The 112966-nt window shown below is 40.8% G+C and overlaps 1 protein-coding gene across 1 annotated transcript; it reads right to left on the minus strand.

Moving 5' to 3' along the window:
- Positions 1-28147: 28147 nt before the first annotated feature.
- On the minus strand, positions 28148-102693 carry PLCXD3 (phosphatidylinositol specific phospholipase C X domain containing 3). The gene is made up of 3 exons (XM_038125086.1): positions 102496-102693; positions 55081-55789; positions 28148-29805 (listed from the first exon to the last, which is right to left on the minus strand). Exons 1-3 carry the CDS (start codon positions 102596-102598, stop codon positions 29649-29651), a joined length of 969 nt encoding a protein of 322 aa, XP_037981014.1. The 5' UTR covers positions 102599-102693; the 3' UTR covers positions 28148-29648.
- Positions 102694-112966: the final 10273 nt, after the last annotated feature.

Here is a 112966-nt window from a genome sequence, read left to right on the forward strand (position 1 = left end):
AAGCCGCATTGGATTTTATCCCCACTGAGTGCCCAGCAATGGCTCAGGCAGACAGAAGCATGATTACAGGTCTACCCCAGCCCAATTTCAGCATAGACACATTCCCCTGAACCAAAAAACCACCCCTTCTTCCAGGGCCTGAAATGCTTAAAAAGTGGGTTTCATCTATCACACAGTGAAGGACCAAAATTATGGAGAAACTAAATCCCAGGTTCCATGCTTGTAAGTCACCATAGCAGCAGCAGAAGGGACTGGAACCAACCAGAAATCCTGCCAACAGGCATCTGTCACTCAGCATTCAGCCCCCTCACCTGACCAGGAAAGGTGGGTGGAAAGGCAGCCACCCTTTGCACAGTACCCTGCTTTCCAAACCAGCCTCTGAGGGAGAAGGAAGCACCAGCTCAGTAAGAGTCTGAGCTGGTCTGTCCCTGGAGAGAGTCACTCATCCTCCATGATACTGGGTGTAACAGAGAGCACCTCCTGCACCATAGCAAGGAGCCTGCAGCGGCCACAACTGCAAGGCCACAGAGGGATGAATGCAGGGGAGGGATGGCAGCGTTTTGGCCACATGTTCTTATTCTGCTTCATCAACCTCACCCACGGTTCATGGCTGGACCATGAGCATCACTGCACATGAGCTGCCACCACCACTTTATCCTAAAGCATCTGTCAGGTGGCAATGTGAGACCACAGTCTCCCATTTGCAGTTGTTGCCTAAATTACTTTCATCGCTGTTGAAGTCATTCAGCAAATTAACTCTTTCTTGGTACCCATAGGCACTGGTGCACTGGAATAAGAGAGGGATGCTGAGGTCTGAGACAGTGAACAAGACCAGATTTGGAATCCCTGAAACATCACCCAGCAGGACGTGCTGGATACTGCACCTGTGCTTAGTTCTTCTGTGAGAAATGGCACTTCTGGAGTGCTATCAAACAGGAGGGACAACAGAGCTGTGAGGCACTTGCACCCCATAGCTTAACAGATATTCTAGATAAAACACAGGATAAAATACCTGTCATTTCACACAACTAACTCAGCTGGATTCAGATGGTGGGATCATGAGTACCTGCAAGCATACCTAGAGTGCAGGAGGCAGCAGGTTGTGCCACAGCTGACTTCCCCAATGTTATCTGCAACATCTGTCAGCAGCAAGGAAGCTGCATACTGCCTACCTACAGGCTTTGGATGCTTCCTGAGAGCCACCTCTCAGAAGATGGGACAGGCTCTGCTCCAGGGCACTGGAAATACACCTTGTAACTGCAGGGGCCATCTGCTGTGCTGGCCTTTCTTGGATGGGGACAGAAGGTCTACTAATGTGTCTATATAAGGCAACTACTAGAAACTGAAATTTTCCTTTATAGGTTCCACAGACTTATTTCAATTTACTTCCAAACAGTTTGCTGGTAGAGCTTAGCTTCCTGAAAGAGGTAATGTTGCTGAAAACACAGAAGATAAGATCCTGCCTGACAGAAAAACAAAGGGACAGAAAACCTTCAAAAAGAACAGTGCAAAGCAATAAAGATCCTTGATAAACAATGATAACTACCCTCAAACAAGTCTGATAAATATCAATCAAAGTAAGTCACCTTGTTGGATTAAAACATCATCTGAAAGCCACCTCACTGGGAAAAAAAGGTGAAGGGAACTGGGTGCACCCCTAACCTGGGCTCCTTCCCCAGTGCACCCATTCCTAGCTCAGACTGGGTGCAGAAAGTTGTGATTCTCTGGCTCTGCTGTCTTCTCCAGGGCCTATCCTGGGACAAACTTCCTTTCTCTGCAGAACCTGAACCAGTCATCCTTGCCCAGGATTACCAGCGGTTTCCATGAGGCACGGAGCTGTGGTTTGTGGCTCTGTACAGTTGTTTCACAGGAAAGAGTTGGCATGTGCCGTGGGGTTTTGTCTTCTCTTAGATATTTCTCAAATTCGTGAAGTTCAGCTCACGAGTGGGGCCAGTTTGGCATTCATCAAAGTCCTTTCCACAAGTGCTTTTTTTCCCAGCCTGGCACTCTTACAGGAAGGCAGCCAGGCACACTGCATTGGTGCCTGGATTTCTGTCAGACACAGAGTGAGAAAAATAGTAATTGTATCTCATCTTACTTAGGACAGTAGCACATTAACACCAAGGACAGGAATGAACAAAGCCTCGGAGGGAAAAAGGATTTTCTTTGCTGCAATGTACATTTTTCACATCATAGAGGCGCTGTGCCACATGAAAGCTCAATCCTGCACATCTGCAATGTATGTACGACCTTACATCTCCAAAGAGGTTTTTGGACGACTTGAATCAATTAAGATATGGAATTGCACAATAACTAGTGAAATTCCTCCAGCTCTACTGAAGGCAAAATTCACCGCTAGGGAGCACCAATAGACAAAGTTTTTTAGAGCTTTTCTGTGTTGAAATCAAACCATGACTATAAACTACAAAATGCATTTAAGAACGTTACAATAAATATTTTAAATTGCAATTTTTTATAACTACCCACTGAGAAACTAGATGAATCAGAATTAATGGGGCAAGAGATTTTAGTTTATTTGATCACTAGGCAAGTCCTGTAAATGGACACCTACTAAGAGCTCTGCTGATTCATTTCTGCAATTCATGGATAATTTTTTTGAAGTTTCAGTATGATTGGTAACTTTATCATCATAAAAAACCCACAAATACCAGGCAATGAAGGAATCTTTCTCTACCAGAGATGAACTTTCTAGGTCAAATCCAAAGTACATTACAGAGCCAAAAGAACAAACAGCTTGTTTTTTCTGTGGCAAGTCAAGATCAGAGGTGCCTGTCAGTGTTTGGCAGTGACTCAGAGGCAGATAAAGAAAATTCAGAGCTGTAGCTCAAATCCCAGTTCACACAGCAGGACTGCCTGACCAGAGATGTTTGCTAACAGCTCACCCTGTACATCTTCAGTTCCTCTTCCTCTTCCTGGAACCACAAGTCCTCCTTATCCTCTCTTTTTCTCTGAATTGGACACAAAACATCAGCATTGCTGTAAATACCTGTGCAGAATGGGGTGACATTAAAGACGTGTCAGACTGTGCTCTGGCTATTCTGGCTTCATCTGTGTGCTCCACTAGCCAGGTTGCACCAGGGTGTTCAGGGGCCTCACAACAATGAAATGAAGACAAGGGCTCAGGTCAACGGAACTTTGACTACTAAATGGCTTTGTGGATAGAGATCAAAGCATAAAATAAATCAATCATTAAGATAATATTTAAAATCTTATCTTCTGTTTCTGACACTAGAAAATGGGATTAAGCTTGATAATTCAGGGACTCAGGAACCACTCAAGATGCCAGTCCTCCTAGTCTTCATTTTCCCCAACAACCAGAATGTGCACCATTTGAGACACAGCCTTGGCATACCTCAGACCAATTCTCACAAAACAGAGGAGGTTCAGATGGAGGCTATTCTATAGCCACTTCTCAAAGGGGATCTCCTCTGTGTTTGAAGGCATGCTGCAAGGACATTCTCCAAACAAACATGCTTGTGCCGTAGCTGTCAAAAGATGGATGATGCAAAGCTCTACAAGCCTGATGCAGTGGATGATGGCACTCTGAGCACTCTTGTGAAAGCTGTAGTGGTTATTTCATGGAAACTAACCTGCATTCATCAAGCCTGCCAGAATAGCCCATTTTCAGTTGGATTAAGGCTCTCACCTTCATCAGTGGCTTGTTATTTCTTACCTTGTCCTTCCCAATAGTCATGTCACTGTAGTGAATGTACTCTAAATATCATGAGACGGTGTTATTGAAATCAGTAGGAAAGCTCCTGCTCACTTGTATATTGCCATGACACTTAAGGTGACATTCATGATCACATATCGAGGGACAGCTTCTGTGCTGTGGTGCTGCTGGGCTGGCCAGGGGTGCCAACCCCAGCTGAGGGTGCCTTAGTCCACCCAAGCACTGTGGGTATGAGACAAATGGAACTGGAAGAAGAAGTGGGGAAGCTGAGGTGAAATTAAACTGAGAACAGTAGTTGCACACCTGATTTATGCTTGATACAGATACACTCTCCAAAGCTGGATAGGAGAAACCACACAGAGGGTGAAAGTCTTGAAGGTTTTTGGGCACTGTATGGACTACAGAAAGCAGAAATGAAACAATGCCCTATGTTGGTAGTTGCTGCTTCCCTTTTAATACAAGAACTACTAATTCCTGGTTTAGGTCCTGATTTCTAACCTGCCTTTATAGCCATAGCACCCATGTAAAGGTCTGCTCTCCAAAGTGCTTGTGAGCCACACGCCCAGTGGAACAACAGACAAAGTTTGGTGTCAGGCAGGAGTGCACGAAAGGAGCCCTGAGCTGTGAGGGGTCTCAAGGTCTCTGCTGCAACTCTGCTGTGATTTGACCAGTGCTGTGTCTAAGCAGACCTAAAAATCAAACCATGGCTCTTGTCAGCTGAGGTGCAAATGCTTATCAGGCCTCATGAACATTCTTCTGGGAAGATGTTCCTCTGGCTGGTATATGTGTGACCCAGCCTATACATCACAGGACATTGCTAGCTACTAAAGAGCTGAAGATCAGTCTCAGCTTTGCACAGAACTTGTGTCTGACAGGACTGCCTGCCCTGCAAGGTCCCAGAGCCAGCAAACACAGCTTCAGCAGACAGGGAGTGAACAGCCAGGGGCACATGCAGGCTGCTGACCTCTGCTTATTTGCACCCATGTCCTGAAATACCCCTGCATGCACCAACACACCCTGTTTGCAGTGTTCCTGACCATCAGCTACAGCATCTGCTCACAGTTAGCCTTCTTCAAACAAAGCATTATACAGATCCTACTGCATTTTTCCAAGGATGCGGACTCCCCTTTACTGCAACCACCCCCACAGAAAGAAGGGAACTGGACTAAGCCATCTGCCAATGCTTTCAGTTTTCTGGACAGCTCCAAGCTCCTGTCTTAGCAGCAGGAGCAGCAGGAGGATCTGGTCCTGGCAGCAGGCTGTGTTTCTAGACATCAGCTGCTGCAGGACAGTGTTGTTTGCCCAGGCTCCAGCCCTGCTGAACCTGCACTTTGAGAAAGGCCCAGGTGAACAGGAGGCAGCCCTGACCTGGTACTAATGAACTCAGTCACACCTGCATCACTATAAAACTGTTTCAACACTGTTCAACTCAGATGAGATATTTTTGTTTCGTGCTAGTGCAAGTGGGAAATGTTGAACTCTAATGTGCATGCAGTGATTGACAGGCTCACAAGGGGATCCAAAGATATCTCACTATCTGTCTGAGACAGCTTTTAAAATCGAGCTTACAGTAGTCAATCCTTCTTTAGAGACTTAATGAGTTTAACAATCATCCCAATAAACCAACACTCACTTTACAAAAATAAACCCAGAGGGCAGGGAGTGAATTCAGGTAGGTTTCAGCCCCCTAAGCAAGCCCCACTGAAGATGAACGATGGTTTATTCTGTACCTGTTCTGCAGATAAGCAGAAGACTTGAGATAATTCTATAATTACATGTGTGCCCTTCTCTGGAAGCAGTGGCTATTTTCATACCTCAGCCCAATAAAGGAAATGTGAGAGGCATCTGTGCCGTGTTTATAGCTCCATTAGCCTTTCTTGAACTGTAAATTACTTGGCAGTGGCTGAGACAAAAGGGAAAGACAGGGCTGGATTGCAAAGGAAAAGTTTGAAGTTCACAGCTAATTAAAGTCTTTCAGATTGTACTGCCTAAAGTTATAGTTCCTTTGAAAATTTACTCCATAATTATAAACCTCATTAGAGGAAACCAGCACATTTAGTATATGTTTAGCTGTAGAACAGACTACTGTAAAACACACTTTTTCATATATTGTCTTTATAACCTTTCAACTATGATCATTTTCCATGGCAATCATCACTCTTCTCTCTTTCTTACTCTTCATCAGTCAGTGAATAAACTAATAAGCTCAGGCTCTGCCTAGCACAGTTGAAATTTTCAGAGAGAAGGGAGTTAGGAGCAATAAATTGTACTCCCATTTTCAGCCTCCTGGTTTAACCACAATGACAACACTAGGAGAGCATAAAGGCACAGTCTGTGAGGACCAGTGGCAGGAGGTGCAGTGCTGTAATGGCATCTGGAGCATTATCAGTAGCACAGTTGTGAGTAATTGCATTAATTGCCTTTAATTACACTCCATGACCTGAAGCAGGCTGCTTCCAAGAAACATGACACAATACTAATCACGATGGGTTTAGAAAGTAACTTGAATAAGTATGTGGTTAGATTTTTGTAATGAAAGCTGCAGCTGGAGCGTCAGGCATCTGCATGCTGTATTTGTGTGCCTGATTTACAGGTCACCCATAACCTCTAGAAGTAGAGGATGATGGAGAAGATTTTTCTTCATAGACTGAAACCTATACAAAGGGCAAATCTGGAAATGATGCTTTGCTTTCCTTTACATAAATGCAACCTCTTTCTTCTGCCATTAGTGTCCCTATCCCTATGGAAAATCTTTAGAGGTTATGGGCTTCGCCACAGCTCCTGCTGGATAACATCTTTGCCATGGGCACAGTACAAGTGGTAAATGACCACAGCTTTCCACAAATCCAGAAAGGATTCTTTCTCTCAAAGTCAGCTGTGTCCCCTTTTCAGTTGCAGTTCTGCAAAGATGAATAAATGTTTACACGTATGAATTTTTGCGTTGAGGCAAATCTGTTCAATGCTGGACAGAACTTCCTGATGAAAAACAGATGTCAGTGGGAGAATTGCATTAGAAAGGCATTCTCTAAGCTCTCCAGCCAAGACTTGGGATGGACCTAAACTCCCAGTCTGACACCCCAGCAGAGCTGGGATGTTTGCAGGTGCACACGTGCCTCAGGGCAGGCAGACAGGCTTTCAAGGTGGTCTGCTGGTGGAGCCAGCATCACTGTTTCTCTGTCACTCTCGTGTTCTGCAGCAGGATGAAGCTGCTGGTGTTGCCATGCCACCTTTACATCACTCACCTGCAATTATGGGAGCTGCACTCTTCTCCATGACTCAGAATGTTTTATTCATGATCCATTTATGGTAAGACAAAGCACAGGGAACTCTGATGATACTGGAACTCCTTTGCATGCTAATGGCAAGGGTTTCAGCTGTGAGTCCCTAAATCTCATGCTTTACACTGACATTCCATGTTTGAAGGAAAGTTGCATTTTGAACCTGCTGCATGTGCATTTATCTGCTCATGACCTGCATGCAGAATGCAGCTGGTGGTGTAAATTTGGAGTGCAACCCTCGGTATGCAGGGATAACTGCATGCATGACTGCTTAAACACCTGTATGAAGACGGAGAAAAAAATGATACACTCTGTCTTATGGTTCAGGCAGTCATCTTCTCACTCTTCCACTCTTCTCTTCTTCTTCTCTTCTCTTCTTCTCACTCTTCATCAAGCTCCTTCAGAGTGGTGAGACTCCCAGGCTGACCCCCAATTTGGCTACCTCTGAGCTGCACTATAAAGCCTTCCATACCCAGGAAAATAAAGAGGGATCTAAATTATGCTTGCTCATGCTGCTATTTCCTCTGCAGCAGATGAAGGTGTGGCATTGCCAGGCATGCAGGACATGGGAAGAGACGGAGAATTTTGACTTCATGTTTTAGAAAGTTGGTTTATTATATTATGATAAATATTATATTAAAAATGCTAAACTGAAGCTATACTAAAAGAACAGAGAGAAAGGAATCATTAGAAGGTGAGATAGGAATAGAATGGAATTAATAACAAAGTTTCGTGACTGACCAGAGACAGTCTGGACTGCTGGACTGTGATTGGTCATTAATTAGAAACAACTACATGAGACCAAACACAAATCCACCTGCTGCAATCCACAGCAGCAGATAGTGATTGTTTATGTTTTGTTTTTGAGGGTTTTTAGCTTCTTAGGAGAAGAAAATCCTGACAAAAGGATTTTTATAGAATATGTCTGTGACACACAGGTGGAAACGCATACAGTTAGACTGATGAAGAGAAAAAACCAACTTCTGCCTTGCCCTCATTGTGAGTATTCATACAGTCACAGGCTGTCCTTTCCCCTGCCCAAGGCGTCAGTAGATCCTCAGTGAGTCCTTTTCGAGTTTCTGATATTCGGCCTTACCTGTACTGACACATTTTGAGGTGTTCAAGACACGGATCCAGTAGACACACTGGGATTTTAGTTTAAGTCTACCCATCACATGATTCTTACTTCTACATTTATTTTTAGTTGTCTTAAAAATGTATTGCAGGTGGCATATGTGTATATTTATAAAGGAACTCAGTGGTTATATGCAAGTGCCAAGAAACATAACAATCAACTGACAGCTTGACCAGGGTCCACATAATTCTTCTTACCTCCTACTTTGAAAGCAGGAGGCAAATAAAGGAATTTCAAATCCCCAAAAACACCATTTACAAGTAACTGAAATCTTGACTTTTCTAATTGGTTTCAAAACCAACAAAATCATTCCAGAAACCAGCAGCGAGTCTCTGACTCCCTCAACTGTCTCTGAAAACCCTAATCTAAGGCCTTGCTCCTATTGTCATTGAAGTAATTAAAATAATGAAATTCAAGATAGGGCAGCAGAGGGAAGTGCAGTCCAGACAACCAAACACCAGCTTAGGAAGTAGAAATTACAACACCCAGTCCCATACCTCCTTTTCTAGGGATTATGCCAAGTCACTCACTTTTCTTGCCCTTTTCTTCATCTATTTTTAGACTCAGAGGTTTATTCACCTACTTAAAAAAAGATCTGTTCATCTCTGTGTCCCCTACATGATCTTCAAGTCAGTCATTAATTTTCTTGGATAAAGACACCACTGACAGCCAGGTCTGCCTCTCATCACACATTTTGGAACAGCCTTGACCTCCCTTTTCACTGCCTGCAACTGTATGAACTCACACAAGAGACAAGAGGAGACAGTGCTGTGCAGGAAAGGGGAATATACCATGAAGGCTTTTGTTTTGTGCTTTTAAACCTCAGGGACACAGGTTGCAGGAAATCTGCTGATGGAGGAAGCTGGTGAAGATTCAAGCCTAAAGTGCCTTCTAGGATTTAACCCCACGGGAAGGAGGTCTCATGACTAACACAGCACGTTCAGGCTTCTGATGCATCATCATTGTCAACTGCAGGCATTTTGAGGCTGCTTTCCCACCCACACCTCCTCCACTAAATCCACCTATTCCCAGTGTTTGGGCATGGACAGCCCTGCTCCCAGATTCTTTATACATTCACAGTACATAACCAGCACTGCTGTAACACTCATCTTCCCTTGCCCAGATGGTAACGCAGCAATGACCTGCTGCCACTGTCCCCCATGGGACCCTTTCTCTCCAGCCAGCCAGCCCTCCATGCAGTCACTCAATCCCAGCTGCACAGAGGCTTGGCACCACTCTGGGCTGCCCTGGCTATGCCCCGGCTCCTTCACAGGCTGCTCCACACAGCCATCATGGCACCACACATTTGGCACCACAAACTGCATGTGGGGCCTCGTGAGATGTGGGCATGTGATGCCTTGGAGAAGCTACCCAGAACAGAGGTTAGACAGGGTTAGAAAATAAAGTAGGTACTTCTTGAAAGGCCTTAAAAGGATACACCTTTGGCAGTGCAGGAGCCTCGTAGAGGCTACAAGGCCAGCAGTCATCAGTTTTCTCAGACAGATGTAAGTTTGGTCTATTTGCATATCAGGGGTTAACTGTCCAATTACAGCTTCAGCTAATTAAGTCACATTTCCCCAGTTTGCTCCCCCCAATTCACTTTTGTGTATACTTTTTGGGCCTGAGGCTGGGATGATGACCTTGATTCCCATCTGAGAGAGGATTGTTTTGTCTGACCAAACTGTGAAGAAAACTTACTAACACTATATGTGAAGTTCAGTTATACACTAATGCAGTACAGGACCTGAAAAATATAAAAGCTGAAACTTAAGGCATCAATGGTGACTATGAAAGGGTATTCCAAGATGGTGGATTTGGCTATACAGGTTCCCATTTCAATATTTGAAGTCAGTCTTGGTGAAAAACATGGAACAAGCTGAACACCTACTGCAGCATCTCAATATTGCAATTGCCAGCCACACAGAACATTACATGAACACTTGCTCAACACCACCTTTGCCCCTTAAAGATAGTCATAATGAGAGGGTTTTCAGCACTGCTAATGATGGTGAAGAAAGCTGACTGCATCACTGCAGTAATTTAGCCCAAGGGAACCTGTAGAAACAAATGAGGCAACATAAATCACAGATTTGCTTCTTTTTCCTGCTATTCACCCTGGCCAACAAGGTCATGCAAAATATCTTTCATTTCATTACAGGCAATTTGAGTCATTAACATCAAGCTGACACTGTAGTGTTAATTCTGCTCTGCAGAGGTAAGAAAATGGCCGGTGACCTGAATTTTGCATAAACACAGTGAAATTGCAATGCTGCAGCCAAGGTCATTTCCATCTCTGGGTATAAACAGGCTGTTCCTTCAGACAAGGATTAGAAAGGTTATGCTTTATTTGGTCTGACTGAAGTAAAGTTCACAGCCCTTACAATGCTGTGCTTCGTATTGGTAGCTGGATGGGTGTTGATAAGAGATCAGTGTTTTGGCTACTGCTGAGCAGAGCTGTCCCTCTGACATCTCTTCCCCCACCAAAGGGGATGGGAGTGGGCATGATCCTGGGAGGGGACGCAACCAGGCCAGCTGACCCAAATTAGCCAAAAGGATATTCCCTACCATTTGACATCAGCTCAGATATTTAAGCTAAGGGAGAGAGGAGGAAGAGGGACATTAGTGAGTTTTCAGGGTTTGCCTTCTGGAGGAACTGTTCTGTGCGCTGAAGCCCTGCTTCCCAGGAAGTGTCCAAACATCGCTGCTGATGGGAAGCAGAGACTGATCTTCTTCCTCTTAAGTTCCTGCACATGCACATTTCCGCTTGTTTCTTTCTTTTTGCTGTAATAAAATTGTTTTATCTCACCCTGCTGGTTGTGCTCCATCTTATTCTCTCCCCTGTCCCAGTGGGAAAGGGAGTGATAGAGCAGCTGAGTGGGCACCTGGCACGCAGCCAGGGTCAACCCACCACACATGCTTACAAGAAAGGTCATAAACAGACATTGGGAACAACAGTAAAGGACTCTTCATTTTAAAATTATTTTGGAATTTTGTGATAGTACTGGCTGTATTTTTTGTTATTATTAAGAAAATAAGAGCAAATCAAATGAGAAGCTTCTCTGTTTCTGTCAGACAGACTCAATGAGCGTAACAAAACAACTATGAAGAGGAGGGATTAGCAGAGCAAGTAGGAGCTGGAAGTTTGGAGAAGCTTATGACAGCAAAGAGGACTACATTCTGTGTGACCAAGCTCATGAAGGAATTTTATTTATTTTTTAACAAGATACATAAATAAAAAGGTTTTGTATCACCACATTAACTCAGCTTCATTTTCTCTTGTGAATGAAATAGCTGACATTCAGATTTACTGTCAGGAATTTGGTTTTACTGTTCTGGTGGCAACAAAATCCTGGTGGGAGAATTAGAACAGTTGAGGAAAGGAATGGCCTACAAAAAAAAAATTACCCAAAATACAAGCTATCTATTTAAACATGAACCAGTTGATGTCTATAGTAGCTGTGCATATAGACTGCCCTTTCTAGAACCCTCACAATCTGATTAAAATGAAAGATGATGTAATGCAGAAGGAGTTTTAGGACTACTAGATTAAATAAAGCAAGATATCACCAAAACTGTATATGGTGCATTTGTAAGACACATTCAGCACAGTGCTGTACAAGAGAGAGCTTGTGCTGAATACTCTCCCAAGAGGAATCACAACTAACTTGATACATATAAGCCTTGAGCATGCGTGCATGTTGACTATAGCCAGGCTCACTGTTTCCTGCCTAACACAAGACAAGAATGCTGAAGATGTGCTGCTATAATATTGATTCAGTTTCTTAAATGTCACTTGAAGTCTCATTGCACTATTCACTTAAGAATTTATAAATATGAGAAATAATCAATCTTTTTCAAGTTGTCAGGGATAGCCATGAAAGACAGATCTGTAAGAAGACACAGCAGAACCTTGTTATCTGCACTCAGGAGTGTGATTTGCAGACCCACCACCACCCCCTGGTTCCCTAAGGGGAAGCAAACACTGCTGTTTAGTGCCTTAGTATTCAGTGCTAAGTCCAGGGCTAACATATGGTCAGACTGTATGGATCAGTGTAAGAATTATAGTGTTTTGTAGGACATGGCAATATCATTTTTAGGTCACAACACTGCTGAATCAAGCAGCAACTTACAAAACAAGTCACGCCACCCTTAACAGTGGGTGGGACTGGAAATAATGGAGTGAGCACTTGCAGAGCAAGTTATGGACTTCAGGACCTGACAACATGTCATGCATTTGGGTCCTTAATGTAGGATTTTGAGGGTTGCTGACTGCTGTAAAGCAGAAACTCATCTTGATTTAAGTCTTGATTTGTTTGAAGTACCACACAAACAGGTTTCAATGTCTGGCTGGTGGCACTAAGGTAAATTGTGCCTACAGCCTCACATCACACATTCTTTGTTTGTCAAAAGCCCTTTTACACCTGATTTGATCCTTGAGCAACCCTGTGAAAGGAATTATCACAGACTGATGCAATCAAGATCTTCTAAATGCAATCAGAATTCAGTGCATTTTGGTTTCACAAGCACAGTTTTGGTTAGGGAGAGGATGGAGAAGGAGAGGATACTGTCCTGAAAATAGATATTTTCTTGTCCCTTCCCATGAAGAAAAAAGTCCATGCTAGACTTTAGCAAAATAGAAGAAAATAGAAGAACCAGTAGAGATATCTGGGGATGGCTCAGTTCACAATTAGCTACTGCAAAATTCCTGTAAAACTATCAATACTAGCGAAACAATCTTTTCATGGGAGATGCATGTCAGTCTGACATGGAGTATTTTGAACCACTGATGATTCCCAAGGGGATGGATTCAGTTTTATTAAACATAAGTGAGACATAAACACAGATGAGACCCAGACAATAAGCTAATACATGTGCTGCTTCAGTAACAGCAACAGGACCTTATAGATTTTATAATTACTATGAAGTGGGTCCTTAAAGGATGAGATCTGCACAAGCCCCAGCTTAGTCTGAAGAATGAGCTCATTGCAGAGTTAGACATCTCTCCCAAATTTCCTGAAAACACTTTCAGTGACGTGACACAACTATGTTCAGGGTTGCACATTTCATCACCTTCAAAGCAACAGGATCAGTGTAGCATGGAGACAGTGTTTCAAAGGAAGTATTCCTTCTGCCATCTGAACACAAAGCAGCAACACAGGCCACCTGGACTTGCTGTGGAGCCATGCTGATATCCTGACATGACTGGGAACTATCAGGAGGGTGTTACCCAGACAGGAGAGCCAGCTGCCCCTTTGAAGACAAACTTTGAGGTGCAGTGAAGAAATAGAATAGCCACCTCCATCAAATATAAGCAATTAACAAGATCTCAAATAACACAGCTTAGATACAGCAGCCAATCAAGGAAAATGCTGCTTTTGAAAACAGCTTGAAGGCATAGAAACTGACAGTCATATTGTACTTTAAAACATAATATCCTTTGCAAAATGATGCAAAGCCTCCTCCGCAGATGGGGAGCTTCTTCTTTTCACCCTTGGGCAGCTGGGCATGTGTGGGACCACAAGCCTCCACCACTGCTGAAAAATCCACACAGATGCTCCCATCCCTAAGGCTTTATGCTTTTTCCAAGTGAATGCAAAGTGTATGCAAATTAAAGCACCCATATTATCTATGCACTTTGCAGAGGTATAAATGCCTATGAGGCAAGCTCCAAGACAAAAGGGTATAACCAGGGCACAACCCTACACCAAAAATGCTGTAAGAGGCAAGCACAAGACAACTAGCCATTAAAAAATTGCACATGACCCCCAGACAGGGTATGCAAATAATATCAGAATCAGCATCTGCTTGCAGAGCGTTTTCTGTTTGGAAGGTCAGTGTGCTCTGAACCATCTGCCCCAGAGGTTTTGTACAGCAATTCAAGGAAAGGTGTATGAGAAAAAAACAGTAGACCAATATGTTTTGTCCTCTCTTCTTTACTCATCTGAAGGTACCCATCCCCTTTGTAATCACAAAATAACAACATGAAAGTCCCCAAACCATTTTATTCCCTTACAACTTGTCCAATTTTTAAAAGAGTATGGACTAGAATCAAGATATTTCATTTTCCACATGTATCAGTATTTAAGTGGTCCACACAACATTAAAAAGCCCCAGGAGGAGAGAATGGAAAAGCTTCAGACCAGTTGGCACATAGATCTGTTCATGGGGAGTTGCCTGGGGCTAAAGCCCAGTGATCTTGCATCACAAAAATATTTCTCTAACATGAGACATGTTAGCAACTTTGTGTTGAAATAGTGTGTGCTTCTAGAAACAAGATTCAAAACAACAACAAAAAAACACCAATTGCAAATTAATAAATAATCCTGTATAAAAATACAGGACAATTCCTCTTTGAAGTAGATCCTCTCTCTCCTTTAAGTGCATGAAAGTGCTCACACTTATGCATGCATGATTCTTGTGGGGCAGAAACAGAATCACTGTTTCTTTTTTTCTGAGACAATAAAATTTATAAAAAATAAAAATACATAGACTTACTGAGAAATCTTTGTAAGTATAGTTTGGTTCAGCTCCTTTACATGGCTTTTAAAAAAATGGACAAAGTTCTTGCAACTCAGTAGGATAAATTCCAAATGTAACAAAATGGCACTCAGATCATTAATACTACAGTATTTATCACTTGCCTTTCAGTAAGAGAGAACTTCTACAAACCTGTGAATAAATCCCATTTATATTTATTAATAAACAATTTCTGAACATGCACTGGGGCCCACCAGATAAAACAGAGCAAAAGTTAATGCTGATATTTTGCCCCCATGGAATTCCACTGAAACACTTTCTTCCACTCATCTGATCTAAGCAATGCCAAAATGCCATAATAGGAGCTGCCAAACATTGCCATGACACACCACTGGTTAACAGCATAAGGTTTTTGTCCTGGTTTTGTCCCTTAGGCCCAAGAAAGAGAAGAAAAGAGTGCCTTGCAGCAGTAGGAGGTCCATGCATTTTGTTTGATTTGAAAAGTGAGACATTCCAGTCCAACTCTCCATTATTCTACTCAGACCTATGGAACTAAAAGTTATTACAAAAATTGTGAGCATAATTCTCCAAGGTATTTATTTTATTTTTCTTGAAGGTCAAGCGATTTCTTCTGAACATCTGTGAAAAGGACCAATTAAAAAAAAAAGTAGCAGGGGGTTCACTGAATAATTTAGTAAAGTGTATGCAAGTTCTCAATATCAGTAACTTAGTTTTTCAACTAAGGCTTCTTTTTTTTACTCTAAGAGTTGTATTTATTTAATCCAAAATCTTATCTTCATTGCACAAAGAGAACATCAGAGGAAAAGCTCCTCAGAGCTCTCCTTTGATAAACATTATGATTACAGGCAAATTAAAGCACTTTACACATACATATTTGCTAACTGCAGCCTTTGCACAACTGATGCTTTCAACATACAGAAAGAACAGCCCTGAAAGCTGAAAAGCAGCTTCATCACAAATTGTTGATTTACATTTCTCTTTGTCAAGTCCTTTTAGCCCTAATTGAGGACTCAAGGTTTAATTAAAACTAAAGAAGAGAGAAAATGACAGACATTTGAGAGCAGCAGTAGCAGCAGCAGCAGCCATGTTTTCCCCCTCACGAGCAAACAGCCCAGAAAGGATGCATTTGCATTTGCATTTGCTTTATCTGCTTCTATTTCTGGTTTAAAATCACCAATTCCTCCTAATCAGGCTAAACTGCAGCCAAATTTTATGAAGTCAGGACCATTTAGCTTAACCTTAGAAACTTGAGATCCTACCTGATGTGTGTTCCACTGGACAGAGTGGATGGGTAGCCCAGGGCACCAGCTCTTAATAAATTATTGCAAATAAAAGCCAAAAGCCTAAATTTCTTGTATCTTAAGTACTCAGTAATGGCTGGCTGGGTTTTTCATGCTCCTCTTCTGCAGTCAATGTAACTACCCTTAGTCCTTGCTGAAAGATCAAGTGTACTTCAGCACTTGCTAGCAACATGTGGTATAACAGCCCCCATTAGCTTTCAGCAGCCTTGACATACACAAGCTTGGCCTTGCTGCTTGCCAAAGAGGGGCAGCTAATGGCCCTGCCCTGTACCTCCCACTCAGCTTTGAGCTTGCAGGCTCAAAATCACAATGTTCAAAATTACCATGTTCAAAATCACAATGTTCAGACTTCATGGTCAGTTCTTACAGTGGTACTGTCAGATTTTGCAAGAAGATTTTTGAAAAAGCTTCCTCCTGCCTTCCCCACTACACACAGAACAATTATGCAGATATACAAAAAGTTTCAGCCAGGTTTATCTTGCTCATTTAACTGTTGTAGTAAGGAGAATATAGATTATGTGATTTTCTTGCAGGCTGTGCTGTCTGCGCAACAGATGTACAGAGTAATAATCCTCATATTACCAATAAAGCACCTGATCTGACCATATTAGAGCTTTAGTGATGCAGTAATTCAAGTAGGCAACAGACTCTCCTCCAAAATGTTTGATTAATTGCAGCTCTGCTATATTGTGCAAGTCAGTGAATCGTGGGTATGATCACCTGTTTGTATAACTACATAGTTAATCCCCCCAAAGTATTCCATGTGGAAGCTTGCTTTTGATCTGGAAAAGGCTCTCATAATCCTTGCTTCCTTGAACATGGAGCAGGAAGACACAATATCTTGTTAGATTGGACTGTGGGACAAGACATGTGGAAGGGTTTGATACCAGGCCCTGTGACAAGCTGTGACTCCAGCTAATGAAGGCTCTCCACTCTGCTCTACATTATATGCACAACTATTTATACCAGAAAATTACTGCCACCCAAATGTGGACTGGGAAAATATCCAGGCAGTCTTATGAAAATCAGTACATCAAATAGATGAACAAAGACACAACAAAGTCTTTTCCTCCCAGGAAGTGTTTTCAGCACCTGATAATCCCATCTAGCCAAGGGTATTGGAAAGGATTAAATATAGAAACAAATGAAGCCAGAGTATTCTGTGACCCTATGATAACAAATCAGAAGGGTGCTCAAGGGGGTGCTATCCAAGCAGAGCTTATCTTCACATGCAAATATGAATCAACTTTTTTTCTATTCATCACTAAAAAAGTGCTATCAGATTTTGATTTATGTGAAAGATTACCTTATTTAGTATCAAAAGTAGTATTTCTTTTTTCTGTTAGGAAAAAACTGCTTCCGAGCACTCCCTCAGTGCCAAACTATTCACAGCCTAGGAATTTTGTGAAACAAATCCACTGTCTCTGTATTAGCAACCTTCAACAAATTACTTGTTCATGAATCTGCCTAACCTTTCTTTGGGTTGATGAAAACATTCTACACTCATCCCAGCATCCCATGGTAAGAAATGTTGTGATGTAACTACCCAGCAGGTGAAATCCTCTTTTATTGTCTCTCTGGACATGCCTCTGAAAAGATTCAGGTGATGTCTCATCCTATTGCTTGTGGGACACTGCAGTCATGCCACTCATGGTTTGGTAGCCAGCTATGATACCTCCTCCAACCAGCCTCATCTCCAGTCCAAGGAGTTCTGACATCATCTTTCCTGAGCTGGAATTTTGCTGTAACTTTGCCCATCCTTGTTGCCCTGACTGTGTCTTTTTAGGCCTGCCACATGCTCCTTAATCCTGCCTAACCAAACTGCACTAGTATTGGTGGTGCCTGGATGAGCACATAAAGACGTGCTCTACTATCAAATTTGCAGGCAACCCAGACGAGGGGGAGGGAGAATGATGCATCTGACTCCATCTTATCAGAAGGCTAATTAATTACTTTATTATACTATATTATTCCATATTATATTACACTATATTACATTACATCTAAACTGAATCTGCCAAGCACTCAACTCTGCACACAACTTCACAACTGCACAGAAAACTCATGACTGTCAGCCAACAGTCCCGATGCACACACGCACACTTTTGGCCCTGATTGGCCAAGGAAACAAAACACCATGACTTTGGGTATACAAACTCCATATTGCATTCTACTTTTGCACAAACACAGGCATAGCAAATGATAAGAATTGTTTTTCCTTTCTCTGAGGTTCAGAGAATGTGAATCTCAGAAATATTCTTGGGAAGAATTGTGCCTTGCTTTTCTTTGCGAAGAGAAATGTGACTACACTCTACTTTATTCCTATCTCTTTCCCCATGATCCCTACTGTGATTTGCTTTTTTGACTGCCAAAGCAAATGAATTTTATTCCTTCATTATTTAAAGTTTGTTTCAGTGCTGATGGTAACAGTCAATGGAGGATTGAAAGGTAGACAGAGCAATGACAAATCCACATTTCTCAATAGCCTGGAAAATAGATGCAGACATTTGCTGTTTGTATTCACTGTTAATTGTGTATTTCATTTCAGTTAAAATATAAAACCAGACACTCTTGAAGCATTCCCAATGGGATTATTAAAATGTATTGGCCACTTTGGGAGCATGCAGTGACTCTATATGACCAACAAGGTCTAAAGTAGGTAAAAGAACACTCAATGTTTTCTTTCTGACAGCTTTCACTGTCGGAAAGAGTGTACTTTTACCTTCTTTTTTCTTTCTTACAGCTTTCTTTCTCAATTTCCTTTAATTGGAGGAAAAGAAGAGATATTTTATAGGGTTGCAGATACATGACACAATGGGAAAGAAGTTTGTTCAGATTTTGGGTCAAGTGTTTAATGAACATGGGCAGATCTTCCCATTACTGCAGGAAAATAATGTGGTGATTTTTTATTAAGAAACCAACCTTCTAAAACCTTTTACAAGATCTCTGATGACTTGTGTCAGATGACCTCCAGGTGGATGAGCAGAGCACTAGGGAAAGGTGAAAATGGCAAACCCTGACTGCTGTCAGTGTTCTTGGCCACAGCAGGTCACATCTGCACTGGGGCAGGCAGGGCTTGGAAATTTGGGAACAAGGAATTCATTCAGGTATCACCCAGTAACATGACTCCCCCTCTTCCTGGATTTGAATGCAAACTGAGAGACAGGTTCCACGTTTCTGAGCTGCTAGAAAAGCAAAGCCAGAGGATTTAGATGGCAGGCTTTTTCTTTTGGTACTCCTAGGTAGGATCTATCCTGGCTGTTTCACCAGTGTGGCACCTGACATATCCAAAACACACCCCAGCCCATGCCCTCAAATTCTTCCTTGAAAACTTTAAAAGCTTCAGAAATGTGATGGCTACTCAGGGAACAGAAGTGGTTTGTTCAGACAATAGTGTTGCTAATGGGGATGGTGTTTGCAACCCTGGAAACTGTGCAGGAACAAGGAAACAAAATGTATCTGAATAGATGACACGACATTAATGAGAAAGGAGCATGTGTATCCTGTGAATCAAGCAGGAGATTCTTAAAACTCTCTTCCTTTTAATCAGAATGCTGTGAGGGAGCAATGGCTAGCAAGAAGCACTGCAAACTGCTGTCTGCCTGCAGATTATTGTTCAGTCTTTAAGTTTCTTTATTTCATTGGCTTCATCTGGCTCAAATATTTTTGTTTGAAGATTAAGGCGCTCAGGTAAGTCTTTCAGGCCATACTTTCAGGGTGGGATGAATCTGTGGGATTGTAAGAGACAAAAGAGGGTCAGGTCTTCAAGTGCATCCTCCCCCTCTCCAATAAACCCCCTCTCCCTTTCCAAGGTCCCTGATGTTCAGTGTAGTTTGTCTAAGATGGGAACACCAGGGCGAGTATTGCAGGAGGAATTGTCTGAGTGACTGCACAAGCAATATATTCCGGAGATGGGGGAGCTGAGATGCTTGCACTGACTTTGGTGCATATTGGCAAGCTGAAGGGTGATGCCTGTGTAACTTAGATCAAAGTTACAAGGTGCTTATATAGCTTGAATTCTAAGATATCAATATAACCTGATATATCTATATAACCTGATATCAGTAGAACCTAAATCATTACTTTTTATGTATCTATATACCTGATACTTATATAACCTGAATCATAACTTTTATGTCACCCTGATTTTCTAAGACTTTGCTAAGCCTTCTGATGTTTGCATTCTTGTAACGAACTTTCTCACACACAGTTCTGTAAACAACCTATGTTTTGCATTCTTTCATGGAGGAGGAGAGAATTGATGGACTCTTGGTCTGTCCAGTGTCATTGGAGAGGTGGCACTGTCACCCTCCAACCCACTGTCACTTTTGGAAAACTATAAATGTTGGAGTCAGAAAATAAAGGTCCCTCTTTTTTGTTCACCTGGAGAGCAGCAGTGTCCGTGTCGTCTTTTCGTGTCGTATTACGACAACTTTTATACCTAACCTGATATAAATAACTTTTTATACAATGTCATGGCTAGTATAAGGCTAACTTGTTGCTTAATGCTGAATAGACAAAAAAGAAGAAAAAAATTCACCAGGTGGATTGCTTTAGAGATAGACACGTGTAGTACTAATGAGAAATTGGCACGTGCAAAGCCAATTAGCTTCAAAACAAAGAATTTGGTTAGGACCAGACAGACCAAGGAATACCATAACTGCACATGCTCTGAAGAAAATGTTGAAAAGTTCAGATGCAAAGACAACCTTGGAAGCCTTCATCAAAGACCCCTGACAACCCCCTAAGTGGGGAGGTGCAAGTGCAGTGCAAAAGAACTATTTATAACCATGAGATCATACTATGTAAATTAGTTCTGGCACATATGTGATGATGTTGTAGTGACATACTGGCACTGTGCTATACTTACTGTATAAATAAATGACAGCATCTGACAAGGTGGGTGACTTAGGAGGAGAAATCCCCCTCACCACCAGTGCTGCAATAAACACATACCTGCTCTATAGACATCGGTCCATGGGGATTTATTTCCAGCTTTTCAGGTTATGAAATGCTGCTGGAGACTGGAACAACTGGGTCTTCCAAGATTGCAGCCAGCTTCTGCGGGCATATTCCTCTGCCAGCCCCATCCCCATATCCCCCTGCCCCTTGCCAGAACGGATGTCTGTAGAGTTTGTCCAGACTGAACACTTGCTATTGGATGTGTGAGTAAAAGCACTAAGAGCCATCATGCTAAACTCAACACCGTGTTTGATGTCCCTTCCAGCTGACCAGCTCCCGCTGCAATTTGTGCCACCCCCCACATGCTCTAGTCCAGTAGTGCTACACTGCCAAGAGATGCAGATTTTTACTCCTCTCTGTGCATTTTGGCTAGCTTTTAATAACCATATGAAAATTTGGGATCACTTGCAACATTTTAAAGAGATAGAAGCTTTGTTGATTGATACTGATCCAAAGTAAAGGCTACATTTACTGTTTAGTAACCACTTTAGCAATGGTGAAAATTTATTCTGTGTACTGACCAATTAACATGCTCCTGTTGGTAAGACAGTACCTGTGGGGTAGGAAGAAGTAGGGAGACATTTTAAGCAGCAGGCAAATTTAATTCATGGGTTTCTGCAGGGAGACAGTGAGAGACTTGCTCATTTTTCATGGCCTCTTCTACTGCAATCCTGTAGCATTCACCTGGGCCAAGTGAGCGGTCACAAAGAGTAGGAGGGCACTGTAATTGGGCTGGGTTTGCCTGTGACACAGTAGGAGAACTGACCAACAGAATCTGTCCTGGAAAACAAAATTTCTGGCCTTGTTAGGAAGAAAAAGTAACCCAAATTTCACATTTCAAACTTGTGCCATGCAGAAAGGTTTTAAGCTTTTAACATGCCACATCCAGCTTTGACTGGAAGCTGAGTTGCTGGCCTTGCTCGTGTACAGAGCACTCTTGCTGGGAAGTTGCCTGTGCCCAGTTCTGAGGGGAGTCCCTGCACCCCACATGAGACACCAGGGAGAAGTTGGAGGGACTCCCCTGCTCACTGGTATATCCTGGAGCCAGCCTTGGGGCAGAAGTCAGTCTGCTTCACTGCACCTGCAGGCTGGTGGGGTTTGGTTCGCCTCGATGGTGGGCCATGCTGAGCATGGGCAACAATGCGGGACAGCCCCGGGGACAACGAGACAGGCTGGCACTTCAAAAGGGCAGTCCCTTGCCTTCCAGACACCACCAGTGGCATGAGCCAGCAGGCTGCACCGCCAGCTCTCGTGCTTTGCTGCGTGAGGCAGACTGGGGCTGGAGAGCCTCAGAGGTAGCCAAGAGCCCGCTGTGTCCCTGGCAGCATGGACACTCACAGCATGGACACACCATGCACAGCATGGACACTCACAGCATAATGTGGTATTGCAGGATCCCTACAGTAATCCCTATAGTAAGTAAAAATGACGCTCCCAGTGCAATGCCCCCACAGAGCAGTCAATGTGCACACCTAATATAACAGCACAGCCTGTGCCTAATATATGGCTCCACCCCATAACCCCAAACTCTGCTTAAAAAGCCTCCCACATGAAAAGCTTTAAATGAAGCCATAAAACAAGAATACAGGTACCAGAGCTTTATTAGATGTTTCACTGGATACAAAGAAACTGGATTTTATATTACTTTTTTTACTCTAAATACACATTCTTGTCATAAAAATTCACATTTGCTATACAGAACTGTAGGCATTTTTAACACAACATTTATTAAAGTACCATTAAACAGATCCTAAAACGAGAAGGTGCAGCTCTGTGAACCTTTGTGGGCACAACACACAGGGAGCTCCATGTTCTCAGTGTTACACAATCATCCTTCCCACCAAAACAGAGACAAACCATTCAAATGTATTAATGCTCACTGGGAATAATAAGGCTTCTGTACAGAGACCCTGAACAGTGTCAGGAGGCAGTGTGGCAATAACATGCTAAAAATCATCACCTAGATGATACTAAACTACTGATGACTGAGGCAGTCAAAAACTTAACTGTCCTGGCAAGCTCATATAATTTTTCTTTTTCTTTTTATAATTGTGTTTTTAACCACGTATTTTTATTTTCAATAATAGTAATTACAAATAACTCCAGGATTCTGCTTTAAGGATCCCTGCTTCACAGCAAAACTAACTGCAGCTACTTCAGGAATTTCTTCCAATCAAACTGACCTTTGTAGGACCAAAGGCTGAAGGAAGAGATTAGTACATGCAATCTTACTGCAGAAACAAAAACCCCTAAGTGCACCTCCCTCTGAGGAGATACTCATTGGCCAAGGTGACGCCTCTTCAAGACGATGTGTGTGCATAACTTGGAGAGTGGAGATAAACTATCCTGGGACATCAGATGAGGCCCACTTCCAGCTTTTAGGCCCACACACTTAATATCTTTTATGACCATGTGGACTGTTATGATGCACTGAGGCTGACAAATATCTAATATTCACAGCTGGCAGGTAAAGGGATGTTACGCACAAGTCCAGATAAGCAGCACTGAGCAGAGGCAAAGGAGAGAAGTGTGAAGATGCTGCATTTTAACTGGACAGCTGAAGAGGCTCTGAAATCAGACTTGTGCCTTTCCTCAGTCACTGTTCAGGTGGATCTGACTGAAGCTGACCTCATACCAAACTGCTGGAGGGCAGGCACCCTACTCCAACCAGCCAGGCACAAGGTGGACACTCCCTGTGTTTAGTTAGTACCTCTATCCCAATTACTCTTGGCATCAGGCATCTTAAATATAAACCATGAAGGGAGAGTAGACCTGGCTGTGGGAATAGGACAGGAGTCGTACCTGTAGGCAATGTAGAGATTCCTAAGTAGGTCCTGCAGGGACAGGGAATTATTATAGTTTTTTTTATTTAAAGCTGCCTCAATTCCTGAAAGCAGAATGCTGTACATGGACAGGGCAGGCCATGCTGATCAACCTATGGCATTCACAATTTTTACACAAGGATTTTTTTTTTATAGGTCCAAACTACACTGGAGCAAAGTTCAAAGCTCTTCCTGCAAATTTAAAGCTATGTTCCAACACAGGACATGAGCAGTATTGCATAGCATCCAGGCACTTCCTTTAAGCCAGGATATCCCCATCCTCCTATCATGACTATGTTCCAGAAGATGAATTTGAGGCCACTCAATTACATGATCACAATTCCTGCTGACATCAGCAGGAGTTGTGTGTGCGCAGAAGTGATTTGATCTGTAACACACTGGAAACCATGTCTTTGCTGCCTTGCACAGTCAAGGCAGTTGATCAGGCAAACATCCTAATCTGTATTTACAAATCTGTAAGTGAGCTCCAAGTAACTTCAAGTTTAACTCCTTCGTGCCAGAAAGTGAGGGAGTCAGCTCTATGGACAACCCTTGGTAACATCTGAAACAGAACCGATAATTACGAGATTTAACAATATTATCCTAACGCATTAAGGCAGGTCACATAACTGCCCTTTTCCTTTAGGATTAATTATTATTTCCTTGTACACTGTAGACAATCCATAATCCCATTTACACACATATCTACGAAACAGCAGTACAGTAAAAACTAAATAGACCACTGAACTCCAAATACTTGTAATCAATACATTACACATACTATACAGCATATTTTAACCTCATCATTGGGTAAACATATACAATTTAGAACAACATTGACTGTATGTAACATAGAAGCTACCACTGGCAAATACATCATACACTATTAGCTCGTACTTCACTGAAAAGGAATTTGGAACTTTGAAACGGTGTTACCTGAACTCTTGAAATCACCAAATGGCCTAATCAGTTGCTAACAACTAGTGCTTCATATACTAAATTGAGGATAAACAGCACTGGAACTGTGTTTTCAGGGCACTCTGCTTTCCTTTTTTTTTTATGGAATTAAGCTCCAAAATTTTTAAATTTCTTTTGCAACACAGCCTATAATTACTACACAGTGACTCTCTGCTCACTCTCATCTCAGGGTAAAGGCTTAGTAACTACTTTGAAGTTAGTAGAAACTGTCTAGATTTGTATCAGTAGGACAGAAAGACTGAGCCCAGCATACAGGATCGTACATTCCCTCTCAGCCATGCATGCATATATATCTATATACACATACATGCATACATTTAAATAATGTTTTGAAATAGCAGGACCTACAAAACCAGTAATGTATCCACCAGCAAAAGAATGCAAATAACCCACTACTTCTAAAACTACGCTCCTGTGGTCTGATTCCGATTCACCCCTCACCATACGAGGCAGGAACTGCACTCCAGGAACCACCTCCTGTTTGGACTAGATTTCTGCAGGTTAGATCAGTGTGGAACGAGGATGTCTCAGCATGTGTAAACTGAAAAATGGAGCCAGGTGGGTTTGCACAGCCGAGACATTCTGTTTGTGCAGCACAGTTGCCACTTTTCAAGAATGGGTGAAAAGAAAGGATCAAGTAATCACATGAAACTGCCAGAAAACAACAGCACTCAATGTATACATGATGAACATAGTGAGGGGGAAAATAAGCAGAAGAAGGAAAAAAAATATTTTGGCAGTGAATGACATGACAGTTTGTGTAAGTAGATGCTTATACAGATCAATAGTGTAGACAGGTATTTTTTCTTGATGGGCTGATTACAGTCAACTAATTTCCCATGCAAGATTCCTCATAATACATGTGAAGAAACCTTCCAAGTTCATGGGATCAGAAAAAAAACATCTGACCCAACCTGGCAACACATTTCTGTTGAAATCAAAGATAAGTTTAGCTGCATATGGGTGGCAAAACTGGGCTCTTGAATGGTCCAGTTGTGCTGCATAGTACATTCTGGCTTGTTCTTTTTTGGCAAGATCCCCAAACAACATCAACAGGGAGTGCATCTCTATCAGGACTTACAGTTTTAGGCCCTCACAGATGAAATCTTCAGAAGAGCATGGATAGTATATCCCCACATGCACTTTTTTCTTTTAGTAATTAAGGCAAGTTTGTTTACCTGTTCCTACCATAAAGTGCTGTGCTTCTCCAATAGAAAGATTGACAGCTAAATGAAAACATATTTTTTCTGACCAGAATTTAACATTTTGCCAGTATTCTTCCCCATTAATGGACAAATGATACAATTTGTCTATTATTGTTTCTTGTCAGAGGATTTTTTTTTGCTTTGCTTTTACTTTCTATTTATTTCCAAATGAGACTTAGAATAAAACTGACACTAAGCAAACATTTCATAGCAATACTAACAAACTCTAGATAGCTCTATACTTATTCATATATACAGGCACACACACATACACTTTTTAAAATACAGCAAAGCATTTGCCTTGAGTACACCTCTGAGCAAGCGAAAAGCCTGGTGTGTCTGGTGTGTTTTTGAGCAGGGGTATCAGCAGAAATCTGGTGTTGATGCTGTCAGATGCAACAGAATTTCAGCCAGAAAAAAAACCAAACCAAACCAAAACAAAACCACCAAAAAAAAAAACCAAAAACAAACAAACAAACAAACAAACAAAAAAAAAACCCCTAATTTTCACTCTACCCGAGGATTCAAATAACTTTACTGTATTAGAATGATAGATTAGCTCTTTTGGCTATATTTGAGCAGCTGAAAAATCACAGAAGGAGTCTGGAAACAACCAACTCCAGCTAAATGGAAAAAAGAGCATTTTACACTACACTGCCAGTAAATAAGCAAACATTTTCACATTTTTATGTAGGACACCCACATAGGTGTGGGTTCAAAATTTTTTTTCCTGTTTCAGTTTATAGTCTGTTACATAAATTTTACTTGGAGATCCTGCGGAAACCAGAAACAAAGTCTATTAAGCTACTCTATAACTTGCTTAGTTGTGGGTGAAAGCATTAAAGTCATAGCCATTGTTCAACAAAGCCATGACTTGTGACTCTAGGTAAATTTTTGACATGGTGTGGATGAAGTTTAAATGCCATAAAAAACCTAACTAGCTTAGATTACAGATTTCATTTGGGATGACTTCTACAGTCCTAACCTATACAGAACAGAATGATACTGAAAGAGTCATCATGACTTCATAACAGCTACATGGGGTTTTTTTAAACAAATTTATAATAGTCCTGTCCAGAACCCCAAAGATCATTATGCAAGTGTACAAGGATGCGTGTGTTATACACACACATTTAAATGTGTCATTATACTACACATACACTTAAATTATTCTTTATTCTACACTCACATGTGCATACACTTTTTCCAAGGCACCCTCTCAGTACAAAACAACAGGAAGTGTTCTTTTTATTTCACTCCCTAAACTAAAGCCAACAAAACCCCTATAACGCTTGTTACCCGTCTGTTCAATATGGCCATTTCTGAATTTCTACACTCTGAGGGGAGATAGCAGTCATTATCATCTGACAGAAAAGAGCAATGGACTCTATGATGCAGTTCTCTCTTCTCACTCAACCAAAAGCTCTAGTAATATCAACAGAAATTGACCTTAATTCTATCCCATAAATCCTTGCAACATTTCAAAGAACATTTCCTTGTAAGATGTTATAGCATCTATTGTTTTGTACAGATGAGATGTTTTATTTTCCAAAGTTGTGTATGTGTGTATTGATGTTCCAGGAGATAAGACTGCCTGCATTTTATCCAGTTAGGTGTCATACAGTTGCAATGCCCTCATTTTATAAATTACTAAGTTTTCCATTTACTTTTTATATATGTTGCTTTAAAGCTAGGATGATCAGTGATTTTGTTGCTGGAACAGTGTCATTCAGTAGATTTTCAATCTTCTGTTATGCAGTATTATATCCCACAGACAATTTAAAGACTACAGAGTACTGCTATTAGCTAGAATTGAACTACATTCTTGAGTACAGGAACTTTTCACTGATGAAACTGGCACTGATTTTTTGTAATCAGTAGAAAAGTGTTCTGCTCATAACTGCCTTAAAGAGAAGCTTAGACTGCATCTATTTTTAAGTGCAGTTTCAGTCTTGCAGAAATCAGGTTTCCACCATGGGACAAAATACTGCACATGTTAGAGTATGCACAACTCACCTTATGCTCAATCCATGCTAAACACAGTTGTTTTCATATTCAGGATACAGGATCAGGCTCTTACATAAGATTAATCCTGGGAAGAAGTGGCGCTCAAAGCTGGTCTAACTGTGTTCCTGATGGAACCAGGGAAAATATGGACCAGCAGTTGTCCCTTAGAGGTTCATATTGTGACCAGTGTTATTTAATATCTTCCTTAATGACATAGATGAAGGAATCAAGTGCACCCTCAGAAAATTTGCAGGTAAAACCTGTGGACAAGCTCAAGAAGTGTGTCCATGGGAACTTCATGTGGTTTAACAAAACTAAATGCACGGCCAGCCCTTGGTATCAGCACAGGCTGGGCATGGACAGACCCAGAGCAGCCCTGCCCAGAAGGACTTGGGGGTGCTGTGGGTGAGAGGCTGCACATGGCCCGGCCATGGCACTCACAGCCCAGAGAGCCAAACGTGTCCTGGGCTGCATCCAGAGCCCCGTGGGCAGCAGGGGAGAGAGGGGATTCTGCCCCTCTGCTCTGCTCTGCTGAGACCCACCTGGAGCACTGCACCCAGCCCTGGGCTCCCAGCATTAAAAGGACAGGGACCTGATTGGAACAAGTCCAGAGGAGGCCATGAAGTTGATTAGAGGGATGGAACACCCCTCCCATGAGGAAAGGCTGAGAGAATTGGGATTGTTCCATCTGGAGAAGAGAAGGCTTTGGGGTGACCTAATTTTGGCCATCCAGTATCTGATGGGAGTCTACAAGAAAGGTGGAGAGAGACTTTTCACAAGGGCATGTAGTAACAGACAAGGAAGAATGGCTACTGGGAGTAGGTTTAGATTAGATATTAGGAAAAAATTCTTTGCTGTGAGGGTGATGAGGCACTAGAACATGTTGCCAAGAAAAGCTGTGGATGCCCCATGCCTGAAAGTGTGTAAAGCCAGGCTTTGGATGGAGCTCAGAGCAACCTGGTCTAGTGAAAAGTATCCTACCAATGGCCCGAGTGTTGAAACTAAATTATCTTTAAGGTTCCAACCCAGGCCATTCTGAGATTCGAGAGTTAGGCCAGTATCACATACCTGCTGGCTTGACCTGAGGCAGAGACATTGGAAAACCTCATTTTGAGAATGAAAAGCGAGCAGAATTTCATCTGTACTTTGTGCAAGCTACAGAGTATGTGATGTTTACTGTCCACTGATTATGGTACATAGCACATCATGTTTACTGTCCACTGATAATGCATGTGTTAGAAGCATGACTTTGGATTTACATCACAAAGGCATTTAAACCTGCCGCTCATTGATAAATATGATCAGTTAAACCAGCTAACAGATGAAATGTAGCAGCTTAAAATTTTTGTGCCAGATATACTGTCCTCAGTCTCCTGGTGCAATGCTCACACCGTTGGGAATCCTGCTGTGAGCAGGAAGAGGACAATATATACATCCCCTTGCTCTGAAAACAACAAATTTCTTGGCACTGTTCATAACCACAGAAGACACATGAATCACATTTGGTACCTCATGGAGAACCTGTAAATGGCCTTCTTTTATCAAACACTGTAAACATGTTTAGTTTTGCTCTTCACACTAAACACAAATATGAAAAATGATCATAAATGATGAAAACATTTCCCTTATGCCCACCCACTAAAGCCCTAAACACCTCAGTGTGTTACAAGAAGATACAAGATGTTTTACAATATAATCCTTTTAGAATACAATCATTCTTTTTTTTTCAAATTCTGAATAACGCAACAACACACATATCACAGTACTATCAAGTAGTGTCATCTTCACCTTCATCCAGAGAATAGTTGAGCTTTATGACTGTGCTGATAAAGTCACCAAGTTCTACAAAATCTGCAGTGATAATATTCACACCACTCTCTCCTGCTTTCTGAGTTCGGACCCACTCCATCATTGCAGGAAGAGCCCTAAGGAGAAAAGAGGAACAATAATTACTCATAAATCAGTGAGACAAATGCATCAAGGCAGGATTTACTGACAATGTCTCCCATTGATCTTACTTGGTTTGTAAGGGAAAGAAACCAAGTGAGACAGGACACAGGTTGCTGCTCAAGCTTTTCTAAAACTCTTTTTAATTTTCATTTTCTGGGAAATAATATGTTGATTGCACTTCAACTTCTCAGTGGAAAAGAATGGAAGGAAGATAATGCAGGCTTAGAGTAATTATTGATTTTGCCTAGGCACAAGGCAAAATTGGACCATGGACCAGATACTTTTTGATATCATCTGTCCATATGACTCCAAGGGAATTGCTTATGGAAAAACCAGTAACAGAAAACTCAAGGCATTTGCAAAGCATGTTTGATACACTCAAGGAAATGCCGAAAATAGTATTTTGAGGAACACAGAAACAACCATAATTCCTACAGTGTAAGTACAGTATATACCAAAACCTCTTTCTTCATCAATACTGATACCCAAGCCATGAATTAATTAGACTTTATCGTAAACCAGTGGTTGGTAACTGAAATAGAAACCACCATAGTCCTACCAACTCTCTCCTAAGATGGCAGATTTTAATTCTCAGATCCTTAGCACAGGAATACTGGGGTCTAAAGGATATCTGCCTAATTGTGTTTCTGAGTATAAAGAAATTTTTCTGACATTTTTCTGTGCAAATACAAACTAACAATCACAAGAAACATCTGTGAGAAAAATAAAGGGCTCCTTAGTCCTTCTGAGGCTGTCAAGCAGCAAAATCCAGTTTTTAGAAGAAAGAAGTTAACAGAGTTCCAAAAAAATAAGGTACACATTTTTCAGAGAAATGGTATTTTTCAGAGAAAGGGCATTTTTCAGAGAAAGGGTAATTGACCATTGGTACAAAATCCCAATGACTGTGACAAACTCTGAAACAGTCTTTAAATCAAGCCTGGGTATTGTTCCAAAATTATACTTTTGGTCAACCTCAAGCTGCTGAGTTAAATAAAAGAGTCTGGGCAGGGCTGCAGTCAGTTTAGATCAACATTGTGTTCTCCCTTTGCTCTAAGATCTATAAATCTGTGATTTCCTCTAAACCAGCATGTTGTGCATCCTTTTTCACAGACACAAGGTACATGGAAAATTTTGATCTGACAGCAATTTAAATGAAGGTGAACATGTTGAACTTGTATCTTTTCTCAAAAGCTTTAGGAAAACAGGTCTAAAGAAAAGAGAACTATTAGCAGACAGAGATTGTACTTGTCAGTTGCTACTAGAATCAGTCAGTTTTAAAAATAATTTAATACAGAATAAAACCCAAGCAGCTAAAATTATTCCTCTCTGTGATTTCACAGGAGAATACCAAGGTTTTATTTCACCAAAATGTACTTGAATCTACTGTAAGATCCACATATCAGCAATACATATTATTTCAGTCATTGATTCAGTATGACTGAAACACTTGTATGTATGCACACCAGCTCATAAAACCAGACTCAAGCATTCTGCTTTTTATGAACCCAGACAGCACCTTTAGATGTAGGTTTATGTAATCCTGAAGAGCTGCACTCTGTAGAACTGTAACAGGGCACAGGTCAGGTGTTAAATACCTGGCAATGCCTGGACTGCTTGAAAAGATCTGCAAGCAACCAGAACCAGGACAGATCTCAGCAGAACAGCATAGACCACCAAGGTGACAAAAGGCAGATCAGAGCAGCTGTAAACTCCACTACATCTTCACATGTGAAAGGTACTGCTGACTATGTTGCTTTTGTATTTAATACCATCCTATTTAAGCCCAAAGAGTTAGAGGTTTAAAGGTGAATTGATTCATTGTAGACAGGCACAAATCCTTCTTTCCTTCTTTCCTTCTTTCCTTCCTTCCTTCCTCCCTCCCTCCCTCCCTCCCTTCCTTCCTTCCTTCCTTCCTTCCTTCCTTCCTTCCTTCCTTCCTTCCTTCCTTCCTTCCTTCCTTCCTTCCTTCCTTCCTTCCTTCCTTCCTCCCTCCCTCCCTCCCTCCCTGATAACCTTGATATTTTACTCCCCCTTGAGGCATAATTAACTCCTTTTGGTATCTTTTACTTATTCTGAAGCTGGTTCTGATGTCATTCTTTCTTCACACCATACAGTTTGCTGTCCATACACTTACCCATACTGACCAAAATACTATTTTCCTTTTCCTGATGTGTTCTTAGTAAATCAGACTCCACCAAAAGCCATGGCTTTTGATTAGTGCTTTATCCTAAAGTCAGCCTGCCTTGCCATTTCATCCACAGTTGGCTTGGTTAGTTGAATGGGTTATTTTTGTTTTACTGACATTTCATACAGGACACAGTTGCATGACCCTCTGCTCATACATAAATTGCTAGATAAAGCCATAGAAATCTTTTTTTCATGAGACTAGAAAGCATTTAAAGATAAGTCAGAAATGAATCACATTATCACAAAATGCTTATTTGCATAGCAAAGCCAAAACCACAATCCTATTTAAAAAAAAGAAAGTTGAAGAAAACATTCCACTGACCTTAAAGAGTTGATGTGGGTTCTGTAGCTCTCTTTATGACAAAAGTTAATACAAAAAACATACAGATGATCTCTTCCCCATGTGCCATCTTGAGAGTGGATTACACCAATGACTCTAAAAACCACACGTTGCTCAGTTTCAGTGTTTATCTCAAATACTCACAATAATTATTAGAATAAGCCTGCTTTAATATTCCTTGGGGTGCCTTTGTGGTAGTAGTACAAACCTTGCTCACCCTGCCTTGTAGTTTCCAAACTGTGCCTCAAACTAGTGATTGTTCTCACCAAGGGTTTTACTCAGGCAAACAAACCGCCTACATGACTGAGCTCACAAAAGACCAGTACGTACCACAGTCTTCATGGATATTCTTATGTGGTTCTCTGTCAGACATGGGGGAAGCTTGTAGAAGCTTCTCACAGAAGCCACCCCTGTAGCACCCCCCTCTACCAAAACCATCTTGCTGGGTAGGTAAGAAATTATTTTATGCACAAGCATATAGGCAGAAGCCTCTCAGCCTGCAAACCCTAGGAGCACCACTGCCTCTGTGTTAGGCAGGTCCTGGCTTTCTATGGAGGATATCTTTAGGGTGCCTCCCACAGCTGGCACAGTCCAGCCCATATGGCCACTATCCCAGGTCTCACAAGGAATAATTTCTGACCCCTATGTGTTCCAAAGCCACCATGTTACCCAGAGCCACATGCACAGAAGGTGCTGCTTGGCTTTGCACAGAGCCAGGGAGGAGAGTAGGTGTGCTCCTCCACAAGAGCCGTGCCAGGAAAAGAGAGGAGTCCTCTCCTCTTACCTCACTTCCTGGGGCACTGTTTTCATTCTGTTGCAGTTCCCCTGACCTGGGTTGGAGTCGGCCAGATCTGATACTGCCAGGCCAGTGCAGCACTGCACCACAAACCAGCATCTGAAGTGAATTAGTTTTTCCACATCCCTGGTGGAAGCAGAGGGGTTAACAGAAATAGGAGTTTAGGGAGGGCAAAGACACAAGGCTGGAGGTCTTGAGTACTGGCAGGGAAGGAGGTGAATGGCAAGTTACCTTGATTTGACTGTGGATTGAGATCTGTAATCTTGGTGATAAATTTTCTGGTCTGAAGGAATGTGTAGAGTATCTAATTTCTTTTCACAAACTAGAAACAAGGAGGTGACAGCTGCCCGTCACTGACAGGATGGTGGGAGTAATGCCATGTGACTGGCTGATATGGAAGGACCTCATGGGAAGGGCTGTGGTCCAGCCCCAGCCACCACCACTGCACCTCCACAGAAGCAGACAGATCCACCACCCGCGATGCCCAGCAGCCTTCTGGAGCAGCATTTCCACCTGCCAAAGATTGAATGAGAAGGGGGAGAGTAGAGGAGGTCTGGGTGGTAGGGACCTACCTATGCTGGACAATGCAAAGTCACACAGAGATGCTTGATGTGGCTGTATTTCTTCTGAGATCTAAGTTTTTATCTCAGGTCGCACCTCACTAGGTTAGTCAGAGGTACTCACAACTTGGGCATAACCTCGGTATCAGGATGGTTTACACCATGACTGTAAGCATGCCTTACATCACCATTCTCAGCCGTTATGTTTGTTTTTTTTTTTTTGAGGAGCCATGTACTTTCTCATACAGCATTGCTACAGCAATTTTCACTTACAACACAGTAAAATCTAGGCTCAGCTTTGACACTTATTTTATTACCTCTATTTCCCCTGTTCTGCTTGCTTGCTTATATAAGCAGAAATGTGCACATATTTATTTTTAAGTTTTCCTCCTTTTTCAGGAACCATTTTCTGATGCATTAGAGATCTGCTGAGAAATACTGACCTCAACTACAAAACTAGCATAGCCCTTTTTAAAGTTACTGAATATTCAAGACCTCCTTCTTCTTTTTTTTTTAATCTATCAAAGCTCTCAAGTGACTTCAATGGCATTGAATTTTGTTCAAAAATAATAATTAAGCCTTCAAGTTGCTTCAGTTCAAGCAGTAAAATCATGAGTCCCATTAAAAGCTTTCAGAAAGAAAATATGACCTAATTATTTGTATTAAGATTTGCTTTTAAAAAACTGTTCTTAGTCTATTTTAGTTCAGAAAGAGGGTTGGTTGTTTGGTTTTTTTAATGCCTGAGTCATGAAAGCCCGACAGTGTGACAGAAGACTAATGACAGCAGTGCTGTAAGACAGGACCTCCCATGGCGGAACAGCCGCTCCTCTCTGCAGAGCTTTCACAGGAGAGGAGAAGGAAAAGCAACTTCACAAACACAAAACAGAATGGCTATTCACTATTGAATGAGAGTTTGATCACTAAAGGCAGAGAACACGTTTTCTTCTGGAGTGCAGGGAGTCAGTACAACCTAATCCACAGTGAGAAATTGGTCCCATTCACAGGGCGTGATGCTGCCGAGCATTACGTCCCTGTTCCCAGTAACACCAGTGAGAACTGCAGCAGGTCTCCATGCTCAGGGCAAAGTGACATGTGGCATTTCTTCCCTCTCCAGTGAAGCACACACCCTGCTCCCTGCAGCCTTTTGCAAATAAGTGTTATGTCTGAACCAAACCAGCACCCCTTTGCAGGAAGCTGTGCTTACACAAGCCTGACTCAAAGTCCCTATATTCCTTAAGTTCCTTAAGTGCTCTCCATTCAATTTTACCACTGTCTGCAACAAAACTGAATTCTAGAGCCATAATTCAGCATATGCTCACCTTGGCTTTTCAAGGATGCTGAGAATTCATTGCTCCAATGGGAGCAGTGGATTTCCTGTGTGTCACTGAAGCATGAAAACCACGATTGGAAAGAACTTTGAAAAGTCATCCAAGTTCATCCAGCCCACCTTGAACAGGATCAACTGCACTAAGATCAGTGATACAAACCACTCCTGGTTCAGTTTAATCTATTTACAAGACCCCAGTGAGGGAGATGTCACAACCTTTCTGTGTATTCAGAGCACCCCTACAAAGAAATTCTTATACATCCTCATTTGCTTCACCTGGGGTACCCAGAAATAGTGGCATTGTGGCACGCTGCTCAAGAGTGTTCACCTCGCTCTGCTCCTGCTGAAGATTTACTCTGCATCTGTAAATAAGTTTCCCTGCAAAGGATGAGCCTGAGGTACCATTCCACACTACACCATTCTATCATAATTTTCTCTGTGGCAAAACTACATTAAAAGGTTCTCCTCTGTTATATGCTAGCCATTTGTTTCCACTCCCTGACCAAAATTTACAATTCTCTCAGTTCTGCTAATAGAGCTGTAGAGACAAAATTAACACAGCACATGGAAATGGTCTGAATTAACAGAAACAGAACAAGGGGTTTTACTCTCCCTCTCTCCCTGATTCATTGACAAGTTTTGGTTTGTAACATGTCCTCACTAATTGTTGAAATGTGACAAACAAGGAACAAATGAACTGAAGCACAGAGATTTACACAAGCTCAGCACAAAAAGGCTGGAAAGGAACTCCTCAGATGCACTTCCACAACTCTTGGATCCTCTTTAGGCAGCGGTAGCATTGTCATAAAATTGGCACCACCAAGGTCAGATTGACCCCAACCAGAAAATTTGGGCAACATTGAGTGGGAATTGCTTTCCCTGGATCTTGAGTGGACATTACTGCACATGAGCTGCCATGTTGCAAGAATAACCTACATTAATATCTAACAACCTTGAATTTATTCTTCTGAAAAATTTGTCTGTAATTTAGTCATCCTCAATTGCTTTATACAATTTGGAAATGCATCTATTCAAATGACACAGACAAGCATGCTGAGGTCAGATGCATCTTTTAATGTAATTATTTTAGTAGCATACTCCTTAGAGTCGCCAAGGGCCAGATGTCTTCCTTCTCAAATTGAACTGGTGTTGGCTTTCTGGACTTCATTTATACAGGGAGGCAGAAATGAGCTCGAAAGGCATATTCCTGCCCTCTCTTCAAAAAGTATTTCAGCTGAATTTGTTAAACCTACATTTTGTACAAAAATGTAATGAGATATTTAATAGCAGCAAATGGTGGTTTCTGGAGGTAATTAATGTTCAACATCCCATTTCCCCCTTTTTCCCTGTTTTTAGCCCTTGCATCTGGAGCATGAACTAATAGCCTTAGGAATACAGGCAGGAGGAAAAGAACTCAGTGGACACTGTAGTATAAGAGCTCTCTTTAAGGAGACAACTCTAGCATTTAGGCTACTCTCTTGGTTAATGCAGTAGGGAACTGAAGTGGCAAAGACAGAGCTAAAAGTCTGAGCTGCTGCCACACAAACCATGGCGTTTAGCTTTTACATAATGACTGAAAAAGGCTTGTAAAACATGTAGTTACCCTTGTATGGAAAATACACGATAGCCAAAGGATTTAAAGGAGAAGTACTACTTGCTATGAAGATGTCTCTGTTCAAAGGCTGTTTTTTCTCAATGATTCAGCAGATCAAATTAGACAATCCCATCAACTGCTTCTCTAACCTGTGCAAAGCATTTGACATGGTCATGATATCCTTGTCTCTAAATTGAAGAGACATAGATTTGGTGGATGGATCACTTGATGGATAAGGAATTGCAAATTGTGAATTGTGGACAAGGGATTGTGAATAGGGTGGATAAGGGTTTGAGAATTGTGGACAGTCACACTCAAAGAGCTTGTCAGTGGCTTAATGCTGTGTCAAGTCTTGCTTCCCAAGGGTTGGTATTGGGACTGGTGCTGTTTAACATCTTTGCTAGTCACACGGACAGTGGGATTGAGGATTCCCTCAGCAAGTTTGACACTGAGCTGTGTGGGGCAATCAAGACACAGGAGGGAAGGGATGGCATCCAGGGGGACCTTGACAGGCTTGAGAGGCAGGTCTGTGCAAACCTCATGGAGTTCAAGGTCAAATGCAAGGTTCTGCATATGGGTCAGGGCAATCCCCAGGCTGAAGGCTGATGGGATTGAGAGAAGTCCTGCAGGGATGCACTTTGGGGTGTTGGTGGATGAGAAGCTCAACATGACTCAGCAATGTGCACTTGCAGACCAGAAAGCCAACCTGGGCTGCATCCAGAGCAGTGTGGCCAGGACGCTGGAGTAGGGGATTCTGCCCCTCAGCTCCAGCGGGGTGAAACCCCACCTGGGCTGCTACATCCAGGTATGGAGCCCCCAAAATAAGAAGGAAATGGACCTTGGATTAAGTCCAGAGGAGGCCATGAGATTATGGGCTGAAGCAGAAGGCAAGGCTGGAGTATCTCTCCTGTGAACCCAGTCTGGGAGAACTGGGATTGTTCAGCATGAAGAGAAGGCTTTAGGGAGACCATAGAGCATATTCCAGTACCTAAATGAGGCCTACAGTAAAGCTGAAGAGGGATTCTTCACAAGGGTATGGAGTGACGAGACAAGAGGAATGGCTTCAAAATGAAAAAAGCAGGTTTAGATTAGACGTTAGGAAGCAATTTTTTACCATGAAGGTGGTGAAGCAGGGAAGTCACAGGTGCCCCCTACCTGGAAGTGTTCAAGTCCAGCTTGGATGGGGCTTTGACCAACCAAATCCAGTGGAAGGTGTCCCTGCCCATGGCAGGAGCTGGCATAGGGTGACCTTTAAAAGGTCTCTTACAACACAAACCATTCTATGATTCTATGTAATCAGTTATCTCTTGGAGATCACAGAGCAATGATCAGAAAGGTCAGAGCAGGGTTTAGTCATTAGCCCTTTTAACCTCTTGTAGCACAAACACAAAGCTTTAACACTCATTAACAGAGGTACCTGGATGAGGCACTTTTTATCAGCTGGTCCTGCTCCCAGTTCCACATAGTAACGTGAGTGTTCAAGAAACATTAACAAATTCACATAAATGACAATATGCCTGGAATATGGAAACTGGAATTTGAACTTATTCCACAGTCTGTGAAACAGAAAAGCTCTGCTTTATAGAAGAAAATATCTGTCACCAATCAAAGGAACAGCTACAGGTTTGGGGATTTTTCCCTCCCCCATCTTCTAGATCTTAAAAAAAGAGATATGATTTATTCATACACCCATTACACTTGAATCCTTGTGTTAAAGCATCCAAATCAGGTGCTAGAATCTGACAGCAGAGCTGGAACTCCTTTGACACAGGTATATGTTGTAGCCAGTATCAGACCATTCACAGCCAAGGTTTCCTCCACTAGACTCAGCCAAGGGCTTTGTTTTCTCCAGAAGCTGCCACCATGTGTTATCTGGGATCTTTCAAAGAGCTGTCCTGCTGAGGAACTTATTTGGGTACTCAAGGTATAGAACTGTTCAGCTACCCCCCATTTTGGAGTTTCACTTGCTGCTGCTGGCTCATCTCCTTGTTACAAAACTCACATTCTTGAAAATGTACAATTTGAATGATTCAAGAAAGAAGACAGAGATTTAGAGGGGAAAAAAAAAAGTAGAAGGTAATGCAAGGAGGACAATACTCTGAAATTTATTGTGTAGAACAATGAAAAGGAAATCTACCACATCAGAGTAGAAGAGGTGATTTTTTTTACAAGCATTTAGACCTGCCCAGAAACACAGATGAATTAGGAGAGTGATTATGAAAATCCCACTTTTGAGTAACAGGAAAAGTTAGTAAAAAGGTATGTAACATTAGCAGAGAAAGCAGAGCAGATAGGTGGAGGGCAAGGTTTATTTAAGAAACTTCTGACTGCCAGCACTATTTCTCTGCTGTACAACTTGTAACAGAATTTCACACATCATTTCTGTTTCTACTGACATTGTTGCTACAACAAATCTAAATTATTTAAGTAAATAGACAAAACATGCATTTTTTCAGACTAATAGTGTAGCCTGAAAAACTGTTTCTTCCTGCAGATATCTTAAATGAAAGTGAATCTCACCAATATTTTAATTCTTTGCTATTGGATACAGAGACAACCAAAAAGTAAAAATCTGCAGGTGACTGTTTGCCATAGTACCTTATTCAGTATATTCCACAATATGTTATTCAGACAGACATATGCAGAATAGTTCATAGGGAAGGCAAAGTAGAAAAATGCAAGGAAAATAACCATATTAAAATAAGAGAAAGTTACAGTAAAGAGATGCATCTTATGGTGTTCCCAGGAGTTTAACAGTTCCTTACTGTTTAGAATAAAGGTGAAAATGTGCTTTGTTTATGAAATATTCAGCAAACAGATTATGATGAAGGAATCCACCTAATAAAGTTGAAAGGGAACATTATAAGAGAAAGAATTACCTCCAAAGAAGGGAAATAGTACTTTTTCATCCCTAGTGCTATTTGGACAGCAAGAAGCAAAGAATTTAGTAAGGGTTTCAGGCAGCACATCCAAGTAACAGAAATTGGGCATAATTACAGCTCTGATTTGAATGATGTTGTGATTAAAACAAGTCAGAAAATTAGATGGTGGAAACAAAATGACATAGGAACACACAGTTTTTCAGTTAATTAAAAATATATTAAATGTGTAGCTCATGTTCAGCACAGCCAATTAAACATTCTTTTCTCACTCTTTGGTCTCTTAAAACTGTCAAAACACTTCAATATTTCTAAAACACTAAGGTTGAAAATATCACACGTAAATGTTTTCTTACATATTTTTCTCATATACAACTAGTCTTCACGTTTGTTCCTATTTTACAAATAGAATCAACAACATTCACAATTCAGTTTTCCCAGTACATTTCATTTAGCCCACAAACTCCTCTCTGCTGTACCTCTCTATACCTGAGGCATCACTTCTTGTGCTTCCTGGCGTCTCTTTTTTTTTTCTTCACCAAGCCTTCATCTGCAAGGCAGGCTTTATCATTTTTGTTGTAAGGCATGTACCAAATGGGTTCACAGCACATATAATAAGGATGCTTATTTCACTGCTGTCATGGCCACCTCTAGTGCTGTGGTGCCCCAAAACCCCAGCCTGGTGACTGGACCACAGGAACACACCTATTAGCTCTTCCACAAAAACTGCTTTACCTCACCACAGAGAAGGCTCAAGCTGCTTATTATAATTTATACATCTTCTGGCTTCTAGCTCTGGACTCCCACAGCTAAACCATCTTTGTTAATCAGCTGGATCCCAGAGGCACTATCCTCCTAAATAGCATCCTGGGCATTGCTGGGAATCAGGAGCAGCCTTCCCAGAGCTATTCCTCATTCCTTCTACTTAATTTTCCTCACAACCTAGAATTAACAAGCCCAAAGCATTCATATGATAAACCCTTTACTATGCCAATTATAATTATCTAAAATATAGTACCCAGGAGATATTACAAAATAGTCACTGCTCTTTTACAGTGAAAAATGTTTGTCCTGGATACAGCTGGTGGAGACAAGCTCACCAGGTTATCTTTCTGCTGAGGTGGGAACTGTGCCCCTAACACAGACTTCTCTGACTTCTCAGTAATCAGTGGGGTCATGAATGAAAGAGTGCCTGTCTCCCCACCTCCACGTGGGAGTTCCCATCCCATGTCTCAAGACCAGAGTTCTCCCAGGGCTCCCACAAGCAGACCAGCAGGGAGCAGAGCACAGAGAGGTCCTGTCCTCCCATCTCCAGTGACAAAGCAAGTGCCATGGTAAGGCTCTTTGGTAAGGCAGGTTAGCAGCCACGACATTCTCTTGTAGAATGGTGTCTGGGAGGAACTTGCTAACTAGTGATCTCTGTTCCTCCTTCAAAAGTTGATGAAGCTCATCATAAAAGCAGTCAGTTTTCTCACTCCCACTTTTCCAGCTGGAAAACTTCACTGTAGGGAGCCCTTCTCTCACTTCCAGCTTAAATTTATTTAGTCAGTGTTGCTCTTCTAAGAAGGCTGGCCCTTAGCCTAAACTGTTTTCCCTCACTGATATTTCTTCCCGTGATATTTACTGTGAGTAGGTAATCACAGAACCTCTCAGGATTCACTGTGCCAGGATAAACAAGACAAGCTTTCTCGATGTCTTCAGCAATTCACTCCCTGCTTATCCTAATTAGTAGTCCCTCTCTGCAGCTGTGCCAGTATTATCTACTCAGAACATGGATGACCAAAATTGCATTGAACATCCAAAAAGATATCCTATCATACCTCAGATGGTAGTATCAGCATCTCTCTGTGCATGCTGTAAATGTCTAGGTGCATTACATGAGGGTATCACCCTTTCTTCTACGCGGTTTCCACGAAGGGCTAAGATTTAGCTAACCCTGGGTGACACTACAGCAGCTACCTTGCCTGGCAATCCCAGCTGTTGAGATCCTGCCTTATGAGAGCATGCTCTCATCATCATGACCTTACATTTTATACCACTGAATTTCATCTCACTTCTCCTGCAGGTCTCCAGGTCTTGCTATATGTTACCCCTCAGCTGTCCTCAGTTACAATGACAGACTCCCACTTTGTGTTAGCAGCAAACTCCCTTATTTACAGCAGAATTCAAGGTCCTTACTGGCAAAATTAAAGACAACCAGGGTCATTGAGGAAAGCTACCATTTCTACAGTCTGGTACTTCTAACAAGTCCAACTTAATTTCTGATTTCCAAACTCCATTTCAGTTGATAAAACACTACTTAACACTTTAGCAACTGCATTATGCATTATTTACCAGCTGTACTGGGCCATCCCAGCTGTGACAAAGAGGTCAAGGGAGGTAATTATGCCCCTCTGCCCTCATGAGACTTCACCTGGAGCACTGTGTCCAGCTCTCAGGTCCTCAGCACAGGAAAGCCATGTACCTGCTGGAGTGGATCCAGAGGAGGCCACAAAGATGAGCAGAGAACTAAAGCACCTTGATCAGTTTGGGAGAGCTGGGGCTATTCCACCTAGAGAAGGGATGGCTTTGGGGAGCACTGGAAGAAATAATATCTGATTCTTTTATTCTGTTAGATAGTTTTGCTGACCTCTGAGCAACTCTTTCTAACATTCATTACTGGCATATTTTTTAATCAAAAAATAATACTCATATTTTCTTTAAACTCAACCTTATAGCCACCAGTCTTGAAAAGTCGAGATGCTACCATCAATGGCATCATAACATGACAGACTGCAAAATTCAGATCGGTCAAAAAGCTAAGTTAAACTCTTCCACATTCCACAGTCCTGAATCACTACCTCGAGTAGGTAGTGGTACATCTGCCAATATGCTGTCTGCCTTGAGTTCAAATAATCTTGGATTTTAGAGAAGGCAGTTGGGTCATTTAAATCTATCCAAAATAAAGCAGTTGGACCATTTAACTTCTATTCAAAATAAAGCAGTTGAACTTTCTCAGAGAAAAATTAAGGACAGTTTCTGATTTATTTCTCCTGCAAAAAAGTAAAGGATCCTGAAATGAGCCACAATATTACTTAAACAATAGAGTCTCCTTGAAGAACTCCATCCTTCTACAGTGTTTATGATTGTGCACACCATGTTAATATTGTTGATAATACTGCTGCTTTGCTTGACTGGTGGTATTCACCTTATAGATAGCAGATAAAACTGTAGGTTCTAATAGTCAAGAGCAAAGTTAAAATGGATATTGAGAATGGGACATAACGACTGTCACTGTGATACCCAGGGGCAGGCGAAGGCTGGATGCTTCAGTGCCAGACATCCACTGTGGTACTAAATTGATGTAAAACCAAGATTCTGAAACCAAGAACTGCTGTTCCATGAAGCTCCAGCATTTCAAAATGTGATTTGCTTTTATATTAGAAAGCAAAACAAAAGTTTTGGCCTTTCCACAAAATAAAGTCCAAGACCTATTTCTGAATAAAAAATTGAAAAGCTGTGAAGATAGAAACAGCATTAAATATTGCAATTAAGAGTGTAACATAAATCTAAAGACAAGACACAATTAATAGGAGTGAAAATCAAAATGTTTTGACGTAAAGTATTTTGCTAAAACAGACTTTTCCCTGGGAAAAAAACACTGAAAGGAACATTCTTGGGAAAAAAAAAATACTAGAATTTAAAATACTGGCAGTTGTCAATAAAAAGTGGCATTTATGGGGAAAAGAAAAAATGGCTTTGTAATCTCTGGGTTGAAAACAATCACAGATGTCACATCCAAAATCTTAGAACTGTAGACCAAATTCTTAACAAAGGAAATAAAATATTAAACAATATACCACTGATGTGATCTCAAATTAGCTTTAAAAACAAAAAAATATTTAGTGACTTGGACCACTCTTACTGGTTCTGATCAGCACTAAAAATAGGCAGACATTGTGAGAAGTCTCATGTTTCCAGTAATACTGATAACTTTTGAATTGATCTCATATTTTATTTAACAAGAACTCCACAGCAATGAACCATGGTTACCAACCACAGGGAAAGATAGTCTAAAAAATGGATTATATATCTTGTAAAAATTTACCAAGGGACTACAGAGGATGCATCAGCAATAAAGTAAAATCCCCATGGAGATAAGAAAAGAGAGGTACTTGGTTGAGAAACACTTTAGCAAAGAGGTCATGGAATAACTGAACTGTTTGGGTTAAAATGGATGTTTAAAAGTCATCCGAGAGACACAACTTGTCACTGATGTCCATCAGGAGGACTCTGAGCTATTAACAACTTTGGATAGCTATCCAACAATATCCAAGCCGTTCCTCATTCACCAAAGTCTACTCATCAAATCCTTCTCGATTTATACAGAAAGATGTTGTGGGGGACCATGTCAAAGGTTTTACACAAGCCCACATAGATGACATCCCCTGCCGACTGTTGTGGTTGTTCCATCATAAAGCCTAGTAGGTTGGCCAGGCAATACTTGCCCTCAGTGAAGCTGTAATGGCTGTCTTGAATCACCTCCCTGTCCTCCTGATGACTTAGTGTAACTTCCATGAGGAATTCTTTCATCATCTTTTCTGGCACAGATGGGAGGCTGACAGGTCAGAGTTCCCAGGGTCCTCCCTTCTACCCTTCTTAAAAATGGGTACAACACTTCCTTTTTTCCAGTTACCTGGGACTTCATCTGACAGCCCTGAATTTTCAAACTACATGGACAGCAGCTTGGCAGCTCCAACAGCCAATTTCCTCAGGACTTTACAATGCATCTCATCAGGTCCCATACTCTTACATACTACCAAGTTCCTGAAATGAACACAAATCTGATCTCCCTCTTATAGTGGTTCTCCTCCCTGCTTTCCTGCCAATTCACTTGAAATACCTGGGAAGAAAGGTTGCCAAGAGAAGTCATTCCCTTCTCCATCACCATAGCATTGAGCCATGCTGCTTCATCAGCACAAGGAAAAGCAGACTTGCCACCTCAGCCATACGTGCTGCCTGAGAGTCCCTGCAGCGGCTCACGCTTGTCTTGTGGAATACAGGCCAAGCTGCACATTCATCACAGAGATGCTGCAGTCCTCTTCCTCCAGTAAACTTCTCATACCAGAGGCTGATGGTGGTCAGTCTTGGCTAAGCACTTGGCTAAGCACATCAAAGACCAGCAGACAGACTTTGCGCACCTCTGCCTCAGCACAGACTGGGGTAGATCTGCTGGACAGCACAACCTCTGTCAGTGTGACCCAGTGCACTGCCATAATGTGCGTCAACAGAGATGGATTTCAAGAGACAACACGAGTTCACAAAGCGTGGCCTGGAGAAAAACACAAACCACTTCAACAAGCAGATGTGAATCTGTATCTCCAGAGATACACCCTCACTTCTCAGAAGAGCTGGGCAGCAGGTGTGGCCAGTGCTGGCTGTTAACAAGTGAGGAATACAGAAAGTTACTGAGAAGAAATTATAGTAACTGACCTTGGATGTCAGTCCATCCAATGCACTACTTCATAGAATCATAGAATATCTTGACTTGGAAGGAACCCACAAGGATCATTGAAATCCAGCTCCTGGCTTGTACAAGAAAACCCCAAGAATCACACCATGTGCCTGAAAGCATTGTCCAAACTCTTCTTGGACTCCATCACATTTGGTGCTGTGACTACTGCCCTGGGGAGTTGTTCCAGTGCCTGACCACCCTCCAGGTAAAGAACTGTGTCCTGATATCTAACCTAAACCTCCCCTGACACAGCTTCATGTCATTTCCATGGTCCTGTCACTGGTGAACAGAGAGAAGAGACCAGTGCCTGCCTCTCCATTTCCCCTTGTGACAAAGCTCCAGTTTGCTATGGGGTCTCCTCTGAGACTCCTCCAGGCCAAACAAGCCAAGTGAACTCAGCCACTCTTCATGCAGTATCTCCTCTAGACTCTTCAGCATCTTTGTAGCTCTCTTTTGGGTACTTACACTTCTAGTTACTAAAGGAAAAAGCCATGTCCTTCCAGAGCTGAAAAGCATTTTTCAAACAGTCTACCTGTATTTCTTAGGAGAAATAGCTTAGAAGAAAAAAACAAAAGAAACAAACCAGGTGTTTATCATATGGACTAATAATTCCACAAATGTTCCTCAGACTGCAGAGCTCAAATGAGGGTGCTTTCCACCAAGAGAAAACCATTCATCTGGATTTACATCTCTCCTGTTCCAGCACAGCCAGACACTAACAGCAGTGAAACGCTGTCTGATGGAGAGAGGAAGCCAGCAGCAATTGCTTCTAGGCAATCATTATCAGCCAAATGTTCTGAGCTGCAATTAGCAACAGGCTCAGAAGAACTCATTGTGCCTGGTGTGAAAACAGGGCAAGAGGCAAGGCACTGCTCCTGTTTGCAGTGCTACTACAGGGACCTTGCTCACATCTCTCAGCTGAGTCCTATCCTTTATCTCTAGCAGAAGAACGCTTAACAAACTGGGCACAGACACTCCCCATGCTATGTGCCCCTACTCTTCGTGGAAATAGCACCACTCTTGGACAACACACAAGTACCTTGATGACATTCCAGCAATGAGCTTCAGGACCACCCGCCTGGCACCTGACAACAGCCTGAAATGCATCCTTGGATATGAAACATCCTTTCCTAAATCTTTACCATCTTTAAAGGCTGGTAACATTCTGGCTTCAAAACTCGAACCAGCACCTCACATGCGGCTGAAGTAGAAGTGAAGCTTGCTGTGGTGACTACTTGCAATAGTTTAGAGGAAAAAAAGCAAATCTAAGTAAAAAAGCATGTGGGAGGAGAGAAGTGAAGAGGGGGGCTAAGGAAAGGATGCAACAAGGGTGCTCCTTTAGCAGAGGCAGATCCTCCTCCTGAAACAGGGTGGTTGGCACAAGAGCCATACAGCTGGAGGTCAGCTGAGAGAGTATGAAAAGTTTTGAGGAGCCAAGTCCTCACTGTTTCAACATTTTCCTCAGCCAAAAGCAGGGAACAGAGAGGTGACCCTGTAGTTGCTTTTCTTTGGTAAGACACACAAATCCAAGACAAATCGCAATGAACTTAGTTCTGAGAAAAAGGCCTGCTCACAAGAAGGTAAGTTTCTTTTCAATATCCACTCAAATCTTGAGAAACAGCAGTGAACACTCTGGACAAAATGACCACTTTCCCATTATTTAACCAACACAGTGAACTACCATACCTGCAGAAATCATTTGGGATTATAGCTTTGCCTCAGAGCTGTAATTTGAACAGGTCTCACTGGAAAATCAAAGCCAGTTTCAGACATCAGACTATGTAACTAAGTTGAGTTGGAGTGTTGTTCTCCTGGAGGGCAGGAAGTCCCTGCAGAGGGATCTGGACAGGCTGGAATGATGGGCTGAGGCCAATGGTGTGAGGTTCAACAAAGCAAAGTGCCAGGTCCTGCCCTTGGGTCACAACAACCCCAGGCAGTGCCACAGGCTGGGGCAGAGTGGCTGGAAAGGACCTGGGGGTGCTGGTGACAGCAGCTGAACATGAGCCAGGGTGTGCCCAGGTGGCCAAGAAGGGCAATGGCATCCTGGCCTGGATCAGCAATGGTGCGGCCAGCAGGAGCAGGGCAGGGATTGGCCCTTGTACTCAGCACCAGTGAGGCTGCACCTCAAATCTTGTGCGCAGCTTTGGGCCCCTCGTTCCAAAAAAGACATGGAGGTGCTGGACTGAGTCCAGAGAAGGGTATCAGAGCTGAGAAAATGTCTAGAGAGTAAGTCAAATGAGGAGTGGCTGAGTGAGTAGTTTGCCTGCAGAAAAAGAGGCACAGCAGTCAACATTTTGCTCTCTACAAATTTGTACAGGTTGCAACATGGTGGGGTTGACCTGCTCTACCAGGCAACCAGCGACAGGACATGAGGAAATGGCCCCAAGGTGCACAAGAGTAGGTTCAGGTTGGCCATCAGGAGGTTCAGGAAGAACATCTTCACTGAAAGGGTGGTTAGGGATTGGAACCAGCTGCCCAAAGTGGGGATGGACTCACCATCCCTGGAAGTGTCCAGGAAAATACTAGACATGGCACTTTGTGGTACAGTTTACTTGGCATGATGGTATTCAGTCAAATGTTGGACTCAATGAGATCTCTTCTCAATGGACTCTTCGAGATCTCTCCCAAGCTTTTTGAGTCTTTGATTCTAAATCCAAGTAAGAACAGAATAAAGATCCATGGCAGTCCCTCTTTGCTGTCCAGCAACAAAATTAATGTGTCCGTTACCCAAGATCAAATTTCATACTTGATTTACTACACAACAGTGTCTGCTCACAGAACTGAGAGTGAAGGATGCAGGTTTCAATACCCCACCATGGAACAAATCATGGTAAGGTTCATCCTTTGTGCTATACCTCTGAAAACAAGAATGTTCAATAGGAAAGAGCCTGCATCTCACCATGGCTCCTATTTCACTCTAACTACTTAGTCTCCTTCATATCTTAATACTCTTTTATGATATAATACATTCTGGATGACAGTTGCTTAGCTACAAAAACCCTCAGATCAACAGCTACAGTATTAAAATATTGCCAAAGGTCAAATCCCACTGTATGATCATTCAGCATCTTATAGATATGTCTTTTATTATTTTTCTTAGTGTCTGAAATAAATACTGAACGACATTTTAATATAACAGGCTGTGCTCTCTAGGGCAACAGTACAACTCAGGACAATACAGGTAATGTTATCATTATAATTAAAGTCAAATTCTTATTAAAAACTTTGACTACATCAAGTTTGTGTACTAGACCTAGCCCTCCCCTCCCCCTCCAAAAAAAAAATCATTCCTGGAGAAAAATATTATTATTAAAAATTTGCCTAAATGTAAAGTTGTAAAGAAAAGATCAATAAAAGAAGGCTGAATATTTGAAGGATTTGTATTCATGAAACCAGCATCTTTCACAATGACAGTGTCTCCTTAAGAAAAAATTGCATTGCAACACACAGACATTACCAAATTGCCTAGGGAAAAAACCTTATCACTTCTGCTTTAACAGAAGAAAAGCATGGGCATTTTTACAGCTTATGCAAATTCTGCATCATACAAAAGGTGGTACATCAACAAGACATTTGGCCTGCCTGCTTTCACTATTTCCAGCCCCCTGTTGCAGTGATCTCTTTGTACAACTGTGGCAGCAGTGTGCCAGAATCCCTACTGCTCCCTCTGCATGCTTTATCCAACACATCTCTGGCTGTAGCCTGCATGGCCAACTGCTCATTCAGCCCACAAAGGCCACTTGTTTGCAAGCACAGGGAAGCATTTAACTAAATTAATTGCAGGCTTGGTGTATCTCCTGAAAATTGATTTAAGGGGTTTATGTCACTAAGGTTTCTTTAACACCCCTACCTGTCTTAAATCTTTCCTACCAGCCAAGTGGAGATACCCACTGCAGAAGCAGGGGATATGCAGGTGACTTCTCCAGCGACAGCGTGGATGCATTCTCTCCAGATTGCATTTGGAAGCCCTCTAAGTTTTTAGAGGCTGCTGAGAATTGCTCAAACCAATCAAAAATGATACAGCATGTTCAACATGGTTTTACAAGCTGACAGGATTTTGTTTAGACATTTCTATTCACATCCTACCCCTCCAGGACTGTGGAGCAGCAACAGAAGGTTAAAAATGGAAGGATTTTTTTGGAAGTTTGATCCAAACATATAATGAGCGTGTTAGTTTGTGCAGAACTGTCCAGTTCTCAGCTTAAACTTAGACAAGGATGTGCATGTAGATCTACTTATATAGTCCTATAAGTAGACTAGCATGGTTTGCAGCACTGGTTTGCAGCATGCAAGAGCTAACACAACACAGAGACATAGACGTTGTCATATCTACTGAGTTTGTATCTGCTTGTGTTTGTGTGAAACATCTTTGCTTTACAGAAAATTATTACCAACTTGAACACCACCTTGTGAATCGATCTGTAAAAGCTTGTTTGTGTAAATCTCTGTGATCGTTTTGTACCTTATAAATGAAGAGCAAGAGGATCAACCCATCAAGAAATTATTTCCTTCACGATGAGGTAGAAGCAGCTACACAGACCCAGGCCCAACATTAGCAAATGCATTTCCCTGGGGTCAGCACTTGTTAGCATCTATTAGCTTTTGAGTTTCCTTAGAAATCCGAGTAATGCAGAAAGATCAAAGAAAACCCAAGCGACTTAATGAGACATTTGCAATTTCACTACAGCAGCCATAAAGAGTGAAGTGTGAAATCTTTGAGACAAGTAGATGTTAGAGACAGCTTACAGCAGTGGAGCTGAGAGAATGAACATTTCCTTTTTTGTGATGAAAAGCACTTGCTGCTGTCTGTATGTGCATGGTCACACTGTACCCAGAGTGCAATGACAGGAAAATATAAAGTATATTTACAAATAGTCAACACAGCACACACAGTAATTGTAAGCAGGTGTTTTGATGTCCAACATGATAAAACTCACAAACACACCAAGCAGAGGGAAAAACTGTGAGACACCCATACCTGCCACAAGAAAACATAAGGACAGATACCCCAAACAAACACCCAAAAGCCAAGCCACTGATCACAGAGGTCACTGTGGTGATAACCACACCAATCTTCCTCCTACACCAAATCCCACAGGCTACTACTGGGTATGTAGATAAATACTTTATCAAAAAAATTAAAAACATGTGCTCCTATATTTTGTGACAATTTAATACTGTTCCAAGTTCACGACCAGAGCCATCAGACACAACTACACAGCGCTTCCTGTGGAAATGCTATACTAAAATTCTCATGCAGACAGATGGTCCGATGATGAAATGCCACTACACATACACAGCCCATTGGGGGTTTCGTTGTGCAGGCCTGTTGACATGGTAGATAGACTCTTCCAATGAAATCTCCCTGTGCTGTTCTGTGTGCAAATGTAGTGATTGCCTGTTGTGTAGAAAGACTGGGAAAGTAATTAAGCATAGTTTGAGGAAAAACAGAAATACTACGGATTTGTCTGGATTGCCCAGAGTTCTTTTGAATAGCTTGCTAGTATACCAGAATTTTGTGCCTTCTGTGGTCAGGCAATAATAACCAAAAAAAAAAAAAAAAAAAGACAGCTGCGTCCCAAGGCAAATGTGTGGTCAGGCATGCTTGTACCACACACACTAGTGAGGGACTGAGTCTCCCCTCACCTCTCAGCAGCTAAAGAGCTGACACATCAGCTTCTCGAGTCCTAAAATTGGAACCAGCTCACTGGAGCCTGCTGCTCTCCTGCAAACCTATAACGGAGACAGACATCAAGGTTACAATCAGGAATGACACAGAAAATTAGGAAAACACAATTGCCATTTCTGTTGTTTTTCTTCTTCATATAAAATAGTTTAAGAATGGCATCAGTCAATATGGAGTGTGGATTAAAATATGATCAATTCCCACTCTTCCTGTCATACAGAAACTCAAAAATTCAGCTGACGGAGGTGTGGCACCATCAGTAACTGACTCAAAAAATCCTACTTCTTGCAACTTCAGGAATCATTTTCCATACAATATCCACCTAATCATCTAATATCCATACTCTAGCTAAATCTGACTCTGCTTAGTTCATGACTGCACCCAGAGATGGATTTTCTCCTGACAGTTTCTGTGGCCTACTTATCACCCCTTCTGTTAATAGTGTGAATTGGATGCTTTGCCTCCATTTCCAAAGGTTTATGCTCATGTGCAGGACTTTTTTTTTTTTTTTTTAATTTGGTTTGGTTGCTAAGGAGGAAGCTTTAACATGGTAGGCAAGGATTTAGTCATATGTGAGCCACAGGGAACATTATCCTCAGAGATTAATTTGGAAATCAAGTGACAATTGGTGGAGTATGTGTTTATTTTCTATTTTTTGAAAGCTTTACAAGTACCACAGGATTTCTGCATCCTCTGAAGGAGGATTGCATTAATAAACGACACAGATAACAAAGAGAATCACGCTTGTTTCAAGTGTCATAGATAAAATTAGTAATTTCACTGCAAATTAGTAATTTCACTTCAAATCAGAAAGCAAACTAGATTATTAGGAACAGCTCTACACTAATCAAAAGGGTGTCTCACAACCACCTTTCAGATATACTGAAGGCAGCTGCCTCACTGTGAAGTTAATTCAATGAGCACAGCAAATGTAATTCATTTGGCATATATTGTTTGCTAATCAAAGAGCATTTCTTGGCATCTAAACTACAAGTGTGACAGAACGTTAAGCCTGGAAACACATTGATAGTCCTCAAAGTTTTTCAAATCCAAGAAACATAATGTGCACACATGCAAGCAATTCTCCTCATTCAAGTAGTGAAGGTGAAATCTGTGTTATTAAGTTCTGTTACACTGAACTGTGGTCCTAGGAAGACCTTACAAGAAATAGCTTTGCCCTCATGTATTTGTGAAGGACAGAAAGCTTCAAAACTTGTAATTTCTCCTTCTTTCAAATTACCATACCACAGAATACTACCTGTTAGGACAGCAAACCCTATGAGCAAACATTATCAGTAGAAAACTCCTGGTATATCTTCACTGAATTGAGTCCTAGGAGCATGAAAATGTATTGTTGTTTTTAGGGGATTTTTAAGTTGAAGTATTTGGGCCTCACAGCTTGCATATCTGCGCTCTAGGGAACAGGTTAAGGAACAACATCCCCTTCTGAAATATATAGCCTTGGAAGGCTGCTCTGCTGCAGTGTGTGTGGGGACCTCCACCACCACAGTCAATCATGATGAAAAGCCATTAAACCAACCATCTTGGCTAAGAGGAATATTTCCCTGTGCTCTTTCCCAAAGAAAGATGCAAAACAGCAGAATGGAGTCCGGATGGGATTGCTGTATGGAGTCTGCTCACAGATTTCCTAGTCCAACAGATGCTGCGACTGAGTGAAACCATGCTCTCCCCTCTAAGGCAACCACTGCTCTTCAAATCATAAACAATTTCATTATTAAAAAACAACTTCAGAGATCAAAACCTGGCATGTTTCATTGCATCTGAGAGGATCTAAACTTTGCCCTATTTTCAAAACTAAGTCAATATGTAGAAGGCCACTGTGCAGGTGGAGAAACAAAACAAAAGAAATTACTGTATGTTTTATTCAAAATGCAAAAGGAACATTTCTTAAATGTAATACGTAATTTGGTAAAAAACCCCCAAACCAAATTAAACCAAACACCAGAATTATTTGAAAAATTCAACCTTATTCATTTGCATTCAATATTTTTAAAATTCAATGAGAGGGAAGAACCCCATCCAAGCATGGTTAAAAAACTGCTTCCAAAAACAAGATAACTGCATTCTTAATGTAAGGCTCTTCACTAGCATTTCTTAAAAAGGAGAAAACAGTAAAATGTATAAGTCCACTGGCAACAAAAGCACATATGTTATCTACCTGGACACAAAGATGGGATTTGATCTGGGTATTTATTTTGAAAAGGAAAAACTAATATTTTTACCGAGTGATGGTTCAAGGTGGCAAACACAGCACAGCTGGAACAAATGTCTTGTTACCTTTGGTGTGGATTACATATTTTTAAGCTACTGAAACATTAAGGCAGTGAGATTGAAGACAACTGTGCAAATTCTGCTACATAAATTGTACTTCATCTTTTTATTGCTTGCCTATTCATTTTTAACAGAATCACCATAAAATAAGGAGCACTTCTAAATATATTTGATGTTTACTTTTAGAGCAGTTAATTCAAAATACAGGCTCAGTTTCTATCAACATTATCATAAATTCCAAGCCCATTTCTTCCTACAGTCTATTTTTGTATTAAAAAAAAAAAGTTTAAAATGAGATGCCATACTTGGAAGACTAAATATTGGCCTTGGAGATTATTTTGAAGGTCTATTTCTCTCATAATTGCTAAAAGAATTAGGCAAAAAATAAACAACTTTTCATGTAGAAATGTGACTACACACTTGGAGATCATGCGAAAAATCTCAGTTGAAATCTGGCAAAACAACATTTCCAGGTTTTCCAGCCCAATCATTTATTGACTTTTGAAGGTAGTTACAATTTCAAGATTTGCTGTTGGGAAAGGCAGACTAAGAGTTAAATGGCTCTGGACATTCAAAATTCAGTCAAACATTTTCAGCATCTATTTCAAGTGTTTGCTTTACACACAACTTCTAAAAAGCACATCATAAGCCAAAGATGAAGAAAATGGGGTTTGATGGCTATTTTATTGGTACAACAAGCATTAGGAACAACCTGTTAGTTTCCCGATTGTCCTACTTCATGTTCCAAGGAACACTCAGGAAGACGTTTATCACAGGAAAAAATTCCCTAACAACAAGGTGTTTATTGGTAAAATCAACAAAGCAATGTTTTAGTACAGAGAAGTGCTCTGCAGACTCAGCAGAGAGGGAGACTCCCCATTCTGATGGAGCCCCTAAAACACAGATGAAGGATATACCAATAGCCACAAGTGCAGTCACACAAGCACTTCTAAATGACATTCCACTGCTCATAAAACCTTCCATGTCAGTGTTTTACCACGTCAGGTAAAGTTTTTACCTATTTTTTCAAGTCAAGAGCTGCTTTGGAAAGCTGCCATAAAAACAGCTCAACCTTTCTCAAATATGAGGCACGTTTTCTTTGCTGACACTGCATCTTTCATTTCATAGAAGGGGATATGCTCCCAACAGACCCTCCTATCATAGGCACATCCCTGCAGAGAGCAAAACATTAGCAGGTCATTAACCCTCATTGTAATTTTTTTTACACTCTGCAACCCTTCTTTATTTTTAAGAAGAAAAAGAAAATAGCTCTTGTGTCTTGGCATTAAATTTCAGTTTTCCTAACATGTTGTCAAGAACATAGGTCATATATATATGCCTTCAAGCCCAAAACTGGCTGTGATTTATCAAAGTCAGAATGGTATAAATAATGCATGTCTTGCACAGGCGGCTTTTTTTGTAATATAACAACTAATGGCCTGTCAACAAGCTATTCCATATACAGAAGCTATACTATGGTCTGCCATCTCTTTCCTGTGTGGTAAATGAAGAAAGACTTTAAGGAGTCAAATTCTCTCTAATGGTGTCCTGCTGTCTTTGCTACAATGTGTGATAGTACGGAGACAGAGAAACCATGCATCTTTGAGGCGTGTAATGGCAAATCCTGCAGCATCAGGATGAGCTGATGAGCCAGGACAATTTTTTTTTTTTATCCAGCATCTGAAGCCTGATGCACAAATAAAAAATTATCTAGACGATACAGATAAATTTGTCTAGATCATACAGATAAGATTTTCCAGTAAGGAAATCCTAGACTTGATATTCAGTGCTTATGGTAAGAAACCACATTTGGAAAACAAAGCAAATTAGCAAAACCTGCATTCAGAAAAAAGAGAAGGTTAAGCCAATACCCTAATATCTCTTTATGCTCAGTGGCAGATTTTCTTTCACGATGTAAAAGCTTGTCCTTCAATGTGTTTCTCTTTAAATATTTTAGGATTATGCCAAGTTCTGACTAGCCCACAGTAATATGGAAGAAATGCATCTGCTAGAGCGCCTTTAAAAGGAATTGGAAAAACAGCACTACCAACACACATTCAGCACAGTCAGCACACCTTACCAGCCACAAACTCACCTTTCTGTGATGGTTTCTCTGAGGCCACTTGCAACCCCTTTCACCACTGTACTAGCCTTTGGTGTCAGCACTACTTGAGATATGAAAAACGAGCCTTTCTTTCTTCTTTCGGTGATTGATGCCTGCAGGAACTGAATCAACTTTTCCGTATCCGTTGTGTTTGCCCAGGGAGCTGGCATCATCTGGCCTGGCCACAGAAAGGCTACTTCCACGGCCACTGGACTGTGGTAGAACACTAGCACTTGGTGCTCCTTTTCCCACAGGTACTGGAGGCTGACTTCATGGGCAAATATAGCAGGACACATTTTGTTTCCATATGTGTCTTTGAGCATCTGGACAAGCTTTTCATGATGGCATTTCTGCATCCCGTAGAAATGATTGAAGTCCAAGAAGACCACTTCTTTTGGGTGTTCAGTGAGAAACGCGTTGATCTCCTCCAGGCCTTCCTTGACTTTGGCACTGAATAAACCATGAGCGAAGTAGAGTTCATTGTCTGGATCTCTGGGCTTGGTGGAAATTCTGAGATCAAAATACCGTATACCTGCCCCCAGCTGGCTGGTGAAGTTCATGGTCTGTGTAGCCAGCCACTTCCTCATCAGCTTTTTAGCCACAGTCCCAAAAACTGACACAAAATTCTGGACCGTCTCTGGCTGTTCAGGCCCAACTGGAGAGGCTTCATCAATGTAGAAGCTAAAAGAGTCATGAGACCCTAAAACACAAGAGAGAAAAATTATAAAAAATATATTAAAAGCCTTTAGTGGGTTTTTCTCAATGAAAATAATTTTCTGACCTGTACCAACATCCACCAACCATCTCCCCCCACCCTTCCCTCAACAACAGTACATTTGTCTGGCAGCACTTGCCCCAACAACACATTGTAGTAACTTTAAAGAAAGTCTGCTTCACTGCTTGTTTGGATGCTCAGTCGCTCTCTTCCAGCTCTTACTTATGCGTTTAGGCTCAATGAACACAGTGGTCTCTGAAGATCAAAGCAATTCTGGTAGCAAAGCTAGTCACACAATAAATCCCTTGAGACAAGGAGGAGAGTTTGGTCCTGCACACTGAATTGTGCACTGTCTAGTCTGTAGAACCAAAGGAAAAAACCAAAAAAACCAATATCCTTCCACACAGGCCTTTATAGCCAGAGAAAATGGGAGTTGGAAAAATGTCAAGGAACATAAATATCTTATGTTCTATCTTAAATCAAGTCTCATCTGGTCATACACAAGGTTACTGAATGGTTTTCCTTCTTAAATTTACTTATAAAATTCTTTACTTTCCTTTGCTAAATAAGTACAAGAGGTAGAGCCAAGAATAGCATTGCATTCCACTGACAAAATTCAGAAACACAGACAAAAGCCACAATTAACAATGCTCACCATTCAGACATCGACATGAAAGCAGTTATATGGAGATATGAGGAGATGCTTATGACCTTTGTCACCCATTACCCTGCTGAACACCTGGTGTTTGCACCTGGCAGTTTACACAGAAACACTGTCCAGCTGCTGGCAGAGCCACGCTCCTGCTATTCCAGCCGTAGATGGTTTTGGTCAGACTCACAGCAGCAAACAGGTCTGCTGCTCAGCCTGAGACACGCTGCTTGCAAAACTCCTTCAAAGTCAGCAGGACTTGTATTCTGGAAATGGATTGCAGTACTAGGCACTCAGAGATCCAAATCCTACATCAAAATGAGTTTAGAGAACTGGTCTTGTCTGTCACCAATGCTTTTGCAGGTACTTTTCAAAATTGCTTTCCAAAGCATGCATGCTGTAGCAAGTAAGTATCACATTAATGAAATTCTGCTAGTCAGTCATTTCTGAGAGAGATGCTACTTTACCTGAACTGGAATAAATCCTATAAACTGAAGCAGCAGCTAGAACATTTTCTTCTTTAACAACAAATGGAGTCATGACAAAGCATCCTAGACTCTGGCTTGGATTTGGCTTTGTTTAATCTGAGAAATGTCTTTAGATTTTGTACACACCTGCTTTTCATGGTTGTCTCTTTGAACTGCATTTTGCTTTAAATATTAAATAACTTTTCCATTTTGATGAACCTTTCTACTGCTAGGTGTTGAAGTGATAATATATTTCTTGCAGCACCTGATTAGATCACGCAGTATCTGGTTACACATTGATATCCTTGGGGACTAGATCTGCATACAGAATTCTAATGGTAGAACAAATTATTAGAGCAGTGACTTGTGCATCAACAGTATTACAGAGAAAATCAATGAGATGCATTAAATGTTCTGCTCAGTGTAACCTGCACTAATCCAGAAATCAAAGTAAATCCAGTCTTGTTTAAAACAAGGCACAGCTACTGATATTAGGAAGGGATGGATTTTGCAAACCCCCCCTTTGTCCATTGAAGCCCATTTTATTTTTGTAGGGTTTTATGCCTGAGGAAGTACCTGTGTAAACCTGATCAACTGATTAGAGCATTAGGCTCAAAATAGTATTAAGACTAATTAAACCATTTGTCTTTTATCTTTTGATCGGCAGACATGGGCAACCTGAATTTGCAGAAAAGGTAGTTGCTCAACTTGACTCCAGCAATGCCAGCAGGCACACATTGTTTTAAAATACTTCTTAAAACTACTTTAGTCAAGAAAGGTAGCACAATTCTCACAGCAGAAAACTCAGGTGAACAACCTGTCAACAAGTAGCTTTTAGCTACTGGTAATGAAATACACAGAGAAATGTGTGTGTGTGTGTGTGTGTGTGTGTGTGTGTGTGTGTGTACACCACAGTTAGAAATACCTGAACACTGCAAGTAGGATAGGTCAGAAAAATATTTTTTTCCTCATTAAAGTCTTTGTGCACATATTTGAGCCTAAAAATAGGTATTCCTATGTGGACGGTAATGAGAAAACTGCACAGTGCTCTGAGAATTTTCATGTTTTGTAACCCAAACAAGGAAGCCCTACAGCATAATACAAAAAGGAAATAAGGCTAAACTTGGTTGACGCAAAATGAAGCAGGGGTCAGCTGTTCAAAAGTATGTAAACATTCCTCCTGAACAAAAAAATACAGCAAATATTTTGTCTTTCCATATGTATAACTATTTGGAGCAGGTCAATTAAATATTAACATTCATCATGCACTCATCTACAATTCCTTTTGCCTTTATCATGCCTTGTTGTCTCAGATAGCTTACTTGTGTAACTCAGAAATTCAAAATCCTTACACTTAGCAGGGCACATTGGGGTATGATCTTTTCCACTGTCATGCCCAAAATCACTATATTCCCGGTAATGAGGGAATCCTGTACAAACATGCTTTTGGCAACCATGTTTCCTTCCAAATCTTTCTTTTGTGCATAGGGACATTCCCCTCCTACATTTTCACTGGAAAGTGTTCTTGCAGGTTCTCTGTATCACCAAACTTCAGCTTCCATGAGGAGAGGACACAAGTTACATTTAGGAACACAAATGCAATGATGCCTGCAATCTTTGGAAGGTGGCAGTGCTTGCACATCATCTATCTCTGTTATGGTAGGTCTGTACCACAGAGACTTCACAGTCTGAGCCCTGGAGAAGCAAAGAAGGGAAATTACTCATACTAAGTCATTCAGGGAGCTAAAGATGATATTCCTCTTGTGTGCAAACATACTTTTTCACCAGTTTACTTAGCATCTAAAATTTTCTTAAAATATTGCACTCTGTTTTCCCACTATTTTGACAACCCAGCATATCCAAGAAGTCAAAGGATGAAGGCTCATGGATCAGCACGATGGGGGTAGCAAACAAGGGGTTAACATTGTGTGCACATACTATAGACTGCCCAGTCAAGAAGAGAAAGTGGATGGAGCCTTTAAACTGGAAAAAACTTCATATTTACATGTTTTCATGGGGGAATTTTGAGACATTTGCTGGCAGAGCAGAACAGCAGAGTGCAGCAAATTCAGAGAGCATCAGAGACTTACTTTTTCTGCAGATACTCCTTTTAGTAGTGAAGTTGCACTGCTGGATGTTGTATGAATTAAGGAAGAAATTGATAGGGACATAAAGGCTGATGACAGCCTTAGACTGAGTGACTATGAGGAGAAATAAGAATTTGAAATACTCAGGAAAGCAATGAAGGCAAAAAGCAGAATAAAGATCCTGGATTTCAGAGCAACTGTCTTGGCTTGTTCAGGAAATTGGTAAGTGGTAGCCTGGAAGAACTCAATTACTTTAAATGCCAAGAGACTCAGCAGAAAGAGCTGAATTTGAAAAGCAACTTCTCTAAAGCATATAAATGGAGTGTGAAGAAACAAGGAGGTAAGGCAGGAGGCAAGTTTGGTTGAAGGAGTAGCTTTTGAACGGCATCAAACTTAAAAAGCCACTACAGAAGGTTTTGGCAAGGACAGGTTGCCAGGGAGGAACAGAGGACAAAGGCACAGAGGGAGTTAGGAAAGGCATAGCTGGGAAGGGAAACCTGGAAGAGATGGGAAAGGCAACACTCAGCTTCTGCTGATATATCAACAACAAAAGAAAGCACAGAGAAATCTAGTCCACTACAGAAAGGGCAGGAGACCTGAAGGATGGGATGCCATCCAGAGGGACCTGAACAAGTTTGAGAAGTTGCCCTTGGGAATCTGATGAGGTTTAACAAGGCCAACTGCTGGTGCTGCACCTGGGTAGAAACAACCCCTGGTATCAGCACAGGCTGGGCATGGACAGACCCAGAGCAGCCCTGCCCAGAAGGACTTGGGGGTGCTGTGGGTGAGAGGCTGCACATGGCCCGGCCATGGCACTCACAGCCCAGAGAGCCAAACGTGTCCTGGGCTGCATCCAGAGCCCCGTGGGCAGCAGGGGAGGGAGGGAATTCTGCCCCTCTGCTCTGCTCTGCTGAGACCTACCTGGAGCACTGCATCCACAACTGGGCTCCCAGCATAAAAAGGACAGGGACCTGCTGGAGTGAGTCCAGAGCAGTGCCTTTGATCATAAATATGATGAAAGGACTTCTCCTCTGAGGACAGGCTGAGAAAGCTGAGGTTGTTAAGCCTGGAGAACAGAAAGCTGCTGAATAGCAGCTTTCCAGTACCTAAAGAGGTCTTATTTAGAAGAGGGAGAGCAAATTTTCACATGGACAGCCACAGAACAAGGAAGAACAATTTTAAATTAAAGAGGAGAAATTTAGATGTCAAAAAGAGGGCAGTGTTACTCAGAGGGAAGTGAGGCACTGCATCAGGTTGCCCAAGGAAGCTGGGGATACCCCATCCCTGAAAGTGTTCAAGGCCAAGTGCTGGATAGCATTTGTAATCTGGTCTAGTGAAACATGTACCTGACCTCAGCAAATGGGTTGGAACAAATGATCTTTAAGAACAAAAGATCTTTAAGATTCTTTCCAACTCAAACCATTCCACTGTTCCACAAGAAATTATCAAGAGACACTTAAAGTGTCTAGACCGGCCATGACTCAAAGAACAGAAGTGGCCAGTTTCAACTACTGAGACACTAAATTTTCATAAACTAGATATGCAAGAATAAATTGTGCAATGTCACTTAGATTTTTAGAAATCACCTGCTAGTATTTTTACTAGGGAGAACTGTCTACTGTTTTATTTACTGGATTCCTGTAATAGGGCAATTGGGAATATTTAACCCCCTACCACTCACTATGGACACATTTATGGCTTCCCTGGAGGGCTAACCCCCCCATTTAAGAATTAATTTGGCTTGGTGCTGAATGAAGTCCCTGAGGGAGAATACATTCTGGTTCAGAATTGTTTCTTCAGTCTCTTGGAGATTTACACAGAGTCATGGCAATCTACTGGTTTTGGTGGCTAAGCGTAAATATACCGTTCACAAAGCCGACACGTGTTGCTGAACTTTGCCATGTCTTTCCTTGCTTTCCTGTCATCTCTAGCCATCCCTTGGCAAATACAGCCTGTAAACAGCACCTAGAATTGAACAGCACTGACCAATATGCTTCCAACAGCAGCTATCACACCCTGATGATCCACAAGTACCAGGAAAAAAACCACAAACAAATAGAAGCAACGGTTCACAGGTTTTAGCATGTTTTGCTCTTCCTCTTCTTCCATGGATCTCTTGTCTCTATTCTAGGAGTTATCCAATAGCTTTTGGAAGTGGCATGTTTTAGTAGTGCTTTGAGTGTCATTAAAAGCTTAACCTGCTGTCTTTCTGTATTGAGGAGATGTCATCCCTTTGTGACTATTGCTGAAATGTCACATGAAGTGCCACACAATTTCTTTAAAGACATCCTTATCAATGAAGCCTCTGTAGTGACTGACAGCAGGTAACATGTTCCTTGGATGGTGTAGAGAATAGCTAGGACAAAGCCCATGACCTCTGGTACACAGGAGTTCAATGCAAAAGTTCTTGCAATCTCATTTGTTCTGTTCTCCCTGTCTTTTTTAACCTTAAAAATCAATCAGTCGAGGGAGAAGCCCTATGAATTGTCAGCTAATTGTACTGCCTCTTCAAGGAACAGCAAAGCCTAGTCATGAACACTAGAGTTAATGCACCTCAATACCGTGTTTTGCCTTTTTTTTTTTGAGATGGCTGAGCACTGTTCTCTTCATCAAAGCCACAGCACATCTCAGAAAGTCAAAAGGTGCTGCCAAGAGCAATGTAATTCAGACTTAACAGTCTAGTTCCCTTTAGCATGCAAACTGCTTGGGTGATATCAGCTTTGTTTGATAAAAACACTAAACAGGCAAACAAAACCAAAACTGGGAGAAAGAGAGAGATTATAGATTGCCCAGTGTCCAAGTGTCCCCACAGGTAATTGCCTCACTGTCCAGTTGTTCTTCCAGAGTTCATCAACAGCTGTGTCTCCCTGACCCCAACTGAAGGTCACAGGGTCACATATTCACACTCAGGAGTCCACAATCTAAAGGCATGGGAAGAGACATACACAGTATTTCTGATAAAGCAAAAATCCAGATACTGAACAAGTCCTGAGAACAGGAATACTTGCATGACATTAAAAATCGGCATACATGTACATGTATACAGCATATATACATATATATAAAAATACATATATAAATATATATATATATATATATATATATATATACACTCATGTACTCCAAGAAATTGCACTCTCCTTGTACCTGTATCTCATTCTTCCTTGAAGGCATTGGTTACAATGCGTGAAACAGGAAGCATTTGCTTCCTTCTTGCCCCATAACTTCCCAGAAGTGATAGCTCCCCCAGCCTCCCCCTGCATATTCTCTCCACCACCAGGTGAATTCTGGAACAGCCACTGGAATTTCATATAAAGGTAACTTGGACCCTGGTCCTATGCATGGGAATACATCACTGGGAGTCTGGACTGTGCTGCTTTATTGAGACTGTCCTGCAGACAAAAGGGACAATTTGAGAAACCAGGCAGGAGCGCAGTAACCACCATGCAAACATTTTAACCTGGTTTGCTTGCAAGGGTGAGCTGAACTACTTTGTATTGTATTTTGCAACCTCTGTCTGGGTTTCTAATGCTACTTCTGCCATGTGTGGAACTCAGTATTTCCCAGCCAAAGCACCTCAGCTGGAGCCCCTCAGTCCACATCAAATATCCAAGCACAACTTGAACAGACTCACCAGCTACTGGACCGATCTAGGACACAGCCTAGAACCGCACATACAAAATATTCAAAACCCAGCACAAAGCATCTGCTTCTTGTTCAGTGTAATACAGAACAAAGAGTTTATTTTCAGGGATTCACAGAACAGCTCAGTTTGGAAGAGAACCTCTGGAGATCATCTGGTCCAATCCTCCCTTCTCCTGAGGGAAATAAAAAAAAATACACAGACTTGACAATAGATCATTGAAGTCTTCTCCAAAACATCTTGCTGAAGCAGCTCCTTAACAGGAAGAAAGCAGAACTGGTAGGCCATGAGTCCAGAAATGGCATTCCATACCTAATGACCAATGTTCAGACCTGGAATGACTTTGTTTTGTCCTCCCTATAAAAAAAGAAAAATTTCATGCAACAAGAGAGGATTTTAATCAATTCCTTGCTCTTCTTCCTCTTACATGTTCTTATCACCTGTGAAATACTCTTGAGAATCATTTTGGTTTGTGCTTTCGAACATGGCTATAATTGCTTCCACGGGGATACTACTACTGTTATCGCCAGTACTCCATGACCATGATGAACTGCATCTCACTCAGGCCAAAGTTACCATTTGAAACTGTTAAGAAACAGCTTATGAAATATGGCAGTGCCTGCACTGGGAAGTTTCTGGCCAGTGGATTGAGCCAAGATCAGTGCCTTGCCTAAGCACTGCTTCTTTCCTATAAAAAAACTCACTTCTAAAAAATAAAACAGGTTGGGAGGTGGGGAGGGATCTGCTTGGTATTAAGGCCCTGGGTAGCTAGTAATTATCACAGTATGACAGACAAGCTTGGCTACAAATCTGATTAGATTACTTATTATTCAATTCATACTAATATGTTTGGTGTATAGAAAAGTATCCACATGCAATTTCTCAAAGTTCCCTCCTGCCAACACAAAGACCCACTCCTGCTCCTTTTAGAACACTGTATCAGACAATTCCACTTTTCAAATTCTCAATACTGCATTGAAAAGTAGATAAATTTAAAAATTTTTTTTAAAAAGCTGTAATTATATTTCTAGCTCTCCAAACTGTGTGAGCACATTCACAATCATGGCCATAACAAGCTCAGTTTTGCTAAAGAAACTGTTCTTTAACAGAAGTTTAGCACATGCTGCCCTCCTGAGAGTTTTCCCTCTTACTTACTAACTTCTTTACTTCCTGTAATTGTTTGTGCAGGATGAGATGAAGTAACTTTTTCTGAGACACTGCCAAGTGCAGATAGCCTCCCACTTCTTCCCAGGCAAACCATCTCCTGACAGATTTCCTTGGAGGCTTCATGCAGCCAGCACTCAAAAGGCAGCAAGGTGCAGCAGCGCATGGATGGCAGGGGATTTCTAAGAGTCACAGATTATGTATTCTAAAAGCTCACCTTTAAGTGAATAACTAGTTAATGAAATGCAGGCTCTAAACAAGGCAGATATTACACAGGCAAATGTAAGATTAACACAGCTGGAAACCAGAAAAAGGGCAGCAAGGCCAGGACACAGCACAGTGTGGAGAAGGCTCCTTCTCCTGTTTGCCCAGCGCAGCAAAGCCCTCGGCCAGTGCTGCAGGAGCAGCAGGGCAGGCGCGGGGCAGCAGGGCAGGCTCAGGGCAGCAGCACTGCTCTCCATGCCCAGAGCCATTCCCCACTGCTCATCCAGAGCGAATCAGGCCATCAGAACTTCTGCAGGCACTCAAAGGCAAACAGAAGTGTGGGGAACATTTTGCATTATAGATGTAAAAGTGGAAAGGATCATGCTGAGGACTGAGGGATTCAGCTGGTGTGTCTTCTCCACTGTTTTTTTTCAAATGTGGTCTAAACCTCTCATCTGTACACAGAAGAAAAGGTGGAGGAGGAAGGCAGTGATACTACTTGTGCATATACGACATCCAAAAAAACCCTGTTGAACATTTGGGCACTGCACTGAAAATTTTAAAAGATGCAAAAGGCTTTAAACTTTAAAAACCTGCCCACAGCAAGCCACTAGAAAAGTTATTTTTATTTGTTCAGTCAAGCGAAACTGCAAACGTGCTTTCACAGCGTTTTGTGAGCAGACACAAAGCACAAATTCTGTAATAGAAGAAGGCTCCCTTCACCTATCAGGCTAAAACACAGCAGAATTCATGGAAAAACTTCAACACAAACTTACAAAAATTAGTAAATCAGCTCCTCATTTTTGGCAGAACAAGAGTGAAAAAAAAAAAGAAATCTAACTGCTTTTAAAAATAATCTCTACATCAGTATTGACCAAGCACCTAAAACATATGGTTTAAGATCATCGAATTTCAGAATTTATAACTTCAGCAGCAGACTGGACACACCACCACAGTTTGCATGGGGCAGGTCAAGTGCTATAGTAGGCAGAGTGGCATAGTCTGCTTGTTTATGTGTTTGCATATATGGAGACTGTACAGAATATTCTAGATCACATAAATTAGCATCACATATAACCTTGTATTTTATGCCCAACTATTATAATTTGAAGACAAATTAACTACCTCATCACTGGGAAATAAAATTCATTGGGGCAGAGCTGTAGCTACTGTCTATTATCTGAACTCCACAAATGAAAATTCTTTCAAGTCTTTGCTTTTCTGTGACCTGTGCAAACAAATCTAATTACACCTTTTCTTTTCACTCTGCAAGCTCACTGCTGTGTGTTCAGATGCATCAGAGATCTCCATCAGATCTCACATTTTAGTTAAAGACTTGTCTCAGAAGTACCTTAATAGCTATTTTTCATCTTAATTTAGGGACTAGCAGACAAGAATGTGAAAGAAGGAAAGAAAAATGGAGGAAAAAATAGCAAGAGGTATATCTGATTCTAAGCATAAAATTAATGTGCCAGGAATAGTTTGGGGCGTATTTTGTTCCAGCACCAGCTCAGTCTGTCTGAGTATGTCATCAGCATCCTAGTCATATCTCCTGGGGCAATCAGAAGCACTAGAATTGTGAGCCAATAGCTTTGGGACCAGTAAGAGGCTGTGATGATCCCAGGCAGCTTTGCTGAGCCTGTGAAATGGCATCTGCCAACAGTGAGCACCTTCCAACCATAGTTCTGGTTCATAATCCAAATGCTATCATTGACAGAAAAGCCTTGAAGGACAGCATGCACCTGAGAAAGGTCCTAAAAGAGAGAGTGCTCATATTTCTTCCTCTCCATGCACACAAAGAACACGGGTAATTCAATGTTCAGAGTCTGAAATAGCATCAAATCAGAAAATTTCTGCTTCTTGAGCTTTTATTTGATTTACTTTCATGAAAAACATTCTTTAGAACTTTGAAACATGAGAAATTTCCCTTAAAATAATTGCCTCTGATCACACTGATGTATCTCTTGCCACCTATTGTATCTTTTTGGCAACGCAGAAGGTTTTGGATGCTTGATTTTGCCTTTCCCTCACCTCTTGCCTATGCCCTCTTTGATTTTTTTTCGCTGAAATACAGCGCAGCCTTTTCCCAACTCACGACTGCATTGACACATCTACTAGCTTCAGTATAGCTCTTATTTCATTGAGATCTTCTTTCTATGTAAAAATCAGTAACAGTAATTTTAAAAACCCAACAATATGAAAAAAGGTGCAGTATTTTCTGCTCAACCTGAGCATCCCTTCTAAACAGTTCTAGTGATCTTGTAGCTGACAGAAACTACTTGCACAACATATATAGTTTCTGTATATCTTTACCCATAATTTTAAGGCAAGAAAAGGACAACAAGAGGTGTGTCTGGATAAAATGAAACTGCATTGCAAAGCCAGTGGGAAGAATGATCACTTCAGTCAGGTTTCCTGTTAATTTTAAGATCCCTACATGACAAGCACTGCAATCTGAGATGGATCACCACAAGAAATTTAAAAGGCAAGATTTTTCAATTTTACAAGTATCAAACTGTGCTTCAAGAACCTCTGCAATGCAGAGAAAAAGGACTCTTCCTACATTGTAATGAATGCACTGGCAGTCAGTTTATCAAAACTCTAGAATGGGACAGCCTAAAGACAATATGGATAAAGTTTTCTAATACCACACAAGAGATCCAGGCTAACTTTCTTTTCTTTTTCTCAGTCATTGAATTTGAAAAACTGAGGCAAATCTGAGCAGTTCACCTGATGCTTGGGGACAAAAGCTGCAAAATATTATACCCTGGGATGGGAGAAATATTATACCTTTTTCTGAGTCAGTTTGCAAAAACTTTCAAAAAGAAACACTCTTAAAGTATCATTTCAAAAACCTGTGCATAAAGACTTAGCTGACTGACCACACCATGCCGGAGAAATAACCAAAAGATGTAAAATACTGCAAAGTAAGAAGAGTTAAGATGGAGGCTTGTCAGGTGTTTTATATTTTGACCACTGCCCTTGTTAGTCACCATTCCTTATCATTTGGTTGCCTCAAACATTCACATTAGACATTGCTCTACTTCTGTGCACTGCTTGGCAGATTTGACAAAGAGCTATAAATGAAGTAACTCCCTTAGCCAATCTGTTGAATGCAAGACTTGTCCTCTGAGACCAGGTGCTCTAAAGGAAGTCTCTCATCCAAGGTCTCCTCATCTATAAGCAAAGACATTGTAATGTTCAACTTCATGTACCCTAGAGGAAAATACTGAAGCAATTTCCCTAGAACCCTGAGATACAGATGGAAACACTATGTCCTTTCTGCCAAAGCATTTTTTTTCCTGTCAAACTCTAGAAAAACATCCTTAAGCACTTGAAGCCCAAACTTTAGGAATTCACCAGCTATACATGCTCAAATGGAGCACCACTCCAGCCCAGGGGTTCCCACGCAGTCAGGAACTGTAACTCAAGAGGCTAGGCAAAGGAATGGGCAAGTGGAGCAGTATCACCACAAGGAAGCACACAGGCTCATTCAGCTGGCCATAAATATAACCTCTCTGCCAAGTTACCACACCATGGTGTCACCGGCCTTCTCAAGTCCAGAGGTCTACAAATAACAGCACAGCTTCTGCTTTGTTACACACACCACTGCTTGTCTGCCTCAGAAAGTAACTACAGAGAAAAAACCCTTCTAGAAGGCCTCACTGTCTCCTCCACATAATCAGTATTTGTCTTTTACATCCAACTGCATAACAAGGAAAACAGTCTCATCCAAAAATCTTTGTACGTGAGCATTCAAGTCGAGGCTTTCCTAATTCGTCGGCTGCAAGGCCTCATGAGCCACCAGGCAATGACACATTCGGAGCTCACTGGCACCCAGAGCCCATGGCAGGTGTTAGAGCATGTCCTCCTCAGACAGTGCTGCCCTCACGCCTTTCAGTCCCATCTTGCACCATGCTTTGCTGCTCAGATTCTCACAGAAGTTCTCCAGTCATGTTTCGTCACTGTAGACTATCCTTTCCAGGAGCATGTGCGGAAGGTAAAAATGTGACTTGCTACACACTGAATGAAGAAAACCAACTACAACACCTGTAAAACACAGGATCACTGCCAGAAAACAGCCTCCTGCTGTGTGGTGGCACCAAAACTGGAAGACAATCAACCAAGAGGCTTTATAAAGGGAAGTAGCAAAGAAATTCACCTATTTGTAAAAGAAGGAGCCATATAACACCTTTCCATAAAACTATTTATTTGGTCATTGCTAAATGGAAATATAAGCAAAGGTGAGCTGTTTTTTTAACCATGAAAATATATCAAAAAGAACAAAAAACACAGGAAAACACCAGAGGTTATCAATCTCAATCAGCAGACAGGAAATGGGACAGGAAACTTGCATGCTATATTAGCCTATAAATAAAAAACAAACAAACAAAACAAACCACCACACTATGATACACAAAAGAATTACAAGTGCAGCTATTGGAAGAGTCTTAGCTAGGATTGCAAAATGTATCTATCTGCCTCATCACCTGGTCTATATCCTTGCCAGCCCAGTAACACAAAAACACTTTTCATTTCATTTTGCAAACAGAATGAAGACAAGTAAAGACACACAGAATAGAGAGAACTTGAACTGTCAATACTGTCTTCTACACATCTCTTCTAACATCAGTAAAGAGGCAATTTAAAGGTCTGCATGATCAATGAACCTAGACTCCTGTCAAACACCTTGTAATGCCTAGCAATCCAATTTCAATCAGTTCTTCTTGCATTATTTGCTGCTAACATTATCCCTGCTTGATTCAACACAGCAATCAAATAAGCCACTACACAATACAGAGGGCTACAAGAAATGAATGAAACCTGTTATAAAACAGTATTGATGTTATTTCATTTCCTAAGTTTCCAGCCTACAGTCCACACCAGATCCCCAGTTGGCATTTATCCGTATAGCTCTAATGACCCATTAGGCCAGTTTAGACTGCTGCAGATCTGGCTGTTAGTGTTAAACTTTAGCATTAAGAAGTCAATGAAAAAGCACAGGTGGTACTATTGATTTACTGAAAAACCAGACAGATGATCTGTCCTTTTTCCAGATTCAGGATACAACTAATTTACACTGGATATGCTTGTGTCTTCAAAAGCAATTATTCGTTTAGCTGTTTCATACTAATACTAAGTAAAATACCATCATTTTATAGTATTTTCCTAACATGTAATTGCATAATATTGTCATCCTCTAACTAATTTCAGCTGTTTACAAGGATTCAAAAGCTAACTTTAATTCGGTAAAAGTTAAAATTAGTAAATGCATTGTAAGGACATGTCAAGACTAAAAATGGAATATTTTCAGTCTTGCATATTCCCAAAAAAGAAGCCAGGTCTTCTCTGAACATAATGGCAATGACTGCAGTTCACCGAGACTGACGTTGTTTTGGCTTTAGTGTGACACACAGCTTAGAAGTGAAAATATGGTTATCTGCAGTAATTCCACAGCTGGTGATATTGGTAAAGCTGAGGGTATTAGTAAAGCTGACATTTACAGTGTGGTGATGATGCCAGCACATATTCTTCCATGCTTCCTTTTAATTCTCAAACAACCTACGTGTCAACCTTTTCTTCTGGATAGAGACTGTCTTTATTCATTGGTCAGGAATATCACAGATCAAACTGCCTTAACATCCTCTTTCTCTCCACTTTTTAGCTCTATGTCATCCTGAATATCTTCAAGGTACTTGCAAGAACTTGCTAATTTCTAACCCAGTTGCATGAGAATGTGAGTGCCCTGCATGGAAGGAGACCCTTTTCCTTTTCCTTAAATCATTAAGTAATTCTTCAAAATGACACTGGCAGACAGCATCTCTGTTCAACGGTTGCACCTCATAGCCAAACACAATGGCAGCTGTTTCACAATGCTGCTAGTGCTGTTTTTCAAGGAGACTGTCAAAGTTGCACCATGATCATTGGCTTTTTTTTTTTTTAATCTCTCTACCTTTTCTCCAGTTATATCTCTCTACCTTTCCTCCAGACATGTACATTAATTCAGCAATTTGAAAAATTTTGAGTAACTGAGATATTTTGAAAAATAAAGTCCTGTTTATTTGTTTTAGGATCAATTCTACTGTATAAAATAACAATACAGCAAGCAACTTGCAGTTACCTTAAAGAGGACCAACTGGCAAGAGACCCAGATCTTCACGTGTAACTGTGTAAAAAGCTTTTCCATATCTTTAACCTCTCTCTTGGATACAGAACTGCCCTCCTGCTGCAACATCACCGAAGCTGTGGGGCATGTGAAACCAAAGCTCCCAGGACCTTTCATTCCTCCAACCCACAGCTGTGATCCAGAGGGAGGTGTGAGAGACAAATTCAAGATATAGCTTTGGTGGAAATCTCTTAACTGCTTAATAGTAATTTCTGCAATACTGAGCTAATAGTACACTCTCCCCCATTACAGTAATGTCCTAGTAAGAAGTGCCACATAGGAACTAGGTATTGCTGGATTTTCAGTTGGGGCAGTGTTTGGTGCAAACAGACAGTCAATGTCTTCACAGCATTCTCATTGATGCCAATGACAGACCATAGGAATATATCCATGTTGCCCACAACAGTGCAGCTGCACTGCCACCCTTCAGCTGCAAACCTGCACGCCACGGGCAGCCAGAACCCCTCAGCTCTGCTGCCAGTTCATCCAGCCAAAACCAGCCACCACGGCAGCTGCAGAGCATGTACGCTGCCCTTACAGGCATATGGTGCTCCAGATGGTGTTGCAAGGACATTGTCCACCCCTTCAGCCCTGGAAGAATCATGACCTATCAGACAGATCCTACATACAACAGAGAAGGCCTTTTCACTGAAGTTCAGTTTTGTGTTGGGCTCATGACAGTAAACCTTGTGTATGGTTAAAATGTTTAGTGTTTTAAAAAGGACATAAATAATTGCACAGCGAATTGCTTATCACCTATGAAAGCACCTAGTCTGTAAATCTTTTGTTATTAACAATATCATTGACATATAAACAAAAAATACATGCATCTAATCAGAGTGTGTCTTTTTAGATCTAATTTAGATCTTTTTAGATCTAAAATTAAAATTTGTAGGAAGCTCCAAAATCTTTCCTACAACTGGCAATCAGCCATTTTTACATTAGGTTACTGCCATACTTTACTTAGCTCTAATTCACAAATTATAATCACTGTCTAGAAAAATTGTGACACATTTTTTTGAAGCAGTTTTGCATCTTTATCAACATGCAGTCATCTTATTCTTACAGAATTCACTAATGCAAAAAAAGGTTTCTTTTCCCATCATGAATTATGACATACCTGTCTTCCACTTAAGTACTCTGGTTTTCTGAAAATCATGTACAAACTACTACCTAAAAGCATTAAAATCTCTGTTCATTGGAAACAATCAGCAAAAAGGAAAAAAAATCACTCCTTTGCTACAGGGACTAGTACTTTTCTCAAATAGATTTCAAGAGGACACAGAAACTAATCATCAGTTCTTTACAAAAAAACTCTTGGGTGTATCGTTCCATCTTTCTGTTCCCAAGGACCTTTGAGACCCTGACTTGTGGGATTCTGTCTATTGCTGTGAGTCAATGACATATAGACTCTACCAAATGAGACAGTTTTAAGCCTGCTGGTGTTTAACTAAACATGCAGTAAAACTCCCATTGAGGAAACACAATTTTAAAATTGAAATTAAAGATTTCAACCCTTTATAATAGTGATATAGCTGTTGGTGTTACTGAAGTTCAGGTCTTATACAGTTCTTCAACATTCACAGTTCATTTCCAAGCATTATTCCAGGCAGTTTTATTTGAGCTCAGTTTTCAAGTGCAGAGTTTTATTCATTTGCTGGATCTGCTAGGTGAAATGTAATCTTCCTGAAGTACTAATAACAAAAACGAAACATGGTGCAGGTAAGTGCAAGCCAAAGGAATAATCAGCACAAAATCTTGGGAAGAAAGGCTTTCAAATTGCAAACTCTATTGTCTGAGAAGAGACTGGCAACACAATGCCTTCTATATTTGTTGAAGTGCACTTGAAGCACAGGAGCTTCTTGCTCCATGAGCTTAGCTACCCAGGAAAGCAAAAGATACATTCCACCTTTTGCCTTATTTCATTTTCCATACCCATCTGTGACAAGGTACAAATTTACAAAAAACACAACACTAATTCTTTCCTTCTTTCACAAGTCAGCATCCTTTGAAGAACACCAGAAACAAAAGAGTTCAATTATTTGCATACAAAGAGCCAGATTTCATGGCACTGACTGATCATCACCAGCCAAGCAAAAGAGAGGCACAAAAGGGCACTACACCCTGGACAGTTAATGACATATTCAAGGATGACAAGCCAAGTGTGAATGTAAGTGCTAGACATGGGTTTGTGTATGATGCTGCACAGCAACAGCCCATAAGGAGGGATAGGAGGCAATCTGTGCTGAAATCCACCCCTGCTACATGCTCCTTTTGGTGGCTGCACACAGGCACATCACCCAAAAGGCTCCCCCATCCTGTGCAGCAAGAGCAGCTGCAATGGAGACAGAATCTGGCCCTCAGTGTAGGAGGAAAAGGAACAGTGAGCAGAACAGCAGTTCCCACCCTCATGGCACCATTTAACAGTTTTGCTGGTATGTGACCTTTGTTTGCCATCAAATCATCTCCCTAGCATTCAGATCATATGTTTGTCTATTCATCAAATCCCCTGAACATTCAAACCACATACACAAAGGCTGTTTGGATCCTTTCTGCCTCTATTGTGGCAGCTCAATAACTAAGACAGGGAGCTCCCAGCTGGGTATCAGCAGCAGAGAAATACTGCACAGCCAGAGGGGAAAGACATGTCAGCAGAGCACACTTATATAGGGAGAAAATTAGAGTCTGGAAACTCACCAAAAAGTCATCCCTTTTCTTCTGAGTGTCGTAAAAAAGATGCTCAAAATAATTACTACACTAGCAGTGTTTAAATGTTAATTTGTACAGTACTCTGTGGAGCATACAGTTCTGATTGACATTTTGGCTAGAAAAGGAACCTTACTTAGCAATCTATGCTGAATTAAAGCATTAATAGAGGCAGTTTGATAAAAATTATGTCATCCTGTTTGAAACTAAGCCAAAGGAAAGATATGCTTTTCTGACTTTGTCCCTGCAATTGTATGGTGATATTTAGACCTAGAGACTTTTAGGATGGATTCGAATCCTCACCATCAAAAATTAGGAACTTGGAAATCACTACAAAATTATAGCACTAAAACTGCCCTCAGCTGAAGAAGTTTTGTGTGCAGAAGCAGCAATTTATGGGGTATTTAATTTCATCACACAGTGGCACATTCACTTAGCTGGGCCATGCTTATAACACCAACTATTTCATCAAGTTGCAACCACTTAAAAATGAGGCCTCTTGTCTAAACTGATACTGGTTATATAAATTCCTTCTGAGGTGAAAGACCTCTGGTGTGTATTTACCTTGTTCACATATCCGTGACTAATGTAAGTTAGGACACTTCATTAGTGAAGGTGATTCTTTTTCTCCCTCTTCAAATGAGGAAAAACCAGCTCAATTCATTTAGCTAAAATTAGGTGAGATGTATCCCAGCATACATATCTCTGCTACTAATGATTGAGTCTTTAAAGAGAGGGAAATAATATCCCTTTGTTACTAACGGGCAAATTAGGGTCCTGAGAGGCTCTAAGTTGTACTTTCAAAGAATTTAAAGTCCATCTACACTGAATGTGGAAGTTTAAAGTCTAAAACTGTATCCCTGAAAACCCCTCTGTGGCAGGTAATGAATAGAAAGTCTTACCTCTTTTCTGTCTCACCGAGGTCCAATTATAGCAGTTACACCAGTTCAGGGCAGCTTGAAGAAGTGTTCAACAAGAAGCATGTCTGTTTTGCTTTAGGTAGGAGCTGGAGAAACTTCCACAGAAATATAATACAGGGATGCTTTTGTTATTGCCGGGCAGGGCTTATGCAGAGCCAAGGGCTTTTCTGCTTTTCTGTTTTTCGTAGTGCCATGCTAGGAAGGACCCAGCATGGGAGGCTGGGGGGAGACACAGGTGGGACAGGTGACCCCAGCTGACCAAAGGGATATTCCAGACCATATGACATCATGCTTAGGATATAAGGTAGGGGGAAAGAAGAAGAAAGTGGGGGAGATATTTGGAGTGATGGCATTTGTCTTCCAAAGTAAACATTGAATGTGCTAGAGCTGTGCTTTCCTGGAGTTGGCAGAACACCTGACTGTCCATGGCAAGTGGTGAATGAATTCTTTATGTTGCTTTGTTTGTACACGTGAGTTTTTCTTTCTCTGACAAACTGTCTTTATCTCTGAGTTTTCCAGCTTTTACTCTTCCAATTCTCTCTCTGATTCTGTTAGTGGGGCAATGAGAGAGCAGCTGTACAGTACTTAGTGGCTGCCTGGGGTTAAACCATGACAGACTGGAATAAGACTCCCAGTCTAAAACAGTGTTTCCCCACCACAGTAATACACAGAAGCGTAAAAGATAAAAGATTATGGTGTTTTGTGGGAAATGCTGACTCAGGTTCAAGAGTAGAGGCCATTGCTAAAGGGATGCAGGCAAGAACCACGCTCCACAGCTACCAGGACTCACCAGATGGGCAGAGGCAAGCTGGGCTCTGAAACCAGGTGTGAGCACCCTGGTGTGTTCAGTGTTGTGGGCAGGGAGATGTGCACAAGGACAAAAGAAGGGAGTGGCTACAAGACCAAAGCTGCTGCTAAAGGTCCTGCAGAAACATCTGTAGGGAAACACGCCCTTCTTCTGCATATCTGCTGTGAGTGGTGTTGGGACAAATGTACATGGCTTCACACAGCCCAGAGAAACCCACCACAATCCCCAAGAGTTCTCTGTAAATTACAAGAGAGACAGAAATCCTATTGGGAGAAACAGCATGCCTCCCATAACACTTTCTGTTTGACAAACTAAAATTACACAAGCCAATTTGGTATTTCTCCCAACACTGTGACACAAGAACAGTGCCCAGACGGTCAGTCCTTGGTGTACTGAGGGAAAGCATTTTTTGGAACACAGTCAGCACATTGCAGGCTGGAATACACTCAATATCCAGGCAGTAGCACTTTCACGTTTCACAGACAGAGCTATTCAGACTGCTTATATTCTTAGATGGCACTAGTATTAGTGTCAGGTTGTATTTTTGTATATAGCTTGAAGTCTACTGCTTCCATTTCAGGCCTTGAGAAAGCTTTCTATATCTAAAAGTTTATCTAATTTTTTTCCAATTATAGCTGCTGGTCGTCAAAAGTTATTACCTTTCCTACGTGCCTGGGACCATCACAGTCATAAGGAAACTGCTGCAATATGGGAAGATAGTGAATTTGGTGTGTGAATGGAGAATGCTCAAAATGAAGAAAAATAAGTCACATTACCACTTAATTCTCAAATTTGCATACCATGCCCATAAGACCTATATCCCTAAACCTCAAAGTATTACTCATTTTTAACTACTATATACAACAAAGTAGAGAACTTCAAACACTGAAAAATCATCTGTTTCACTCAGAGAACTCAACTCCTCAGGAAATACGACAAACAAGAAAAGTGCTCCCAAACACTTAAACATTCATGCAACAAAACTAAGCACTATGCAGCAAAGCTTATTACACTGCCAAAATAATCTGGTAACAGACAAAACAAGGGGAAAAAATCTCATGAAGATGAAAACATGCTACTGCCAGCAACAATTAACCTGGAAGTCCTACAAAAGCATCAAGAAGTAACAACATCATAATCAACATCCTTGGACACAAACTTAAAGTTAAGTCCTTAAAAACTTTCTTCTATAGAAGGAGACTAATAGAAACTCAAACCTATTAAAACTTTAATATTTTTGTTAACTCTAAATTCTTCATTAAGCTAATCCTTTTAATGCCTGGTCAATAAACTCAACTACCAGATCTTAACAATACAGGTAACAACACCCATAAGTCTGTGCTAGCAGTTTACATTTTCCCTCTGCCAAGTACGTAACCTCTGAACTAAGACTGATCTGATATCAAAGGCTCCATTTTTCAGATGAGAAAGAAATGACAGAAGATGTGTGAACTTTTTGGGAGGTAGAGCCCTTCTCCCCCAGTCACCTCCACCAGCTCTCCCTACTAACATGCCTGACTTTTTGCTTTGATATGCTACATACATCTGAGGGGAAACACAGCTTAACAGGCAGCTCATGATCCAACAGAAAAGAAATACATCTATAAATAAAAAGCATTACACATTGGCAAATGTGCTGATATTTCGTCTGTGTGCATCTTCCCACCTGCACAGCACTGGAAATTAACATTTTCTCAATTTGCTTGAAGAAACACACAGAAGGTCGGCTCGATCTTGTGATTTCTATGGATTATATTACCTGACTTGAATGCCAAACACAGTTTGGTATTTCCAAATATAGACCTTGCATGTATTTTTCTGAACAGTCTCAGCAAAGGGTTGGACAAAATTTGATTTTCCTTCTTCCCAAAACTGATTATGCTCAGTGGCATATCCACTCCTATACACTCACTCCCCATCCCTCTCAATTCTCTCAACCTTCTGCTTCCAGCAAAGAAATAAGAGGAAATTATAACCAACATCAGGTACATTTCAAGTGAAGCCTGTAACAGAATTTTTCCATAAATTATTGGTTATTTTCCATTAATTCTTTATTTATGCATTTATAGCCAAATAAACAATGGTTTGTATCACAAAGGGTGCACAAAATGGACAGATAACTATACAGTTTCTTAATCTGGCTGCATTCCTCTTGCAAAAGGTGGCTTTAGCTTTGCAGAAAACATAATGCAAAGGTAGAATGGTGAATTGAAAGGTCAATCTGACCTTCACTTTGACAGGTTTTAGACATTAAAGGTTAATACACCCAGAAGATGGTAGCCCTGTCTCAAAGCCCCTTTTCCAAGCACTCTTTTGAGTACAGAAACAATGTTTCTATTTAAAATCACAGAATCATTTGTGTTGGAAAACACTTTCAAGACCATCGAATCCAACAAAACACATTGTTGGACTCCAAGCCCACCAAAGAGAGGCACAAGCACAAGCAAGACTTAAAATGACATTTTAAATGACTTTAGATAAATTAATGCAAGCCTGTCAGAGGACACTGACACTGACAGACGCAGTTCAGACTGTGGGACTGCTGCAAGACACTGTGTCCACATACTGTGCTCTCCCTCATCCACCCTGCGAGGGACTGGCATCCCACAGCCACCTGCAGGGGATGCACCCAGGTGCCTCCCAACCCCCGCGTGCTCCGTGCCACAGAAATGGTTTCATTAATGATATACTGTAGCCTCATTTTTTCTGACTAGGGTTCATCTTCTTTTCATTACAAATGCAACAATTAGCCAAGGAGGAGGATGTGCCACAGCTGAAAGACTAAGTTGTAACACAAGAACCCAATTGGCATGAACTACATTTCAAAATCTGAGTGGAGCCATATCATCTGTTGTTTAATGGAAGACTTTGCACCTCTGTCACACTGAAGTTTCTGCATTTGCATTTGATACTACAGATACACTTTCCACCCTGCACCTCCTCCCCAGAAATGCATACCTCTAAAGGAAAAGAGAAGAGGGCATCAATTCAAAGATAAATGGAAATTTAATTCCACCAAAACTGGAAAATTTTGAATAGAATATTTTTATCTAGGTAGTATTTGTGAGCCAGAACTCTGACAAGGACATATTGTAAACTCAAAAAAAAACCCCATTCCTGTTCTAAAATAAAAGCTGTGCTATTTAATTACTTCACCATTTTCTCCTCTGGCAAAAGCATCAGCTAAGCAAATGAAATATTTTAGTATAGAGCTGTGATTCCATATGGCTTTGGCCAGGTTGACAAATAAAACTAGCATAAACCTCAAAACCTGGGAGGGAAACAGTTATCTCATTAAAGTGCAGCACATTAACTTGCCATCAGCTCTGCTGCGTGCTGTGCTGTGAATAAATTAGATGTGAATTCAGAAGAATTCTGACTGTCTGTGTCTGACAAGCTTTATTACTGTGCATATACTAGCAATCATCTCCCCAGTTTTGCAACAGAAAAAAACCCACAAAAAACCTTAAGGAGGCAAGAGCGAAACAGTCCAAGCTCTTCTGGCAGTGAAGGTTTATAAGCTAAGCTTACAATGCCAGAGATAAAGGCCTCACATAAATGCTTTGATGGCAAATGTGCAAATGGAACCAATCTTTTGGACAGCCACCAGTGAAGCAGATATTTTGGTGACCCACCCCAGCAGCTTCTCCTCATGGCCAAACCTACTGAGAGTCCATGATTCATGCAATTGCAATCAAAGCTCTCTCAAAAAGAAATACAACCTGAGCACTGACTGTGATGGATTTTGGCTCAGTCAGGCACAGGGGAGGTCACTGAATAATATATTTTCCTGGGGCAGTAGGAAACATTTCCTTACCTTCTGAAGTTCTTTGCCCTTTTTTCTTGAACTGTTGCTTAATCTTGGAGTATGAAGAGTCTCCAATATGTTAACTGTGTTTCATCTATTTCAATGAGACAACATTTGACCATGAAAAGCAGGTAGTAGCATTTCTTTTCCATTATATTTTCTTAAGCTATATCTCACTAATAAAAATCAGGATTTGTGACCATCTTCATGGATCTCAAAATACAAGCATGATAAAAGTTAAGGCATTTTAATCAGACAAAACCATCAAACAACCAAAACACAAATGAGGATGGGAAGTGAGACAACCATCACTCTAGCTGGCTCAGGTCTCCCAAGATACTACCAGAAATGAAAGTATTCAGGACTGGAAGCCATTGATCCAGCACAAAGAAGGAATGTGCAACTACATATGTTTTGCATCTGTGCCTACATTATATTATTCTTCAGATGTGCTCAATAATAATGTATTAATATGTGATTTCTGGCATGAGCTTTTGAAGACCTTATGGCTGGTTTAGTTCAATGGGTACAGCATTACGCGATGACCACCAAAGGGTATAAAAGAGCAGAATTTGGGGCACGGGCACAACTACGAATAGTAGCATATGGTAAAAAAGACTTTGATGTCCTGGAGCATGTCCAGAGAAGGGCAACAAAGTGAAGGGTGTGGAGCATAGGTCTTGTTAGAAGTAGTGAAGGTAGAGGTAGAAGGAGTGGTTTAGAAGGCTGTGTTAGGTTTAGATTTAAAGGTTTAGGTTCTAACACTAAACCTTTAGAAGGTTTAGTGTTAGAAGGCTGAGGTAGTGGAGTGGTTTAGCTTGGACAAGAGGAGGCTCAGGGGGGACTTCACTGCTCTCTACAACTCCCTGAAAGGAGGGTGTAGCCAGGTGGGGGTCCACCTCTTCCTCCAAGTAACAAATTAAATGAAAAGGAGAAATGGCCTCAAATTGTGCCAGGAAAAGTTTAGATTGGGTATTGGGAAGAATTTCTTCACTGAAGGGATTGCAAGCATTGGAACCAGCTACCCAGGGAAGCAGCAGAGTCACCATCACTGGAGGTATTTAAAAGATGGGCAGATGTGGCATTAAGGGACATGACTTTGTGGTGAATCTGGTAGTTTTAGGTTAATGGTTGACTTGATAATTATAGAGGTCTTTTCCAACTGAAATTACTCTATGATTTTCTTCTATTGCACAAAGCACCTTGGTCTTTGGCAAAATAAAATCCTGTAGCTCCATGCTCATTTAACTTGCAGATGCATTAAACCATATAATGTCAGCAAGTCTCTTGGACAGAAGCACAGTGAATTTCTAGCACTTCAGACTGATGGGGAATCAAAAATTAACCTTTTACTCATCAATATTTCAATGTCCTATTAGGTTCCATTCAGTAGAGAATGTCCTTAGCACATGCCCTTACAAAACAATCACAGCAAAGCTGGAGAGGATGACAAGCATTTAACTGAAGAAATTAGAAGGGCACAGAATTATGGCCCATTTCATGCTAAAAGTTACATTGCTTCAGATAACACAAGTTAATCTACAGATAAAATCTGTGCATTCCATAGAAGGTTCCCTCTGATGTTGGTCAGAAGCCCTGATGGAGCTCACCCTGCTCCACTGACCACACAGATACAGTACTTTCCCAGGGACGTTTTAGCTACTAAGGATGCTTGGAGGTAGAGAAATGGCATTTGTTCTGCGGCCCTAAATCCTACCGTTTTTTCACAAGAGACAAAGCATCAACTCCAAGTCACTCACAGAGAACATGTCTCTGACAGGGTTACAGAGCTGTAGTGTAATCTTGCAAAAATGTAAATTCAAAGCATGGGGATGTTGTAAGTGCCTGGTACCCACCTACAGCAGGAAAGTGGGTTTTACCTCTCACATAAATGACTTCCGTGGAATTAAAGCTCCCCCACAGCAAAACACAATTCCCATATCTAGATTTTTTCCCCCTACCAGATTTCTCCAGCCAAATCAGACAGGTCATGTACCGGTGCTGGGGGACAAAAATAAACCGAGGGAAAGGAAACAACTATAATGTAACTTTTAAATGAGAGCTGTCCAGACACTATGTGAGCTGGCAATTTAAATTAACTTCTGTGGCATTTACAAGTGGTAAAGAGGTCAAGATATTAAATACCTAGTAAATAATTTGCCTTGACAAACATGCTGTTCTTCTCTGACAAACAGTACAGGAATCACTATAGCGTACCTGAGCAGACACAACTTACACATGCTCTCTGAGAGGTTCTACATGGGTTCTTGCTGCTCAAATGCTCCTGCACTACCTGGTGTAGGACACCCATGTGTGCAACTGCCACACACACAGAAAACAGAGGAATAGGAAACTGCAGAAAGCAGTGGCAATGTTCACTCTGGAAAACGACTGTTGAGCTTATCAGGGTTTCCTATAAAGACATAAAGCTTTCTGAACAGGTCATCCTTTTCAAACTTGTTCATCTATCACTTGATTTGTCCCATATTTTTTGTGCAGCTTGCAAAATAGAGTTTAATTTCATCCCTTACAAACTTTCAACAGGGAGTTGTCACCTGAAGGAAAAAACCAGAAAAATCTATGTGCACATATGCAAACACACCCATACACACATACACATTGGAGTCAATGCAATGATTAAAACACATCCAAATTATTATACCTACTAACCAAATGATTACTGTACATCACGTGAAATCTTACTCTTTACAAGTTGACAGGGAAATCTGTGTTTCTGGGGAGGAAAACTTTTCTCTTGTCTTCAAAAACACAGATTTTGAAACAACCAGGATTTGGCCCAGGAATAGTTTTTCAGTTTCTGAGATCTCTGCTCTCTCACACACAATCCAAAGAAGTCCAGCAGCTGGTCCAACACCAAGTGTGGCTTGTTATCTTGTTTGGTTTTGGAGTGGGGTTTTTCTGGTTTTTTGTGTTGTGGAGTTTTTGTGGTTTTGATTTGTTTTGTTGTTTATAGGGGTTTTTATAAATGATTAAAAATTTTGCTAAAATTATCCCTTTGTAGAACTTGAGTTTGCTAAGCCACAGGCAGTGTCTGCTCTGGATATCTTACAGTCTACAAGGAGAAGAGATGGACAGACCAAAAAAGTGCAGAGAAGAGAAAGAAAACTACTGGTGGCAGTCAAAAATGAAGAGAAATTTCAAATCCCTGTTCAGGTTAATGTTGGTTTGGCTTCCTGTATCCCACACAGGAAGAGGAACCCGCCTCAGCTCTCCTACAAGAAAGGATGGTTTAATGAGAACCTGACTCAAAGTAAGACCATGCTCATCTCTGTCAAGTGTTTGCTTATGAAGATACCCCTGCTTATTGCAGGGGCTTTGGACAAGATCAACTTTCAAGGTCCCTTCCACATGAAACTATTCTGTGACTCTACAATTCTAAGCAGCTGCAGTTCAACAAGATTTAAAAGAGCACATAACTACTCCTTTCAGCACACGAGGCCTGAGCCCAAGTCCAGTGCAGATCTTTGATCTTCAAGCTCTCAATTAGAACACCCAAGTGAGAACACTCAGGTTTGCACAGGGGGCAGAGGGGCAGGTTGGTCCTGTGAGTCCATTTTTAACAATGTCTTTCAAAGAGCTGACTTCCATAATCAAGAAAGAAACCCCAGTGACTGAAGTATCTCTGTAGTAAAAGTGAGTAAGTTGTCTTAAAGCCCAGGCATGACTGATACTAGTCCTTTCACTCAGATTCAAGGAGATAAGTTAGCTACAGAGCTTTGTGTTCAGCTGGTTACAATACTTGAGGAAGAGAAGGTTAATCTTTCAGGTACTATTAATAAGCACCTCTCAAATCAGTGGCACAGCTGGCATCTAACACAACAGTAAGGACACCAAATATTGCCAGCTGCAATGTTACAATTAAGCAGTGATGAACTCTGTGAAGAAAAGCCATACTGTGTTTTAACCTCTTTACCCTAAAGAGCTATACACAGAGGCTAATTAATTGCGCAGATCACTATAGGTGAAAGCCTAACTCAACAGCTGGAAAAAGCCATGAATGAATGAATTATACACACACACACACACACACACACACACACACACGTAAATATACATAGATATATAATTAAAAAGCTTGCAAGATTCCTTTGAATGTGAGCCTAAAGAGTACACCTGCAACATGTACAGAAACCTTCAAAAGGCTGGGATCCTTGAAATAATTTGTTACATTCTAATCCCACTCACTGTCCTTTCCAGGAATTAAAGAACATATGGTGAAATAGCAAAACATTCAGATTGAGACAGACTGTAGTCTGCCCTGCATTAGGAAGAGGGAAACACCCTGAACATGGTCACAGAATGGGGTCACTTTTAAAATGTCTTGAAAACACAAAAAAATTTGTCCACAGGGGAGCCCACATGAATTTACTTAAGGCTCAAGTGGATCAGCTTAGGGCAACACGTACATGGACCTCAGCAGTGACCTAACTCTGACTTCTTGAGAGCATGGTTTCATGAATTCCAGATGCATTTAGAAATTCAAATTTGAACTTTTACCAGTTCCCATGAAAGTGAAATCATATACCCATGTTACCTGAGCAAGTCAGCCAAAATCCCAAAGAGCACTTGTTAAATATGTCAAGTATCAAGAAAAATATTTGCATTTTGTTAATCTTCACTTGACATTAAACATGTGGAAGTCTGAAAATATATACAGATATTTGTTTCTTCTGACACCAGTGCTAGTCATAAACAAGGAATTAAAAATGCTTTCATTAACTTTATTCTTCTGCTGATCACCTACCAAAAAGGTTCCCTGTCTTTATATGGCTTGTATGTTTTTATTCATTATGTTAAAGCTCAGCTGTTCACACTCCAGGTATAGGATTCACTGTTCGTATTATGTATCTTAGTCCCCAGTTTGCTTTGAAACAGTGAATTTGGCTGGGACTAATAGTACTGTCTGAACTTTGCAGCCTATTTATCAGTCATATTCATCAATTTATTCTCCTTTGAGCAGTGCTTAAGTAAACTCCCATTAATTGTTGTCCCACACATAATTGCTTTGTGTAAGAAATGTTAGGCAAGGGTTCAGGGAAGTTCACTTGGTCAGTGCATTCAAGAAGGATCTTTTTGTAATTTTAATTTAGTACCTCCCAAATGTTTGTAAGCTACTGAACCAAGGTCACAGCCACACTGCACCCTATTCACATTCTGACTTTTCCTGTTTTGAGCATATGGGTAAACATTTAGAATTTAAGCTTCTATAAAACATTTACAGAACAAAGCCCTACCTAAGCAATTCTGATGACAAAAGGATTATACTTTAGATAGAAAAACTGAATACAAAGTATTGCTGAAAACAATGTGTTTCCTTATTGCTATACCTTGTTCTGTCTAACCCCATCTACCCCACTGCGGTCTACGTTTATAAATTCATTCTAAACAGTCCATATTTGACATCTTACTCTGCTGCAGGGAATGTAAAAATCCAAAGACAAGCCTTTAACAAACATTACTTTTTTTCTGCCAAAAAGGGTTAGAAGATAAAGCACCTGATTCCAATGCTACAAAATAAAAGTTTGATTTTTAAAATATTGAAGAGAAAAAAAGATCACAGATAAGGCGAAAAGATAGTAAGAGTAAAGAAAACAAAAACTTTACAAGTCACTGTGATTACACTATCTGTTATGTAAAGCAAATAATTAAGTCTAATAACTATGAAGGGAAGAAATTAAGTAAGAAAAAGAAACTAGTTATAAGACATTGTTGAAGCCATGATTTAACGTCCTTGATTAACTGTTCCACAACTACTGTTCCTTGTTCAGTCTGGAGAGCAATATTGTCCCAGCCTACATACTCTCTATATAATGTCTAAGTGAATATTTTCAGGTATCACTACCTGCTTCTGGCTCCTAAAAATCCAATTTCTGCTCCTAAAAGCCAAAAAATGATTCAGCGCTTCAGGGCATGAACAGGTGAAGCAATTATTTAGTCATCCAGGTGATACTCTTCCTGAAGCAGACAGTAAAATTGGCATTGGGGTGAAATATCCTTTCATAACCTTGCCAGAAGTAGCCTCTATCTCTTGAAGAATTTTTTAAAATTTTATTTATTTAATAAAAAGTAGTGATAATGGTTTGGTTTCCAACAGAAATATCTGCAAAGTGGTGAGACCACCATACTTTGCAGGACATGTAGGTAACAGAAAAAGGCCTACTTTTGTTAGACTTAAATTAACATGACATGTCCAATTCATAAAATATTTCCTATATTATTTAAGTCACTAAGAAATAACATTAATTTTTATGTGTGTTCAACTATCAATCTACACTTACACATTCTATTGTTCAAGAGTGCCTGAAAGGCAGCATTTAAGAGGAAAGTAATTTTACATGGTTGGTTTACAGAACAGAAAAACCCAAGGGGATTAACAGACAATATCAACAGATTCACACCAAAATCATATTAGAATAGGCTGTTCAACAAACATAGATTGCAACAATTAGCTCCACAAGAGAAGTAGCTTTAAAACACTGGAGGCTGGAATATACTTTAATTCTTGAATTTTGAGTATTTCAAGCTCATCTTGGCTCTTTGCCAGGAGTTTCCATCCCACATCTGATCCAAGTCCATACTCACAAAAAAACTGAAATATGTAACATAAGCAGTTAAAAACAAAATACTTAAAAATAATCTATATTTCAGACATCACAGAAAGGGAAGCTTTCAACAAGAAATTTTTCGTTTTTGAATGAGAGAATGCCTACAATCCATCCCAAATGGAGTATTCCTTTTTTGCTGTCTTTCATCAACTGTGGATGAAGAAACGCATCTGTTACTTTCCAAGTTCTTTTCCTCACAACACAGCATTTACTGGAAAAGGGACAACAACAGTAAGGGCATTTCAGATCAAGGTTGTTTTACCTTAAAGGCCATGATAGGTAATGGTTATTGATGCTGGACTGTTGCCTTGCATGGAAGAAATCAGTTCAAGCCATGGAATAATTCAATTCAATAGACTCTACAGCAACTCTGAAACCTCATACTGAGATGGAGGGCTCTTTCTGGAAAGAAGTCTGATCTCACTTTTAACAGATTTCTCAATCTATCAGTTTTTCTAGCAGTCTCATCGGTAAAAACATTCAGTTTAATTTCAAGCTGAATACATATGGAGAAAAATGACATTTATATTTCACTTCTTGACTACCCCCAGAGTATGCTGTCATAGTTATAATCCTACCAGAAAGCCATTCTGAAAAATCATTGCTCATATTCTTTAATCAGACTCAGAAACATTTTCATACCCTGTAGGAAGAGACAGCTCCATCAAAAATATGACTCTCACAGGGTCTCTAACACCAGCTTTCTTCATGGTCTTGATGTAGCAAATGGTCTCTTCAGGATTTCATAATTTCTAGTATTGGAATAAAATGTGTCATTAAAAGCTTAAAAGCACAGCTCATGGAACAACTTATGGGACATGATCTTCAACTGACACCCAAGGATACAGAGACTGAAATTCACAGGCAGGGGAAAGACCTCAACATCTTCTCCTGGTCTCATCAGCTTCCTACTCTTCCCTTTGGCTGGGATAAGCAATTCCTCATCATTTGCTCTTCTTGAGGCTTTGAAATTCAGCTTTGACACACTAAACAGCAATACCCTCTTCCAAGGCAACCAGAGAACTATGATTATGGAGCATAGCATAGGCAGAAAACATACTTTTTATACAGAATGACACTGTCACATACCTGAACCTCGAACACACATTATGCCTCATAAAGGTATAATGCCTTTATGAGGGTAAAAAGAGGATTGCATTAAGGATGGAAGGGCTGTTCAAGCAGAATGAACAGAGTAACAAATACTATGGCAATTGTGGGGTTTTGGCTTGGTCCTTTCCTTCATTTGCAGATACAGGGACAGCTCAGAAAGTCAGCATCACTGCCTAAAAAAGATGATGATAATTTGGTATCAAATTATCCCCAGTATGTACCCCAGCCTTTTAACACACATATTCAGAAACTGTGCAAATTTAAAGTAACAGGAAATCTTTTGCAGCACAAATTACAAGGAAAGCTTCAGAAAGGGAGACACTAGTCATTTTTTCCACATCACCAGACCTTTTGTTTATCTTCATCTTATGGAAGTATTTCTGCAACACAAGACCTGACTAGCACCCCAGAACAACTCATGGAGAGATCAAATTTTCTGTCTGGATCTTGCAGAGGTTAAGGATGAAATGCTGCCAGAGAACAACAGTGTAAGCAGTACCAAAAATAATAGTTGAGCCAGCCCAGCTGAGATCTAATGGGAAGTGAGCTACAGACAACAGCTAGGGAACTGCCTGATACAGTATGTGGCCAGTTGTATCCCATGGGTCAGGGACAACTAACCTCAAAGTATATCCGTATATTGAAAAGTAGCATTACTTTTAATTGTTAATATATTTCCTTGCATCTTCCCTGCTTTACATTTTCTTCTAGGATAGAATGTGCTTTGACTCCAGCAAGTAACTAAAATATAAATTTACTTCTCACTGAGTTACAGCAATGATTAATTAAGGCCCAACTGGAGGCTGTCATCTTCCAGTTAAGGAGAGGCTTCTTACATATAAACAGTCCTATCAGCAGGCTAGTTCATGTAAAACACCTCACCGATAAGAGAAAAGAATCCGCAATTTGCTGCTTGTTAAGTAGTGACTTCTGCATAATCATCAGGCTGTAATTCAATTGGTTCAGATTCTGCCACACACACAACAACCTAGATGAAGGCTCCAAGGTAATGGATGTTGGATCTTTACCAGACAGAGATACTCATCACAAAACTTCACTAAAAAAGACGTACTGCATTTTGACAGAACTTAAGATGCCCCCTGCAAAGAAGAGCTCAGGGAATAAATCAAGTCACGTACCAAAATTCAATCTTCCAATGCCTGCCCAGGCTTCTCATATGGTATGAGAAAACTATTTACCAAGGCATTCACAGCATCAAGTTTTTATACAGCAACAGTTGTGGTAAGTTACCTATAGTCTGGATTAGCAGCAAAGTCTCTAAATTTACAATACCCTTCCAAACTTGTCCCTGATGAAGAAATATAAATGCATCTTAATTGCTACTTTCTAAACCACTTCTAAATGCTTTCTGCCAGAAAGTAAAATCAATTCAAGAGAAATCAACAAGGCATGGATGAACATTTTACATCTCTAAGAAGCTTCTGGAAGTGTTTTGTGGAGAGTTCCCTCATCAGTAAACTTCACTACATGCTGCCAACCCGCAGCAGACAGGTGCATCAGCTGCAACAGACGACCTGTGCTCCAGGATCCATCTGACATTATCCACACACAGTGTAATGTGTGATTCTTAGGGATGGTCCTGTGCAGGGCCTTGCCAGTCCCTCCCCACTCAGTTTATTCTTTGAATACTGCATCGCATTTGCAAGCACACCAGACCCACCTCCTCTTCATTAACCATCACAGTTCTGAGCCAGTTAGGTTGCAAATGTAAGATTTACCTAGGCGTGTGTATTCTATTACCATCTGATAGAGGTGGGGCAGTTGTCTTCTGTTAGTTGGGCCACCTGTTAAAACCAGCTGGGGCAGTTCCCTTTATCTCTTCCACAACCAATCCTCCCTCTGGGAAGACATCTTCTGTTAATGGGCCATTGAGTGTCACTGCATGACTGCTAAAATTACATCATCCCATTGGGAGATGCTCCATCCAGGGGGAGGAGCCAAGCATTCCCACCTGCATATAATCTGAGCCTTGGAACACCACATGCAGCCTTTACCCATTGGATTCCCAGAGGAGTGGCCTTTCTTTTCCACTGGATTCCCAGAGGAAGACCAGGCCCATCTATACCACCACTGGACCTCCAGAGGAAAAGTACACCCTTCTACAGGATCACTGCTTCAACAGATCCACACCTGCCACTCCAGGAGTACAGCAGCCACCATTCAATGGGAATGCTACAGCACCCTGATGTACAGGGTGTCAGGTCACATTCTGACTCTGTCAGTGCTGTTTCATATTACTGCATTTTTATGTTTCTTAATAAAGAACTGTTATTCCTATCTCCATATCTTTGCCTGAGAGTGCCTGAATTTCAAAATTATAATTATTCAAAGGGAGGGGATTTACATTTTCCATTTCAAGAGAGGCTCCTGCCTTCCTTAGCACACACCTGTATCTCCAAACCCAGACAGAGGCTAACAACGGTAGTGGTGGTTTCTTCCTTCCCAGCTGCCTCCCCTGTCATAATCCCAGCTTCTGCCACCCTCCAAGTCTCTTCCTGAATTTAACATGTTTAAAATTCCCCTTAAAAAAAGAAACCCTGACTTTCAGGTTATTTTTATCCAAATCAAATCCATTTCTCTGTGATGCAATACAGGTTGGTGTTTTTTTATGTGCTTCTTTACATTGGTATTCCTTGTATATTTCAAGAATGAGCTTGTTATCAGCTAGATTGTTAGTGAAAAAAAATTAAATTAAAACAGGACCCAAACATTGCAGCAATGAAGAAGCACCATGTTCAGTCCTCAGTTTTAGCAGTTCAGTGCTGCCTTCGCCAGCAAGCCATTCAGATTGACTGTATGCAAACACTGCTACCAAGATTTATTTGGGGTTTTTTAGGAAGTATCACACACAGGACAACTGTAAAGAAATTTTAACCTGTTGCTTTGACAAAGTCATTAATCAGCCTTGCTCTTCATCCTCAAAGAAATTCCTTGAAGCTTATTTTTCTGAAATCATGAATTCAATGCCAAGAAGAACAGCAGGAAGTGTGTAACAGTAGGCATAGGCCTACTGGCAAACATCCTTTAAGTCTTCAGTAATTTGATATTCTGATTGAAATTAAAGCTATAAAAAACTTTGTCAACAGTTTTCACTTTAAACATCCTAGCTTGGCACTCATAAAGTATTGCAGTACTGCAACATTGCAGTACTTGATCACAGCACCAAACTGTCAGAACACAGCCTCGTTCTGCTGTGAGCTTGCAGAAATCTTTTACCTGCATGGTAAAAGATTTCTCAAACTTCACAGCAAATTCTCTCACAGTCATTTTTTTAAAGTAAGGCCTGGGCTGCAATGGTATATAGACAGTTCTCTCCAAACAAGGGTCCTGAGTACAACATTTATTAGACAGGGGTATTGCAGCAATGCATATTTTTGGAACACACATAAGAACAGCAGAAGTAAAATAGTCTTTTCAGAGCCCCAAAAAAAAAAAAACTTAGCAGCTGGTGAAATGCCTGGGTATATTCTGTTATTTAGCAGTAAAATGTGGGCCTTGTTACTGTAAATTTCACTTATTTTCCCCAACAGCTGTGTAATTAATACCTGTGTCCCTCTTTCTGAGCACACATTTTCCTTAACTTTTGCTGAAGTCTTCAAAGCAAAATCAGCCCACAAAAGACTCCTGGGCTATGCTCTAGATGCCTTCTGAAGCAATGCTCTGCAAAGAGATGGAGCTAAATCTGGCAGTGCTCACCCCCTAATCTCCTGGCAAAGATTTAGGGTAGTAACCTAAACAGCTCATCTGCGTCCCTCCAGCCTTCAAAAAAATTTTTTTTTTCACTTTATTCTCTCTCTTGCATCATTTTGGGAGCATGGATGAAACTACTGGTGCCTTCATGCTTTCAGGCAATGTTTATGAGGCTTCCAAGAGCTCACATCTTGCCTCTCTTTCCACTAGAATACATTAAAGATTACAGCAATATGCAACTTGCTTAACAACCTTCACATCAGGAAACAATTCCACTCTTTGGTTCTTTGCACAGGTGACTGAAAGATGCAGATAAAACCACCTTTCTGTGGTTTCCAGACTGAAAGAGGAAGAAGTGCTGCCAGATGCCACTAGGGAACATCCAGTGCAGGGTCAAGGCAGTATATAACTCAAAGACAGCACATGCAACCCCTAATGTAACTCAGACTGTGCTGCTAAGTGGCCTCCCTTGCTCTGCAGAGCTTGCAAACTTTCCAATTTAGCTGGAGCTGCTGTAACCCTTTATTTGATTCTCAAGTGAGGCCAGAAACCTGATCTCCTGCAGCTCACCCTCTAATCCATGGAGAGCTGCAAAACCACTTACAGCCTGGTTTCACCTCTGACTGGTCCTTCTTTTCAGAGACCACTTCAGAGGCGGGTGATGCAATGCAGTGCTCTGTATGCCATCACATTTGATGCACGTGTTGCTTTCCTGTGAAAAATGTTTCCTTTCCTTGCTGGTATGACATAGTGCAAAGCACACAAACCTCATGTACAAGACATTACAAACCTGATGCATCTGCTGTCAAAAGAAGCTTTTCTCCTCCATGCTTGGGAAAATGCATGGCTTAAAGGTCAAGTCACTAAATTAGGATCTATAAAACACAGGTTCATTTTCTATTCCTGCCTCAGCATCCCTTATTTTAATCAAGTAATTTAGTTTTCCTGTCAACAAAACATGGAAAACATTCCGTCATGATAGAGAAAATGAATTCTTTATAATTTGTGTTTAATATGAAGGTAATGGAGATGTATACAACATGAACACACTTTCCATGTTCTGACCATTTTTTTCAGAAAAGCTTTAAGCCCATGTCTTTGGCTCAAGCATCAGCAAAAGGCAGAAGTCAGAAGCTCTGTCCTAGACCAGCCTTTCCACCAGTCACTGGTGTTTTCACATGCTGGTATAGAGCTGTATCTACTTGGCAGGACTAATGTCAAAGTCACCATGGCTGATCACTTGCACTGTGATGTCTCAAGGATCTCCAGCTCTACTACTCTTCTCAGTGCTCAGTCCAGGTATCAAAAACTCCATAAATCCTTATCTTCAATGCAATACCAATATCCATGCAGTGGTTTTGACAGCTACTCTTCTATTCTCCCCACCATAATTTAAACTATGTATTTTCAAGCCATCACACAGCAATGCAACATGAAAATCACTCCTAGATCAGAGACCAAAGGAAGAGGATTGGTCTTCTGGAAGAAGCTGTTCAAAAGAGATATGATGAGCCTTGGTGTTCCAGGGCTTCAGAAAACAGAGCAATACTGCTGTTATGAAAGAACCATATGCAGCCTCAAATAACCCAAATTTTAAAGCCCTTTTTGAAGAGTATTTTCTGTTTCAATGCCTATCTCAATTCCATAGTAATTCCAGGAAAAAAAACCACTACATCTGCATTGAGAGACAAAACCCAGAAATTTCAACCTTTACTTACTCTTGTTCCAAGACTTCTCCAGACTTCAATTACATCAATATCTTAAAAGATATGTTGAGACATTGAAAATAAGTTAGCTTGTCTTTGAAATACTTTGGTCTAAATACTAAAGCATATTATTACAAATAAATGTTAATACACTATCTTTTCTACAGTAAAAAGGAGCAAGTCCTTGAAAGGCCTGCTACGTCAAACACCACTACAATACAGATAAAACCCAAAATATTACTTAGTGGTATTTCAGCTTCAAAATAATCAATTAGACTATATGCTATCCTCCTCTTCTGTACATAAGGGTTTGATATAGCACCATTAGTCATCACAGTGTATGTGTCAGCTGACTTTGCAATGCAATAGGTAAAATCCCAAAACCTGCTTTTCTCTTGTTGTTCCCTGATTTATATTTAGGTCATAAGCAAAGACAATAGAATTTTTGGATGAAGCTGAACTGTAAATCTTGTGATTTTTTCACCTGAAGATAGATTATTTTTTCTTTAATGTAGCTATTTAATAATGGTTCACTTAAAGACTATAAGCAGCATAAGCCGGTACTTTTCTTTTTGACAAATGCATTACAGTGGGTATTTTAGAGGGCCATATTTAAGTTCATCATCTAGTCAGCATTGCTTTCTTCAGCTGTTCAGAGCAATTTATTCATCAAGAGCTAACTGAGGCAGACTCAGTTCCACCCTGCATAGTGCACAAAGTAAAAATACAGTTACTGCTCTAATTTAGTGACGTTTCATACAGATCTGCATTTACACATGGTATAAGGCAGTGGAAAACCAGACTCAGTTAGATTCATGTTAAAATTTCACCTCTTAGTGAGTGAATCCTGTTATGCAACAAACTGCTGAAAATTAATCCAAAGGAAAAAAAAGCACATGAACCATGAACTGATGAAAACTTAGGACTTATGAAAAAATTTCACTTTAAACACAGTAGCTCCCTTCTTTCATCCTGGATCATTCCTGGTTTGTCTGTAAGTTGGTGCGAATTTTTAAAACACATTATTTTGTCTGACATGTAACTTTTAAGCGCTGTTTTAATCTAGCAGGCAGAAAAACAGGCACGTTATCCTACCCCCACTTACTTTCAAGTGTCATTTCCAATTAGAACACTTCTCCATATCTCTATTGGTTTTACATATCCTCTAACTATTTCTGGCCTGTACCCCACTCTTAAGACAGAGCTGAAGTAACAACTGATGAAAAGTGAGATGTAAAAGGGATTGCATTTTGCTTCTTGGCTTCTGCATTGCAAGAACAGCATGCTCTTGTATACAACAGCAATTTCAAAATGAAAAGACATTATCTCTCACTCGACTTGGAGAAGCTGCTTTCAAGGAATTTAATTTGTTTATCAGCACTTCTGAATACCTTTTGAAATACAAAACCAATTAATAAACCCTAAAAATTACAACAAAACACCATCATCTTCCTTCTCCATGGTAAAATTCAAGGTAATTTACGGCCTAATATAGATGGCTTGAAGATTAAGAAACCTTATCTCTCTTTGCATATCTGGGAGAGCCATGCTGAGAAAAGGTAAAATCCAGTTCTGAAAAGTACACAGGCCAGAAGGGTAAAGGAATATGTGCAGAGGGGAATATCCCTTTTTTCTCACCTGGTCCTTGAGCTTCTTCTATGATATAGATCAGAGATGACACCAGAGCCAAGGCACTGAACTTACTGTACCTTTGATCTCCCTTCAGCACAGAACTTCCCCCTGGTCCTAGACCTCCACCTTCACCCAGTTAAACCCTTTTTCAATCCAAATACAAACAGGGCTCTTCTGCAAAACTGAAGTCACTTTCCAAAAGCAGAGATTACTCTTGGTTTCGTGAAGGATGCAGCCTCAAAGGAAACAGTAAGAATTCTGTGGTGTACAAAGCACATTAATAAGCAGCTAGGAACTGAAATCCCAACATGGATCAGATCACCCAACCTTACAGTGACTTGCTCTGACCCCTGCAGGGTAGGAGGATGTGACAGGGCCAAATACATAATGTGACAGGGCCAAATACATAATGGCACAAAAGCCAGCCATTTCTTAGCGACACCACCACCATCACATCATCCTAAGCTCTCAAAGAAGTCAGGGTTAGTTTCATTGGTTCATATACTGTTTTCAGCAAGGAGAGTCTGACGCATTGCTGGCCAGTTCATTAAAACTGGTCTTAGAAATCCCAGTTTTCTCCATATTCCACGCTGTGATTTCTAAAGGAAATCCTGCCTCATGCACACCAGAAGCAACAGCATTCATTTGTACATGTGCTGTTCATGACCTTCACAGTGTTGCTTGGCTTGTTTGCCCAATTATAAATCCAAAAATTACTGAAGCTGGCTTGTTTTCTCCTTATGTATTGTCTGCTTATAAAGTGTTTCTCAAAACACTCGCCCGGCACATGCATGAAATAACACTTGGCTAACGGCATGAGTCCAGCTCCGTCTCACAGCAAGAGCCTGCACTCCTAGATAAGCCTTGAGGCATGTCTAGACATGTGTTCCCCGTTCCCATCCTGGACAGGACCTGTTTTGAGGTGATCTCTCCTATTTCAAAGAAGAACGGCTGTCAATTTTGCACCAGAAGCAGAGGAAGGCAGAACTCCAACTGAGCAGTGCTTTGCAGATTACAGTTCATCAAAACTGAGTATTTCCACACCACTGGCAAAGTCTCACTTCAACCACGGAAATGGTGAGACAACTACAAAGTGGAGGCGAAATTAAAGCATTATAAACAAAACAAAACCAAACAAACTAACACACAAACATGGCCCAAAATAAACAATTCCAGGTTTGCATTCATATTGTCTAAGTGTCCTGAATTTAAACATACCAAAATATATACCAATCTATAAAAAAAAAAAATACTGATGTAACCCCCTAAAAAAAAGTGTTGGTTTTTTTTTAATGCAATGAGAATGCAGATGAAAACAGACAAAGACAGCATCTGCTACTCAGTGTCCAAGCTAGATCTTTGCCTCTTCCAATTAATATCCTCCCCCTTTTTGTGGCTTAGGTTAAGTGGGAATTTCTATCCAAAACCAGCTTCATCCAGCCTCTTTACCCCAGTGACTGAATTACTCCTACCATCATGACATGCAGAGTGCCAACACAATCTTCATTGCTTTCCAGCAATGGAAAAAGTAACTGGCAACTGCCTCCTGCAGCAGCTTCAAAGTGATCTCCTGATCTGCCCACCACACACAAATAAGCCCCTCTGGAGATGCAGGCACTTCAAATCTGAGGGAACCCATCCAAGTGTCTCCCATTTTTTGATCACATGATGGGAATACCCATCCTCACATGTGAACTACAAGAGACATCACTACCCCAGGTTGCATGGCTTCTAATACAGTATTCGTGAACATGATCTACACAACTAGAACAGTCTTGCAAAATTTGAGAGTTTCAACAGAAAGAAAGAAGACTAATCCTAAAATAGCAACTCTCTTGGGATTAATCTGCTAGCACCTAGAATGAGCACTTGCTCAAACTTCCCCATTGATAAAGCAAGTTTTGGGTAGCATGCACAATGGATGGAAAGCAGCACTCCACCAAAAGCTTTTGTGAGCTTTGCAGTATAAAACAAATACCTTTTCTTCCACAGCACAGCCTAGGGGTCAGTGAAATTTTCCATAACCCACTAAGCAGACTTCCTAACCCAGCTCTCCTAAGAGCAAGGCCAGCCTCAGTATCAGTGGTCTCCTTGAGATTACAGCAGGATTTAGCAAAGCTAACAAACTAATAACCTTTGAGGCTCTAAATCATCAATTTGATTGCACAGCACTACATGTAACTCATCTTTTCAACATTTTTCTTACTCTCACTTAAATCCCAGTTTAGCAACCTTTCATAATTATAAAACCAAGCTGCATAGCTGCCATAGTATAAATAAAAGCCAAGTGTTTAACAGGATTAAAAAAAAAATTCTATTCAAACACAAAACTACTATGGACAACAGCATGACAGCAAGGTAAAGCATGAAGTATACTATTCATCTCACTGGAGTTTGTTCTGTTAAAAAAATGGCTACAGAATTTATTAAAGGCTAGATTAGTTTGGTGCCCTTTACCCTGGCTTTTTTAAATTACAAGCAAAATTCATAATGCAGTAGACTTCATGGATGAGTTTTTTGCCTTGATGGCAGCAGCACATGTCATGTATCTCCAATCATCTGAAACATCCTAAGTGACATACAAGGAAGGGAACAAAGCCTGGAACCAAAACAAATGAAATCCATTTCTTCTTTACATTCTCTATAGTTCCAAAGTATTCTGCAACATTTTATTTTCACAGTTGAAACACAAAGTATTTAAGCATGAGATATGTGAGCTAACCAGGTAAGAGATTGAATGAGCCAAAGATTAACTTTTTTTAATATGAAGAGGGATAGCATTTCAAAATATGGCAAAGCATCTGAAAACTGTTTTAGCAATTTGTTTTAAATTAGATTATGGTGAAAACTGAGATGGTATTAAAACAGATAGAAAAATAGAAACCTGGGCTTTCTAAAAAAGCATTATATATTTTGGCCTTTAGGTATCATTATTAGCTGACACTATATAGCTATTCAAAATAATGGAAAAGATTAAACCAAGATTTGCTACAGTAGGTCAAACAAAAAAGCATTAAACTTTGCAAAAATTTAGATTAAAATCCAAACCTTCAGATTTTGAACCACATTTCTTCCCAATTACATTGTTTGCAGTGTCCCAAGGGCTATACTGTAGGGATTGCACAAGGAGATCTGTTCACAAATTAAGCACCTATAATTTGAACCTACTTTGAAGAAAGGATAAGATGGGAATGAAAGTTAATTCTCCCTGGAACTGGCTGCTCTTTGAAGAGTAGAACATAAACCTGTCTACTAAATCTGAAAGCTATTTATAAATTATATACAATTAATTTCTAACAAGTAGTGAGCATTTCAATTATTATTTCTATACAGAACAGCAGGAGATTGCACAGCACTCTTAGGGGGTTTAAAGTTACAGTCTGCAAAACTTTGTCTACCTAGGATCTGCATTTTAAACTACTTACACAGTTGAGAGTGTGTCAGAGTTGAGCATCTTCAAAGCAAGATCCATTTTGCATGAAAGACAAGAGTTCAAGTTGCAGTATAGTAAGAACCATAGGAAATTACCAAACATAAAACACACACCAAACACAAAGTCAAAGACTGTCAGAAGGTAAGGGAAGTTTGGATACACAGAACAGTCAAGAAATTTTCAGACAAGAGATTAAAAACCCCAGCAGTTCATTGAGTTGGAAAGACAGAAATAATTCCAGATGGCAACAAAGCTGCTCCCTCTGCCACACCTGCCATGGTGGCAGGATGCAAGGCAGGTTGGAGAAGGCAGTTCTGCTGGAACTGAGCTGCAGGAGGCACAGTGGACAGAGATTGCTGGATCAATAAACAGCCCCTGTTGGGAAACCAAGCAAAGGCAGTTTCAAATTACCTCTGGTAGCAGATGGGCAAGTAACCGAAGGGTTTGAACTGTTTGATTTTTATGGCAGTGTGAGTAAACAAACAGCTTTATTTTGTGTGCGCTAGAAACATGTCACAGCAGGAGAAATTAATGGCGAACACCACAGGAAACTGTATCACACAGAAATATTTCTGAAAGAGTTGGAAATGACACATTAGCACGTGCAAGGCCAGTGACAAACTGTTTTGTGGATAAAAGTGATTGATGTAAAAAGATCATCAACAAATTAAAAAAGATCTATCCTAAAGAAAAGTTATAAGGATATTTGCTCATTTTCTGATAAGAAAAAAAGAAAGCATAAGGTACTTACTTCTGGTAGAAAACCACTGAAAATTGAGTGCAAGGCACAGTGAAAAAGAAAGAACTCTTCTAGGTACATATACATGTCAAAAGCTAATGAGGGACTTGCATTATAGTTTTATTTATAAGTTCACCTGCATCATCAGTTTAGAGTTCTAGGCAAAGCTAATTTTGTACAGAACTGGACCCAGGCAAGTGAAGCAGAGGTATTCTGCTGACCGGGAGCACACAGAAAAGGCCATAACAGATCCCGCATCTCAAGGACAATCACCCTTCTACTCTTAAGCCAAATCCAAATCATTGGCTATTCAAGATCAAAAGTAAAGAGTTTCCTAATAACATTTTCACAGTGAAAATGCTGTGTGTCTACATAACCCAAAGGAAGAAGTTCTAGCCTTTTTTAAGGTGAAAGAATTTCCCCAGGGGGCTGAGAATGGGGAATGTCTGTCCAAGAAACAAAATATCACTTGAACATTTGCAAGCTATTACAATGGAAGTTAAAATACTTGAAACAGAGCTGTTATGTAAATGCAGCAGCGCTGTCATTCACAAAAAAGGCTGAAATAGTCCAGTTGCATGAACTTTCTTCTCCCAACTCTCCCCCTACCATCTTCAATATCCTAATACATCTTTGACATTTGGCACTACCACACATCCTCCTCTTTGTAAAATAACTCCCTATAAGGTCTTGCTCTTTCTTTGCAAAGTATGATGATAGTGGGAAATAGAAATTTCAAGTCTCAGAACCTTTTTCTTAAGATGGGTAGTACTAAAAAATTCCACCTGACAACTTGCTTCTTATTTGAGGTGAGCCAAGCTAGCTCTGCTGTGTGTAGCAATTGCTTTCCAGTTGATGGACAAAGAAATTTGTATGTCAAAATAAAAAAAATTTAAAATCCCATCTGAAAAATGACAGAAGCCAATATGGTCCTGGGAAAATACTCTTCATGAGAATTGTATTGTTCACGTTGCATTTTGGAGCAACAAGAACATATGCTAAGGTCAGAGGGTTCATCTGCACAAGGAAATCAGAAATAAAAGCTTGAAGAATCACAGCTCCAGAAAGTTATGCATTCAAGAGATATTCTGGGTCTTAAATTCATTCAGAAGATTTTACCCACGCTTTACAGACACGCACCTAGCACGCATCATGACTGCTCATATGGCAGAATCTTGGGCTAATACCAGTTTTGGTGGAGGGATGAGTTACTTATGAAAGAAAATATTCTTTTCAGTCATAAATTATTCTCATGGACTTCTCAGAGTCTAGGGATATCAGCACCAGGGGAAAAGGCAACAATGATTGCACAAATTAATCATACAAAGACTCTGATATTAAACTAGACACATATTTAAAGACTGTCAGTGAGAAAGTTTATTGATCAGTAAGCGGAACAATTCATAAGGAAATGCTGCCTACTGATGTCTATTTACTGCACTGCATGTAACTGATATGATCAGCTCAGATTAAGGAAGGTGCATTGACACAGCAGAATACATACGCTCTCCACACCTCACCTTTCAGCCTCAGCTTGAGAGCATGAAGATTTCAGTCCTATACATGCAATGCATCCAAAAACCTACTTCTTATACTGGTCAAAGAGGCACAGGCACAAAGCCGCATTTTATCAAATACTGAAGATACCCTTCCCCCAAAGACCAGAATCCACAGTCCTCTACCTTTTTCTCAGAAAAACTGTTGAGAGTTCAGCCAGGCAGATCCTTTAACACAAGAGGCAGTCTGCAAGCACTAGAAGACATACACCTTGACCCAAAGTCCTAAGAATATATCCTTTCATTATTCTAATTGTCATAGCAATAGAAGATTAAATTTGTGTGGCATTTTCTGGAAACTAGCAGATCATTTTATTTCCAAAGAGTGTATACTGTTATTTGCTACCATTATCACTTGAGGAAAATCTGCCACTTGCAGCATAAGAGAACACAGAAATAGTCAGCTCAAAGAAAGGCAAAAACCTCATAGAAAATGCAGCATCCTCTTATGTGGAAGAAATTAAAATAGAAAAGTTTCTGATGGACAAAGCTGGCGCAAGCTATATTACAGATTTCTGTCTCATCTAGAGGGTACCTGCAGTTAGGAAAACAAAAGGACCTAACTTGAACTGTGGAGAATGAAATGAGTAGAAGAACTTGCTGAAATACTAGAAGAATCCAGCACAGATGTGTTATTTAGAAAAGTGTAAGGGGTGGTAAATAGTATAAATTTGTACCTGCATAAGCTTAGCAACTGAACAATAAAAGGGTGTGAGCAACGCTTTTAAACATATTAGGAACAGAAAATTCCATCAACAATATAGTTTAAATACAATCATGACAGAGTATGATGGGACTTGTGCTTCTCTTTGCACCAGGTAAAATGATACAAGCATGTCTGTGCAAAGACAACTGAGTGTATCATCTCAGTTTGAAGCACTCCTTCTAGACAATGAGAAATGTATTAATGATTTCTAAAACAACACCTCCCCCCTAATACAATGGAACATCCTTTGTAATGGAAAATTCATTCTAACATTTTCAAGCTAATAGTTTGTTTTCTTCAACATTAGCATTGTTGGGACTCTGGCTCCAGAACAGAATTTCATCCATTTCATCCAGCTGAAATAAGGTCAAAATCAGTATTCCTACTGCACAAGGGAAAATTAAATCCTGCTGGGGAAAAAAAAAAAAAAAAAAAAATAAAAAAAATAAAAAAGTACTGTTAACTTCTTCTGGTATGGAGGGAAAAAAAAGACAATGTAAATAAAATGTTATGAACACTTTAGTTCTTAACCATTAACTTCAGAAACAGTGAAAAATTCACAAGTTAACACTACCTTGACACATGAAGGTTTGGATTACACACATTCCTTGATTAACTACTTGAATACTAGTTATATGATAACAGCTACTATGTACATGTTATTAATGCTCAGCTGAAGACATATGGGAGAAAACTTTCATATAAATATTATGAATGTCCAAAAGGTTATTTCTTCTTGAAGGATGAAAGGAACCCCATGTTAGCCTTTTTCCTTAATATTGTGCATGTCCATATTGTATGTTGAATATAATAATAAATCTACAGTTAAAAGACAGTGCTTAAACTACACTGATACCTCTAGTCTGTGTGCCATGCTCCCCAACTGACAAATTCACATGAACTATATTGCCACCCTCTCTATAAGACTCTATTTTCCAAACCTGGCATTTTAAAAGTGAGACAGGCAGATAAAAGGTCTGTGTCAATTTATACTAACAGAAGGACAAATTTCAAAGGTCTTAACACTACGCCACTCAAATCATGTAAGTTTTTCTGCTAATTTCACAAAAAGCAAGTCTGTGTGGATTGCTGTTACATGAACAAAATACTTCTGCCAAGGTAAGGGCTCAGTCTCTTCACTTACAGCCTGCAGAACTTGCCTACTGCTAAATGCTATACTGAGATTAACCGGCACAGCCCACCGTAAATCGGTTTGTTTGTTGTTTGTTTTTTTATTTAAACATGTCAACAAGGTGTAAAATCTTGTATTATTACCACCAAAGCTCTGAGAAATGTACACTTTGAAAAACTGTGGACAGTAAGAAAGTAACAGAGAGATGATGGTGAGATAGATGCACCAGTAACAGTTTCATGATGCTTCCTTCAGTAAAGGAAGTCACTTAATGGTGATGCATAACAAAGGCAAATTTTTGCATCTGGAAGCAAGTTAAGTTTTATCATATCTCCTCAAACCAGGAAAAAGTCTCTAAAACAATACATTTAACCTGAAAAACTACCATGCATCCCAAAGAGAATAATTTCTCATCATGCCAATATTCCATAAGAGCATTCCACAGTTTGTGGGTTAATGAAAAGTTATTACACTGGAAGATTTTTAAAGCTCCAACAGAATTTGATGGAACAATTGCAGATGCTGGGCTCCTATGCCTTGGAGGGACACCATTTTATACAGGATAAACTCAACTAACAGCAACACTCAGTGAAGCAAGTAAAATGCTAAATATAGCTTGTGTAAACCATAAGTAACTAAGAGACACTTAATTTTAGAAGGGCACACCTGTGTCTAAATTAAACTATAGAAAACACATTATCACAAATATCAGTTGCTATTACATTGTCCTAAAGTATCTTTAGTACTATAAAAACTGGTGTAACACGAGCACCTACTACACGAAACTAGCAAGAAGCGAACATTTCTCATAAGAAGCTTAAAAGATATTAGAGCTTCAGCCTCTCTGAAACCCCATTCCAGTTAGACACCTTAGAGAGGAAGGATGCTGGTAAAGAGGTCTTGCAAAACCTTGAGGTGCTCCTTCAAACCAGAGATCATCTGAAACAATTACTGGTTTGGATTCTAACATGTATTTTGCCTAAGTCCACAACCATACTTAGTATCTTACAAAAAAAAAAAAAAAAAAAAAAAAAACCCCAAAAAAAACCCAAAAACCAAAAACTGAGGCAATACAGAAAAGAGTTCGTAGTCTGAACACCATCACCTGCCATCCGTCATCTTACTTAAAATTGTGTTGAGATTGAGCGTTTTCTGACAGCGACATGACATGAAGCCGCACACTGCCGCAGCCTGCCTCCCCTCCCGCAGCCGCAGCCCTGCGTCCGTCCCCGCTCCGACCGACCTCGCCGCACAAGTTTACGGGGAAAGGGGCAGTATGTGGCATTTAGGTCCCAGGCGAGGTTTACTGCTCGGGCTGTTACGCCAGTTCGGCGGTACAGGAACAGGCTCCCTTCCCTCCCCGACACCAGGTACAGCCGCGCACCCCGCACCCGCCGCCCCGCAGCCGCTCGCAGCGCGGGGCCGCCGGAGCCGCGTCCCGCCGGCGCCTCAGCCCGCACGTGCCCCGCTCGCTCCCACCCACTCCCACGGGCAGTGCCAGGCAGCGCGCTGAGGGACGGGCACGGAGCCCCGCGGCAGCGCGGTAAGGGATCTCCGCGGAGCCCCGCGGCAGCGCGGTAAGGGATCTCCGCGGAGCCCCGCGGCAGCACGGCCGGGGCGCGCCGCCTCCCCAGAGCGTGGAGCGCTGAACCGCGCTGAGCGCTTCGCCTTCCCGGCGCAGGGCGGCCGCGGAGCGGGCAGCCGGGAGCACCCACCGGGGATGGCCAGGTTGGTGAGCGGGGTGGTGTGGAGGCTGCCGGGCAGCGCTGCCATCCAGTCGGCGAAGAGCAGCTCGTTCTTCCCCTGCGACGAAGCCATGCTGCCGCCGCAGCTGTACCGCCGCCGCCGCTCGCTCCAACTCGCCCAGTCCCAGCCACGGCCACTGCCACCGCCACAGCCCCGCCGAGCCCGAGCCCCGCCCGCCTGGCACCGCCGAGCCCCGCCCCGCCGAGCCCCCGCCGCCTCCCCGCGGCGCGGCGTGAGAGCCCTCGGGGCCGGCTGCGAGCGTGGCGCGGCCGGACGGCACCGCCGGGCTCAGCTCGGACGCTCGGAGGGCGATTCCGCCGCCAAGTACCGCGGGGGTCCGGGGAGGGAGCGGCGTCACGGCCCGGTCGTGGCGGGTCCGAACCGCCCCGGCCCCGGGCCCCAGCGCCCCGGGCCGGGCCGGGAGCCGGCAGCAGAGCCCGCCCCTGGGGCGCCGGGCTCCGCGGGCCGGGCATCTGTGCCTGGGATGGCGCTCCGGGCCCCGGCTGGCGGCTGGTGGCTCTGGGCCTCAGCAGAACCTCCCTGACCTTGACGATAGTTCGGCTGAATGCCCCGCGCCGGGACTCGACATCCCTCGCAGCCGGCTCCTGGGCAGCTTCATCTGCCCCTGATACGAGCGTCTCTTTTTGCAGTGGGTTGTTCACACGGAAAAAAAATCGGTGCACCTTAGTTGAACATGCCGTGGAGATCTAATTTTTTGGCAATAATTTTTTATTCTTCTTTGAGGATGATCCAAAGTAGTATTTTCTCTTATCATCTCCAGTCTGTCTTTGGAGAAACATCTTAGCATGGGCAGTAAGGAAGCATTTGCATGGTTGCCTCCGGGTGGATGATTGAATGAACCTTATAAAGCTCTGTGAGCCATTTTGAACTGTTAGAACAAACGTGGCCTTTTCACCTTCAGCATTACCCATTTTTGTGAAAGTTGTTCATACATGTCTAGAAGTTCATATGGTGGAGCTGTCAAAAACAGTGCCTAGATAGAGCCACGATTGAGATAAGTTCACTTTATCAGTTCACCTTGAATTCTTACAAGGGTCAGGTCTGGTTCTGTAGCTTGTGTTCTTACTCAAACCCTTCTGTTACAGCTGGTTTTGAAAATAAAACTTCAGGGAACAACTAATAATAGCCCTCCCTTCTCATTCTATCTAAAGTTTCCAGAGCAAGTACGATGAGAAACTCATCCTTTGGCCACAATTTCATGAAAAGTGAGTGACTATTTCTGAGGTATTTAAATAAAGGAAATTTTGCTGACTCACTTTTTGCAACAGAAATAGCTCTTGAGAAGGGATTTGACTGGGTATATGTGATCATACGGTTGACCTTGGGGGAGATGTTGAGTCTGATTTGAACACTACATGTAAAAGGGTGAGGAGAAAGCAAACAGCCACCAGGGCCTGTCAAGTTTTTGCAGTTCTCCTTCCTCTGTATGAAGATGCTAATCTGCCCCTTCCAAAATCACTGGTCTTAGCAAGCATGAAAAAAAAGACAAATCCACATTCTGGATATGAAGACATAAACCTCACTAAAAACATGGAAGCTATTACTCACATAAAGGTGGAAGATGTTACATTACATCATCTTCAAAGAATGGTAGAAATTTTAGTAAAAATTTCAAGATTTTTAAAGAACATTCCAGAAGGCACAATTAATGTTTCTATCAACATGATTAAATCAAATCAGATTTTTTATTTAGGGGGCAAAGTTGTCCATGAATTGCACTGGTCACCTGGAAAATTGCTGATGAACTTTCATCCATTTCACTATGTGGCCTACCTTTTCTGAAAGAAAACTGAAGTATACTTCTTTTTGAAAGATTAAACATGTTGTTAGTGCTTATGGTCTCTCTCTCTTATTTCTTATGATCTCTGAAGCTTTCAGGATAGCTCAGAGCAAAATAAAACAAATACCAGCAAACTCATCACTTTAAAATGTATTAATATGTATAATAATGTCTAAAACTACCTTTCAGTAGTGCTTTCTACTCTGATGAAGACCTGTAAATATCCCTTTCTGTATTGACTAGAAACCTGTTGGCATTTGCTTCTGCAAGTAATTCGGGCTTCTGTATCTTCTTTTTTTTTAACACCCAAAATAGGATTCTTCATAGTCTGGATTTTAAAACCATGGATACTCTGCATCATGAAAACTGGCCCACTCTAACGTGTCTCACACAAATCATGCTTGAAGAGGTCAGCCTCTGTTTCTAGTGCAATGTAACATCCAAGATAGAAGGCTTAAAATCTGTCATTGAGTCTCTGTGAACTTGGGAATCACAGGCTTAAATCACATGCTTAATTTGAAGGGAGGTGGGATAGGAAAGGAGACTTTTATGGGACAGAAAGTGAGAAACATTTATAGAGCAGACTGAGAAACACTGACTTGGAAGTTTTGACTTCAAATAAAAAGGTTTTTTTTTTAGCTTTTCAGTGGTATGAAAAACGTATTTGTATATCTGCTTGGGAGGTGTTAAATTAAAAAAAGCAAACTGTTTATCTTGATTAAAAAGCAGCTTATTGTGGTTTAGTTTAAACCTGTTATTTGACTAATTTTCACTGATTTATAAACAATGATAGCCTGTAAATCAAAGGCAGAATATCCATACAAGCTTTTGTTCCTATTTAAAAACAGTAAGAAACAAAAAAAATCACATTTTTTGCTATATTATTGAAATCCTTACAGATAGCAAGTCTGAACTGTTAAGGAAAGTAGATTCCAGGAATGAAATTATTTAAAAGCTTAAAAATATCAGGTAAAATAAAAAATAAAAGCAAGATACAAGAAAATACCATCTTTGCTTTTTTTTATTCACAGCTCTGCTGAGCTCACTGAAGATGCCATGAAGAGATGGAAAATTGAAATTGTGCTATCTGTTCATCATGTACTGTGTTGTCTCCAGTCTGCAGTGTGTATGAACAGAGACACCTCTGCTTCCATGGAATGGCAAAGTAGAGTAATTTAGCCAACAGGAATGTTGCTTCAGCATTCAAAACTAATTACACTATTAACAAAGATGTACTGTTGTTTTTATTCTCTTAAGAAAGTAGGATTTTAACAGTATACATTCACTGTTACACTTTTTCATTTTAGCAATCACATAGTTTGCTTTTTCATATGTCCTTGGCATCTATTCATGTGAATAACAAAGGACTAACAGGATCTTTTTCTGTAAATTACATGAAGTACATTCCACCCTGAAAGGTAAAAGAAAAAATTACTTAATGGGGCATTGTACTTCTGTGACTATCCTATTATATAGAAAATTTATTTATTTACTTTAAATATATTGTTAATGAATTCAAAATGAGTCTTGGAATGAGTTTTGGAACTGAAGAATTACTATTGTTTAAATACCTGAACTTTTTCAGTGGATTCTGCTTCTGAGGTTGGTTTCTTCCTCCTTCTTACTACCCATTTCTATTATTAGAAGTTTTTCAGAACAAATGCTGGCTCCCATGTCATATTTGCATCTCTCATGGCTTTCCGTGACTCTATCAGTAACATTTGGCAGTAAAGCCTTTTGGGTTGTTTGCAGCTGAGTTGCTAATTATATTTTTGTTACTTGGGAAGACAGTGGATCCACGATATTCTCAATTTTGCTACTTAGCATGGCTAACAGGTATAACAAGTGGGACAAGTACATAAAATCTCAAAGAGTCAAAGTAGATTGACTGAATGAGATAATTTATTCAATAGCCATATGGGCGAATAGAAGTTGTGACAGGTATTTTGTTGCCATTTTATACTTTGTGTAGCTACTCTGAGAATCTCATCCTGCATTCATTAAGCAAGCTCTGTTAAGCAGTATTTGTCCTGTCAAAACAGATTACAAAATTCCTCAGTAGTCAGAAACCTTGTAGAAACAGGAAAATAGTATTTTTTCATTTTATGTGAAAGAACAAATCTGTTTCTGATTTTCAAGCAGAAGAAAATGTAGTTTATTCTGTACTCTGATTCGTTATTCTCTACTAAGAAAACTGGAGCATCCTTGCTTGTGCTAGTAATGAATCTGAGAAGAAACAATATTTGTTCCAAGCAGCTGACAAATGTCAGGATAATGCTAATAGTATCCCTACTCTCTTGTGGTAAATTACACTGACTGGGAAGATGATGGGTTAATATAAAGGTACAGCACATGTTTTTACTTGCATACTTTATGACCAAAGCAAAGACATTACAAAAAAATATACAGAAAATTAAATAAAGTGTATAACAAGGCAGATTGTTTAACCAAATTCTGGAAGCTTGAAATAAACAGGATAAAAGGCAAATTAGTCTTTGTATCCAGTCCTCAGGTGGAAATCAGTTTCACCTTAGATACTTCTTTCTGAAGAGTGTATATCAGGTCTCTGGAAGAAGGTTTGCTTTATCTTTTTCTTTTTTAACTTTGTCAAGCAGAATCCTGCTATGTCTCACCTGGCATCAAAGCATACTTGGCTACTTTTTTACTTGGTTAAAAACAAAGAGGTTTGGTTGTGTTGGCATTATTGAAAAGACTCTAATGGCATTATCAAGAACAGCAGTGGCAGAACATGAAAGACCCTATTTTCTCAGAAGCAGTGCTATCAGATCACAGCAAAGTATGCAAATTTGGTGCAGGGAAGGGTGAGATAGAGAATTGCTTTTTATTTCTAGACCAGCTTGACCATGCTTAAAAGGTTTCTGTAGAAGCTTATGAACATTTTGTCATGAATAAGTGTTTCTGAGACTTGAAGGCTGCACGTTTGGCATGGTTAGGAATTTGCAGAGAAAGCTTGATTCAAGCATTTGAATGTGAGCTCATTGTCTAGGTAGAAAACTGTTGTTTTATTGAAAACAAAAGCAAAATGAGATAATTTAGTGGTGGGCTTACCACAGGCAATGCAGAAGGAAGCATCAGTGCTGATCATAATCCTTGTAGCCTCCCAACACAGTATTGACATGGTCACAAAAGACCTTATCAGCATGAAACGATCTACCTTTAGTTTAAAAAAAAAAGCTTGAAAGACCCAAAACAACCTCTCCTCTGCTATGTTTCCCAGTCCTGTCAAAAAGAAATGAGAAGTTTTTGAGGCAGTCAGATACTCCATGACTCTACTTAGTTTTGTCAGAAAACACGGCCCTTTGCATGAATACAAAATTTTGTATTTTGTATTACAAAAATAATACTACCTAGTCTAACTAGTCTAGTTAGAATCTTCACTAAAAGTCTAACTAGAATCTTCACTAAAAAGTAATAATAGACAAAATATTCCAGAAGATTGTTTGGATGATGTCATGTCTGCTTGGGCGTTGCAACTAGCACAGATTAGGAACTTTCAAGGCAGGGTAAAGACTGTTAAAAATGTAAGATCAAACCAAGTGAAATAAAAAATTTATTTTCATTGACTATATATTGTGTTATCACATAGTGGTAAATAAAAACAAGTCCATACACAGAAAAATCAGTGAAAGTTGCAGGAATTAAATAGATAAGATAATCAGAAGTAGATAATGCTTGCAGGATTTTACAGTGGACCACCAGAAACAAAATCTGCTTGTATGTGTAAACAATTTAAGATGTAGTTCAGAATTACCATGCATGGTATTTAGAAAGGAGAGGAAAGTGGAAAATAGTATTTCTAAATAGATATTAAAGTACTTTTTGATTTGTCAAGGTATGGAAATTACCTGCTATAAAAAGAAGCACTCAAAGAAACAACTGTTTCTTTGCCATCAAGATATTTAGAATGTTATTTTGTAATTGATCCTGGATTTGTCTAGCAGCAGATATGTACTATTACATAGTTTCTATCTCTTTGCTGTATGATTACTTTTAAAAGAGTAGACATCCCTCAAACAGTTCATGATCTGTAGTAAGTGTTTTTTAAAACATTTTAAAAGGGAACTTCATTAAATGAGAAAATAGTGAAAGCAAATAAATGTATAATGACTGCTTAAGCAATGAGTATTAGGCAATAATAAGTATTTTTATTTCTGCGCCTGTTAGAGAATAGTCCAAAATCAGTGAGATGATGAAAATACTCCACTGATTTTGGATCTCCTGGATGTAAAACTAGTATCAGTTGGTTAATAGCTTATGCACCTGCTGCACTTATATCCTAAGCCACTGGAGATGAAAAGTCTTTTCTGTTTTTAAATAGAAAAGATGACTGATGACACAGAAGACTTTTCAACAGGAGCTGCAGTGTGTTAACAGTGGTCAATTCTGCTCTTGGAAACTGGAGTCAAGTTTCATGAAAGATGCATGTCTGCATCCCAGATGAGGCTTTTCAAACAAGCTCTTGCTGTTTGCATGGTAATGAAGCACTCCCAAAAGGTGTTGAAAATAGTCAGCAGATTTTTAGCACATGACTCAAATCAGTATGCCAGCCAGATTTCACGGGCTGCAGTTGGTGCTTGCTGAGTGGATGAGAGGTCCTGTTCCTTTTTAATTACACACATCCCATGATTGGTGAGCCGTGCTGTTGTTTCAGCCTGGCATTTGCAGATTGGGTAGTACAGGGTGCAGGGCAGTGTGTCAACCCCAAACAAAAGGGTGGTGCATCAGACTTCTCTAGGGGAACAGGTTGGCACAAACGCTAGAGAAAGAGAGGTGACAATTATGTGTAAGAAGAAAGCTTTTGCATAGTCTGCTCTTCCCCCCTCTACTTTGTGATGTGATGGAACACTACATGGTCATTACTCAAGGTGCAACAACATAAAACCTCTTACCTGAAGCCAGAGATTTTTAGTTTTCTAGCACAAGAAAACAGGGTGAGAGAGAATAGGAGATAGAACAGCAGAATGGAAAATGTGGGTGATAGCAAAGAAAGGAAAGGACCCCCTGATAAGCATGGAGAAAGTTGATATCCAAAGGTGGTGGTACCACCAAGAGCTTAGAAATCAAGTTCAGGGATTTATGTCTGCCCCTGGATGTTCATTCTTAGGGACAATGGAGTGGAGGAGCTGGTCTTGCTTTTCCTTTAGAGAGTGTCTGTTCCACTGCCATCTAACTCCTGGTTTTTCTGGATTCATCTCCATATCTCACTGCTTTGAATTGCTGCCTCACCCTTGGACTTCATGGAAAATTAAATTACGCACCTAAGACTTTAATTTCATGACTGCACTGTACCTAGTGAACCATTCCAAAAATCTGTAAATATTTCTAGCTAGAGACTGGAAATCAGACATCAGTTTCTGAAAGAATTCTCTGCCTTCAGGACTGGGCTCTAATTGCTGTTCATCGCAACTTGCTACTTGTTAAAAACAGTTTCATTTAATGCAGCGCAGCTCAGGATTATCAAGATAATTAAATTTGCAATGATCCATACGACACTGAGTGAATAAAAGCTATCAGGAATTCCTAATATGAGTACAATCCCCTTAAGACTAAAATTCATTATTCTTTGCAATATAAACTCAAAAATTTTAGTGTCTAGGCCACAAAGTATTTTCCCAATTTTCTTGGGGGAGAAATTGAGATTACATAGGCCAAGGGATTAAATAGGATCAGAGGCTTTTTCCCAGGTAACCAACAGGCATCATAAACCAATGCAAAGGACAGAAGGTGCAGTCTTGCTCTGGCCGGCCTCCTTCATCTGCTCATCAGCAGAAGGGAGAGCCTGCAATTCACCCTCCAATATGCTGCATATGCTGCACGATTCCAGCAGCTCATAAAGGCTGCAGCTTTAATACATTGCCTCTGACAACCTGACAGTATTTTAGCAGGGTCCTCCCATTTAACCATTTTTACCCTTTTTTATTTCATGCTGTAGCTTACTAATCAGAATAATGCCTTCATCCACTGAAGCACCTACTATGGTTATGGCCTAACAAAGAGTGCTTCAGCACCTGCTTTTTGGGATTCAAGATGATAAAGTCTGGTTGTGTTTTCTTGACATCCTGAGTGCTGTTGAAATATACACATGGGTCAAATTACAAGTCTTTGGACATGACTAAGTCAAATAGGGCCCAGTGAAGATGGATCGCAGCAGCACAGCAGAGGAAGGGATGAGGCCATTCGAGATGAGCAGCTGGAGGAAACAACAGTGCTTGCACCCTTGCCAGCAGGACTAGCATGGAGCTGGGAGCATGGCTGTTTCTGCCTTATCCCAACAACAACCACTGCAAGCACTGTGGGTCATCCACTGTATTTATTTAAGGGTGGAGGATTACTCATCAAAAGTGGAGTCTAAATTCCAAGGCTCACTTGCAAATCCAGAGCATCACCCCAATGATCAGACAAAGCCCCAGTGTTTCCCACAATAGCACTGGGCAGCTGCTTTCCTTGACACATAGACTGAACTCAGCATACCATCACTTTGCCTTAATATATATCTCAGTTGTTGTGAGGTTTTTTTTTTCAGATACTCAAGTTTTCTATTTACAAGTTTTAAGGGCAATAGAGAAAAGCAATTCTTTATAGAAATAGATATTCCCTGTCCTATCCACAAACCAGCCGCTTTAACAGGTGCTTTGCAAGGGCTGGACAGGTCAGAGCATGACTGTGCTATAATGTGCAGTGTCTGCTCTTCTTCACGTTGGCTCCAGGCCCTGTGGAGATTAGCGGGGGCTCAGCCAGACAAGACAATGAAAAGCAAAAGAATTCTGCACAAATCTGCACACAGACATACAGACCTCACCAAAATATTCTTTCTAGTGTGTGTGAAGCAACAGATTTCCAATTTCTGCTGCTGTGGAAAACAGAAACTTAATTCAACGAGTGAACATGCTGTTTTCATTCACCTGGGGGAAATCCAAGGTATTTTCCTCATGGTGATTAACAGCTTTGCAACCCACTGCCTTTACTGCCTGCAAAGGCACTGTGAAACAAAAGCTTAGATGGACTTGGAGGAGTGGAAGAAGCTGGAGATGAAAGCCCAATGTTCAGTTTCATTACTCTGCAGATGAAAGAAAAAATCTTTCTGAGCAGAGCACAGTGGCAGAACATGACAAAGTATTTATTATTGCATTTAATTAGTGCTAGGTTCAATTTGAAGATTGTTAAGTAGCCTTTTGTTTTCACAGGATTCTGTTTCGGCTGAAGTGTGGTGCAGTTCTGTGTAAATCAACAGATTTTTGTAAGTGTATGTATGTAATCCTGCCAAAATCAGAAAACATACATTTATGAGAAGAAAATGTACATTGATTCTAGGCATAAGTATTCTGTTTGAAATCTCTGTGTGGAAATGAATCAGCAGCAGCTGAATTGTAAAGGTAGAATGCTGAAGTCTCCTCACTGTTGTGTTAAAGAAACATGAGCATTAATGTGCTATTCCACAAGCCATATGAAGAGAGAGAAACACCAAAACTGTGTCCTGTTTTTAGAATTCAGTTTTTGGAAGAATTTTCCACTGTTGAAAGGGGAGTAGCAGTGGGAGTTTTGTGAATGGTCTAGTGAAAAATAATTTGAATCACACACAGATTGAGGAGTCACAGTTGTTCAAGTCCTCCCCTCTCTGAAGCTGATGGGAGACAGCCAACCTGCACAAGTACTGTTTTGGCTTTCCCTACAATGTTGCAAGAGTTTTGTACATAATTTTGTTTGCTAAACAGGCCAAGTGTTGTGGAAGGAGAAGAAAAAGCAGGAGCTACTTTTTCTATTGAAAATGACAGTCAGAAATACTCACTGATCTGCATAAGTTTTATTCCCTGGAACTAGACTTTGGATCTCAGGTTGAAAATTTTCTTGCATGTGGGGAGACAGATGTCTTGAAGATATGAAACTAGAGAAAAGTTTTGAAACCAAGCTGCCTGCAGGAAGAGCAAAGCCAGAAAGAGCATTTTGAGAAACATGGCTCAAGTACACACACATGCCGTCGGCAGCCCATCTGAATGTGGTTCACCACTCACACTAAAGGGGTTTCAACTCTCTGAGAGAATAGCACCTATTAGTCACCACCAGAACTCTCTTCCAATACTTCTTTCTATAAAATATTCTAGAAATTCACCTTATAGGGAGAAGCTGTTTGAGCAACTTTCAATAAATTAGAGAAGTTTAGTTGAGACTGGTTTGAAGCACCACCTTCTTTCTGCTGCACACTGAGGAACTGTAGGACAAAGAAGGAGGATAATTAGGAAAAATATGAGAGCAAAGGATTTCAGAAGTTGTGTGTGTGCCAGAAGCGGGTAAATGGTTTGCTGATTGAAGTGTAATGCCTTTGGGAAAAAAAAATCCTCACAAAAGTACATTGGTATAATCTGAATGCCCTTTTACTGTGCACCCAATACTTGAAAAAAGGAAGTCTTACTAAATGCAAAGGAAATTTTGGCATTTCATTTACACACATAAAAAATGTTTGAAAACATTAGTATGAAAAGGCAATGAATCTCTCTGCTAAAACTGTCTGTGTCTGTAAGAGATAAGAGGGCAGGAGGAAGGAGAAAGAACAGTAATTTCTTTTAAATTATTCTTGTAATCCATTTACTTATGGCACAGCACCTACAAAACACCTTGCAATG

The sequence above is a fragment of the Motacilla alba genome, chromosome Z (genome assembly GCF_015832195.1).
Source record: "Motacilla alba alba isolate MOTALB_02 chromosome Z, Motacilla_alba_V1.0_pri, whole genome shotgun sequence".
NCBI lineage: Eukaryota > Metazoa > Chordata > Aves > Passeriformes > Motacillidae > Motacilla > Motacilla alba.

Excerpts from the sequence above, each read along its gene's own strand:
- PLCXD3 (XM_038125086.1), bottom strand. The coding sequence starts at position 102,598 with ATGGCTTCGTCGCAGGGGAAGAACGAGCTGCTCTTCGCCGACTGGATG. Across the intron at positions 55,790-102,495 it reads CACCAACCTGGCCATCCCCG|GGTCTCATGACTCTTTTAGC; the intron begins GTGGGTGCTCCC and ends CTTGTGTTTTAG. Across the intron at positions 29,806-55,080 it reads AGAGAAACCATCACAGAAAG|GGCTCTTCCTGCAATGATGG; the intron begins GTGAGTTTGTGG and ends TTTTCTCCTTAG.